The sequence below is a fragment of the Sycon ciliatum genome, chromosome 4 (assembly GCF_964019385.1).
Source record: "Sycon ciliatum chromosome 4, ocSycCili1.1, whole genome shotgun sequence".
NCBI classification, from domain to species: domain Eukaryota; kingdom Metazoa; phylum Porifera; class Calcarea; order Leucosolenida; family Sycettidae; genus Sycon; species Sycon ciliatum.
This window is the reverse complement of record NC_088646.1, coordinates 41,333,114-41,455,009: the sequence shown is the minus strand read 5'-3', so window position 1 is coordinate 41,455,009 and position 121,896 is coordinate 41,333,114. Positions and strand designations below refer to the sequence as shown.

At 48.0% G+C, this 121,896-nt stretch overlaps 7 protein-coding genes across 8 annotated transcripts in view; 2 read left to right on the top strand and 5 right to left on the bottom strand.

Moving 5' to 3' along the window:
- Nucleotides 1–676: 676 nt before the first annotated feature.
- LOC135816227 (uncharacterized) lies at nucleotides 677–34,573 on the bottom strand. The gene is made up of 20 exons (XM_065329634.1): nucleotides 33,603–34,573; nucleotides 32,214–32,364; nucleotides 27,755–28,488; nucleotides 27,117–27,307; nucleotides 25,413–25,633; nucleotides 23,019–23,206; nucleotides 22,327–22,423; nucleotides 21,059–21,172; nucleotides 19,574–19,789; nucleotides 18,026–18,166; nucleotides 17,482–17,641; nucleotides 15,518–15,622; nucleotides 14,752–14,840; nucleotides 13,761–13,811; nucleotides 12,757–12,902; nucleotides 11,983–12,166; nucleotides 8,914–9,060; nucleotides 7,589–7,729; nucleotides 6,479–6,726; nucleotides 677–2,133 (listed from the first exon to the last, which is right to left on the bottom strand). Exons 1-20 carry the CDS (start codon nucleotides 34,346–34,348, stop codon nucleotides 1,509–1,511), a joined length of 4,695 nt encoding a protein of 1,564 aa, XP_065185706.1. The 5' UTR covers nucleotides 34,349–34,573; the 3' UTR covers nucleotides 677–1,508.
- A 2,543-nt stretch (nucleotides 34,574–37,116) lies between these two features.
- On the bottom strand, nucleotides 37,117–46,378 carry LOC135816226 (endoplasmic reticulum protein SC65-like). The gene is made up of 7 exons (XM_065329633.1): nucleotides 45,850–46,378; nucleotides 44,814–45,018; nucleotides 41,545–41,895; nucleotides 40,601–41,063; nucleotides 39,200–39,330; nucleotides 38,121–38,263; nucleotides 37,117–37,741 (listed from the first exon to the last, which is right to left on the bottom strand). The coding sequence occupies exons 1-7, from the start codon at nucleotides 46,086–46,088 to the stop codon at nucleotides 37,624–37,626; spliced, it is 1,650 nt and encodes a 549-aa protein (XP_065185705.1). The 5' UTR covers nucleotides 46,089–46,378; the 3' UTR covers nucleotides 37,117–37,623.
- Nucleotides 46,379–48,001: 1,623 nt separating this feature from the next.
- LOC135816225 (mammalian ependymin-related protein 1-like) lies at nucleotides 48,002–54,047 on the bottom strand. The gene is made up of 5 exons (XM_065329632.1): nucleotides 53,686–54,047; nucleotides 52,479–52,660; nucleotides 51,464–51,619; nucleotides 49,754–49,893; nucleotides 48,002–48,405 (listed from the first exon to the last, which is right to left on the bottom strand). Exons 1-5 carry the CDS (start codon nucleotides 53,789–53,791, stop codon nucleotides 48,297–48,299), a joined length of 693 nt encoding a protein of 230 aa, XP_065185704.1. The 5' UTR covers nucleotides 53,792–54,047; the 3' UTR covers nucleotides 48,002–48,296.
- A 1,645-nt stretch (nucleotides 54,048–55,692) lies between these two features.
- On the bottom strand, nucleotides 55,693–92,516 carry LOC135816223 (epidermal growth factor receptor substrate 15-like 1). Of its 2 annotated transcripts, XM_065329629.1 has the most exons (27): nucleotides 88,892–89,025; nucleotides 88,757–88,801; nucleotides 86,441–86,530; nucleotides 84,474–84,521; nucleotides 83,826–83,924; nucleotides 83,201–83,317; nucleotides 82,738–82,773; nucleotides 80,564–80,611; nucleotides 79,273–79,314; nucleotides 78,657–78,716; nucleotides 77,787–78,263; nucleotides 77,128–77,193; nucleotides 76,559–76,662; nucleotides 75,958–76,030; nucleotides 75,474–75,572; nucleotides 75,171–75,233; nucleotides 74,438–74,485; nucleotides 73,612–73,689; nucleotides 72,941–73,012; nucleotides 72,270–72,341; nucleotides 71,803–71,827; nucleotides 66,449–66,499; nucleotides 64,563–64,615; nucleotides 64,096–64,111; nucleotides 62,910–63,265; nucleotides 57,362–57,983; nucleotides 55,693–57,102 (listed from the first exon to the last, which is right to left on the bottom strand). In XM_065329629.1, exons 1-27 carry the CDS (start codon nucleotides 88,919–88,921, stop codon nucleotides 57,092–57,094), a joined length of 2,901 nt encoding a protein of 966 aa, XP_065185701.1. In that variant the 5' UTR covers nucleotides 88,922–89,025; the 3' UTR covers nucleotides 55,693–57,091. The 2 variants fall into 2 exon arrangements, with proteins under 2 accessions (XP_065185701.1, XP_065185702.1); XM_065329630.1 differs by lacking the exons at nucleotides 88,757–88,801; nucleotides 88,892–89,025 and adding an exon at nucleotides 92,430–92,516.
- A 382-nt stretch (nucleotides 92,517–92,898) lies between these two features.
- On the top strand, nucleotides 92,899–98,572 carry LOC135816224 (uncharacterized). Its single transcript, XM_065329631.1, has 5 exons — nucleotides 92,899–93,122; nucleotides 94,468–94,558; nucleotides 95,458–95,564; nucleotides 96,698–96,784; nucleotides 97,424–98,572. Exons 1-5 carry the CDS (start codon nucleotides 92,899–92,901, stop codon nucleotides 98,253–98,255), a joined length of 1,341 nt encoding a protein of 446 aa, XP_065185703.1. The 3' UTR covers nucleotides 98,256–98,572.
- Nucleotides 98,573–99,522: 950 nt separating this feature from the next.
- Nucleotides 99,523–102,286, bottom strand: LOC135816222 (histone acetyltransferase KAT7-like). The gene has a single exon (XM_065329627.1). It carries the CDS (start codon nucleotides 102,215–102,217, stop codon nucleotides 100,247–100,249), a length of 1,971 nt encoding a protein of 656 aa, XP_065185699.1. The 5' UTR covers nucleotides 102,218–102,286; the 3' UTR covers nucleotides 99,523–100,246.
- Nucleotides 102,287–104,885: 2,599 nt separating this feature from the next.
- Nucleotides 104,886–121,896, top strand: part of LOC135816221 (leishmanolysin-like peptidase) — a 57,585-nt gene continuing 40,574 nt past the window's right edge. The window contains exons 1-3 of the mRNA XM_065329626.1: nucleotides 104,886–105,177; nucleotides 108,187–108,296; nucleotides 109,919–109,949. Coding sequence (XP_065185698.1) covers nucleotides 105,085–105,177; nucleotides 108,187–108,296; nucleotides 109,919–109,949 — 234 coding nt within the window. The 5' untranslated portion in view covers nucleotides 104,886–105,084. The remainder of the gene's footprint in view (nucleotides 105,178–108,186; nucleotides 108,297–109,918; nucleotides 109,950–121,896) is intronic.

Here is a 121,896-nt window from a genome sequence, read left to right as displayed (position 1 = left end):
CCCAGTTGACCGCGCAGTTCAGCACGCGTAATAAGTCTTTTTACACGCTCCCTGCTACCAGCGCGGGTCTTGAACTCGGGACCTCATGATTCGCAGGCAGGCCTGCTAACCAATCGGCCATATGCGTTGGTTCTGAGGATCTAATATCAATAAATAGAGCCATTGCCGAGCCACCGTGCTCACAGCAGAGACTTCTGTGTGTGTTATTGTCGTGAAAGTGGACCACAAAGACACACTGAGTATGCATATGCACACTATGCACACTATGCACAAGCCAACGGTCACTTGCAATCACGTCTTCTTTGCTATTGCAGAGGTGACTCAGCAGTACTAGAACCTTGTGCATGCGTGTCTATGTGCGTGCGTCTGGCTTTGTGTTTATGTGTTGTCTTAATTGTTGGTGTGTGTGCGTGTGCGTGTGTGTGTGTGTGTGTGTGTGTGTGTGTGTGTGTGTGTGTTCAATGCAGGAGCTCTGGAAGCTGCAGGTGAGAGGTCAGCTAACAACAGACATACATCTGGCACGGGATGCGTTACCAGTCTGTCAAGTATGGTTCTAGCCACGGTTCATCGGTTACAGCCCCCAACTCCACTCAGGTACATACCCATCCTCCTGAATGCCAAATACGGTTGTGTAAACAGGCACGTACCACACTCACTAGCACACTGGTCACCATGGTGACGGGTGATATTATTTTACAGATTACCTCGCAGATAGGCAGCAGCATGGCTAGATCATAGAATGCAGCGGCAAGTGGAGCATGAGTAACAGCACTATCACTATACATGACTATAGTATGTTAGTCTCAGAGCACAGAAGTAGTTTCTCTGTGCTGCGCTGAGGAGTTCACAAAGAACGAAACAGCATGCTGTCCGCAGATTGAGTAAGTAGTACATGTATTTCAGTAAGTAGTTAAAACATTCCTGTTCTCAAATAATAATATTACGATTCAAGCTGCGGTGCGGACTCTGCTCACCCAGAAAAGTATGATTCATGCTCAACTAAACACCTAGAACCACAAAAACTTGAAATTTAATCTTAGTTATGTTGATAAGAGGATATCCCGAATGCCTTTACTTCTCCTTACAGTATCAGTTTCATCAAGTGCATGCTGTGATGGACGCACATGCCAACTCCATTTATATTCTATCAAAGAAGTACTTTGTGAAAATTAATAATTTGTTTTGTATCTGGCTAGGACTACATATAGCGAAAGGATAAAAAGGTGATCAAGGATACTACTAGTGAAGCTCAGGCTCTAGCGTAAAAGGCGTTCGCAATCCTGCATTCATTTGAGGACGGTTATGAAGTCCTCCCCTTGCTGCTATTGTTGATAGGCTGTTTGGCACACACTAAGAATGCATCCAGTGTGAAGCGCTAGCGTAATGCACTACACATCCAGTATGAAGCGCTAGCATTTTGAACTACATGTATCCAGTATGAGGAGGAGGCACTAGCTGAATGACTGGTTGTAACAGTGAACACTGACGCTATCAACATAACCTTAACGTTAGTCACTGTCGCCTGAAGAATGTGAAGGAGGTGTTGCATATGTATGTGTCTGTTGTCCCAGGAGTGGTGTTTTTAATTGCCTTCTTACTTGACGGAGTTCATGCCGATCCCCTCTATCCTCCATGGACACCCTTGAACTACATGTATTTGTTCCGACATTTTTCGATGACAGATGCTCTCTTTTAGAATCCACATCAACACTCATTGACAGAAATTCATCCCTTGATCCAGCATCTGCTGTCATCCCATTGGCTGGTGGTTTGCCTTTACGGCGCCAAGACGTACGCCGAGACTTTGAACTCCTACGCAGGCTGTGACTTGTAGAGTTGCCGCCACCATTGCTGCCAGCGCCACTGTTGCCAGTACCACTGTTGATGTGTGTGGGTGTGTTATCAGATCTTTGTGCAGCTGAATCTGGGTCATCACTGTCGGGTAGCCTGGCGATAGCGCTTGCGCGTACAGCTGCATATGGACCAGTGACGTCACTTGCTGCATGCAACTTGCGTAGCACAGGTCTAGCATAGCCAAGTGAAGCACTATCTCGAGAAACTACGCCGCCGGCTGTATCAGAGTCACCATCTATTTCATCCAACAGACCTTGTTTAGCTTTGTTCTTCTGTTTCCTAAATAAACCAGAAAAAGGACACCAACAGATGACGCAATGTCTAGTGCATTTTCAGTGGCTCAATATGCGAATAGAACATTGGGTAGCCAAGAGTCTTCCACATCGAAAATCAAACAAACTAGTGGGGTTTTCAGCTCCTCCACCGGCACCGCCAATGCACATGCAAAGAGGAGCGAGCAGAGCTGCATCCATTTCAGCCAAAACAGGATGTTCCCTATAGCAGCCCATGGCCCACATGCCACGATGAAGCCATGTTCTACGCTCAACCAAATGCAAAGTGCAGGCAAAATACACACCGCTTGGGGAGTGTAAAAATTACGACTCCCGAATGTCCTCGATTGCGACACACGTTTCGTCCCTGCTGGACTCATCAGGCAATCTTCTTCTTTGGATGTATTCGGCCGCAGCTTGACAAGAAAGATTGCTGAAAACTCCAAAGCAGAAGTAATAATAATATTTGTGGGATCCGCGTCAGCATCGCTTGAATGTTCAGAAACACACAGACTAGCCTTCACATCCGCAGACCACCACTATGCCTGTTCACCTTAGTGGCGAATGCAGACCTCACAAGTGAGTCAGGGGAGAGGAGATGAGTCTCTCAACCAATCGGGCGTGTAATGGCCCATAACCCTGTAAACTGCATCCTTGTTATCCTCACTCCGAGTCGTGAGTACCCAGTTGACCGTGGGTGTCGGCGCAGTTCACCACGTGTAAAAAGTCTTTTCCACGCTCCCTGCTACCAGCGCGGATCTCGAACCCGGGACCTCATGATTTGCAGGCAGGCCTGCAAACCAATCACTCATATGCAATATATGTATTACTAGCAGAGTGCTAGTGAAGAAATGGTGGTAAATACGCAGGGCCGACACCACAGGTGTGGCCGGTACGGCCATGGATGTACCAATTTCCCAAAAAGTCTGTCCACGTGGAACGTCCAAAAACCGGGGAGAAAAAGTTTTGATGTAGGATTTTGTACAAGGAGTCGTAAAAAAACGGACTACACTGTCATCAGGAACATTCTCCGTACAGTGAACTATCATAGATGCACAGTCTGAAACTAGTGTGTTCTGCATTGGAACATCAGACTTGCAAGTTGTACCCAGGGGCTAGGAGATACACCGAAATGCACCCAGAGTGCAGGATTTGCTTTCTAAATTACTAAAAATATTTGGGGGAGGATCCAGACCCCCTTCAACAGGGCACTCGGCCGAACCGCTCCGTGGGAGCTGCCTCCGGCCCTGATACCATCCTGCCAACACAATGCTCTCCAAGTGACAACTGAGTTCTGGCAAAGGCAAAGAGGATAGCCATTGGCGGACTATGCTCGGCCAATCGTCAAATTATGCTTTTGATTATACCACAATTATGCCAACAAATATGCTGAATTATGCTGAATTATGCTCGGTTCCACTATGTATTCACGCTGTACATAGAGGATTGAGAAACCACGCATACACACACGGCCATGCCCTAAGCACAATGTTTGTCTAAACCGAAAGATTATGCCGACCCCACACGTTGGAATCCGTATATTATGCCGGAGCATAATTTTTTGACGAAATCCCAAGATTATGCCAAATATTATGCCGGCATAATCCGCCAAGGGCTATGACAAGGAGTCGTAACTGGGGTATTAAAAAAAAACATCTGCAGGCTTTCTGACAAAGCTGTATTATGCCCTAAACATAATGTTTTGTCTAAACCGAAAGATTACGCCGACCTTACACGTTGGAATCCGTATATTATGCCGGAGCATAAGTTTTTGACGAAATCCCAAGATTATGCCAAATATTATGGCGTCATAATCCGCCAAGGGCTAAAAGAGGATCACCCGAGTGCGTCTGGTGCCTGGCCGTATGTCACTATTTGAGCCAAGTTGAGTCAGTGTAGTGTAGTATTACCTACCGTATTTTTCCGGTTGTAAGTCGACCTTTTACGACTAAAAATAGAAGGAGAAAGGGTGGGGGTCGACTTACAACCGGGATTCGACTTATAACCGGGAACTATCAGTATCTTACCAAAAATGACCGGCACTGCATGCACGAGTGCACCATGTGTACACATGTTTGCCAGTTTATTGGCCTTTTTCAAGGATTGGGACGTTATACCCTCCAATAAGGAATGTTTACATGATTTGTTGATATGTTAGTAGCAGGGAGTGGTTGGTATATAACGGTAGTGCTTCGTTGGGTGAAAACTTTAAAACGCAGAATTGAGACCTCCGGATACGGGGGTCGACCTATAACCGGGGTCGACTTACAACCGGTAAAATACGGTATGCGTGTGATGTGTGTACAGTCACACCATACACTGTATAGTGTATAGTGATAATAACAAGCCATGTATCGACAGGGCACCAGGTGAAAACTGATGGCAACGGCAAGAGAAGGAATGCTCTTTTCCAGAACTTTGCAGTTTGCAGCTTAGAGAGCGTTATGTGGGCAGATGTGTATTAACCGCCATTATCCACATGTGGTTTCACTGTCATATCGCCATTGTTTTGCCTTTGTGTGGTGCATTCTGCCCCTGCTTGGACATAGAGCTCTATTAGCAGCAAGGACCCTACACCAGTATCGTCATGTGTGTTACACTGCCATATCACCACGTGTGGTTTTACCGCCATATCACCATGTGTGGTTATATTGCTACAACAGTTGCTCGGCATACTCTTCTTCTGGTTGCGATGATTTTCTTCTCCTGGATCCCTAATCATTATTTCCTGTTTAATTTAAAGGGGAAGTCCGGTGAAAAATTTAAATTTCACAGTCCGTAGAGTTCGGGGCGCTGAGTCGAATGGTCTTTGTCCGAGGAGGCTGCGGCTTATGGTTCGTCAGATACGCCCAATCGAACATGTGCGAATTTGAGCGCGCATCACCCAGATCCAGGTGATGACGTCACAGCGTGCAGCCAGGTAGCCACACCATCTAGTTGTGTACAAAATGGCCATATTCGGAGCGCGTTCGATTGGGGAACCGTTTATCGCAGCTTTTTTGGACCAAGACCATTCGATTCAGTGTTACAAACACTACGTACCCTGTGATTTTCAGCTCGGTAAACCTGGAGGTTATGGTTATACCGTATTTTTGCCGTTTCCGAGTTGGACTTTTCCGTTAGCCTAGCCCGTCTACCTGGTCTACATGGTCTATGCGCTCTGCGCGCGCTGCGTGCATGCAGTGCGTGCAGAGTGTTATCTAGCTGTAGTAGTACTAGTAGTGCAGTCAACAAACTCTTGTCACATCTGACACAAGACTCAGAAAACTAGTCAACACACGGACTTGTCATGTACATGTACTACACTCGTACTATCAGTCGTATTGTACAGTCATGTAGTCAGAGAACGTGCGTTTCTCCTTGCCGGTGCCGGTGGTTGTGCTTTGAGAAAGAAAATTTTAGTTTTCCGCACCCGCGGCGCCTCATTATTTTATGCTACAGCGATGAGTGCACAACCGTGACAAGTGACAAAACAGCGACCAGCTCTCGGACCTAGAACTTTCAGATTCTATAGCGTTGCGAGCGAAGAGTCATGCCCGTGGTTCAAAGAGCCTGCACTGTTCTCCAATTGAGTAGTCCGAAATATTCCCAGTTCGCACCAAAACATCACCATGTGGCAGGCTACTTGAGTCTAAGCGAATCTAATCGGTATGGAACAACATTTAGAGCACTCGCATCACTCTTCTCCATTTTGGCGACCCTGCTCTCCAGCGATCTGATAATTACATCAGCCTCGTCTGCAATAGCTGCTGCTTCTTCATCAGTCGAAAACTCAGTAGCGCTCACTCTTGACCGGCCCGCGCGGCCATTTCTTCAGCTGACTACCGAGGTTCTCAGCCCCAGACTGAACTCATGAAGGTCAGCCATGGCTGCATCCTCACTCTCACAAGGAGTTACATGTCTTCGGGGTCGCTTGCACCACCTAATATCAGTCGCCAAATCATTTGAAATAGCACTGACACTATTGCTTTCACGCACTCCTTTTGACCTAGCTGCACGCTATGACGTTGCAGAGGGTGTGGCGCGGCCGCATGACGTCATGGCGCAGCCCCCGAAACTCAGTTTTTCAAACGGAAATATCTCGAGAACGCTTTGTCGGAGACACGTGGGACCAACACCATTCGACTCAGCGGCCGAAACTCTACCGACCCTGAAATTTAAATTTTTCACCGGACTTCCCCTTTCAGCCTCCCGTCCATTACAACATCCATTGAAAGAAACCAGGGAAATCCCCTTTTGATGCACTCTCTAGCCGGTGTGTTTAGTCAAGGCCGATCATTGACCCCCCCCCCCCCCACACACACACACTACTCCCTATCCCTGACATGTGGTGTTGTTAAGGACAAACTTACTTCCATTGCTTAAAGGAAGACCAGAGTGTCAGAGAGATATATATCAGCATGTAGGCCACGGGAAGGAGGATAAACGTGATGAAGACAGCTGTCGGTGTGTTTCTCTCATCTTGTTGAATAGTCAGTGATCCAACGAGTGCAAGATCAAGCAGTGCCAGAGCTTCCGCTACATTAGCTAAACGTTCTATATAGGGTTGCGTGTAGAGATGTATTGTCAATAGAAACAGTGCGGCCAATTCCAGTGACACCTGTGCAAATATAACCATGCATGTACATGATTGGACATGCATGCACATGTATCCACACATGCACATGCATGTGTGGATACATGCACACACATGCACACACATGCACACACATGCACACACACACATGCACACACATGCACATGCACACACACATGCACATGCACACACACACATGCACACACATGCACATGCACACACATGCACATGCACACGCACACGCACACGCACACACACACACACACACACACACACACACACACACACTCAGACTCAGACTCATACGTACATGTATATGTACGTGGATTATGGGAAGGCAACGAAAAATGCACAGATCAGTCAACAACCGCTCGTGCATGAAATAAAAGGTACATCATTTTTAGTTACAGGTTCTACAGAGAGCGGAGTCCTCCGGTTCGATAGAGTGCTCAATGCGGAAGCAGAGCAGTAACACACGAGTCACAGAAAACCATCAGTTGTCTGAAGATTGCTATATGGCATGAAACTTTAAGTTACGACAATCAAGACGCGTGGTTTTCTGCGACTCGTGTAGTTACAGGTTCTACTGTATATTGTGTGACTTACCACTCTTATCTACTGTATATTGTGTGACTTACCACTCTTATCTACTGTATATTGTGTGACTTACCACTCTTATCTACTGTATATTGTGTGACTTACCACTCTTATCTACTGTATATTGTGTGACTTACCACTCTTATCTACTGTATATTGTGTGACTTACCACTCTTATCTACTGTATATTGTGTGACTTACCACTCTTATCTACTGTATATTGTGTGACTTACCACTCTTATCTACTGTATATTGTGTGACTTACCACTCTGTATATTCTGTGACTTACCACTCTGATTTTGTAGTCAGTGATGAATATGAAGAGAAGAGAGACAAAGAGGCGCCGTAGAAGGTCAACAGAAAACCACCATGCTTTCCTTGGTTGAAAGCCATGGCCCAGAATCAAGACATCTTGGAATGGACGCAACCTCTGCATAGTGGCAGACAGGACACCAGCATTCCTTCATGAAAACACCCCGCTACCTGTGAGAAACCCCTCTTCCTCTATGTTCATTCAACCGTGACAGTCATAACACACTGACTTCAAGCACAGTGTAACATACACATGGACATATTGTATACTGTCAGTCTGTCACAACTTAATGTATATGGTCATAGACCATTCACAAATAATTGATCCCTGGCCCTTTTCACTTGAAGTCCGATTACCATGATCTACCACTGATAAGTTTCTTTGGGGACATTCACGAACATTGATTTATTTTATTTCACTTCAACACAGAAGGTTCAATACAACTGATATAATACTGCAAGTTTCTACTTCCATAGCACAATTACTTCTAATCAACATGGAGCATAGCCAGCAATCACATGTCAAAATCAACATAATTTTGCGAATCGACCTTTTTTTTCCGCATCACTTTTCAACGAGGTCAAAGCAAAGTCGGCCGAATGAAGCCTAGTGGAAGAGAATCAACCTGTCCACTTCACCATCACGATGCTGACATAGGTACGAGACGAAACAACTCATGATTTATCTTTACCTGACCAAGCCTAACTCTACATATGCAAATCATAATCAGGCCAAGTGATCTCGCTGGCCAGGACGACAAGGACGGCAAGAATGGCACTGTCTGCTAGCTGCGCCCACCACGCACATCATGACTCCACACCTGACCAGCCGCTCGACACAACCAACAAACACACCGTCAAGCAGGTATTCACTGACAGCCGCAGCTGCCAACAACTCCGGCAGGTGCCTCTTCATGGCCGCTATTGAACTCATATTGATGGCATCCTGAACACACAGCTTTTGTTTTCGTCTTTCAGGTCTCAGAATCCGCAGCCCGAAACAGCAGAAGGCTTCCTTATTGCGTGCCGAGATCAGGTAATTGCCACCAGAAAGACAATTCGTTCAGAAAGTGGTGGACATCAGGTCACGAATTGCCACCAGAAAGACAATGTGCCATATTCACAACGAGGCAGGATGACACGGACCTGTGTCATGTACGCGGTGCGCTGGCTTTTAACACAGGTAAGGCCCACTTGCGGGAATGACGCTGATTGCTCGTTTCCTAGACGACAAGACTGACCAAGCCGCCTAACACTCAAGTTAAACTGGATAAGAGAAAGAAGATTTTAAAATCCACTTACTGTTGGTGCCTTTCCAATTGCTACAAGAAATGTAATAATTGGTACTGGCAACACCAAGAATGCAAGGATGAGGATGGCAATGATGCCAAAGATGAGATGCTTTCCTTGCCAGCATTTAATTGTCCCATCCAGGAAGAACACCTGAGTCTGCATAGTTAATCAGAAAATCACAACACAACACAACACATCACAGTACATCACATCACATTCACGAAACAACACAACACCATACAACACCACACACGACATCACATCACATCACATCACAACACAACACAACACAACACAACAGTCAACACATCACAACACAACACAGTAACATTAAAGTACAGACAGCACTGTGCAATGTAATTCAGTACAGCACGGCACGGCATAGCAGAGCAGGAGTGGATACATTCCAACAAGAGTACATAACCTCCCAGAGTGTCCAACGCCTGATCCAGCTCTGCATAGGGTCTTGGTCGAGCGTAATCGGATCTTTGCGTCATAATACCGTACACATCTGAGGGGAACCTGGGGAGTCGCGGGTACTCTCGGATCAAAAACAATGGTGCCCTGCGTCGAGACCGGCCTTGCGCACTGGCGTGGAATGTACGCATGACATCAGAAGATCCGACTACGTATACGCTCGACCAAGACCCTATGCAGAGCTGGGTCAGGCGTTGCACACTCTGGAGGGTTATGTACTCTTGATTCCAATGTAAGCGTGATGCACAGAAAGTATCCATTTTTGTATCTCAATTTTCAAAGCCGTTATAGCTCACCGAAAATTCAAAAGGATCTCCCCCTAGCCAGGTCTACCCCATTCGTAAATTCCCCTTTCTTTTCCTCCTACTCCACGTGGCTCCAACTGCCTCCCAGTGTTAGACAAGCTCCAGATATGCCCAAATTCCGTACCCTCGTCAGACAGCACTTCAGTATCTCCCAGTAAAAAATGTCACAGTCACCACTTCCGCTGTATAGCTCGCTGAGCATCCCATTGCTTTGTAAGTTGCTAATCCCTTCCCACTTTGTGTACGTGCTCTTCATTTTCTTTTTTCTCTTCTTCCGTGGTTGGTCTCACCCTCTCCTCAATTCAATTGGCTGTCTTGACATGCCACGAGGTGCAGAAATTAGAAAAAAATTAAAAAATTAAAACAAAGTTTAGCACCGTATTTTTCCGGTTGTAAGTCGACCTTTCACGACTTAAAATAGAAGGAGAAAGGGTGGGGGTCGACTTACAACCGGGATTCGACTTATAACCGGGAACTATCAGAATCTTACAAAAAATGACCTGAACTGCATGCACGAGTGCACTATGTGTACCGTATTTTACCGGTTGTAAGTCGACCCCCGTATCCGGAGGTCTCAATTCTGCGTTTTGAAATTTTCACCAAAAGAAGCATTACTAACCACTCCCTAGATCCCTGCTACTGACACATCAACAAATTATGTAAACATTCCTTATTGGAGGGTATAATGTCCCAATCCTTGAAAAAGGCCAATAAACTGGCGAAATGTGTACACATGGTGCACTCGTGCATGCAGTGCCGGTCATTTTTGGTAAGATACTGATAGTTCCCGGTTATAAGTCGAATCCCGGTTGTAAGTCGACCCCCACCCTTTCTACTTCTATTTTTAGTCATAAAAGGTCGACTTACAACCGGAAAAATACGGTACACATTTTTCCAGTTTATTGGTCTTTTGAAGGATTGGGATGTTATAACCTCCAACAAGGAATTTTTACATGATTTGTTGATGTGTTAATAGCAGGGAGGGGTTAGTAGTGCTTCTTTGGATGAAAACGCAGAATTGAGACCCCCGGATACGGGGTCGACCTATAACCGGGGTCGACTTACATCCGGTAAAATACGGTAACTGCAAGCAGCCTCACCACTGCTACTAAGTTTAGTAACTGTTACTGTCAATGCTAATTCTATTCTTCGGGGTTTGTATTCTGGGTATGTATTCTGGGTATGTATTCTGGGTATGTATTCTGGGTATGTATTCTGGGTATGTATTCTGGGTATGTATTCTGGGTATGTATTCTGGGTATGTATTCTGGGTATGTATTCTGGGTATGTATTCTGGGTATGCATTCTGGGTATGTATTCTGGGTATGTATTCTGGGTATGTATTCTGGGTACGTATTCTGGGTATGTATTCTGGGTATGTATTCTGGGTATGTATTCTGGGTATGTATTCTGGGTATGTATTCTGGGTATGTATTCCGGGTATGTATTCTGGGTATGTATTCTGGGTATGTATTCTGGGTATGTATTCTGGGTATGTATTCTGGGTATGTATTCCGGGTATGTATTCTGGGTATGTATTCCGGGTATGTATTCTGCAGGGGCGTAGGAAGCAGTTTAATATTGGTGCGGCGAAATTGTGAGAGGGTGTCCGGGGTCCTCCCGCGGGATTTTTTTGAAAATTGGGCCTAAAAGGCCATATTTTAATGCTACAGAATAATATGAGAAAGGAAAAGGAAATATAGGTACGAGTTGAGAGTAACTCTCCATCACTGTAACCAGATACTATATACAGTCAGAAAGTGCAACAACTAGGCACAAAACTGACAGAGTACTGAGACATTCGACGTCCTGACACCTAGCTTCAACACATCTCCGTAGCGCTAACCGACAGCCTTCCAACTTGGAAGGTTCAAGTTTATGGATATAGTATATAGTATCTGGTTACAGTGATGGAGAGTTACTCTCAACTCGTACCTATATTTCCTTTTCCTTTCTACATTTATTATTGGCTCAACATCCGAGTTTCAAATAATATGAAAAATAAGAATATGCATGCTGATGATACACCGCATTGTCGATGTAAAACATGGTACCTGTACAAGAGTCGACAAGCTATCAACAAGGTTGAAATGTAAAAAATAAAGTAAAAAATGAAAAATTCGAAAATTTTTGGTCTGCCCGACCGGTTCCTACGCCCATGTTCTGGGTATGTATTCTGGGTATGTATTCGGGGTATGTATGTACAAACAGGGCAACAGTAGTATTTGTGAACCATGGCAGCTCTGTTTCATACCATGCCGTAGGTACAGCGGATGTGTGACAGCACGGAACTTACCGTAAGCTCACTGGTGACTACGTATTCACTGGAGCTGTTAGACAGAGTCAAGTTGGTAGTTACCGGCTGGCAGTACAAGAGGAACAGTGAGGTGAATGCCAAGCTCTGATATGCAAGAAACATCAGAGTCAGAAATCCATTTAGTCTTGACTCATGGGACAGCGATTTCATCCAACCTTGTGAACTGGAAAATACCAAAAGCATAAAGCAGACAGATGGGTGGATGGATGGACAGACGGACGGACGGACAGACGTGTGTGTGTGTGCTTGAATGCATGCATGCCCACCAAGAATATCTGAAAAACTGTTCTTGGGAAATTGCATTGTGTGCTGTAAAAGAACACTTTTCATTTAGGTCAAATTCAGCTGTTCAGCTCCAATTACCTACTGAGCCGGAAATTAATAGCAGGGCTCTATACAAAAAAACTGGTGTTGAACTCCTAAGTGAACTTATTAAAGCTGCTAAATGAAGAATGTGCCGCCACCTGCTCAAATTGGATCCTAAGCTTCAGCTCCGGAACCATTATTTTGGGGAATATTTGCACATAGATAGTATGACATACTATCACATGACATATGTCAGGAATCCTGCCAACTATGTGTTGCCCTCCTCACCCCCAGCCCTCACCCCAGCCCTCACCCCCAGCCCTAACCCCCAGCCCTCACCCCCAGCCCTCACCCCCAGCCCTCACCCCAGCCCTCACCCCCAGCCCTCACCCCAGCCCTCACCCCCAGCCCTCACCCCCAGTCATGTGACCTTACATGTGAGTTTACCTTGCAAAGTAGGCTGCTAACAGAACGAGAGAGACAATGAGAGGAGCCGTGTATCCCGCAAAGGTACTCTCCAAAGCATCAAGCTGCTTTAGTACGCATAGCCCAAAGGCAAAGTTGAGATTCGTGATTGAGGAGATGTAGAGACCCTGCAGCACAACATAAGACAATTATCATTATGACAACAACGGAAAGCCTTGTAATGATAATTATGCATGCATGCTATCCCCTCCAGATCATGCTTAGTTCACTACCCACCTGAGATACTTTGTAAAAGAGTCTTTCGCGGTTGCAGCGGTTGCTTGCTCTCCCCCCCCCCCCCCCCCCCCCCCCCCCCCCCAGGCACACACACACATCCATCCACCCACTAACCCGGCATACCCACACGCACAAACCCACAAACCCACACCCACCGACACCCATTCCCCCATTCACAAATGCACCCACACACCCATTCCCCCATTCACAAATGCACCCACACACCCATTCCCCCATTCACAAATCCACCCACATACCCTCACGCCAATCCACCCACACATCCACACACGCACCTACACACTACACACCTACACTCCCATTCAAACTAACATCCACATACACACACACATCCATATACACACACACATATCCATATACACAAAAGACAAGAAACAGTGAATGCAAACACTGCACGATGTGTGGTGCAGTTACAAGCCCTGTAATGAAAATGAAGCTTTGTCACCCACCCAGCTCCTAGCAGAGTATTACAGTGAAATGTGTTGTAAATGTATTGGAATAATTATTGTGAATTGAGTTGAACTGTTGCAGACGGTGTTAATGGAAGGGAGCGTATGTGCTCTACTCTTAATTGTAAATGTGTTATTGTTACTGCTGCTGCTGCTGCTGCTGCTGCTGCTAGTAGCGGTGGTGGTGGCGGCTGCGGCGGGGGTGGCGGTGGTGGTGATATTGGTGTTCTTCTTATTGCTATTCTTGTTGCTGGGCAGTGGTTTGTTCCTACTCATACTTACCATCTCATAGATTCTGTTACTGGGCAGCTCAAAAAGGTAGAACGAAATATTCTGCAAAACAGCCGGCAGATAGAAATAGCAGCACAATAAAACAGAAGCAGCTGATGCCAAGAGTTTACAACACATGCCATGTGCTGAAGGAAGTGAACGTTCACACCGATAAATAAGCCTTCACGAAGTTTTCTCCGGGATTATGTGAACTTGATGCAAGTACAGGGCCTTCAGCTACAGGAAATGTGTGAAGTTTGATACAAGCAGAGCTTGAGCTACAATTCAAAGAGGGTACAAGGAAGTGAACGTTCACACCGATAAATAAGCCTTCACGAAGTTTTCTCCGGGATTATGTGAACTTGATGCAAGTACAGGGCCTTCAGCTACAGGAAATGTGTGAAGTTTGATACAAGCAGAGCTTGAGCTACAATTCAAAGAGGGTACAAGGAAGTGAACGTTCACACCGATAAATAAGCCTTCACGAAGTTTTCTCCGGGATTATGTGAACTTGATGCAAGTACAGGGCCTTCAGCTACAGGAAATGTGTGAAGTTTGATACAAGCAGAGCTTGTATCAAAAATTCAAAGAGGGTACGTGTTTTATTAAATAGAAAAAATTCGAGACTGTAAACCTCGACTTGAAGGCACACCTGGCCTAATGACTAAATCCAATGGACAAAGCTAAGGAAAACTCGGCATACACACTAAAAATCCAAAACACTGGATGTTTTGCCTTGCGCTAATTGGCCAAACCTAACGATCTTTGGACACATTTTGTACAGTCGTGGTGAGCCCTGAAATATTTGTTCCTCCAAATGCGGGTCCTATATAAGTATAACCATGTAGACAATTACCCAATACTGTAACCATGGAGACAATTACCCAATACTGTAACCATGGAGACAATTACCCAATACTGTAGCAGTGAGCTGTAACCATGTAGGTAACTTATGTGGTACAATGTACAACATAAAAGAGTAGATAAGTCCATGAGTACTGACCTGCAGAGCAAACAGAACGCCACGAATCTTTGGGCCGATGCGTAGGTTGTAGCGGACAATCACACATGCTATAACCAGGACAATGAAAACTATATACGCATAGAAACAACAACAACAACAACGACGACGAAGACAACAACAACAACAACAACGACGACGAAGACAACAACAACAACAACAACAACAACAACAACAACAACAACAACAACAACAACAACAACAACAACAACAACAACAACAACAACAACAACAACAACAACAACAGTTCTACTGTGTGCACAGTACAGTGCACACAGTGGAACTGTAAACCAACAAAAGCCTCGGAATCACATTGATATAGGACCCACTACGTAGAGAACAATCATGAACATGAAAGATTGGTCAACATACATGTACATGTTGATGATAGGTACATGTGCATGCCAGAAGACAGTGCCAACAAATACATGTGCAGTCAGTACACAGTGGACAGTGCAAAGGGCACAGGGCACAGGGCACAGGGCACAGGACACAGGGCACAGGACACAGGGCACATGGCACAGGGCACAGGGCACAGGACACAGGGCACATGGCACAGGGCACAGGGCACAGGGCACAGGGCACAGGGCACAGGACACAGGGCACAGGACACAGGGCACAGTGCACAGTGCAGCACAAAAAAACTAGATATCTGTTGAGACCCGTATCAACTCGGATAGGGGAGGGCAAGCCTTGGACTGATCAGGATGTAATACACGTTGACGACCACTGATATACGAGAACTTACCAATCCACATCAGTCTTGCAATGTAGTGTTGATCACACTCTATGCAGTTGTATGCTTGGAATGCCAATCCAAACCCTGGCTTACATTGGCCACAAAGTGTTGAACCTTCAAAGGAACAAGGAAACGAAATGACCTTCACTTAGAAGAAGAACTTCAGGCTCCCTACCAGCAAGATGTTCCAAGCAAATTTCAAATGAATACTTTCAATACGTTTTCATCACGTGGAGTACAGGCAAGAAGAAAACGAACAGAAGCACAGAATTGAGCGCAGCAGAGAGATGATACTCAGGGAGGAAGAGAGAGGAGAGGTGACACTCGGGGAGGCAGATAGCAGAGAGGTGGTAGAAACGTGCAAAGAAGAGTTGCCGGAAACAACAACTGTGACTCGAAATGCGTGACCCCATACACATATAGAAGGAATGACAAGGGCCCAGGGAAAGGGTGAACACCCCCAGGGAAAGGGTGAACACCCCGAATCTTCGACGTATACGCCCATACCAAGGTATACGCCTATGTCCATGTACACAACCTGAATGTACAGCCCACAAGCTACAATGATGTGAGCTGCTGTATACAGTCCATCATCATACAACAATCTAAACTGCTGTAGGCAGCCCACAAGCCACAATGGTGTGAGCCACTGTATGGAGTCCATCACCTACAACAATCTGAACCGCTGTAGGCAGTCCATCATCTACAGGATGTGAGCCACTATACGGAGTCTGTCAAAATGATGTGAGCTGTTATGTACAGTCCATCATCTACAACAAGCTGAAACGCTGTAGGCAGACCATCATCTATAACAATTTAAAGCGCTGTAGGCAGTCCATCATCTGAAATGATCAGAACAGCTATACGTAGTCCGAAGTCCACAATAGTCAATAGGTGGCTCAGAAGAATCACTAAATTGAATGATATGGATGATGATTCACTAGTCCTGGACACCATCATAGTATGTGTAGAAATAGTGATGCACAGTCATGCATGTTACCATGGTAACTCTGTGTATGTATGAGTATGATTCACTGATTCACAGGCATGCATGATATCATGGCACCCCAGATACAGAAAAAATATTTGATCTCTGGCCTGAATCCAATTTAGACCAAAAAGTGAGTTTCGGACTAGCACCAGTGCCTTCAACTTTATTGATGCTAACCCCGGGTAACACACACCATTAGGCAGAACAAACCTAAAAATCAAAACTCGATAAGCATTCCACACTGCGTCGCACAAAACAGAACTATGAAAACAATTACGTTCTGACCCCACAATTGCGCAATTACGTTTGGACCTCACTAATGGCCAAAATCAAGATGAGCATGTAACGCTATTTCTCCATGGACAGTACACGCCGACTGGTAGTGTGTGTAATACATGGGTAGTGTGTGTAATACATGAGTGCTGTGTCAGTATTGTCAGTACTGCAGTGCTGCCAAACCGTCCGATTTTTCGGACAGTGTCCGATTTTTGAAGGCTCTTCCGAAAACCGGTCCGAAAGGGAAACGTCCGAAAAGCAGCCAAAATGTCGGAGATCATTACTTCCCTATGCAGAAGTCCTGTACTTTCACTTTTCACCGCAACTGAAGGCACAAATCACTGTACAATTGCTTCTAAAAAAGGCTAGCGCTTGGCTGTGGAACTGCAAAGTAACATGCCTGGATCAGGCTGGATGGCATGTACGCTGACAGTCTGTACAGAGTCAGTGTGCGACCACACTCATCATTACAAAATTCATGACAACTCCGGGGTTACCATGGCAACGAAGCAAATTTGCATGGTGTTTTAAGCGATATTTTGAATTCTCTGTAAAAAAATTTGCCGAGGAGAAAAATTCGCACCATGTGGCCAGCCTTGGCGGTGAAGGGTGTCCGATTTTGGGCGAAAACTTATTTGGCAGCACTGGTACTGTGACCTTATCAGCCTATTAGTTCCTACACTGAGGGTGTACACCCGGGTCCTACCTGTTCGGTTCGCGCTACATTGCTGTGAAGTGTTGACTGGAAATGGACATCCTGTCAATGCTTTCGTACTGTCAGTGTGACAAGGTGATAAGAAATGAGCCGGGCACGGGTAGAGAATGAGGGTTCTGTCTTCACCTAAAACTTCACCCCATGATCCTTGCTGGAGAATATGTAGAAACACAGACACACACACATCCACACACCATTTGACCATTTGACGCCGATCGCCGGAGGCGATGATAGTGATGCTACAGCAGAAGCCATAGCAACTTGTGCTGGGATTGCACCATTCAACAGCTTGCAAGGCTGAAGAATTCACCACCATCATTCAGCCTGGTCTACAAGCTATGAAGTGGCTTTTTCTGGCCAGTGAACCCCTACTCGGTTTGGTCTTTTTCAATTGTCACCACGTGAGCATGTAACTGTTACACACTGTGTATGGACGCATAGTGAGTTAACAGAAAGCACTGGGCCATTGGTCAGTGCTTACTGCGTCACTATGGTAACACAGATCACTGCTCATTCCGTTGCTACGGTAACTAACCTGAACAACCACTGTCTGGTCTGTATCATTGCACTGGATAATACGACTTTCACGTGTACGACATAAACACTTCATTTCATCTTTGTTGTAGGTGAACCCTGGTGGACAACTTGCAACAGTTAAGCTGAAGTCTGCGGAGAACTGTGGCAAACACGAAGTGTACACAAAGACAAACACATCACCAGCATTATACATATACACAGGAACACACGCATGCACATCGACACACTCATGCACATCGACACACACATGCACATCGACACACACATGCACATCGACACACACACATGCACATCGACACACACATGCACATCGACACACACATGCACATCGACACACACATGCACATCAACACACACATGCACATCGACACACACATGCACATCGACACACACATGCACATCGACACACACATGCACATCGACACACACATGCACATCGACACACACATGCACATCGACACACACATGCACATCGACACACACATGCACATCGACACACACATGCACATCGACACACACATGCACATCGACACACACATGCACATCGACACACACATGCACATCGACACACACATGCACATCGACACACACATGCGCATCGACACACACATGCACATCGACACACACATGCACATCGACACACACATGCACATCGACACACACATGCACATCGACACACACATGCACATCGACACACACATGCACATCGACACACTTCTAGTCAGGTTGCACCTATTCTTCCCTTTCACACATCAGTGCTTGGCAAAACAATGCAACCCACTTCAGAGGGGAGATACACTGTACCGTGAAACAAACTGAAATACCGTAAAGTCTTGTATAAAAGCCGCACTTGAATAGAAGCCGCCCTTGAATAGAAGCCGCAATTTTGGGCCCATCAAATCACACATAAGCCTGGTTTTAGTGTTGACATACATAGAAATACCTGTCTTGTATAGAAGCCTGTCTCATACAGAAGCCTGCAAAATTTCATCAAGAAAGTCATAGAAGCCGCGGCTTTTTTATACAAGACTTTACGGTACACGTTTTTGAACTCAGCGGTGTACTCAATGCCAATGCCTGTACTACCTCTGATAGATCAAACGATGAGTAAAAATCATTCCAACAACCACATATGCACATATGAAGAAGCACTAAGGGAACTATCAGCAAAAATGCTGTCAGTACTGCCATTGTATTCCGGAAATTTCAATGATTTTAAATAAAAAGGGGTTTGTCAACTGACAATGATTTTATAAAGGAAAATGGATGCTGAACTTCTACAGGGGCCATCCAGCATTATTGATAATTTTCCCAGAACGAAAAAGTTAGTTATGATCCCCCCCCCCCCCCCCCCAACAAAAATAAATTGAATTAACAGCTAGAATATATTGATGTTTCAGTTATCAATTTTTTTCCAAAACGAAACTCTCCTCGATCCACTCACAAACAAAACATTTTCGCGTTGAGTAAAGTATTGATAATTATGTACGGCCCTTAATGTTATCGATGCAAGAGGCAAACTGAGCACAAGGATTGCCAGCCTTACCGGAGTGGAATCTGTTAATCCCACTACAGAGATGATGCGTTGTACCTGACAATGCACATCCGTACTGTCCCTTGCCACACGCATTGCTACACCTCTATAGACGTGCAGATTAGGAGCGACGAAGGAAAATTTCACCAACGAATCGATAGGTACCGTTGTATTGGCACCAAGCTGATTGACCTGAAATTGAGATGGCCGGAATTTCAGTTTACATTCCTAGGGCAAAGGGATTCACACGAATGTCAACACACACACACACACACACACACACACACACACACACACACACACACACATTACTTCAGATCAGCTCACAACTCTGCCCAGCTCAGCTCTTTAGTTAGGCTCCACGTGTATGTACAATTGTTGATGTAGTGAAGAGCAAAGCTAACTAACGGGTAAACAGTAGCACTGAGTCGGCCATGTACCGAATTGTCATCGGCCACCACACCACAAATGCACTCTCCAACGTTTTTTCGAGGTCGGCTGGAGAGTGCAGTTGTGATGTGGTGGCCGATAACAACGAAGAACAAAGATCATCTGAAAAAATGAACATGCTGGTTCAGTTTCAGCAAGAACCATAAACCAAAGGCAGTTAGTTCATCATGGATATCAACATGCACCTGTCCAAGCAGAGACATTTCACACAGACCGACTTGTCTATTTTTGGCCGGCCCACTTTCCAGTCAACCGACCAAGGTCATTAGTGATGGGCACAACCGAGGTTGTTGCAGCACCGAGGCACAAGCAGTGCCGAGAGTTGATTGACTTCATGGTTATGTAGTTCAAAAAAGGTGTTCTGGTGTTTACATGCATATTGCGCTAGCACTGTACTAGCACTGTCATCTTATCATACGCCCCGACTGCTCTCCCCTGTACATGATTGCTACACTGTACAAGCACTGGACCGCTCTCCCCTGTACATGATTGCTACACTGTACAAGCACTGTACTAGTACAGTCATCTTACCATGCGTATCAACTCCTGTCACATCCGGTTTCCCTTCATTCTCAACTTGTGACCTGGCCTGTTTACCTTTGCACCTGCTCGATTCAGATCAAGGTTCTTTGTTTGTACTTTGCACATTCCTATTTCAGGGTCAAGCTACGGCTTCTTTACACTACAAATGTAATACATTCCCAACACAACTGTACACATGCAGTTTGGCTTGCACATGCACCAACACAATACACACACAGACACACACACAGACACACAGACACACACACAGACACACAGACACACAGACACCTTTTGACCTTTGACGCCCATCGCCGGAGGCGATGATAGCAATGCTACGGCAGAAGCCATAGCACACACAGACACACAGACACACAGACATGCAGACACACAGACACACAGACACACAGACACGCCCACACAGCTGTATGCATACACAATCATGACTTGGCACACACACACATCAACATTATAACGTTATACGCTGCAAGAGCGTATGTAGAACCGTGCTCTTCAGCAGCTTACTGGTGGTAATCCCGGTGTGATGTCCACAAGCTTTAGCACAGCCCAACTTGGTATGTGAAACTGATCTGTTACTAGAATATCCAAGGAAAAGAATGCTCCTGGTGCGATTCTCAGCTGAAGACACAGGAACGGTGCACAACAGGACACAACAGGTCACACGCAGTTATGGCAGGCATAACCTATCCAAGATTCTCCAGTAACGTCTTCCCACAAAGACCGCCGTAATCCCCTCAAAGATGGTGGATCAGCACACTATGTAACTGCTCATCAAGGGGATAGTACACACGGTGTCCAATATAAGTTCACTTTACAGTGCATAGTACCTTGGCACAGTGCATAGTTTTTTTGTTTGTTTTTTTTTTGGTTTTTTTTCAGGGGATGGCCCACGCCTGGTAAAAAAGAAATAGATAAAAACAAAAACAATGAGGAGCATTAAAGACAGTCAGTGCAGTGCGCACATGTTCACCGGTTTGAGTGCTACGCACAGTGTCACAGTTCAGAAATGCAAATTGCACTCAGCAGCCACCAGTTCGGTCGATGATGGTTGAGCAAAAAAAAATAGTACCTTGGCACAGTGCATAGTACCTTGGCACCGTTTACAGCAGCGGAAGGGTCGTTGACCCTTGGGAGACTGGACGCCACAGACACCCGTCAAGTGGTAGCGGCCGCCTATGAGGAGACCGTCCACTTCGCAGCAAACTTGTTCGATGTGCCACTCGGCACAATTGGATCGAAATTTGTAAACCTATTAACATCGCTGTACAAGAGTTTTGGTGAACGCGGTGCCGCGGAAGGAATCGCCATCAAAGCAGCCATGGTGGCAACCCAACTCCTGCTCCAGCGGCCGCACAGGTTTTGGACCAGAGCGAACACCGGAGGCTCCTGCAGAATCGCTTGATCCTGTGGGAAGACGGAGACCTGAACCAACTAGTCCTGGAAGCTCGCACGATCCAAGACCAGATCAGAGCAGCTTCCAAGCACTCCAGCAAACAATGGGTAACCAGGGTCTTTTAACACATTACTGAGAAATGCATGACAGACTTCGTTAACATAATAATTATACTGATCATGCTCTGTATCTCTGTAACTCTCTCTCTCTCTCTCCCTCCCTCCCTCCCTCCATTTTCCCGTCTTCACTCCCCCCCCCCCCCCCCCCACCCCCTGTGTGTGTGTTTTAGCTATATACGAGACTCCCATGACAACCATCTAATTGCTTTTGGAGAATCCTTTAAAACAATAACAACAGCAGCAGCAGCAACAGTACTTACATCTGTTGTCTTCACTTTGACAGCGGCTGGGTCAGTGCCGATGGCAACGTAAGGAGAATTGTCTATTCCGTTCACACCCGCCCTAATGGAGTTGTTTCTACACACAAATTGGAAACAAAATAGTACTTTTAAAACATGTCCAGAGTAGCAGACAGGACTTGTATCAAACACATAGAGGCAACGCAGGTAGCTACTCGTGGTCATACCTCACGTCACACTGTGACACTTAGGTGTACTCACGTCACACTGTGACTTGGTAGCTACTCGTAGTCATTCCTCACGTCACACTGTGACTGTGACTGTGACACGTAGGTGTAGTAGAAGCAGTAGGTGTAGTATGAGTACTTGTGAAACTCACCATTGGACTTCAAAAATGAAAGAGAGACAAACGTTTACACATAGCAACAACCTTTACCACTTTCATGATTACGATTCTTGTTGATTAAATTTCGTGTTCTAAATCCCTCACCAAACCTTTATTTGGAAATCGCAAAAAAACCGAACGTGAATACCAAAGTGCACTATTTTCATATTTAAACCGACTATTGTCACTGTGGAGACTACAGACTATAGTCAACAGCCAATAGCCTAGGCTGGTGACAAACTCTACTTCCTCAGATGATTGTCGACGAGTCACCACCAGTCGCAAGACAATGAACGTGTGCTGCAGTTAACGCTAGTACTAAGCTTACCGGAATCTGATGAGACTGAGGAAGGGGAATGATTCCGGAGTAGGTAGATCCCCGGACATGTTGAAGTTGGTTGTATTCATGTCAGGTGGTAGACATGATTCATGTATGCACACGCACTGTACTACACTGGAAAGGTAAGCAGCAGCCCCTCCATTGGATGCCTGGTTGTTCTCGAAATATAGCGATATCTACAAGCAGAACAACAACAAAAACAAATGCTCACAATTCTCGTGAGATGCCCCCAGATTGACGTTTCCCGCCGCGGCATATGCAGGAATTCCACCCACCCCCTAAATACAATACAATACTCGAGAGCATAACAAGGGCAAATGTATGGGCATACTGTTTTCTCATTTTCGCAAGTGAAGCTTTATCGAGCCACACTTTTTATTCTATCGCCATCATAATATTGGGCATCAATGCCCGTTTGGTTTGCGATGTAAAATAAAACTTCAAACAAACAAAAAAACTCAAAGAAGAAAAAAACGCGCGGCTTAGGATTATGTTGGTGCTTTAACTTTCATGATCATTGCAGCCATGGCAACCATGGAAATCTACAGGCAACCCATGATGAGAAAAGAGAAAGGAGGGTTCCTTATGAATGTCATTAGCAGTGGACTGCAAGCCCTAATCAAGCAAGGATCATTATATGACCAAGTAGTTAGTTATGGTAAAGATGTGAGGTAATGCACAAGTAGGATTAATCGGGTCCAACATCAACTGATCAATTTGTGCAGAAAGAGAAGGTGAAAGAAGAGTTGGACAATAGGGAGGTTTCGCTCGACGGAATTACGTACGAAAATAACGTAGGAACTGCACGTAATATTCATACCTAAAATCAGCACTGTTGGGTTTCGCCCTACATAATTTCTCCACAACTGCTTAACATGCCTTCTTCACGTTGTTGCTTTGCAGGCACGCTGGCTGCATGCGCCCACCGCATGCACCACGAACCGAAACCGCGTTTTCAATTTTGTTTTCCACGTGGTGTATGCCCTGTGTTTTGCACGGCTTGAACATTCCCATGGATAAATCAGGAAAATGCGAAACATATTTTCAAAAAGTCCTACGGAGGACCCAAAGTAGGAAAGCTTTCCTACGGAAATCCGTAGAGAGGTCTACCTATGACACTTTCCCTCACTCCCCAGCAAGTACGACATACGGATTTTCATGCGTAATTACGTAGAGCCATGCTAGACGTTTTCCAAGTAGATTTCGTTTTCGTGACGGCACTTTCAGACTAGCTAGGGGCTTCCACTGTATCATTTGGTTTCTGGATTGTTGTTTAGGATGGTGACTTTGTCAGCACAGCAGATATGACAGATTGTGGTTCTGTTGAATAATGCTGGGACACTTCTGTGTACTGCCCATTGGATGACATGGCTCTTGCTACTCTTACATGCTGTGTGTGTTCTATACTATTGCCATACATGTGTAATAGGTAGCCGAGTGGTAGGCGCGGTGAAATCAACAATAATTACTTTTATTCTACTTTCAGGTACACACCTGAGATATAATCGTTCGTGAAAGAAGAAGCGGCAAAATAAATAACTTTCTCTCCGGTGCTCACCTAGAGGCTGAATCCTTATTCTTCGAGTTAGCTTTCATTGCTATCCAATCTAATCTAATCTTCTCTTCATCAAAACAGAAATGCGCAGCCGCTTTTATGCAGCAGACGACGTACGCTTACATACGGAGATACACTAAATATACATCAGGCAAGCTCCGTATTAGTTCCGTACTGCTTCCGTATTGGTCGGGCAGGGATACTACACATGTACATTTAAATGTGTCTGAAGAATTTCTGGTGGTTGTCAAACATGCATTTGAAGTAGTGTGGCGGAGAGGTGATAATAGGATGCCTCACTGGTGTCCAAATTACACTTGTCTTGTACCCGGCGGGGCACACTTTGTTAGGAGCTGCAGCTTTAAAATCGATCGTGTATCTGTTCTTATTGAAGATCTTGTGGAAAGCTCAAACTTTCCTGAAATCCATTGATAGCAGTCTTCGATTTCTAGGCGACATTTCTTTGGACATTTCACTATACGGTAGACTGAATCGTGTGTTATTTCGGGTTCTCGTCTTTTCCTCATTTGTGTTTTCTGCTGCTTATAAACACGATCCCCCCCCCCCCCTCCCACTCCCCCCCCCCCCCTCTCTCTCTATCTATCTCTCTTTCTCTCTCTCTCTCCCTCTCCATCTCCCTCTCTCTCTTTCTCTCTCTCTCTCTCTCTCTCTCTCTCTCTCTCTCTCTCTCTCTTTCCTTCATGTTGCCCCAGCATTGAATCAGTATGAAACTCAATAAAATGTACCTCAGTCAATTTCCCAGCAAAAACAACACACCACGACTACTAGTTCATAGCTAGGGTGAAGGCAGAATAACTAACACTGACCTCCCAAGATGAGCGTGGCATCGAGTGTATGTCAAAGTTAGTTTGTAGAAAACAATGTTTGTTCAGTAGATGTGCATCCTTGCTATCGGTGCTGGCCTGTGCTTGCAGAAACACTGCTCCACCCTTGTCTGTTGCACGGTTACCCTCGAATAGAAGGGATGTATTAGCATCGAGTACAATTTGAGCAGGTTGCACCAGGAAAATAGCACCACCATCGATACCTAAACACATACCCAGAGAGACGCATAAGGACACAATCAGACAAACAAACAAACACTCACACATACACATACACACACACACACACAATCACGCACACATGCTGGCACGCATTCCCACAACACAGGAGAAATGACAAAAAGATTCAAGATGAAGTAGTGGTTGCGACTTCGGCGATGATTTGTAAGAAAGGGTTTGCTCCCCACACTGGAGCTCGCGCTATTCCGCTGACCGAGGGTCCTCAACGTCTGGTCTCACCGTCCAGGAGCGACACTGACTCACGCTGCTATCTGGTGTTCACGAGGTGTTTGTCGCGCTGGAAATGGAGCGTCTCTGTAAGTTTGTATCCCTGGTGATGTTTGTGCCTGGAGAGCACTATATAAGTGGTGCTCTTCAGGCACAATCTTCCTCAGCCTACTCAAGCTCAACTGATGAGGGGTGAATTCCCCGAAACACTGTGTATTGAGCAGGGAGTGGTGCTTTCTTGCAGGTTTGCCGAGTCGAAGGCTCGCTGGACTTCTCGTGTGCTCTGGATGGCAGTCGTGAGTCAGTCAAGTGTCAAGTAAAGTCGGCGGAATAGCGCGAGCTCCAGTGTGGGGAGCAAACCCTTTCTTACAAAGATTCAAGATCTTACAGATTTGTTTGGCTGAGATCCTGGCTTCTGGAGTCGGAATAGGTTCCACTTTACTTCAGGCCTGCATTTATGATGGCTGTTGTTCAGATACCCTGGGAGGGTAACCGTTCCAAGTTATCCTTTGGATCCAATGGCCTCTGGGGTGTGACCGCCTTGCGTCTCATCTAGTACCCATGGTTATTGTTCTTCACCTTTATCCCATACCATTGTCCCCCCCCCCCTCCCTCTCATCCCCAGCCTCCCTCCAGCCCTCCCCTTCCCCTCCCCTCCCCCCCCCCCCTCCCAACCTCACTCAACCAAGCTTTAATTTTTAAAGCTGATTCAGTTGCTGGAGTACTAAGATGCATAAGGCTTGAGGATGTCATAGCGATGTCTGCATTTCTTCTTCTTTCCAGTCACAGAGGTTCTTAGGCCAAATGTCATCGCCATTTCAGTCCTACCTTTTCTAACCCTTCAAAAATGGAATTTAGAATTTGGAATTTAGAACTTTAGAATAGCCTTCTATAGAGCAAAGTAACATTGCAAAGAAGGCGAGAGGAGGGGCGAGGAGGGGGGAAGAGGAGGGGGGAAGAGGTGGGGTGGGAGTAGGGGAGGGGGAAAGAGGAGGGGGAGGAGGGGGGGAAGAGGTGGGGGGAAGAGGTGGGGAAGAGGTGGGATGGGGGGGGGGAAGAGGAGGGTGGGGGGAAGAGGAGGGGGAAGAGGAGGGGGGAAGAGGAGGGGTGCCGGGGGAAGAGGAGGGGTGCCGGGGGAAGAGGAGGGGTGCCGGGGGAAGAGGAGGGGTGGGGAGGGGATGCTCAAGTTCCATGAACTAGTGTTAACCTTCCACACAGTACATGATTGTACATACATACCTGTATTATTGATGAACCTAGTATTGTTCATGTTGTCACTGGAGCTGAGAATGACCAATGAACTCTGCAAGTACATAGCACTACCGTTGTTGCCTATCATTCTGATTCCACTAGATCGTATCAACACGGTAGTCTTAACAGCAAAGAGTGCACCAACACCAGATGCTTGGATGATATTGTTTTCAAATAACCTGGCAGACAGGGACACGAACAAGAGACCACGCCGCAGGAACAGGAAACAGCGGACACGCTCATTGGCCTATTGACTGACACTATTCACTATAATGCAGGTCTGCTCTGCACCTATTTCAATGTAGGGTCAGTAGTCGGGAAATGTTGTTTCATTCACATCTTGGAAGTATGCTGCGAAAATCCACCCGCCCAATTTTCAACCTCCTTGTTTTCATGAACTATCACATTGCACTGTAGATGTAAGTGAGTGAAGGTATACCACTGTAAGATACACCACTGTAAGGTATGCCACTGTACTAATATCTTCCCCGCTGTACGGTCTGTGATGTTTCAATGCATTCTGGAGATACGAGAAGGAATTGTAAGAGGTTGGTGATGGTCTGTGTTTAGTACGGTCTGTATTGTCTGTAGAGTGTGAATATACAGTGGTATAACTATACACTTACACATCATCCATAAGAACCGTCGGAGGTTGAACGCCATCAAGGATAGACCCCAGTGCATACAAGCCAGCTCCATTTTCGCCGGCAATGTTGGAATAGAACGTGACGTTTCGAACAAGCAGCCATGCTCCTCCAAACCTGCTTCTTGCCTCGCTCGTTTCGGTCACTTCCCAGTCAAAATCACAAAGCCGTACCAAACACAAACCTCCACCATTGCGCTGCGCCGTGTTGTGATGAAAGACGGACGAGAGCACCACATAGTTAACATCTTCAAAGTCCCGAGATTCACCGTTGACGACGCGTTGATTGAACTTTGTCATCAACGACAGTATGCCTATAGCTCCACAATCCCCCGCCAAGCCAACAGCTACGCTGCCGAATGCTAAGTTTCTCTCAAAGACACACTCAATGAATGCTACTAGTGAGGAGTGAATGTAACGCTGTTGCTCAATGAACACTGCTCCGCCATTGGTGGCAGAATTATTTACGAACTGTGAGTTGACAACTTGAACAAAAGCATTTTGAGCTTGCGCAACAATGGTGATTCTCATGGCTCCACCATCGCTTGGTATGCTTAGTCCACACTCGTCTCCAGAGCATTCTGGTAGTGCTGGTGGGGCTGAGGACTGTGTTTGTCCATAGTCATTAGCTGTAGTACTGCTGTGCGGGGTGGCTTGGTTGTTCTCAAACCGGATGTTACGAAGGTAATATGTAGCAGGATCATCCGCCGAATTGCTCTGTAGGAGAACACAACGAGAAGGTAAAGTACGGTGAGTGACTAGCATGGCTACCCGTATGGCTACTTGCACACGTCACCGTACTTGTTGGTAACGAACACCCAGCAAAGTTTTTTCAGTCCCAGTGTTGCAAGGTTTAGTATACATTTATACATTATACTGCACTATACAGTGTAGTGTAGACATAGCGCTACTTCAACTACAGTCAGTGCAACATTGACTACTACTAGACTAGCTAGTGTGACTGAATTCATCAAATGCATCTCAGCTGCAAACAGATACATGAATTAAAGGGGACTTGACGAGATTGACAACAACAAACACAACAAACAGAAAGTCAAAGGCAAAGGAAAAACTGGCTTGCTCTGACTCTTTCGCTAGATAATTAATTTTATCTGTTAGTTTAGGCGGATCGTTTGAGTTTCCGAATTTCAAGTAGTTTCAGGTAGTGCAGGTGTTAGTATCGGGTTGATGCAGTGTATGATTACGCATGTATACGTACACCATAGTTGTACAACTGCCAAAACTTTATATATAACGTGCAAACTTGGAAAACTCGAAAAGTATCATCGTAACCGCTACACAAATGGTTTAAGATTGCTAACGCTATTGAAGCCGGTTAATCGGACCCTCTGTTTGAACCCTATGTATCATACTTCTTCAACATCACACCGTAATGGAATGGGACTGCCAATAGATTCACCACACCATACGCCATACACCTTGCGCCATGGAACCCGCTTTTTGTTTGAAGTTTTATTTTACATCGCAAACCAAACGGGCATTGATGCCCAATATTATGATGGCGATAACGCTTCTTGCACCACAGTGGACCCCGTACCATGCACCACAGTGGACCCCGTACCATGCAGCATGCTTGGTGCACCACTCCCCCCCCCCCCCCCAGCGGTGCATGCTTGGTGCACCACTCCCCCCAGCGGTGCATGCTTGGTGCACCACTCCCCCCAGCGGTGCATGCTTGGTGCACCACTCCCCCCAGCGGTGCATGCTTGGTGCACCACTCCCCCCAGCGGTGCATGCTTGGTGCACCACTCCCCCCCCAGCGGTGCATGCTTGGTGCACCACTCCCCCCAGCGGTGCATGCTTGGTGCACCACTCCCCCCAGCGGTGCATGCTTGGTGCACCACTCCCCCCAGCGGTGCATGCTTGGTGCACCACTCCCCCCAGCGGTGCATGCTTGGTGCACCACTCCCCCCAGCGGTGCATGCTTGGTGCACCACTCCCCCCAGGGGTGCATGCAATGGTGCAGCATGTATCATACACCATCATACAAAATAAAATACAATCCATTACACCATGCACCTTCTTACACCATGTATCATGCACTATGCACCATGCACTATGCACTATCAGGGGCGGATCCAGAGATCTCTACAGGGGGGTTCCGGTTGAACCAAAATTGAAAAGCCAAAATATTATGGAATCAGATTGTTTTGAAGTTGTGTGGTTGACACATGTAATAACGACAATCTGATTGTGTTAGTGGCAATCGCATGCTTTTAAAACACACTACGGACATATATTTTTCCATCATCGACCACACCATAACTGCACCCTCCAGCCGGCCTCGACACGTAACGTTGCCACAGCACACCACCATCGCTGGAGCGCGCAGTTGTGGTGTGGTGGACGATGGAAAGCCTGTACAGGGCCAAATGCTGCTGCTTACCCTACATTGTATAATTATTATTTAGTACGGACACATAATCATAATAATATTATACTTGAGTACATACATGGGTACGTTGAAAGCCAGGAATGCCGAAATGACAACTAAATTACTTTCCCTGTCCATTTGTACTTTCGGAAATTTTTGGCATTTTTACGATGCGAAATGCTCTATAGTCACAGGACAAGAGCATCGTCTTCACTTCAGTGACAGAAACAACAACAGCGAAACAGTGTCGACAATTGCACAATCCTTCCAGTGTCATCTAAAACACATCGCTGGCGCAGCACTCCGTTCCTGCGGAGGAACAACTAGTCACTACTGCATGCTGCAGCAGGTAGAGATTACTGACTTTGCTTGGATGTCGGAGCCCTCATCTTCTGAGGAGCTTGAACTCTACGTGTACGATTCGAAGTTCGTTGAAGAGTGTCATCACTCGGAACATCCTTTCTCTTCTGCAAAAAAAACTTGTCCAAGGAATACTGACCACACCACACCCATCCTGAGCAGCAGTGAATGACAGCGCCAATGGAGGTAAGTTTGGATCGTTTCGAAAGATCAAAAAGGAAACAACCACCCAATGTTGTCTACAGTGTCCGTTTGTAAATCACGGACGTATACGGACGTGAACACCAGTACAGACTACTAGTACTAGACTACCGGTATACATGCAGTATCGATCTACCGAACGCGCATGCAGTGCACTGAGTCTGTACTCTTTGACTGCACTGACTGTGATCGGACGGACGTCCTTTTGTGCACACATGATATTCTTCGATATTTCTCAGCACCACACTTTGCAAAATTTAGGGGGTTCCATGGAACCCCCGGAACCCCCCCCCCCCCCCCCCCTGGATCCGCCACTGACTATGCACTATGCACCATGCACTATGCACCATGCACCATGCACCATGCACCATGCACTATGCACTATGCACTATGCACCATGCACCATACACTATGAACCATGCACTATGCACCATGCACCATGCACTATGCACCATGCACTATGCACCATGCACCATGCACCATGCACCATGCACTATGCACCATGCACCATCCGCCCGTCGCTATCTGAACGCCAGTCGCTCCTCTTCTATTCTGGCCTTATACTTCCTGACATGCTTTATGGATCAAACGCGTTCTTCTCTGCCCTCACGGCTCAGCAGCGGCACCAGCTCACTATCCTCGACAAGCGATGTGTTCGCTGCGTAGCCAATCTGCCCTTCCCGTCCCATACCACTCCTATATACACTCGCTTTTCCCTGACCCCTGTAATTGAAAGTGCCAAATGCAAACTCCGTTTCCTTATGCACCGTGTCCACACCAGCAGCATCAGCCCTCTTCTGAAAGAAAGAGTAGCCCTCCAACCTCCCAGTAACACCCGTGGCAATGACAATTGCAAATACATTGTTCCGCTAACTCGTCGAACATCTGGCGACAGCCGACCATTGGTTTCCGCCGTGAAGCTTTGGAACACCCTGCCACAGGAACTCACGTCCACTCGTCGTCCAACCCCGTTTAAAAGATTGCTGAAAGTGTTTTTCTATGGTTAATATGGCCGAATAGCACCTCCCTCTGGCATAGGTCCTCATCTTCCTATTTCTCTCTGATTGTTACTTCATTCGAACTTGACTTGTAATTACCGGTACAAATACTTCCTTTTGACTGTTTTCTCATTTTCGCAAGTGAAGCTTTATCGAGCCACACTTTTTATTCTATCGCCATCATAATATTGGGCATCAATGCCCGTTTGGTTTGCGATGTAAAATAAAACTTCAAACAAACAAACTATGCACCATGCTTCATGCATCCTTATGCATACTTATGCACGCACACTGCATCATACACATTGCATCATCTACCATGCATCATCTACCATGCATCATCTACCATGCATCATACCCTATGCGCCATGCACTATGCACCATGCTTCATGCATCGTTATGCACGCACACTGCATCATGAACATGAGCCATGATGATCATGGGCCTTCACTTACCCCGTTGATATAGAGACCTAACCCTTCACTTACCCCGTTGATATAGAGACCCAAGCCAGCTGTAGCAATAAGCCATGAGCTGCCATGCACATAACTGGCAACAGCAATATTGTTCTCAAACACAGTGTCTGTTATAAAGACGGAACTACTCTTGTAGATAGCCAATGGAGTAGCTCGGTTGTTCCTGTATAGACACACGCGCGTGCGCGCGCGCGCACACACACACACACACACACACATCACACCTTGGACCTTGGACCTTGGACGCGCTGCCATATTCTGGCTATGCGGACCCCATGGGGGGTTGAGCAGGTTCGGAACAGTAGGGGCGATGACGGGATAGGTCCTGTGGTCTACTGAAACGCCGACCGCAATTGCAAACGATACAGAAGGAGCTACGGTCTGTGTTGGTTGCTCTGGCCGAGCCACGGCTGCACTTGTGACGTTTCATGCCTTGGCGCATCACACACACACACACACACACACACACACATACACACATCACAGGCCATACTTCATTCCCACAACTAAATCTCCTTGCGAGGGGCAGAGTGCGAGGGGCAGAGTGCGAGGGGCAGAGTGCGAGGGGCAGAGTGCGAGGGGCAGAGTGCGAGGGGCAGAGTGCGAGGGGCAGAGTGCGAGGGGCAGAGTGCGAGGGGCAGAGTGTGTCATAGTGCCATGTACATACAGTACCATGATGTGTCACTCAGTGATTTGCTAATGTCTAATGCCTAGGCTGAGAGCACTTCCAGCGACCGGACGTCTTGCTATCAATGCTATAATCCGGTTAAGAATATGAAACAGGGGGGGGGGGGCAGAGCGTCCCATACATTATATCCCCCCCCCCCCCCCCTCACACACACACACACCCACACATACCCACACACACACCTCAGACATGCCCATCGCGGAAGCGATGATAGCGAACAGCTATGATAGACATGCAACTTGTGCTGGGATTACACCATTCAACAGCTTGCAAGGCTGATGAATTGACCGCCACTATTTTTAGCCTGGTATCCACCACACAGCTGTTTGAAGTGACTTTTTCTGGTCAGTGAATCCCTATTTTTCGTTTTTCCATTTTTTTCCTACATACACACCACACCACATACTCCGGCATACACTGGCTGTTGGTAACCACCCAGGAGAATGAAAGAAAAGCCAGGAAGAGTCCGAGAAAGAGAAGAAAGACGTGTGCGACCATAATCGTCGGGAATTGAACCCGCAACCTCTCGATTGGAAATCGACTGCACATGCCACTGCACCATATGGGACACCCACCCACACACACCTACACACACACACACACACACACACACACACACACACACACACACACACACACACACACACACACACACACACACAGTCTTCCAATCCCCACTGTATCTTGCCCCCCACGCCGGCTAACCCGCTTACCTGAACACACAGTTGTTGACAGCGGGTGTAAGACATTCCACCAACTGCACCATTGCCCTCATGTGTCCACTGTAAGCAAACTGGATATTGTCAAGGCGGATACTATTGACTCTTAGAAAAACTAGTCCAACATCGGCGGCATGACCTGTACCCATCACTAGGCATGTACGATCACCAGCACCACCAGCATTTCCACTGGTCCCTTCAGCTCCTCCAGGTACAGCACTGCCTGTTTGGTTTCTGGACACACCACATAGGTTTACATTGCTAACATTCTCCAGCTTGATGACGTCACCGATTGGATGAGAGCCAGGCATAAGGAGGACATTGACTGCTGAATAGGTCTTGTTTAGTGCTTGTAGGTAGCTCACAGCTGTCGTGATGTTAGCGAATATCAACAAATCCGAGAACACAGTCCCCGTTGTGCAGTGAGGCAACGGGTATGGCAGCTTCGTTCCATTCAATTCTTTCAGGTAGGTGCAGTTGAGAGCCGCAGGACTGGGAGGATTTGAGTCGATACATAGATCAACACGTGACTCATTGCGGGGAGCAGATTGCGACGAGGCCAGGGACAATTCTGGAAAACTAGGAAATGCGAACGAGGACGGTGTTGTGGCTGGTGGTACCGAGTTAGTCGGTAGCGTCCCTGGTTGCGAGCTACTTTGCGCCAACACAGCAGCAAACTGGAGACACACTGTCAGCCATGCACAAACAGCCACTAGCAGAACGTCCGAAGAATGAAACATTTTCAATTTCTGCCAAACTCCTGAAGTCACTGGCCAACTGGCCCATTCAGCGACTTGGCGATTGCCGATAAGTGCTAGAAGACAAATAAACGATTTACGCAACGATATTCACGACCACTGAGCGGATCGGACGGGCGTGCAGACCCTCCCAACACCAGAACACCTTGCTACCAGCATTAGGACTGGTGTCAACCAATTACCTGTTTTCCCTTGTCCAGGACGTCAACTATTACTTGTGAATCTCCTCCACGTAGGCCAACTCCAATACTCCAGTCAAAACTCCAAAAGGCAAATCTCGTGTCCTGTCATCATGGTCATGCCGAAGCAAGGTCACCAGGTCACGTCCATGCACACACGTACTACAGACATACCCTACCCTGTGAGTTGATTACCACACTACAGTCTACACCATCCAGTGCGCAAGTGACTCCGTGACCATGGTGACTGCACTAATTATCATACGCGAATCATACATGACTTGACAGAGTACAGTACAGATTTGTGCTAGTACTTGTTAGCAACAATCCGAACTAGCGCATACACTGCACTGCATTGCTTTGTACTGCATTCAAGACTGACGTCATGCGCTTTGTTTTGCTGCGTAATCACAAATGGCACCAGCCCATTTTTGCGGAAAAGGAAAACAAATCTTGCTTGCCCTGTTGTGCTCTTCCAGACAACGGATCGTGCTTCAGCAGTGTTTCTTTTCCCACCATCCCTCCCTATCCAACTTATTCACACCATCATAATATTATCGTACCCACTAACCGGGTCCACTCTCACAACTGGTGTTATCTAGCTATTTGCTGCGGCTCTGCCTTGCGCTATATTACATCCATTTAGCATTGCAGCTCTACGTTGAGCTAACAGCAGCTCTACTTTGAGCTAACAGCAGCTCTACTTTGAGCTAACAGCAGCTCTACTTTGAGCTAACCGCAGCTCTACTTTGAGCTAACAGCAGCTCTACTTTGAGCTAACAGCAGCTCTACTTTGAGCTAACCGCAGCTCTACTTTGAGCTAACAGCAGCTCTACTTTGAGCTAACAGCAGCTCTACCTTGAGCTAACAGCAGCTCTACTTTGAGCTAACAGCAGCTCTACTTTGAGCTAACAGCAGCTCTACTTTGAGCTAATCGCAGCTCTACTTTGAGCTAATCGCAGCTCTACTTTGAGCTAACAGCAGCTCTACTTTGAGCTAACCGCAGTTCTACTTTGAGCTAACAGCAGCTCTACTTTGAGCTAACAGCAGCTCTGCTCTGAGCTAACAGCAGCTCTGCTCTGAGCTAACACCAGCTCTACTTTGAGCTTCAAACCAGTTGTTTCGAAACCAGCACTCCTCAATCCAAAGAGATGCCTCTTTGTTGACTTGTTTGTGTGAGGGATGGGGCTAATGTTGTGTTTTGTGCATTGTTGCGGCACGTACCCGTACCCTCAGGTCAGACTGACCGTAAATATGATTTACTTCAGAAGTATGATCTGGTTACTTTACATTGGCTCACCGTCCGAGTTAGTCCATACTTGCCAACCCTACTGGAATTTCCGAAAATCAAGGAAAACTCGCTTTCGTCCCGGTATACCGGAAAAGTTATAACATCTACCGGATTTTCGAAAATGTCCGTCAACACCTTTTTTTGTTGATTTTCAGTGTTTTGGACGCTCGCTCGCAGTGCTGGGCGCCCAAACGAAGGTCTTATCTAGCGAGCGAGAACTTTTGAATTAGCGCATGAAAAAGTACTTTTTTGTCGTACATGCTGTACCCCTCTTGATCATGCTGTACTATTTGCGAATATTCTGTAGTCATGGTGACGTCACTATGATGTCATATACAATATTCTGCACAATTATGATGAAAAAAATTGCAGATCAAGGAAAAATGGGCAAAATCAAGGAAAAACGTCATCAGTGTCAAGGAAACTGTTTGCCAGGGGTTGCCAAGACTTGAGTTACATGTTCGAAACTAACTACTGTAAATTTAAAAATAGGTTTCAGCGGCAACAGCTTCCTATCGCTAATGTGTGCACATACTGCTCTCGGCACTCCCTGGTGAGCATTAATTTCAAGCTGATACACCATCTACCATGTACCATGTACCATGCACCATGTACCATGTACCATCTACCATCTACAGTGGTCCCTCTATAATCCGGCACCATTTGTGCCACGAAAATCTCAGGCTGGATTAGGGGGGGTGCTGGATTAACAAATCTGATTTACTGCTGCAATGTGCATGAAGAGGACATTTTGGCTACTGAAAGTTGTGCTGGTTTATCGAGGGTGCTGGATTATAAAGTGCCGGATTAGAGAGGGACGACTGTACCATCTACCATGTACCATGTATACGCCAATGGCAAGAGAAGCACCCAAATCTGCAAATGCACTGGATGTGCACCCACAGATTTCCTTTTCTAGCAACGATAGCGGACAAGAGTATAGATCCGAATGAAACAGATAAAGACTAGAGCCAGATATAACTGCCTTATCCACACAGCTGGCGAAGCCATGTGAATCGGTTACAAATGCACACCAATGCACACCTTAGTACCTGGTCTACACCACACACAGTACCGATAAGAATAGGACGGCCAAGACAGCTACCTATGCACACCCTACACTCGCTGGGGTAACCCGACAGAACAGTGTTGCACAAAGCTGACACACACACACACACACACACACACACACACACACACACACACACACACACACACACACACACACATGCACACACACACACACACACGCACACGCACACACACAATCCTGAGGTGAGTCAGTGGATGCCAGTGCAATATACATTAAAAAAACTTTTGATCCAATGCACAGGCAATGTGGAAAATTACGAAATTGACCAAAAAAAGCCACGTGCAACAGCAGCAGCCCAATGGCTTCGGCAGTGGCAGCAGCAACAGCAGTAGCAGCAACACCGTGTCTGCAAAAGATATGAGAGAACTGAGTGAATCTAGTCACGAATACCGGTACACACGTTGTGCCGCGGCTCTAAACCATAGTAACGTAAATCTTTTTAAATGAAATAAGTAGAATCTTCCAAATCTTGTGTCCCAGAATAGCAGCTGTGAGACTGTGATTGAGTTTGTACATAGTACATACACATTCACAGTATTCATAATGAGAGCCAGTGATCAACATGATCTTCTTCTAATCACAGTCCAGACCATGGCAGTGATTGCAATGGAGAGCCTTGACAGAACTGTCCACATGTACATCAAACCCAGTCTGAGAGTGCAACATGTGAAATTATCAATTGCAAATACTAGGACTAGAGAATACTGGAGCCGTCGCCGGCTGCCGTGGCTTCAGGCACTAATGGACTAACTGGTGGACCAACAGGTTGCTTGCCAGTCTCAGTGGAGAAGAGGTTGACATCCAGAGTGTTGCTGAACAGCAACAACAATGCCGACGACGACAACGACGACGACAACGACGACGACAACAACAACAACAACAACAACATGACGTAAAGTAACCTTTGTGTTCTGTGAATGCCTTTGCTTACAGTTCGCTTCAATTGGTACACTGTAACTACTCCCAACCCCATCCCCCCCCCCCCCTATAGAGCCACAAACTGATTGTGATGATGTCATGCATGTGTGCTGAAAAGAGCACTCAAGATGGCAAGGTTACTGCCAACACAACCAACACACAGCAGCACCCAGCCAATAACCAGTAACTCCCCACCTGGACAACATCAACCGACAAAACATTCAACAAGCAAGCAAGCAACACAGGCAACAAAATCACTGGACACCCACCAACCTTTTCTTTCCCTTTCCCTCCGCTAACGCTTCGGCATCTAAAGGTTCTCCGTCATCTTCTAGAGGGTTGTCGGGAAGGGCAGCCTCAAGCTCAAGAAGAAGTTTTTCATTCTCCGCGTCGACCTTGTGAATAGCAAGAGCCTCCTGTGCAGATCAGCCGTGACAAATTCAGTGATGAAAGAAAGCGTCAGTTTGATACCAGGTACAACTACTTCTAGCATGTCATGACCCCTCATTTCTTAGCCAGTGACTCATTTCTTAGCCAGTGACTCATTTCTTAGCCAGTGACTCATTTCTTAGCCAGTGACTCATTTCTTAGCCAGTGACTCATTTCTTAGCCAGTGACTCATTTCTTAGCCAGTGACTCATTTCTTAGCCAGTGACTCATGTCTTAGCCAGTGACTCATTTCTTAGCCAGTGACCCATGTCTTAGCCAGTGACTCATTTCTTAGCCAGTGACTCTTGTCAAATTTGTGTCAGGCAACTTTCCACCTCACTCTCAATACAGAGAGGAGGAAAGTTCGAGAGAGGAAATGGACACATGGTCTTCATCCATTCGGCTACTTCAGTATTCTAATAGGGCCCCAAAGTGATGATGTCAAACACACAGTGACAACACATGCCAACGGAAGATCTGGGTACAAACAACCCCGGCTTAGCGTCACTTTGTTTACTGGAAAAATAGTTATAAGTAAAGGAATGCTAAGGTTTTGCAGTAATCAGCATATTCATCAGGGTGAGAATCAATGGTTCGTTAGAAGAAACAGCTTTTCTAGGTGTCTCCTTCTGAGAGTTAGAGGTTTGCAAGGCCGATGGAGAGATAACTGGTCTCCCCAGTTTTTCGATGGTGAAACAAAGGGACTGCGATGAACTGGGAGATAATATTTCAGAGTTCTGATCAACCTTGGATTCTCATCTGTCTCAGCATCATCCTGCCTTATAAGGAGATGTGAAATGTCCTAAAATTAATATCTAATCCGTGCAAATAGTCTTTAAATTTTGTAATTTTCACCGCAAAAAAACATGATTGTGATGCGGGGAGAGGGGGGGGGGCAGAGGTGGTTTGGGCCTGGCACTTACTGGGCGAGGTTGAAAGTTCTCAGAAGAGATGCCACTTAGTGACCTGTAGAACTCCAGAGATCCTTGAGCAATGTCAGCGTTCAAAAGATCAATGGTGGCAGATGCACGCACAGCTCTCTCCACTTGACCGGCTGCATACACAAAACAACAATTACAGGATCACAGGTGACTGATGTGTGTGTATGTGTGTGTGTGTGTATGTGCGTGCATGTGTGTATGTGTGTGTGTGTGTGTGTGTATGTGTATACGTGTGTGTGTGTATGTGTATACGTGTGTGTGTGTATGTGCCACCAAGCGTGTGATATACAATACACTAACCATGGTAACACTAGGTCCCAGTATACCCCCAACGTATTGTACAGGACAACATGTACTTCAAGTAAGTAACAAGCAGTTATTGGGTTGAAGATCTGCGACCGTGTGACTCCACAATCATAGTATAGTAATAAGTATCACCAGGCAGTCACATGGTCGCATACTATAACATCATGAAACACAATCTCACAATCTAGTACAGTAGGTATCGGTTATAGCGTGGGTGTTTGAAAAACGACATTTGATTCTTATTGCCGATATTTCTTACACACGATAAATCACGTGTGACATTATCATATGCACGTGTGACATATCATATGCACGCACGTTTGGTACACGGATCAATCAGACTCGCGGTCGTGCTAGGTGACTGCCGAGCAGCGGATACGAGAGAAGTCTGAAGAAAGAGTCCGACTGGACAGAAAAAGTGATTCTCCAATGCTCCCTTGGGCATAACTCTCTTTTTGTGTTGAATATTATTGTATTGAGTATGCACAGAGCACAGATGCTATTACTACAGGCGATACACTTTGCACTAATCTGGCATATTTTGCTACACAAAATTCATTCTTAGGGCCGATATATTCTACTATGCGATAATACTGCTTGTAAGAATAAATGTACACATAAAATATGTGTTATGATAATGAAAAAATGAGTGTTCATTCTTGTAAGCAGTATATTCTTGTATACGACCACACTATAACCGATACGCACTGTATTTGATGAGTATGTCAAAAGGGAGCTGGTTCCCCAACACATGCACATTGCTAGTTAGGTTCACTGTACATTCTCCTTAAAAACAGGAAAATCGGAATGAAGAAGTCCTCACAGGGTCGGCAGTGTTTCAGTCACAGAGACACACGCACGTATGTATGCATGTACGCACACACACACACACACATAACAGCCACCTTCAGTTCCTTTCCCCAAGAGACTCCCTTTGATAGGCATCCATTTGCCTCTGGAGAATCTTTGAAAATATAATTATAATATCCAAAAATACACACATAACATACAAGCGTAGCTGGAGGCAATGGCTGGCTGCATGTACAGGAATGGCTGGCTGCATGTACAGGTACTTACTCTGGTAATAAGAGAACTGTAGGAAGTCATAGAGTCTGGCATGAAGATCTGCATACACTGATGTACCAAGGTTCTGAGATTGCTCTTTGCAATCTAGCTGACATCGTAGAACACGCTTGTATGCCACCACGACATCATACGCCAGGTCATGAGTCGTTCTTGGAATGTCAAGCACTTCACTCGTGTAACAGAGCTTCCAACACTCGCGAATATGCTCATCGTACACACCAATCACTTTCTCAAATTGCTCAGCAGCTTCTTCATGCTGGGCATCGTTGTAAAGCTTGACGGCATTGTGAAATAAGGACACATAAACTGGAACATCCTCCATTAGTGCAATCCTCTTTGACTTGATTTCATCCAGTGCAAAGTAGTACTTGATGTTATGCTGACTGGACGAGTCATTCTGGTTGTAGCTATGATACGTCAATGCAGCTGATGCCGCTTTCTCCACCTCGCCCAGCTAAGCACACATACACACAAATGCAAACACACACACACACACACACACACACACACACATAAATAAGCAAGGCTCTGAGAGGCATGACAGGTTTTGAACGGCCAATACCTATACATACACTACATCATGTATGGCTGTATGGCTGTACAACAGTATGACCAGCAGCACCAGCAACACCATCACTGGCAGCAACACCAGCATCAACAGCAGAAGCAGCAACGGCAACAGTAGCAGTAGTAGTGCCACCACCACTACCAGCAGCAACAGCACAAGCAACACCAGCAGCAACCGTTGCTGAGCAGCAGCAGCAGCAACTGTTGCTGAGCAGCAGCAGCAACCGTTGCTGAGCAGCAGCAGCAGCAACTGTTGCTGAGCAGCAGCAGCAACCGTTGCTGAGCAGCAGCAGCAGCAACTAAGCGTAGCAGGATGCAAACCTGACTAGCGCTCTCAGATTTCATTGAGCCGCGCATTATACGTTTACCTTGAAGTATGACATCTGGAGATAGTCATAGACAAGTCGGCGTTTCAAGTCACGTTTCTTTGTAGCGGACGATGGTTGATCAAAGTTATGGCCGGTGATTTCTGACAAACATGTTGCATAGCAGTCATTGATAGTGAATATATTAGTACTCCACTCAAGCGGCTGGTAGAGAAGGGAAGCTCCGAGGCATTTGGCAGTACACTGACGCTCAGCTGTTTCTTCCTTCTCGTACAAGGCAATGGTCTTGTCTACAATGGAAACCGTTCTATTCCACTCCTTCTGTCGGTATGCCGAGGCTGCCGTGGCAAGTAGAGCATAGACATTTGTACTGCCATCCAGAGGCTCTCCATCCTTAACCGTCGTCAGTCATAATCACATGCACATACACACGTACACACGCACGTACAAACACACATATATACACACACACACATCGACACACACACATCGACACACACACACACACACACACACACACACACGCATTTAAAATACAAAACCATGATGCACCTTCTGCCACATAGCAATACATAGCAATACATAGCAAGTGGATATGTTGCGCTTGCAGAGCGAGCGCTTCGACCCTCTGCGGTTTTGTTATCCTTCAAATACAGGGGGGGGGGGGGGCAGCACTCCATTCAGTCTATTTTCCTACGTATTTCACTATAATTATTGTCTCACTATTATGACTGTGTCATGTCATGTCCTTATGCACTTCCTCATTGTATATCCATCAGGTTCAATGTGGGGCACCCCGCTGTGAACTCTTTTTCGTATTCTATCCGTTTCTTCCGCTTTCGCTGCCGGTAGTTCTACGCCCTCTTTGGGCGCGTTCCCTTTGCCTGGCTCAGCTTTTACTGCAGGCTTGTCGGACTCCCATGCGTTTATCAAACTCTGTGGGTGATCTCCTGTCAAGTGCTTCGCGTCAGTCGTCAGGCCTGGCATAGCTTCGGCTGCAGGCTCGACGGATCCCGTGCGCTTTTTGATATCCGCGGGAAATCCCCTGTCAAGTGCTTCACGCAGGGTCATTCTGCTTTGCTTAGCTTTGGCTACAGGCTCCTCATTCTCCAAGGCCTTGAAGGGCAGTGATTGCCATAAGGGCCTGTTGGGTCCTTGCATAGCACCTGAGGATATGGCCAGTGATGAAATCAACCTGCAGAGAGTGAATTTCGCTCGACAGTTTCCAAGGAAACAAAGGCACTCCTGGAGAGCACTCTGTGGGCTAAATTGGATCACAGGCAATGGCAAGCGTTGGTCCGGCGGTACCCCAGGCCGGACACCCCAGCGAGGGCTACCCCGTCGGTTGACAGCAACGTAGTCCGCACGGTGTACGACCTTGGCCAGAAGCTTCCCTCTCTCCATAATCGGCCAGATACGCATCCATTGCAGGCCCAAATGAAACTCCTGGATGTAGCCGGTCCCTTGGCTGAATTGCTTACATTGACCGAGAAGGTCACTGAACCGTATTTGGCTGGCAAGTTCAGGGATGCTCTCAAAGGAGCTTGCTCTTTACTTGGAGATACCAATGCGCTCTTCATTGGACATCGGCGATGTGTGTACCTCAGCAAGATACATTCCCGGCTGGCTTGTTTGGCCAATGAGGAATTCGATCAGCCGGTGGACAAGCTGTATGGCTCAGGCCTTATGGCCTAGATGGCTGCCCAGGCAGCACTAGAGGAGAATGCCATCGCCGCTGGTGTGCGAATATTCCCCACTCAATGTGGCAGCAAACGCCGGCATTTCAGCGCCTAGTGTTTCACGGTGGTTGCTAGAAGTCACGGCCTTGGCGGATAGTGACACTTCCACTTTCAAGGCGGGCCATTCCACACATGGTGCACCTGCTTCACAGGCTGCGGCAGCCTCAAAGCAGCAGGGTGGTAGAGTTTCAACACCTTTCACAGGTTCTACTGCCGATGACCTATAAGAGATGCCCAGAGTCAGGCCTGCGATTAGCAGAGTCCATTCTGAATTCCTCTCAGTCTGCTGTTAATTAAGAGTGTCTGACCTGCACATTATGCCATGCGCATCATGCTCTGCTTTTCAGTAGCCAAGGTGTATGCCATTAACAGACTCCGCGTAAGACCCTCTGTGCCAGACAGTATTGCCCATGCTATGCTGTGCCGGTTTTACTACTTGCTGTACGCAGTGCTTACTATTAAGTATTATTTGCATCTCTGCCATACCCATACGTTCAGAGCATTCTGTGTGTTGGGCAATTTCTGTGAGGTATAATGTGATATCAAGAGTACATACCCCTCTCTCCCCCCCCCCCCCCTCCCTCCCAGAGTGTGCAACGCTTGATCCAGCTCAGCAGAGGGTCTTGGTTGCGCGTAATCGGATCTTCTGATGTCATGCGTACACTCCGCACCAACGCAAGGCCGGTCTCGAGGCAGGGCATCGTTGTTTTTGATCCGAGAGTCACCGCGACTTCCCGGGCTCCCCTCAGATGTGTACGGTATTATGACGCAAAGATCCGATTACGCTCGACCAAGACCCTATGCAGAGCTGGACCAGGTGCACTCTGGGGGGTTATGTACTCTTGGTCATACTATTGTGTCTCTGTGTGCAAGCCGAGTGACTTCATGCGTTCATGAGCGCTTTGAAGACTGATGATACACTGTTATATCGAAGCTCGAAGCTCCGATATGCAATGTCCCATTTCACAAGCAGTTGCACATTGTACTGTGACGTGGTGATTGTATGAGAAGCGGAGAGCGGAGATATGACAGTCCCACCTACCACACTACTTAGCCATATCTAGGGTTATGCCTCCGATTTTACAGCCAAAAAAGGCAATGAGGAGGTCGAGGGCCGATTTGCACACATCAATTTTATATAAAAGTGATTTGAAGACAGAAGTGCTGTCTTGAGCGAGGGAAAGTCCCTTTGAGACTGGCATTACACTGTTTTTTCTCCACCCTCCGCTCCTCATACAATCCCCACTTCACAGCACAATGTGCCATTGCTTGTGAAATGGGGCAGTGGGGCTCAATACAATCCAACTGTGTGCATGAGTCAATTTTGCACCTTGCACCCGTGCACAGTCCAGTGTTCACAGGTCTAGGGCTGCACAACAGCCGGCGGCGTGTACATGATTCACACGATGAGATTACATAGAGCAACACCGACCATGTACACTGCGTGTGTACCAGTGCAATGTATGCCCACATACACCTGTATAAGATAGACAAAGCTCCAATACATGTACACAGAGTAATACTGATAGAGTAGTACAACAGAAGCAGAACAAAATAGACTGTTTCGCTTACCCTGACTATCTGCAAGACTTTCACGTAAAAGATCAAGACGGAATTTCCCGGAATGCCCTTTGTGCCTCTAGTTCCATAGGCTAGATGCGACGGGATAGTGACCTTGAGTGCATCTCCAACGCACACACCGGTCAGACCTACATCCATTCCTTTGATGACCTGGCCTGAACCAATGGTGAAGACATATGGCTGACCGTAGTTGAAGCTAAGGACAACACACACACACACACACACACACACACACACACACACACACACACACACACACACAGTAACAAGGGAGTCGTAACATAATGGCAGACTATACAGATGCAGCATGAGCGAACAGGGTTTCAATCCCACGCTAACCGTTCCAGTTGCCCAAGTTGTGGCAGAGGCTGAGAGCCAATTTACACACACTAGCACTGATATGGCATCGCTGATCTGGGCTTGTGTATGGAGTTGCACGGGTCATGAACGCAATTGCACTTATGTGCTGCATAGGCCACAAATCCAAACCCACGGTCAAACATACCCACGCCCACACACATACATACACACACGTGCCTGCACACGCGCGCACACACACCCGCACACACACACACACACACACACACACACACACACACACACACACACACACACACACACACACACACACACACGCGCACACGCACACGCACACGCACACGCACACACACATATATATACACGCACACACACACACATACACACACGCACACACACACGCACACGCACACACACACACACACACACACCATTGGACGCCCATCGCGATGATAGCGATGCTACAGCAGAAGCCATAGCAGCTTGTGCTGGGATTGCACCATTCAACAGATTGCAAGGCTGAAGAATTGACCGCCACTATTCAGCCTGGTGGACACACACACACACACACACACACACAAACACGCGCGTGAACACAAATGCGAGCGTGCACGTGCGCGCACATGCACACACACACACACACACACACACACACACACACACACACACACACACACACACACACACACACACACACAAAGATGCTTACCTGCAATCAAATTCATGTCCATTCGTCAATCGTCCACAGTAATGATAGGAAATGACGTCTCCTGGTTTTGATCTCTTTGTTTGACTACATAAACCTGATGTAAGTGATCGCTGCTCCACTTTCACCTCTGTAATATGATCGCTTTGCCCATCTTGCGCTGTAACACTAGATAGACGTGCCCATAGTAACAAGTGGATACATGTGACCAGGAGGGTCAACTGGGAACTGAAGCGTGTCATTCCGAAACGATGTCTGTAATTCCAAAAATTAATAATATCGATCGCCAAGCGCACGAGGTACCGAAATAGCAGCAATTAATTACTCGACCGCTAGCTAGTGGCGAGGCAAGAAACCTGAGCTTGATCGGGAGAATTGCTAGTATTAAAATTCTATCAGCTTGCTACAAGTATCGTCTGCAGGCTGTATACCCTCTCCATCCACTGGCCTCACTCCACTATTTCAACCACTGTTTTGATCCACAGCACAGCACAAACGACCATGAACAAAGGCACAATGAGCATCATGAACAAGACGACTGCGCACGTGAGGCACCTGCTAGCATGGTTTACCATCGACTACGTAGATCTACTGCTGACTGCTGCACTGCGCTGTATGACTTGTATTGTTTTGCATGCACGCTGCCCTGCGCATACGCGTAGTGGGCTGTCACCAACATTCAAGCAAGACGACCCAGAGGCTAGCTAGGCAGTGCAGTGTATGCGGACTGACACTTGTCGACACCAGGCGCTAGGCGACCTAGCTTGACTTGAGACTTGAGACGTTGAGTCGATAGTTAGAGAGGCACTGCTGTGTTTATGACAAGTAACGACGTTGACAGCCGCTACTGCAACAGTCCGAACTGCTTGTGAGTGTCGGCTTCTTTGACTTCACTAACTCCAACGCATGCGGATATCTGACTCCCGTGACTGTGAGACTGTGATCGTCTGAAACGACTTATGAGCCAGATTTTGGACTGAGTATGTATGGTTCTCAGTTACTGATCTAGCCTACTAGCAAGTACTAGTGCTAGTATTACTACTAGTACTACTAGTACTAGTGCTAGTAGGTCAACTCTCCTGTAAAGCTGGTTAGGTCTTGTGACCATTGTTGACTGGTACATGTTCCAACTCTGCCTTTTTAGTTCTCTGCAAGGTGTACTTCGAAGTACATCCTACTTTATACTACCTGACTTGTACTGAGATGTAGATTGTACAGTCAGGATAAATAATGCACCAGAGTTGCTCATCACAATCGTGAACTTGATACCAGTTGTCATAGGAGCACAATCATGTACACATGTGGCATAATGTGCATGTGCCTGTCTCCACCCCCATCCTCCCACACACAATGTCATATTGACATAATTATCATGAAAGGCTTTCTGTCTAAAGCCTTTCCATACTGCTGCTCGATGTTGCAGTTTTGTGACACGATAATTAGTAATTATTATACAGGATTATGCAGTGTTGGAAGATTTCAAGTATGCAGAGAAGCAGATCACAGAGCCTTCGTTAGACCGATCTGAACTACAATGTAGAATGTAAAATTTACATCCCATGCTCTGCTATGGTTAATCATGGAAATACATGTAAGGCAAGGTGCCGTCAGACATAACCATACCAGAGCATGGCCATGGGGTCCTTTTCCATGGTTCCCAGCGCCGTAAGGCTCAGTAAAGACTACGTTTCCGCATCCCACAGGAATGCCACCACCATCGGTGGATCAAGGTGCAAATGCATTTAAAAGTGGTGTTAGGTGAGCAGATGAGACCCACCATCACAGTGGTCAAAGCCGGACCGAAAAAGTCCCATTCCGGCGCTGCATGCATGTGCAATGTATCCGTGTATCCCTAGTGCCAGCCCAGGACTACTATGAACATGCATGTACATACAAAATTGGCTATGTTTCAAGTAATGCAGTGGTAATTGCCAGGGGACATGTACGTCTGCATCTGAAATAACTGTAATGCCATTTTGAATGGGACAAGGTGGATGCCTTCGCCCAAGTCGGTTGAGCTTTAAAGTCATGGTAGTCCTGGCTTCTACCGTGACTACCGCCAGTCACACTCCCCCCCCCCCCCCCCCCCTGACAATCACATGCATGCCATGATGTACATTGTAGTTGAAAGTAACATCACACAACAGCGTACCCCTGAGGCATCAAAACAATCAGAACGACTCATGTACGAGTGAGGAGTGAAAAGTGAGGATCAATTCCGATGTTTTCCAGCTCATGGTTTCGTTTGTAACTAATAATGAATTACCCATGTGCAGTCAAACAATTGTATAGGATGATGGCCCTACAATAATATTATGTTTGTCTCCATGCACACAGCCAGGCCGCATCGCTATGCCTGGTGTAGGCAGTCACTGTAAAATCAATCAATTCAATGTCATCACTTTCAGTACTTCAACGTGCTAGTATCGTCTTATCCCAGTGTTGGTGATTCATCTCAGTGTGCGGCCATGTCGGTAGATCTTGTTGGTCTGACCGATGCATTGGGCAGGAGGAATAAACACATTTGGATCAGAAATTCCTGGTACTACGTCATAGAATCTGTGCAGTACAAACATACATTCACATGCACACCCACACCGACGCACACACACACACACACACACACACACACACGTACATGGCGCATGATACAAAGATACACACACATCAACACATCAACACAAACCTGCAAATACACAAACTCATACTGTGAGCACACATTGCCTAGCATACATGTAACTATGTATGGTGACTCTAAAGCAGTGCTGTAGCAGTACTGTAGCAGTGCTGTAGCAGTGCTGTAGCAGTACTGTAGCAGTGCTGTAGCAGTACTGTAGCAGTGCTGTAGCAGTGCTGTAGCAGTGCTGTAGCAGTGCTGTAGCAGTGCTGTAGCAGTGCTGTAGCAGTGCTGTAGCAGTGCTGTAGCAGTGCTGTAGCAGTGCTGTAGCAGTGCTGTAGCAGTGCTGTAGCAGTGCTGTAGCAGTGCTGTAGCAGTGCTGTAGCAGTGCTGTAGCAGTGCTGTAGCAGTGCTGTAGCAGTGCTGTAGCAGTGCTGTAGCAGTGCTGTAGCAGTGCTGTAGCAGTGCTGTAGCAGTGCTGTAGCAGTGCTGTAGCAGTGCTGTAGCAGTGCTGTAGCAGTGCTGTAGCAGTGCTGTAGCAGTGCTGTAGCAGTGCTGTAGCAGTGCTGTAGCAGTACTGTGGCAGTGACAGCACCCAATTCCGTATTGAATGTCTAAACATTCAATACATCCACAGGTCAACATTCACGGTACTCAATGAGAGTCTGGATGTCATCAAACTGCACTACAGTACTATAAAAGTAGGCACGGTGACTGCCCTTGGCTAATTGATGGGAAATCCCCCAAAAATGAAAATGTCAGGACATGCAGAGTGTAGGGTACTGAGCTGAAACAGTGAATGTACTACATGTACTACATGTAGTACATGTAGTACAATGTAGTGTAAGTCTGAGCAAGAGTACTGTACACTAGTTTGAGGTTGCTGTGATGCATTCTACCCGGTCAGATATTCCCAAATCAAACTCACATCCGTTTAGTCAACCGCATCCTACGGATGCCATCACTGAGGCAAGCCAGAGGTCACTCCATATACATGTACTTTGAGAGCAAATTCACCTCTTACTAAATTTGCAGATTTGGGAGGCCCATTCACGGCTGGGAAATAGTGTGGACGATTTGATCCAGTAATCCAAAGACAGCAACACCTGCTGGCAGATTTTTAGTAGATCCCTTTCAAAGAGCTCAATTAGTGGCAGTCGGACCAAGACCATGCAACAACCCCGCACCACTAACTCCCACGTCAGATAATAATTGTGACATTGCCATGCCAACAGTCATGTGATATTGTCATGCCAACAATCATGACAGCCGTATTCCCGTTGAACTTACTCTTCAAAAATCAGACCGAATGTTGTTGAATTGAAAGCATCACTGCGAGTAGGAATACACTTGTCCAAAGTGAACGAACCAGCCCAGTTGTACTGACGATCCACGTAGCGATAAGACCACTGAGATATGTTCAGGTACCCCTGCAGTACAACACACATCATGGGACATGTTACAGCTGCCCTATGCACAACTCTTACGTGATAAAGAAACAATTTTCATACAATATCATGCTTCACTACTACCAAGAGTACATAACCCCCCAGAGTGTGCAATGCCAGCTCTGCATAAGGTCTTGGTCGAGCGTAGTCAGATCTTCTGATGTCATGCGTACGGTCCACACCAGCGCAAGGCCAGTCTCGAGGCAAGGGCACCGGTGTTTTTTATCCGAGAGTCCCAGCGATTCCTCCGGGTCCCCTCAGATCTGTGCGGTATGATGACGCAACTTTGAGATCCGATTCCGCTCGACCAAGACCCTATGGCTATGCAGAGCTGGATCAAGACCCTATGGCTATGCAGAGCTGGATCAAGACCCTATGGCTATGCAGAGCTGGATCAAGACCCTATGGCTATGCAGAGCTGGATCAAGACCCTATGGCTATGCAGAGCTGGATCAAGACCCTATGGCTATGCAGAGCTGGATCAGGCGTTGAACACTCTGTGAGGGTATGTACTCTTGGTACTATGGTAGCAGTACTTCTCCAGTTTGAAGGTCCGCCAAGCACACCTCATCTTCCAGATTGAAACAGACCCAGTGTGTGTGTGCACTGTGGACCTTCCCCTGTGTGCCCCCCCCCCCATTATGTACACTTTTATGTTTATGTATCTATGTCATTCAGATCTTCCCAAGTTGTACATTATACTGTTGAGATAACGAATTCAAATAAATCAATACCAATACACCTGCCCTATGTGTACACATGGCCCCTGTGTTGTGTGCTCCCCCCCCCCCCCCCCCACCCCATGTACACATTCCCCTGTGTGCACCTTGAAGGCTTCCCCCTGTGTGCTCCCCCCCCCCCCATTATGCACACCTTCCCCCTGTGTGCACCTGCCCCCCACTCCCTTATGTACACCTTCCCCTGTGTGTACTTGCCCCCTGAAAATATAATAAATGCGGGAGGGTGATGGTGAAAACTGCAGTCAAATGTGTGTGGATCAAGTGCCAGTGAGGTTCTAAGAAGTAAATCGTGTGTGCCTTATAACCTTACACTGAGATGTAGGTACGATGTGTGCATCACACATGCCCTGCGGTTCTGGCCGTTGGTCCTGCATGGGACTATTGTACCATGTTATGTAGAGGATAAGGAGCAGGGAGTAGTAGAGAACCGGTATTTTTAGTGTTTTTACTACTCCGACCTCAGACTTAGACACCAGACCTGCCCATCGTGGAAGCAATGATAGCGAACAGCTATGTTAGACATAGCAACTTGTGCTAGGATTACTACTCTCTGCTACAGGGAGAGTGGTCCACACCTCAGCCCCGACGGTTTCTTGTGAGTACGAGCCGCCCAGAATATGCCACCCAACCATATTAAGTATACTGGTATCGTGTGTACAAACTGAGAATACATGTAGAGTCATGCCAGTACATGTAGAGTCATGCCAGTACATGTAGAGTCATGCCAGTACATGTAGAGTCATGCCAGTACATGTAGAGACTGAGTCATGCCAGTACATGTAGAGTCATGCCAGAACGTCATGTACATGTACCTGTTCAACATCCTTGCAACCAAGAACGCGAACACCATCCAAGCGTGCACCACTGGGTACGTCGTGATCATGGAAGCCATTGTTTTTCTCATCGGGATGGTAGAGAGGCTCCTCGTGGCATAGACGAGTACGCATATCAATGACGTAACGCTTCTCCTGAAACAGACAACACCCCGTACACCGCAGTACATTGGTTCTGGCCATCAATTGCATTTGTTTTTGATGATAAATCAAAAAAGGGATAGAGAGGGAGTGCGGCAACACCTACACATACATGTAGGCTCTCCATACACTGAGTCAGTGAGTCAGTGAGTCAGTGAGTCAGTTAGTCAGTGAGTCAGTGAGTCAGTGAGTCAGTGAGTCAGTGAGTCAGTGAGTCAGTGAGTCAGTGACTCAGTGAGTCAGTGACTCAGTGAGTCAGTGAGTCAGTTAGTCAGTGAGTCAGTGAGTCAGTGAGTCAGTGGAGCTGGTAAAGTAATGAAAAAGCTAGTACAGTCAGACCTCGCATAACCGCACACATCCGTTTTCCACAAAAATATCCGGATAGGCGAGGGAATCGGATAATCCAACGCACATACTGTATGTAAGCATGGCATATGCTGTACATTTGTAACCAACTATTTTCTTCCGGATGGCGAGGGATCCGGATAAACGAGGACCGGATAAGCGAGGTCTGACTGTACTACAATGATACCCGCATAATACCATGATACCATAATACCATGATACCATAAATCCGATTCTACTGTAGTATATCTTTACAAGTGCGAGCATAGGAGCATGATGCCATGGTGTTCATTCATGATTGTGAGCTGGAAGAACATTTCCTCCAGCCCCCTCCCCATCCCAATTCCCAGTCTCATGACTGCCTAGCTATACGTGTGTACATGTCTGCACTCAGGAGTTGTAGAATAATGGTCAGCCAAACTGACTCCGAGTGAGGAAATGACACACAGCGTTCTGCGACACACATGACAGTATACCATTATGGCAAGTATAGCAGCAAGGCACTTACATCTTTGAAGAGCTCAATGACTTCAAGAAACTGATAGTCCGGGTGCATAATGTCATCAACTTCTTCATAACGCCGCTTACGCAGATTTAGCTTGTCGTAAGAATAGCGACCATGAACGGTGAACTCGTGACCTTCACGCGGGTTGAACATAGCATAGCCTGCTTCCCACTGTACGGGAGAATCTGCACCACACGTGAACACATGTAGAATACCAACAACAATACCATCAGCTGTTTCCATGACAACTGGCACTTGGTATGCTCACTACGTGTATTTCACTTTTGGTGAATCCTTCAAACAGAATAAACAACTGGGTGAATGAATGAATGAATACTAGTGTGGCATGTGAATTGTATTGTGTTGTATTGTTTATCATTACAGATTCTCTAGCGAGTGAACGCTAGCTTCTACTGACTACTAAGGAGTACTAACACTCTGAGATTCCAGCCGATCCATTCTCTGGAATGGATCGGACACTGCTCGCATGGTAGTTAGGTAGAGCTGCTAGTACCAGATTATGCCGTACGCATTGTTCAGTGATAAAACTGTGTCACATGATGTATGAGCCATATACAGCAAGTGCCATGGTATCAATGACTCTCATTATCCGACCATTTCCCTCATCCAAACCCCGTGTGAACGACGGCGTCTGCCCGGAAGGGTTGGGATAATCGATGATCTGCTGTACCCAGTACATTTCCATATTCAAACCCTTTCCTAATGTGCATGTACATTATAGTCATGTACAAAACGGACCTCATAAGGCTCATTCAAACTGACTGACTTCATATGGGATGAATCCAGCTCAAACTATCCACCCATCATTACAACAGAAATCCCCCCCCCCCCCACACACACACAACCACGCCCACACATAACTTAAGGGGCACTGATAAGGGACATTGTCATGTCCAGACCTCGAACCCACTCGTACATGTACGTGTCTTGTGGTCGTGTAGCGCCGTCTCCTCCACTGAGTCTCAGTTGGAAGGGAGGGGAGGAGAGGGGAAGGCTAGAGAGGGAGAAGGAAAGGGAGGGGAAGGCTAGGGAAGGAGAGGGAAAGGGAGGGGTAGGGAACTAGAGAAGAGTCTTGATCCCCAGCGGGTATGCAGGCAGCAAGCAGATCAAGCAGTCGTACTCGTACATCGACAGACTTACATGATGTACCACAATACCTCAATACCGGCCACCATAGTGCTGCACTTACCGCATGGCACTACCTGTGCATGGCTACATGTAGTCAGGGATGCGAGCATTACTGCAGTAGCAGTAGCAACAGCAGCACTCACTGTCATCAACCTCATTGCCTGCATATTGCACGAGCTCCGACTTCGGACAAGTCCACCACCTCAGAGTCCTCGTCTGTTCTTGGTGTTCGAATACAGTGATTGGAGAAAGCCGCTCACTACAAGCCGTGATCTAGCGGAGACAGGCTGGAAACACTGCGTTGTTGCACTGTGCTCTGGATGCGCTGTTTCCACAACGCGTTGGCCACCAGCAGAGGACTGCCAGAAAAAAACTGAGACAAGACCTTGGCTTTGGATCGGCCACTCAGCTTGGGACTATCTGCAAAATGGAGCAAACATTTCATTTTCATTTCTACTGTGATATTGCCTGCACAAGTCAAGGGCCAATGCCATGGCGCTGCTGACACTGCTGTCATTCCCCACAATCCTAGATCCTGAGCGTGCAGTTGATCACGAGGTCCTTCTGAATATTCGTCTCCACTCCGCGGATCCACTCTCGATCTCCTCTCCCCGTGCATGTGACTACTCACTGTGATATCCACACGTGATGTTTGAGAAAAATGTAGAGCCAGCGTGGTCGTCACCTCGTCACCATGGCCATGGCCCTACGGGTATGCTGTTGAGCAGCAACGAGACCAACTGCATGTCATCGTGCCGAGAACGGGGCCGGAGTAGTGTTCTCATTTGGGGATACCGGTAAGATATTCTTGACACAATACAATACCTCTGATACCGGTACACATCATTGATATTGCAATTATTATTTATCACTCCCTTAGTATTGACTCACATAGATTTTTGCCATACCTAAGCAGTCAAATATTCCTGCATATTTCACTCCTTAGGGCTATATTGACCGCTTATATTTGACTCCTTTTTAGCGATTGAAAACATGCTTTGGTCAGTCGTGATAAATCTAATATTGACTTCGTACTTGGTCAGCATAGGAAATAAAAGCCGAGTAAAAGACCGAGGCGAAGCCGAGGTCTTTTACGAGGCTTTTATTTCCTATATTGACCTCGTACTCAGTCAATATTAGATGCGTATTAGAGAGGTTCTGCTATATACATGAAACGTAGAGAAATCACGTAAAGAGCAGGTGTCTGGGGTTTTTTTTTCCAGTGACAAAGCCTCTTGTACGGGCAAAGCAAAATAAAGCAGGTGTCTGGGTTAGAGTCTACGGCTTCGCGTGTTTTGGCTCCAGATTTCTACGCGGAGATGAGGTTCTCTGCGTTGTGGCACACGCAGAGAAAATGCGTACGGATTTGCTGGGTATCGATCAGCTGCATGCAGAAAACTGCCAAATATGGAAGGGGAAATTCCCAGTACACATTCCACGTGACTTCTCTACGTGAAGCGTATAGCAGAACAGGATTTCTTTACGTTACGGGAACGCGAAGAGAGTTCGCGTGATCCTTTGCGTCGCGTTCCCGAAACGTAGAGCAGAACCTCCCTAATCTTCATAGCCATAGAACTGAACATAGTGCATGACCTCCATACCACTGACCTTGCACCAGAAACTGATGAATCTCACACTGTTACTACAATCAAGAGTACAATGTACTCTTGCTACAATCGTAGTGTTAGTTACCAAGTCTTCAAGAGCCTTAGAGGGAGCTTTTAACACTCTTGCTGCATTACGGTTTTCACCAAGTGTACTCGTACATACACACGTTTATGGACTCCTGCTAATACCAAGACTGCAAGAAGGATGACAAGAAACTGTGACCACTGGTGACGGGGGAGTGAGGGACCTGAAGGGAGGGCACAGCCATCATGTCAGGTCAGCGAACTTGGAAATGCAACACCAAAACCGTGGCATAAAAATAAAAGCAACGAGAGCAGCGGTGACGATGAGAGCCTAGCTACAAACGTGCATTTTTCCCGGTGCGCAGTCTTTGTAGCCTCCGGTTGTACGTAAGAGACTGTCGGAGCACACCACAACACACACCCTAAAGTCACTACAATGAAAATACCCACAAATAAGCTTGGCACAATGTCACAAGCACTGCAGTGACAAGGAGGTGTACACTCATGTGTACACGGTGCAGGGCATGTGTACACGGTGGGCATGTGAACGAGAAAACTAAATAAAGCAAGTAGTTTGCCCGCAGCCAGCCTCATGAGAAGACGATAATAACGTGTTACTGTTCGGCGGTTATCAGCTTGAATTCGTAAGCGCATATAGGGATGGGAATACTAAAATCATAACACAGATGATTAATTCAACAGAACAAACTAAAGGCAGTACTGTAGCAACTTAAAGCATGTCACTAGCACCAACAAAAGTGGCTACACAGTTCTTCCAAGACAGGTATACAATATGACCCGGAGATCAGGCACAGCACAATGATGTCACCAAGACCAGCACCACCGCACTTTATATCTAAATGGAAAATGGGGGTGCTGTATTTAGCAGCCTGGTATAATTCTTCCATCCTCCTATCGCAGGGAATATTTCAATACTGACAATAGCAGTCGTAGTCAAATTCTAACATATCTTCATGAAATTGGTGTGTGCGAGAGGGAGAGAGAAGCGACCAAAAGCAGAAGCAACAGAAAATAATGAAATGAAATATTCAACAAGAGTATAGGCTGAGGCCAAGAGCAAGGCCACACTACGTACTGGTAGGCCATGTCGCCATTCTTATGCCTGCTACAGCCATGGTGTTCTACATAATGAAAATAAGAAATGTTGATAAAGAGAACAAAAATCAAGTAGCACCACTATCCGGATATCTGTGCTATGCTCATAGACAGTGGTGAGTACATGGTGAGTACATGGTGTTGACAGCTAGTCACGTTGCCATACACACCACGTACTACCGTACACTGCTTTGGGCTAATAGATACAATGTAAGTGCTAACAAAATAGTGATATCATCTACAGCTATATGCACATGCCATCATATGTACATGTGAGCCTGTCAATATTGTAGCATGGCAAGAACAACAGAAGCTACAACAGCACCAGCACCAGCACCGTCATGGTCAAATGACGGATGTCAGAGAAACAACGCTTTAAACCTACAGCAGCAGCAATGTGTGCGTGAGTGTGCGTGTGTGAGTACTTCATAGCCCAGCTTTAACCACCATCGGCATGGTTGTCGTCATCATCATCATTGTTCTATACAGGAAACACTGCAGCCCATCATCGTCAAGGTCCTAGTAGCAGCTCTGTTGCAGATGATCAAAGCACAATATTAGCATTGCTGTTGCTACTGCTACTACTGGAGTCTCTACACAATGACGGCATAGCTGCTGTTCCTGCTGTCGATAGGTGAGTGCAAAAAGACAAATATGTGAACCTTGCACTGCGTAGAGTGGAATGCAGCTACGCCTGTACACCTGTAGCTGCAGCTGCATCTAAAATCCTCCTGAAATGTACACAGCACAAAACAACAGCATACACATTAGAATGGAGGGAGATACCTTCAAATTCTACCAAACAAATAATATCATGTACTTGTAGTACACAGTCTTCTACAGGAATAAGACCGGCTAAATACGTGACATTACGAGGTACTCCTTTCTCGGTATGTAAGCAACCACCTTTCTCAAACAGTACGGGTTCAAGCCAGGCTGAAATTCTCACGTAAACACAGTCACAAAGCGTCCTCACACTAATCTACTCACCTGCACCAAACGGATCATCACCAAACGGACTAGCTGATTTTACTGATCCACTTGCTGCTGACGTCGCCACTGGAGCTAATGTGGTTGTGTTGGAAGTGGCAAACGGGTCGGACTGTCCAAATGCTGCAAATGGATCAACAGATGTTGATGATTGGGCAGCCGGCTTCGTGCTTGAACCAAATGAGTCACCGAAGAGAGAGGAGGAAGCGGCGGTGGTAGTTGCATTAGTTGAGCCACTGGATGACGATGGCTTCGTAGCTGGGCCGGACGATGTGGTACTAAATGCATCAAATCCACTCGTGTCGAATACACCCGTGCTATCAAATGCTCCTCCATCGGTGGATGGGGCAGTGATGGCCGGAGCAGTGCTAGCACCAGTGCTAGCTGATGGTCTTGCAGCAAACGGATCGCCAGAAGGAAATCCACCAGAAGCGCTAATACCACCTGTACTTGCTGTTGATGAAGTTTCCGGTGAGAAGGACGAGCCGAAAAGATCATTGCCAGCAGTCTGACCTACAGTACTGGGGGTTGATGAGAACTGGTCAAATGCACTGCTCGTTGCAGTACTGGCAAACGGGTCATTGCTTTTCGACGGTGATGAAGATGATGCCATTGCTGTTGCCTGAGCACAACACACAATAGATGGACACAAAAGAAGAGAACAAACAAAACTAGGGCTGCAATGAATGTTCGAATATTCGAACGAACATCGAATAGGCCCACAACGAACAAATATTTCCGCAAGGGAATGTTTCGAAAACTCTTCGAAAAACTCTTCGATCTGGCCACCATCATACTTAGAAATGAATGTGTGTTGCATGGACGTTATGTACATGTGCATGGACGTTATGTACATGTGCATGGACGTTATGTACATGTGCATGGACGTTATGTACATGTGCATGGACGTTATGTACATGTGCATGGACGTTATGTACATGTGCATGGACGTTATGTACATGTGCATGGACGTTATGTACATGTGCATGGACGTTATGTACATGTGCATGGACGTTATGTACATGTGCATGGACGTTATGTACATGTGCATGGACGTTATGTACATGTGCATGGACGTTATGTACATGTGCATGGACGTTATGTACATGTGCATGGACGTTATGTACATGTGCATGGACGTTATGTACATGTGCATGGATGTTATGTACATGTGCATGGATGTTATGTACATGTGCATGGATGTTATGTACATGTGCATGGATGTTATGTACATGTGCATGGATGTTATGTACATGTGCATGGATGTTATGTACATGTGCATGGATGTTATGTACATGTGCATGGATGTTATGTACATGTGCATGGATGTTATGTACATGTGCATGGATGTTATGTACATGTGCATGGATGTTATGTACATGTGCATGGATGTTATGTACATGTGCATGGATGTTATGTACATGTGCATGGATGTTATGTACATGTGCATGGATGTTATGTACATGTGCATGGATGTTATGTACATGTGCATGGATGTTATGTACATGTGCATGGATGTTATGTACATGTGCATGGATGTTACACTAGTCAGAACAACAGATGGCTTGATCAGTCACAACATGGATGTTATGTACATGTGCATGGATGTTATGTACATGTGCATGGATGTTATGTACATGTGCATGGATGTTATGTACATGTGCATGGATGTTATGTACATGTGCATGGATGTTATGTACATGTGCATGGATGTTATGTACATGTGCATGGGTATGTACTATAGTTGACAGTGTTTTGGGTTTCTGGGACGCGACTCGTAGACTCGTAGATTGATACTAATTAGGCTATGATGCGTTGTCATCTCTGTGTCTGCTGTTTGCTAAATCTAGGCATGATGCATGTGATGATGATGAGGTCCTCTCTCTGCTTGTTGTTGTGTTGAATGTAGGTATGACATTGTAAAGGGACCTGGAGTGGCAGTCGGTAACCTGCGCAGCACATCGCCTCCAGAATGCCATCAAGGATGGCTCGACTTCATCTGGTCGCCTCCTTGAATGCCTGCAGGCACGTGGCCGCAAGCAGGGGCGGATCCAGAGGGGTGCGAAGGGTGCAAATGAACCCGTCAGGATTTTTCAAAAAAAAAAAAAAAAAGTCAGGCCAGGCCCAGGCTCGCTGCGCGGATCCGCGGATGATTTGTGTGCAATCACGTGATCGTTCTGGACACGTGCTTGCGCCAGTCCCGGCTGTCATGAAGAAGACAACAGATTGGAAGGCCTCCCTGAAACGCTTCATCGACCAGTACAGCGAAGACATGCCAGCACCTTCATCTATTACGTCCGAGCTCGACAACTGGTGGGTGAAGTGGAGCCGCGTGGGTGAAGACTCTCTGCCCTCCACTGTTCAAGCCGCACTCCAACAGTGTTGCAAGCACACTTTCCCCAACATCTTCGCCACACTAGCCATTCTAGCTGTGATGCCGATCACGTCTTGCGAGTGTGAGCGAAGCGTGTCGGCCCTGCGTCTCCTTTAATTAAGACCTACCTCAGGAGTACAATGGGACAGAGTAGACTAACCGGGCTAGCTCTACTCCACATCCGCTACGACTTGGCTGTTGATGTCACTGACATCGTCGACATGTTCGCCCTCAAGCACCCACGGAAGATGAGGATGACCAACATTCTCCAGGATGCGGAGTGAGGAACTGAACAGCCGCCCTGAATTCTGACTAGAGTTGACATTGTGTATATAGCATGTACATAGCATAATCTGTGTCTGACTGAGAATCATACCGGTAGCAGTCGTAAATTACTTGTAAATTTTGACATTCAATGTGTAACTAATCATACTACTCATCTTGGTGCTTTGTGTAATTATGATATTATACAGTAACACACATAACATACTATGTCTTTGGTTTACTACTGCAAAAGAAAATATGTAAGTTTCATCCTCGCACCCCTCAGCTTTGGGGTCTGGATCCGCCCCTGGCAAGTTGGTTGGCCATTTCAAGCATAGCGCCATAGCCACCAAAGATCTATGTTGCCAACTGAAGGTGATGATGGGCTTCCCCGTCAAGAAAGTCATACAAGACTGCCCGACACGTTGGAATAGCTCGTTCCTTATGCTGGAGTGGCTTGTGGAGATCCGCGTGGCACTCAGTCTTGTCCTGAGCCAGTCTCGAGAGTACCGTACGCTTGACTTGAGGTAGCAGTAGTGGACAACGGCTGAGTCAGTGATGGAGATATTGGGTGCGCTGGAGGCGGTAAACACCGGGCTCTGTGATGAGAAGTACACCATCTTCTCGCTTGTGCTCCCGCTCATAAATGGATTAGTGTAGTCCCTGAAGTATGTAGATGATGATGTGCCGCCACTTCCGGCTTTGAAGAAAGCACTGCAGCAGAGCCTGGCGACCCCATTCTTTGTAACCGCACTTTGGAATGTGTTGTTTGAATGGAAATTTGTACTGCTCGCGTGTACAAACACTTTTTTCTTTGTTCTGTCCTCTTCTTTTGTGCAGGAGCGACAAGTACCACAAGCCAGTCTCGATGATCCCCTCCAGTGGTGGAAGACGAACTCTTCTCGCTTTCCTCGCTTGGCCAAGGTTGCCCACAGTGTGCTGTGCGTGCCACCTCAGACCCTTCGAAGAGGGCGTTCTCAACCTCTGGATTGGTGGCGAATGCTAAGAGGTCTGCCATGTCACCAGCTATGGTTGATGCTCTCGTCTTTCTGCATCGTAACCCTGTTTTGACAAATGAAGCGCGGGAGCAAGCCCAGCCAACCTCTACAGTCAAGTTTGTTCTGAAGCAGGAGCCGGAGTCTGAACATGAAAAAGTGTGCAAGTGTGCATGTGTGTGGGAGTGCAAGTGTGCATGTGTGTGGGAGTGCAAGTGTGCATGTGTGTGGGAGTGCAAGTGTGCATGTGTGTGGGAGTGCAAGTGTGCATGTGTGTGGGAATGCATGTGTGGGAGTGCTAGTGTATGGATGTGCATGTGTGGGAGTGCTAGTGTATGGATGTGCATGTGTCTCAGGTTCCGAATTTGAACTCAATCACTTGATTTTTTCCGTTAATTGCGGTCTTATACTTCCCCTGCTTTTCTTTTTGTTTTCCTTTCTTTCACATCTGCAGATCCTTTTTCATACTGGTCTTCCTGCTGTGTGCGCTGCGTTTCACTCTTGAGTTCGCAATTTTTCAACGTGTTTTCTTAGTAAGTCCCGCTGCACCTGAAGCTTTGCTGCCACGTTCATATCTTGATGAATATTTCTTGATGCGTGGTGTACCCGATGCGTCTCTGTTCTTGTTTGAGATTTTGAATGACGTCAAAGTGTGCTCTGAAATAATTCAGCATTTTGAGAGAATTTATTCGTTATTCGTTCGTTATGGGTGAGCATTCGTTTATTTGTGAAATAGAATATTCGTTGCCGCCCTTGGGTGCGTTTGCTTGGTACGATCTAGAACAAGATCGAACAGCTGGTGCTCATGGAACAGCCTCTTGCCAACCAAACGGTACTCCAGAAACAGAACACATTTTTCTGTAAAAAGTGTGCCAAACTTGGCGCATTCTTCAAAATGTGTACGGGTCACCATGGTCACTTTGTACGGTACGACGAGTCCAACCCAAAGTCCCAAAAGCGTATGCACGTGATCATTTGGGACCAAAAATCGATGTTCCCGCCAGATTTCACTGTGAAAAAGTGAAACTGCTCGGTCTGCTCCGGCCTTGAGGCCGGAGCAAGCAGACCATGTTCTGGCCGACCCAGAACAAGTGCAGTCCCAACCAAACGCGCTGTTCTGGTGAATCCTGTTCTAGGTTGTACCAACCAAACGCGTCCCTAATTACAAAACTCCTAGCTAAATTAAACAGTGTTTAAAATAGTAGTCTCTTGTTCAACCCTATCATTCAGCCTATCATTCAGCCTATCATTCAGCAATTGTATCTCCTTCACTCATGAGTTCTCGTTACCTTTATAAGGAACGAAACAAGCTTAAAACAAGCTTGTCAGGAGTAACTACTTGCTATCATGGAATGTTGCCTGGCAAACTATTCATGCTGGTGTCTACAAGTGTCGTGTGGCCTTGTCTGCTTGAACAAAAGAACCTACTACTACTAAACAAAACTCCAATGATTACAAGATCTTCCATACACAATTTATCCTTCTACCGCCGTTAATCCCACCCCCAGCACAAGTACAACCTTCTCGCCACAGACAAAAAAGGATTCGGAGTATCTTGCTAGGTCAACCATATCTTTCAAGCATAAATCCTCTGGCAAAGATAAGCGTACTTTTCGGCAGCACAAAAAATCACGGTCCGCGTGAGACTCGGCTGGAAGCCGAGTTTTCCCCATCCATAGGAACGCCACCACCCTTCAAGGATCAAGGCGCAGATGCAGCTCTTAAAGCGGTGGGAGGTGAGGAGATCAGACCCACCAAAGTGGTCAAAGACCGAAGATCCGCTTCCAAGCAGGACTTGAACCTGGTACCCTCTGTTTCTCAATCATGGTCTGAGACCATCCCACTATGCCTGCGCAGCAGCACAAAGGAGGTACCTAAAACAAGAACAGCAGGATCAGCCGCAGCAGTGACTTACTGAAAATCCATCAGTGGCAGTAGATGACGTTGAGAACAAATCAGCCGGTGTGGACGAGCCAAACAGCGAGCTACCAGCTGCTCCTGCGGCTGCAGCACTGCCAACCGTACCAGAGCGAACTCTAGGAATATTCGAAGACGTGCTGTTAGAAAAGAGATCAGAAGGAGTGGCAGCTGCAGGTGCGGTTGAGGTTGAAAACGATGATCGACGTGCACTGGAGTTACCACCACCGTCCATGCCACCAGCAGGAGCAACAGAACTGCCTAGGTCTGTACCACTGGATGTCGTTGCACTGCCAAATGGGTCTTGGTTGTTAGAAAACGCAGAAGTAGTACTTGATCCAAAAGGATCACTACCTGCAAATAACAAAAGAGAGAAGATAATAACACTTGTTTTTAATGCTGCTACGCGTGCCCCTTGTAAATCGTTCTGACGATGGGTAACTGGCCCAAAATGTCAGAATTATACCGGACTCAACAAACTAACACCTTAAACAGGAACTTGTATGCTTTGATTGAAATCGAGTATCAACTGAGTAAAGCGAGAGTGTGTCACTTGCCAAGCATCCCTTTCTTTGCACAGAAATAAGATCAGAACAGAGTGTACAGTCATGTAGATAAGCACCTAAGCAGCACGCACATACTGAACTAACATCAAAACAAACAGTTCTGAAGTGCACCGAAATACACATGCACATACATGCAGGACCAGAACAAACAGTTCTGAAAGTGACTGTTCACCACAATATCTTTTTTAATTTCCTTTCCAGCTTCCATCTTAAAACTACCCAACTGCCAACACCACCCCCCCCCCCCCCCCCCCACACACACACACACACAAATCTCCAGACGGTACGTGGACGTGAATATGGTCCCAACTATGGGCTCACAACACACATTAGGCAGGTGAGGACAATGTTATGGGCTCACAACATACAGTAGGCAGGTAAGGACTAGGCTATGGACTCACAACACACAGTGGGCAGGCAAGGACAAGGCTATGGACTCACAACACACAGTGGGCAGGTGAGAACAAGGCTATGGACTCACAACACACAGTGGGCAGGTAAGGACAAGGTACAGGACATTGTACAGGATAGGAACACTCATACACACTCAACTAGACACAAGGGAAGAACAATGCATACAACATAAGAGAAATGAACACATTGTCAAGCACCACTTACTGTTAGTAGCTGCCAGCTAGATGCGCGGGGTAAATACGGCAAGTGCAGCAAGCATAGCAAAACAAAGTGGGACAGAACAGAAGAAGAAAAAATTACTACCTGACCAGATTCCTTACTAAAGCACGACCTTTCTAACCCAGACCTTCCATATTGGGACACCTTCTTCAAGCAGGTTTAGTGAGACCAACTGAAGTGTGTTGTGTATCATACACAATAGGTAGGTTAAGTCCCACGTAATCCGTGAGTACTTTACGTGTGTGTACCACGTGATACTCCAGTGACCCACGTACAGACGTTTTCTGATTCACGGCATACCGTGTATGGAGGCTCACCCACGTTCCGCCAGAACAAGTTGGCAAAAACAAACGCATCCTAAATCAAATACAGGAAAACTCCTCTAACCCAGATCCGGGCAGTCACGTCCACATGATAACTACATGTAAGGGCAAGACAAACAATTGACATACCTTGAATGGATCATTACGCGATGAAAATGGATCAGATTTTGCAAACGGATCAGCTAAACCACAGTAGAAGTACATACAAACATAGAGAACACTGTTGGTCTCAAACATAGAGACAGTACAGAGAGAGAGAGAGAGAGAGAGAGAGAGAGAGAGAGAGAGAGAGAGAGAGAGAGAGAGGGGGGGGGGGGGGGGGGGGGGGAGAGAACACAAAACACTGCTGGTCTCAAAGGCAATCACAGAGTGTCTGAAGAGAAGCAATCGACAGAATGATACCGGCTGATGCAGTAAGATGAGCAACACCCCCCCCCCCCCCCCTCCCCCCACACACACACACACGTACACACGCAACACATACACACACGTGTGCGCGTAAGAACATGCACTTGCACACTGAAGAAGGAGGCATGCGCTGCTGGTCTGTGTAAAGTAGATCGAGCACAACAGTGCATCACAAATTACACTACGCCATGGATAGCAACAGTGCATCAAAAGCTACACTACGCCATGGATAGCAACAGTGCATCAAAAGCTACACTACGCCATGGATAGCAACAGTGCATCAAAAGCTACACTACGCCATGGATAGCAACAGTGCATCAAAAGCTACACTACGCCATGGATAGCAACAGTGCATCAAAAGCTACACTACGCCATGGATAGCAACAGTGCATCAAAAGCTACACTACGCCATGGATAGCAACAGTGCATCAAAAGCTACACTACGCCATGGATAGCAACAGTGCATCAAAAGCTACACTACGCCATGGATAGCAACAGTGCATCAAAAGCTACACTACGCCATGGATAGCAACAGTGCATCAAAAGCTACACTACGCCATGGATAGCAACAGTGCATCAAAAGCTACACTACGCCATGGATAGCAACAGTGCATCAAAAGCTACACTACGCCATGGATAGCAACAGTGCATCAAAAGCTACACTACGCCATGGATAGCAACAGTGCATCAAAAGCTACACTACGCCATGGATAGCAACAGTGCATCAAAAGCTACACTACGCCATGGATAGCAACAGTGCATCAAAAGCTACACTACGCCATGGATAGCAACAGTGCATCAAAAGCTACACTACGCCATGGATAGCAACAGTGCATCAAAAGCTACACTACGCCATGGATAGCAACAGTGCATCAAAAGCTACACTACGCCATGGATAGCAACAGTGCATCAAAAGCTACACTACGCCATGGATAGCAACAGTGCATCAAAAGCTACACTACGCCATGGATAGCAACAGTGCATCAAAAGCTACACTACGCCATGGATAGCAACAGTGCATCAAAAGCTACACTACGCCATGGATAGCAACAGTGCATCAAAAGCTACACTACGCCATGGATAGCAACAGTGCATCAAAAGCTACACTACGCCATGGATAGCAACAGTGCATCAAAAGCTACACTACGCCATGGATAGCAACAGTGCATCAAAAGCTACACTACGCCATGGATAGCAACAGTGCATCAAAAGCTACACTACGCCATGGATAGCAACAGTGCATCAAAAGCTACACTACGCCATGGATAGCAACAGTGCATCAAAAGCTACACTACGCCATGGATAGCAACAGTGCATCAAAAGCTACACTACGCCATGGATAGCAACAGTGCATCAAAAGCTACACTACGCCATGGATAGCAACAGTGCATCAAAAGCTACACTACGCCATGGATAGCAACAGTGCATCAAAAGCTACACTACGCCATGGATAGCAACAGTGCATCAAAAGCTACACTACGCCATGGATAGCAACAGTGCATCAAAAGCTACACTACGCCATGGATAGCAACAGTGCATCAAAAGCTACACTACGCCATGGATAGCAAGTACGCAGGAATGATCTCACGGCGGCGGTGGAACCTTACCTGCTTTGAAAGGATCTGCACTAGGCGAAGACATTTGAAACGGATCTGGACCTAACCAACGAGGGCAAATGATCAAGAACAAGTTCAGAGATAGTTCAGTCCAAACGCCACGCTTGACTGGGAGTGAGGACATACATGATCATAGGTTTACTACATCGACAGCTGTAACAAACCGGCTACGTGCCAAGTAAAATAAAATAAATGAGATAAAGGCACGACCTAAAAGCACTCTATAAACTGATTCCCGCTCACACGGTCTTTTTTGTTTGTTTGCTTTTTATTTTTTGTTTGCAAAGCGCAAAAACTCCCAACCAAACCGATCGTAGAATTCCATGGCGCATTGCAAAAGCCAACACGTGACACTGGCAGTTTTCCACAAAACATGATATCAGCATCTCAGTTCAAATCCTAAATTAAAAATTCTGAAAAGTCACTGGAGTTGGATTTGAATTTCACTGAAGAATACTTTTCCAGGAAACGCACACTGCACCGGACCTCACTATATACAAATTAGGGTTTGGGGGAAATGAAGGTCAAGGCTGGGCAAAGGCATATTTTGGGCCATGGACAAAATGGAGATACAGTTGAACATCGATTATCCGCACATCGACTATCCGACCATTCGATTATCCGTAACAGTTTTTTTGGGCGCACGTGCCGTAGAGTACGCACTGTGCATGTAGTGAGCCATTCAAAAATACGAAAATTTTGAAAAGTAAAAAGTAAAAAGGTCGTGCGGCTAGTAATAACCACTGAAAGTGTGTGAGTGACAGTTTTTTCTTATCCGGAACATTTGCCTTATCTGAACACCGCCTGACAGTTGTCTGCCCAGAGGTGGTCGGATAATCGATGTTCAACTGTAGCGGGTTTTGCATTCCAGCTCCTCACATACATGTGACAAAGTCTGATGAGCAACACAGTACCTAGAGTATATAACCCCCAAGAGTGTGCAACTCCTGATACCCTTTCTATGGGGTACGCCGACGGCGAAAACTCACATCACGTGGTGCAGTGTCGCAGTTGTACGTTTCCAGCCCGTTTTTAGCGAGCAGCGGAGTACTAAAAAAAGCACTCTCTGACAGAAACTCACTGCGCGTATGCAAATCCCCAGCATGATCACGGCAGATTTTCGGATTGCGCGCACGCTATCCTACGTTTGTACGTAGTACAAAGGTATCTGAGACACGTGATGTGAGTTTTCGCCGTCGGAGACCCCATATGCAGAGTTGCACACTCTTGGGGGGGGGGGGGGGGGGGGGGGGGTTATATACTCTTGACAGTACCCGTAATCCTACAGGAAATGATGCTAGTGCATTCATGTACAACACTCTTAACCCTACAGGAAATGATGCTAGTGCATTCATGTACAACACTCTTAATCCTACAGGAAATGATGCTAGTGCATTCATGTACAACACTCTTAATCCTACAGGAAATGATGCTAGGGCATTCATGTACAACACTCTTAATCCTACAGGAAATGATGCTAGTGCATTCATGTACAACACTCTTAACCCTACAGGAAATGATGCTAGTGCATTCATGTACAACACTCTTAATCCTACAGGAAATGATGCTAGTGCATTCATGTACAACACTCTTAATCCTACAGGAAATGATGCTAATAGGGCATTCACACTACGATCCCAGTCACGTCTGGACGCAGGTATCCATGGAGATATTGCAATGGCGCGAAATGTGAATCGTGGTCGTGAAAATCGTGGCCGCAATCAAAACCTGGCGTTTGGTCGCGGATCGCCGACCACAACTCGTAGATCTACTGCCAGTATAGTCTAGGACTGGGAGACTACTTCCGCCATATCAAAAGTCATTTCTCTTTTTTTTCTCTTGCACTCGATCTGACTATCACGATGGGCCGGACTGTGTTTTCTGTGGAGGCGGAGAAGAAATTCATCGAGTTGTGGGGAGATGTTCTTCTCAACAAAGACAAACAGATGCTGTCCAGAAGTGCAAAGGTGCGGCTTGTGACTGAAAAGCTGAATTGCTACGTCCGGGAGGAATTGGGCTCCTCCGAGAAATTCGCGGAGCAGGAAGTGAACAACAAAGTTGATTCGACCAAGAAGCGTGGGCGAGAACTCTACGCGAAACACCAACGCCAGCAGACTGGGAGTGCTGCAGACGACGCGACGGCTCCGTATGATCTACAAGCAGCTTTCGCTGTGTGGAGCAATTTTCGGACATACCATAAAATTTTGTTCACTCACCCCAACTGGGGGGCCCTGGGAAGTCGAGGGAGAGCTGCGTTGTGCAACCTGTTAACATTTGCAGCGACTCAACACCTGGCACATCTCTCCATCACTCTCACGGTTCATCCCCACTAACCCAAGCAAGGACTTTGAGACCACCATCACCACCACCCGTCCAAGTCACTCTCCCAGAATCTGCCCCATCTGCGCTGGCCTGCATTCAGACAGCCTCTAGTTTGCCCACAGCCAGCTCTGGGGCAGTAGCATCCAGCACACTGAGTACCAGTGGTCCTGGCAGGGTTCGACGCCCACCAATGCTGCTGGAGGATGACAGCACCCCAGATCTGTTTGTGCCAAGACGACGTCCTGCATCTCCTACATCTCCGCTTGATGATTCGAGCATGCTTGATGCTGATGGTGAGCTGGATAGCTTGACACAGTTCACATCACCCTGCACGCCCTCTAGCACACCATGTGCAGCGGCTGCTCGAAAGAAGCCGCGGCACTCCACCACAGGCCAGGATTCTGCTTTGCTAGAAGTGGTGGAAATGCAAGAGAAACTGCACACTCGGCAAATGGAACATGACTGGCGAATGATGATTGAGATGCAGAAGTATGAAGACAAGAGAGACAAGGAGAAGGCTGAACAGAAGAAGCAGGCGCAGAAGGATGACATGGAGTTCCAGGAGAAGTTGCAACAAAGGCATGGCACGCATATGCAGCAGCTGCAGCAAGATAGCATGACATTTATGGCTTCACTTTCAGCAAAATATGGCTTATAATCTTTGCACCAGTTGCTCAGCCTATCCGAAATTTGTTACCGTACAGCCGTCGTTTGCATTTTGGTATTGTGTGCATGCACAATGTTGGCCCTTTGTGAACATCCTTTCCATTAATGTTTTGTTTCCTTAGTTTGAAGCAGATCAGGAGAAATTTGGAGTCTTCCTGCAGCTTCATAATTATGTGTTGATCTGTCCCCCGTGAATTCTGTGATTCCGCGGATTGCAGAATTTCCGCAGAATCCAGTAGTGGTCGCAGAATTCAGAAAATCCCGTGGAATATTGCAGAAAAGAGAGAAAAACTGCGTTTTCTGGAGACTTTTGATGTATCTCACAGCCAAACCAACCTGCTTGTCACTTTCAAAATCAACTTACAGAGTGTGTTTTGGAGCTTTCGATTTTTGGACCAGGATTTCGCATAATTTTGGTTCAGAATTTTTACGGACAACAAACTTCGGTGGGGTTGCGGAAATTCAATCTGTTTTTACGCTCCTTTCCCTTGGAGAATTTGGAAGGATTTATTTGCAGAATTAGCGCTGAATTTAATGTTTTTAGCCGCAGAATTCTGCACGGAATTTCTGATATTCTGCCGCGGAATTCACGGGGGACAGATTGATGGTTGTTATAATTATGTATTGAAGCAGGGGCACAAGGCACAGCAGGGGCACAAGGCACAGCAAAAAACAGCACAGAGAGTGCCATAGCCTCAATGCATGCGATCATGGACGAACTGAGTCAAAAGTGTCCGCAGCTGACCTGCGGGAATGATGCCAGCAGCTTGATGGACAGCAGCATGAGCGGGCGGGACACCATCTCGCTCCAAGCATGATGGCCTTTCACAAATATTGTGCAGGACACAGGCAACAGTAGCGACATCCGCTGCCAAGTTCGGATCACGAATGTACTTGTGGCACAACACAGTCCAACGCTCTTTCAAGCGACCAATGGCGTTTTCCACTACTCGCCTTGTCCGGATAACGCAGTAGTTAAAATCCTGCATTTGCTGAGTCTGCTGCGCAGGTGCCTCGCTATAGCATTTCATGAGATGTGGGGACAGCGCAAAGGCAGCATCTGCAACTAAATACGGTTGCACAGGAACCCCATTAACGTTGCAGCCAACACCCGGAAGCCAGTCTCGACTCTCAATTCTCTCCTTCAGCAAAGACGCATTGAAGACGGCAGCATCACCAGCAGACCCGGCACGTCCAGCATTGCTATACGTGATAAATCCAGAACTATCAACGCAAAGCAGGACGAGAACTGAAGCGTAGCCTTTGTAACAATAGTATGCATCACCATACGTGACAGGCTTCAGGATCCGCATGAATGTGCCGTCGATGGCGCCCGCACATCCAGGAAGGTTGCAGAGGGCCTTGAAGCCACGAATAACAGTGTTGACTTCATGTTTTCCAACAGGAAACCCCACGATGTCAGGGGCAAGCGGCAAGAAAGCAGATAGGCAGCTATGCACTATATGATGGACAGTTGAAGTGCCAATCCGGTACTCCTTGGCTAGCTGTTGAAAGGCCTCAGCGTGAGCCATCCATTGCAGGAATACGGCTACACGCTTCTTTCCTGGAATGGTAGTACGGAAATGCGTTGGCTGACGATCGATGGCATCTCCAACGGCTTCGTACAGAGCAAGAAACAGCGAATTGGGCATCCTGAACTTCTCCACATACTTGGTGTCCTCAACGTCAGGGAATTTTCGCCCAAGACGGCTCCAAGTGCCATTGATTTCGTTCTCCCATGCCCCTTGGTCTTCAGGTTCAGGATGAGCCGTCCAGAAACGACGCTTCCTGGGGAATGGGCCTGGCAAACCTATGATTGCCGAGCTGAGGTGGAGACTGGATTCCAACACTCGCCTCGACTGCCTTCTCCGTGACAAAAAACGAGACGCATCCTCACAATCCTCTTCATCACTATCATCTCCTGTGTCCCGGCTCACATTCAGTCTCCGACAATCAGCAACGCTCAAGATATTTGACAATGTCATCCATTTGAAAAGCAGACGCGACATTTCGGATGGTACATCTACTGTGACAACATGAGATATGAAGAACCAAACAATAAAATATCCTCGTTCCATCCTTGCCTCTTTCCTGATCTTTGAGTTTGAACTTTTTCGAACAAGTCGCGGGCTTCTGCCTGTTGCCACAGTAATAATGATGAGAATCCGTCCAAATGAGGACTTGAAGCGTGAGTGAAGTGTACAGTGTGAACATGTTGTGACGTGAACGCCAGCCAATCGAGTGAAACGTGGGATCGGGTGAACGTAGTGTGAATGCCCTATTATGCATTGACACAGGGCAGACATGTTAGTACAGTGTATGTTGTACTACAGCAGTACCTATACTATAGCCGTTACCTGACAGTGGAGATTCTGATGATGTCTACACAGGAACACAACACAACACAACAAAGGATGGACATTTCCATCAAAGATTCAAGCAACACGGCGGATTCATCACATCCAAGCACACACAATACACTGGACACACCAGCAGAAAGCAGGCATACACACGGAAAGAAAGAATACACTCAAATACTAGTTCTGACAGCCAGCTCCCAGCTGCAACCCTACCACGCACCCTACCACGCACCATTCACGCACCATTCACGTACATGCACATACACTATGCATACGCACATACACATGTATCTGAGAGTAAGAGCACAAACTGATACTTCACTTTCAAACTAGACTTTTGTAGCAAATACCACAAGGAATGCAACAGATCAAAGACCATTCTGATGACAACAAAAGGGATGTGACAAGTGAAAATCAGCCCAGGCCAAGTGATGCGTGGCAAGTTTAACTTATTGCCAACATACCAACTGTGCTTGCTGCACTTGAGCTGAGAAGCTCTGCTGCACATCTGAAAGTTGACCAATACGACCGCGGATCTGTCGGAACAACAACACACATCAACACGAAGGAAATCAAATTAAACATCAACACTGAACGTTGTGCTCAAGTATGCTCATAGCAGATCCAATCAATAGCCCACAACAACAACAACAACAACAACAACAACAACAACAACAACAACAACAACAACAAAATGTGATGGCAGCCAAAATGGATTTCCTGTCTGCTTCGATGAAAGTCAACATCACATGGCCAATGGTATGTAAACAATGAAATTGGAGTAATTGACACCCTTCAGCACAGTGTGCCCTGCGCATAGCTAAGTGCATAGTTATGTGTATTCCGTGCCGTGCGTTTGACCTTCCAGTCCAGGGGGTTCAGTGGTACAGCAATGGAAATCCAAGATACTGTAAAAGCATTTATTCCAACGAGCTGCAAATACTGATTTCCTAAAATTGACCAGTTCACGTGCACCAAAGGTAGCGATTCTCACTTATCCTAAACCCTTGCTAGCAACAGTATAAGTATCGATTTCTGTGTAACGTTTTCTAACGACAGATTTCTCCTCATTCAATCGTTAGATTTAGCACTCTGTTGTATATAAGGCGTTTACAGTAATTCACTGCCAACTAACCTGACTTGATTCCGTTTTGGCGGCCTGCACCGATAATTCTAGGTTGGAGAGAACTGAACGGCCTTCAGAAACCTTAGCACAACAATAACAATAACAACAACAACAACAACAACAACAACAACAACAACAACAACAACAACAACAACAACAACAACAACAACAACAACAACAACAACAAACTATCGTGAGAATAAAGATTTGAAACAACAACAAAAATTCAAAAGAGACTTCACTATATTACACATCATAACAAGAATACCATATCACTGACACACGTCATGTCTTCTTGATCACATGACATGACATGTGATCAACAGTACATCACAGCAACATCAAAAGTATGTAGCATACTAACCCTTGAGTGACATCAAGAGACGAAGCTTCGAAGGGAGTTATGCTAATCGCAGGCTAGTATTCTGCTTTTGTGCTTCGGAAACTTCTTCAGCTGAGCACCCTCACAGCTTGCACAATGTGCTCCGTTCTGAATTTCACTCACGTTCTGAACATGGGTGAGCATCCATAAACGGTATATCGTGAATCAGAAAGCGGGTGTTCTTGGGTCACTGAGTATCACGTGGTACACACACGTAAAGTACACACGGATTACGTGTGACTAAACCTCCCTAGCATTCAAGTATGTTGTGTGCGACGGCTTGAGTAAGAATACTGACCTCTGTTTTCATTTGTTCTTCTTCTTGGAGTAACTTAGACATCTCATCCTTGGCTTGTCGTAGTTCCTCCTGTTGGCTCTGCACACAAACACACAAACGGCAACACCAGCAAGTTGCAATAAGACATTAAGGCCGACAAAGTGCTTATGGAATACGCTATCACCGGACCAAGAAACCACAACCACCCAGACAAATACCATAAGTACATGAATACAAACAACATCCCACTTGAAAGCATTCCACTGCCAACCATCCTCCATACTTTGAAAAGCAACAAAGACAATAACAAAAAGGCAATGAAACAATAAATAGTAACACCTATGTACTAGCAAGACTATTTTCAGAACTGTTCACCCTATACAAATATCAGTCCAGCAGCAGCAGCAGCTCAGGAGCCCAGCAGCAGCAGCAGCAGCAGCTCAGGAGCCCAGCAGCAGTAGGCTAGCAGCAGCAGCAGCAGCAGCAGCCCAGCAGCAGACTAGCAGCAGACTAGCAGCAGCAGCCCAGCAGGGTAGTTGCTAGAGAGGTACACTGTACTACATGGGTTGATAGAGTGGACTGATCACTAATCTATGTCAAGATACACCGATAAGCTGGTGGACGGATAGGCAGATGGTGATCGGTCTTACTTGTGGCTAAAGCAACACCAGTAGCAGGAGCACCAGCAATAACAACAGTGATAGCAGTAGTAGCAGTAGTGACAGAAGCAGCAGTAGCAGTAGTGGCAGAAGCAGCAGCAGCAGTGATAGCAGCAGCAGAAGCAGCAACAGCAGCACCACCACCACCACTAAGTTACCACCTATTAGAAGCTCTGGACAATCCTCACCTGCATGGTAGACTGTTGATTATCTAATTGTGACTTCAGGTTGGAAATCTGTATCAACAAACAATACAATACAACACACACACGCACACACACACACGCGCACACACACACACACACGCGCACACACACACACACACACACACACACACACACACACACACACACACACACACACACACACACACATACACACACATAATAATTATAAGCATCGTCGAAGCCGCACCAACCTCTTCTTCACACCCATATAGATTTGTTTGCTTCATTGCTGTATAATCTTGATATACAATATAGCTATACAACATACATTGTACTCATTGGTAGTATAGTTCAATACAATACACCACCCAGGTGCAGAAGACAAGTCAGGAACAGAGAGTACACACAAGGGAATCATATCAAAATGCTAAACCTTCAATAACAATGGGCAAATCGTGGCCACATACCGCATTTCCCCGATTATAAGTTCCCCCCCCCCCCCTCCCCATTTCCAGCTTTGAGCCATATTGTTTCCATTATATTCACTTCAGTAGTAAGTCATGCTCGATTGTAAGTCGCACCCCCTTTTTTTGCCCTTGAATGTTAGTGTAAAAATGTGCGACTTATATTAGGGGAAATATGGTAAACTGCTTCATCATTGTGTCCCCCTGCGAGCAACAAAGTCGACTGTGGTGTGATGATCTATAATCTAAGATACAAGCTGGGCAATTCCTCCACTGTCACAGTGACGTACCTGGTTTTCTTCACTGCGACACTTCTCCTTGAGGCCAGCTAACTCTGCTTCATACTCGGACAGCTAACACAACAAGTAATTACATGTAGAACAGACAAAGCCAGGATGAGTCTTCAAACAAGATGGTATCACTATGCACAGCGCAGGCCCTGTATCAATAAAAGCCACTTTTGATGACAAGCCTGGCTTACACACACTGGTACTGGTTTCTCGTGTTCACATACATGGGAATATCAGGTTCGAGTAGAAGCCTGACTCATACAAGAGCTTAGCACAGACGCCGGCTTCTACAGGAGCCCCTACCTCTTTCTCCACATTCATCAGGCTCATCGTGAGGTCTTCCCGCTGCTTTTCCAAACTCTTCAATTGATGTTGTGCTTGTGACACTTCTTGTTGAAGGCCCTGCCGTGTGAGAAACATCAACCGTCACATCATACACAAACGTAAGCATGTACACGCATGCACACACACACACAGACAGACACACACACAGACAGACAGACACACAGACAGACACACACACACACACACACACAGACACACACACAGACACACACACACACAAACAGACAGACAGACACGAGCATGGACACAGACACGCAGCATATCGCACACCACAAGTATTACAGTAAATGTATCAGTGGGATGGGGCCTGCCGTATGAAATACCTCAGGTCGGAGGAAGTAATAGTGAAGCCATTGGTGACTCCGATAAGACCAATATTTCGTGAATGGACTGTAAGAAAGAGCAAAGCAATCACAAGCCATCACAAGCTATTGCCTCTCACCTGAACATCATCTCGACAAGTATTGAGCTGTCCTTGTTTCTTTGTGACCTCCTCTGTACATTGCTCTTTCTCACTAAAATAGTTAGATTCGAAAAACACACGGACATACACACATCACCACAACACAACACACGCACACATACACACACCACCACAAAGTACGCACACACGTGCGCACGCGTGCACACACATGCATGCACCACCACCACCACACATGAGAACTAAAACGGGTGCTAGGCCACAGAGTACTGTAGAAAAAACGGCAACTTAATCGAGCACAGCAAGCTGCAACAAAGCCAAAAACGACCAACCCTCCTGCTCCCTGCAAAATGCCAGCAAAAACAACCAACCCTGCTCCCAGCATGAGGCCGCGATTCTGAGTGGTGCATTTTGTTGTCATATTTCATGAACCGTGAGTGGGGTGCAGACGTGCATTGTGTTGTGTAAGTAAAAAAGTAAAATTCATGTTTCGTGTGCACTGGTGATATTCTCTGTGCTGCATACGGTTGCTGATGGCTGTTGAACTTTGAATGGCAAAATCGTTCAAGTAGCTTGTACCAACAAGAAGATGACAGGCGAGAGTAGAGAATACATCACTTACATATTAAGCTGACTGATCTCCTCAGATAGTGACTTTAGTTCTTCATTCTTGGCTATGTGATCGGGCGAAGGTCCTTCGGATTGTGTACCACCAATACCAGTGCTCTTCAAAATACAACAAGGCATGTACACACACGCACACACACACACACACACGCGCGCGCACGCACATATACACACAAGACAAGAAGAAGGGCAATAATGTAATATTAGATAAGGGCCAATGTTGTAAAACAAAGTTCAGCAACCGTTACAATACCAGGGACAACATTAGTCGATCTCATGTAATAAGGCAACACTGCCAGTGCCTGTTTGTTATTCGACATTAAATAAACCAGTACAATCCAAATCCAACCGTAACACCAACACTACCACCACCCAGCCCAAACCAACACTGGCAGCAAGACGAACAGCAGTATCAAACATTACAACACTGACAGCAACAGTATGAGAAAGTCCAAACCAACACTGGTAGCAGTATCAACAACACCACCACTAGCAGAGTATTCTTAAATTGTCAGTGCAATAGGCGTTGCTGAATCATAGCCAGTATTCAACTTGTATTCCTACCTGACTTCGCATTGATGGAGGAATCATGTCCGGCGTTAGCTTTTGAGGTGGATCAACATTTGATATCTACAAACGCACACACATGGACACGCATGCACACACACGCACACATACACATACACACCAGAGAAAAGGGAGTGTGACAATCATCCAATTTCAATATCGGAAATCGAAGAAAACAGCGGTCGGCTACAAAACATATCTGGTGTGTTGTTCACTGCATACTAGTAGGTTTAGAGTATCGAGGAAGTTGACAAGTATAGTACATCGAGTACCATGCACTATACTAAAGAGGGTGATGACAAGCATAGTACATGTAGTACCATGCACTACTCGAGTACATGATGTCCTCCGCCAAGTTTCATGCTGCTGTCAAACTATGAATACTCAAGTACATGTAACAGTAACATGGACAGCATAGGATTAGAGACAAGAAAAGCAACATGAAAAGCAACATGCAATGCTGTGCAGAAACCGCCACCGCTGCTACAGCACAACATCAAGCTATGCCCGCAAGGTGTGACATATACTTGTACCAATGCAACCTCAGTGTACCACGGAAACGGAAATGAAAAAGAGCCAGAGTTTAGCACACACCCATCTAGTCACATGGTCAGCACCTAGTCAGAAAGTGCCTTAACCAGACGTGATGCACTGACCTTTTTCTGCTTAGCTAGATACATAGCTAGCATGAACTGCTCCAGAGTGAGTCTGCCACAGTTAGTCATGTCACATAGGCCCCAGATGTGAGCTAGAAGGTTACCAGGCAATCCGGTCGAGACAAATAGAGACCTGACGTCATCACCCGACACAAAGTTCTTGCCTTCTTTATCCGCCTGGCGAAACATGCCTTCAAACAGCTTCTGCTCTTCACCGCTAACAATCCAAGTTGGTGATGAAGAAGACAACGTGGCGCCTGCAGGCTGAAGAAGTGAACCACTGTTAGCTGCACTGGCTACTGCAAGTGGAGATGACAATCCAGAGGCGCTTGTAGAAAGCATGTGTGCGCTGACTATTGATGCCGATCTGGAACGTGCTGATTGAATCTTATTTGTAGCCAATTGGTTGCGTAATTGAACGGGAACAGTGTTCGGTACGGCATCCCCGTCCAGGGATCGATACGTTAAGTGCATGCACTGCCAAACACAAAAGAATGCACCAGACAGCAAACCCCAAACAAACCAAACGTTTGCATTCTGCAGCAAGGACACATCTTACATCTTCATGCACTATACCCAGAGGGGCACACCAAAGAACAATGAGAACATAGCACTACTACGCGCACATTGTACATGCACTTAAAATGACAAACTAGCTCCAAACAGAGCAACCTCAGGCAACAGCGCTATGGGCAGTAGCAACATCACAAAGCACCGCTACCAGTATGTCATGGGAAATGCAGAATGCATAAGCATAGCCGGCGATGGGATATAGCAAGCACATCTAGGGCATAGCATAGATTCAAGTAGCAAGAAATAGAGTATAGCGAGAGGTCTAGTACACCTACTGGTATACACCCAACAACTTACCACACAGAAGTCTTCCAGAAACAGGAATCCATCCCTATTGCTGTCTGCTAGCTCCCAAATCTGAATCGCGAGGAAAGATAGAAATACGGGACAGAACGTAAACATGAGAGATACCAAATATGCAGGCGTGGTCAGTGAAATCCAAACTGCGAATCAAAAGTGGTGACGCATTTCGTTATTAGTGAAATTATCCACAGCACATATGCGGAGTACCGTGAAAAGCCATTGTCCAGCGGGCGAGTGACCATGGCTCATTGGTCCATGCCCATACCCACTGGCCCTTGGTTGCCACAGCATGAACTACGGAACCCAGCATAGGAAGATTGGTTTTCTCTCGCAATGACCCAGGGAAAGAGGGAGAGGAAGCGGAAGAGAGGGAGAGAGAGGGAGAGAGAGGAGAGAGAGGGGGAGAGAGAGAGAGAGAGAGAGAGAGAGAGAGAGAGAGAGAGAGAGAGAGAGAGAGAGAGAGATAGAGAGAGAGAGAGAGAGAGAGAGAGAGAGAGAGAGAGAGAGAGAGAGAGAGAGAGAGAGAGAGAGAGAGAGAGAGAGAGAGAGAGAGAGAGAGAGAGAGAGAGAGAGAGAGAGTAGACAAGCGTTGTGCCAAACAATCTCTTACCTGACCAAGCACGTTTACTGGTAACTTGGAATTCATCAAGACCTGTACACACAATACAGCAAGTAGTATAACCAGTCAATGACTCGATATGACTGCCAGTAATCAACCCTGTTTTACTCCAGAAAAGCACAAACAGCGTGCACATGCGTACATACTGCACATGTAACACATGCCTTAAAAAAAGAAGAAGTAATTTAATCCTTTACCGGCAAGTTACTTTTGTATGTGAAATCCACAACATTTAGAAGGATGCCAATAACTCACAACGAGGCCACATTTTGTATGTGCAAGCTCGGAAGTCTAGTACTACTTCTTGACCATGGAAAAATTTATTTTCTCATACCACACACATACGCTGCTAAATTGGCACCTCTACGTCTAAACACGGAAATTGTACACATACAAATCGTCAGAGTTCCGACATTGACACGATACTGCCAAAACAAGTCGACTTCGGAGCGGAAACAAACGCCATAGCCATCACAAACTTCAGTGGTCATGCTTCGCTCGCAAATGAGAGCAGCATCGCCCTAGAATCGCTTTTGGAAAGCTCCGTACGGTCGCACGCACGCCGCGCTGCCGTCACTCAGGTACGTAGAAAGTCGATGGCCTAAATTCCGTCTCTGGGAGACTGTCGACACGGGGATCGCTCTCCATGGCTTCCCCAACATAAGCACCACAGCTTCTTCCAGGTACATCACGACGACATTGTCTTCAGCGGCTGGCGCTCCCCATATTTGCGTGAGAATTTACTTGGCGTGCGCCCCGCTCCGTAATTTGAAATTCGCTTGCATCGGCGGCTGGAACGAAGTATTTATCTATCTGTCGTCGGTCCCAGAGCGAATGACTGCTAGGTCCTTGTCGGAGAAGTCATCCGAGGACGAAAGGAACTCACTGCGCAAGAGAAAATGCACCTGACGATGTTTTGACGGAGGCGGACGGCATTGTCGGCGCGCGTGTATTTCCGTAAGTTTTCGATCGCGCAGTTCTCAATGAAATCAAATGGGACACGCGTGGATCTCTTCAGCTACCGATAGGATCATACCTTGGCTGCGTGAGGGCCACGGGAAATCCCCGTGGGCTGATGCTTCCCGTCATGCCAGGCATGGTTTTGTATGCATGTCGAATGCGTCAACCTTGACGCATTCAAGTATGGGGCTGCCGGTGAAGGGTTAAACTAATTCTAGTAGGGCAGTGGAATTGTAGCAGCCACAGTGGCAGCAGCAACAGCAACAGCAGCAAGAACAGCAACAGCAAGCATCAAAAGCAGCAGCAGCAATTCAGGACTTACTGGCTTGACTTTGTCACCAGCAACTCGACCATTCTCAGGGAGTAGTGACTGGTGAACAACACATGCAGAAACACACATTGGGAGTCACAAGAAAACTTAGTACTAACTAGCTTCAAGGGGAAATCATCTTTCTTTTCTCCCTTGCAATCAAACACAGTGACATTTGGCCCCTTTGATGCAGACTACCAATGGCATCATGGCAAGGCTGCTGAACCTGTTATATAACTATGCGCAAAGCAGAATACAGAGACTTGAACATCCGAAGCTACTTCCAAGGCTATGAACATGATCAAGTGCGTACTCATGACTTCATACACGTATCAAAGTGAGAGAGGTCCACCTTTTCCAAATATGTTCTTGTGACATTCCTCAGGTAGAAACATCAAAATCGTGAATCAAGCCAGACTACCGTAGTGTCTTGTATAAAAGCCTGTCTCAGTTAGAAGCCTGGCTTTTCGAGATTCACTGTCGGCACACAAGCCTGTCTCAGTTAGAAGCCTGGCTTTTCGAGATGCACTGTCGGCACACAAGCCTGGTTTTAGTGTTGACATACATAAAAAAAACCTGTCTTGTATAGTCTAGAAGCCTGTCTCATATAGAAGCCTACGAAATCCCCCCCCCCCCCCCCCCCCCAAAACGTCATGTGGCCCAGAATCTGCGAAAACCAGGCTTAGGGTGAAATTTCACAAAATGACTTTTTCCCATTTTCAGCTTCTACTGGGCATGGGCGGTCAGGAAACAAAATATTACTGCTGTGGGTCGACTCATAGTGGTATTAAAAGTATCTCAAACACACCAGGGTATTGTGTTAAAAAATCCAAAAAAAACACAAAATTGTTATCACAGGAAAGAAATGAAGAGAGATCCACCAGACTGAAGGAAGAGACAAGGATGATTCTTGTTTAGGTGACATGACAAGGTAGGCATGTGGGGGCAGGCTTGTTGTGGCCCCTTGGTGCTGCAGGCTGTAGTGGCCATGCACAGTTCTACATGAATTTTGTTTGCTTCTCACTCAGCACATTCTGGGGCTGAATACATGTATGTTGTGTTTGTAGTATGATATACTGGCATGCTCTGGCGCTATACACCACAAGGAAACCAGACTCCAGTTGAGATGGCACCTTTTGACGGGTGAATCTAGTACAACTGTTCAGAATCAAGCAAGAACACAGCCTTTCAAACTGTTCCACTATTCATAGTAAGCGCATAGTGTGCTGGCGTGCTGCAGTATCTGCTTGGTGCTGACCAGCAAATATCAGCACGCCGTACAATCCCTTGCAGCTAGCTGTCCAGCGAGGAAAGTCTCGAGTGGGGGCCTCTCGATCTGCTCGCTCATTCGCCTGGCCTTCAGTAGCACTTCATCGCCAAGGACTTCAATTCAAAACAGTTTTCACACTGCGCTTCAAGCCTTTTCCTCGTGAACTTGCTGCAAACGTATGAGCTCTGCTGCGCGTGTTCCCTTTGCGTGAGGCCCAGAAACAGCTAGTATCTCCGTACTTCGATTGGCTGGATCGATGTCGTCCAGGTTCTCCTCGCTATCGCCATCACGACTCTAACTGGAGACGATTTCTTCACCATTTTCCGCAAGCAGCAGCTAGCGCAGAAATTTCGCCATCCCTGAGTGTAGGAGATGGAATCCGTTCGATCAGCTCAAAAACTCTTCGCTGTGACTAGAGGAGTAGCAGGGAATATTCTACCGGAAGCCCTTTGACTTCCCTGACTGCTGAAACCCTTCCTGCCATGACTGCTACTTCTTCAAACAAGCGAGATTCTCTTTGGTTCCACTTCACTGCACTCGATCGTCCACGCGACACAACCTTTTTACAAAACATCATTTTTCTCAAAAAAATGATTTTCACCCTAAGCCTGGTTTTCGCAGATTCTGGGCCATGTAAGCCGCGGCTTTTATACACGACTTTACTGTATATGCAGAGAAACTGAACAACATGCAGATACAAACAGGGGAACATAGCAATGTAATGATGCTGGCATCCACAGTGGAATTAACATGAGCAAAAAATGTGAGTAAGTGATACGTGGACAACTAGCTGCAAGGGAAGAGTGCAAGTCTGCTGACAGACTCTGTGTACAGAGTCATAAGTGCATAGTTAATCATATGCATAGCTATATTAAAATTGTTGTCTCCCCGCAGAATGTTTATAATATCTACTTACTTCAAATATGCTTTCGTACTTCTTCATGTCAGTTTGCTACAGGAGAAAACAATACAAAGAAATCAGAGCAGGAAAACGGCTACAGACTATTCGTAAGGAGCTTGCACAATATAGCATGCAGCTCAGATTAAAATCACAGTAATTGCATCATGGGTACGTGTTGTGCTGAAGCCAATACTATAGTCTCTACAGCGTAACTGTGTATGTGCAAGAGACATTTGAGTGTACAGTAAAACCTGGCAATGCGACCACTCGGATAAGGCGACCACCTGTCCTAAAAGACCACTGAAACCAGGACCAAGGGATGCTTTTTCCAGTCAAATGACCTTGGATGAGGAGACCACCTGGTAACAGAGACCACGTTTTGAAGGTCCCTTGAGCGGTCATCTTAGACAGATTTCACTGTATATGCTATGTTCACCTATAACTATGTACCATTGGGACTAATACAGTAATAGCTTACTGAGATGAAGGTGGCTGTGCTGTTGCCGCCCATAGATAATCCATTTCCAACTGGTGTTCCTGAAGAACTTAGTCCTCCACTAGGGGTACCGCTACCCACCATACCACTCATACCCTCCTGCGGCAGCAACAACAACAATGCACACACAATCATTCAATCATACAACCATTCAATCATTCAACCATTCAACCATTCAACCATTCAATCATTCAACCATTCAATCATTCAACCATTCAACCATTCAATCATTCAACCATTCAATCATTCAAAGGTATGGCAAGCACCTAAGGAAATACAGTTCAGAATTGCGTAAGGCACACATGGTCTACAAACTCCAGAACACAAGCATCTAAGACAAGATCACAGCATTGGATAAAGTATACGTATCCAACTACAAGGGCACCATTACATTATCTAAACTTGCTTTAGAGGATCCGTTCAGCAAAGCAAAATCAAAAGCATGGTGAAGAGTGCCATCACTACTGTGTGTTTGGTTTGTTTCAGCGCCACAACGTCAGAGTAGCCATACGTGAAGCTTAGGCAGCGTGACCTGAGCCATGGGCGAGCAGAGTGACAGGTTCAATGAGCTGAGCCGCAGAAAAGAGCAACACATGAAGAAACTCACGAGGCTAGGTGGTGCTGTGGCTGTCATGGTAAGTACCCCAACATTGGGCTGAATTCCAGCTTGCGCAGCAGCAATCAAACGAAGAGCAATGAAGAAACCCTGGTGCAAAACAAAATGACAAGATAGTGAAACACAGCACACAGACAAACTGTCATATTGCTTTATTGGAATCTAACAGCACCGGTACTCGGCATCAGAAACAAACAAAAACACGGTCCCGCACACACTCATGTGCATGCAAGCCCCCCCCCCCCCCCCCACACACACACACGCATGCATACTCACGCACACAAACATCTACATGTAACAGTTATAGAGTACAGCTACTACCTACAGAGGTAGATTTAAAAAATACATCATTCGAAGAGAGGAAAAGAAAGACCAAAGGTTTACAAGTTATCTGTTCTTTGTGTCCAACACTAACAAATATAAGCAAGATACCAGTGAGTCAGAAGGTGCAACGATTAGCACAACAGTGATTGATGTGATACTGACATTCAACTAGAATGCGCGCGTTCTGACACACCGGTATCTTGGACACAAACAACGGATAACTTGTAAACCTTTGGTCCTTCTTTTTTCACTTAATCCTTGGCTCACAATCCGAGTCTTATTATTAGAAGAGCCGGCACTAGTGTAGCTACTAACCTGCTTATCAAGACTTCCTCTTGTGTGATAATCCGCCACAGACCAGATCTACAGGTGGCAGCCAGAGACAAGGTACAGGCAATCAAACGCCACTACTAGTATTGCATCATCATCATCTGCACTTACAGTAGTCAATGACAGTAGTAGTCTGTTAGTGAAGGACAAGCCATTGCTTATTCACAACACAGCCACCAGTCTTGCATGATATGACAAACAGGCAAGCAATAGTGGCACTGTTGTACCCATTGCATACTTCATATATGCACCTCGCACATGTCCCCGTACACGCACATGCAGACGCGGACACACACAAATGCATTCCCCGCTGATCTTCGCAATCATCTTCGCCTCGCTCCCTGTTAGGCGTTTCTCGCTTACCTATCCCCTACTCAGAGTACATAACCCCGAAGAGTGTGCAACGCCAGTCTATGTGGTCTGCGACAGCAGAACTTTACCTCACGTGACAAACCCGTACGTACACACTATCCCTACCATACAGTACTGTAGGGCGCCGAAGAACTGGACGGTCTGGGGGTCAGGCTTCCCCAGCCTAGCCCGTTCCTATTTTTAGCAAACACAGCAGTTTTGTTCTTATTCCATGGTACAGTCTTACATGTACATTTATGCAGAGTTATACGTCAGAGTGTACATTATAGTGTACATTACGGACCTTTTTATTTCCGGTTTCCGTTCTTATCTGCAAAAAATCCAGCCTACACCGTTCGTAAAAATTGGTGAAATTCTAGCCTGGCGGTTCTTCGGCAGTCCGTTCTTCGGCGCCCGACAGTACTGGATGCACAATAGTTACAGGGTTGCTTTGGGTACAAATTTTGGTGGTCACTTTGCACTGTTTGCTCTGTTTGCAAGCATAACCAAGAGTCCATATTACTGCAAAGACATGTTATTACATAATAAATACAGTCGTCCCTCTCTAATCCGGCACCTTTTGCAACGGCATTTTCTGCTGGATAAACAAGGGTGCTGGATTATCAAATCCTGCCCTCCAACCCGACCCACATGATATCATACATGTTTGTGTCATACGTCAAAACATAGGGATTTTCTGTGTCAAACCAAGTACTTTGTGGAATGCATGTCTATAACATACACTTGGGAATATCTTATGCACTAGCATAGGATATTCCCAAGTGTATGTTACATGTGTTGTGTATGTTACAATGGTCCCTGACAGTATGCGATGTACAACTGCTGGATTAGAAAATAGAATTATGTACAGTTTGAGTGATTTGTTGCAGAAAATGGCTGCTGGAGGCAGAATTCAAGCGCCGGATTAAAGCGTAGAAAATGAACTGAAAAAATCCGTTTTGCCAGAAAGTGTGCTGGTTTGCAAGGGTGCTGGATAAACAAGTGCCGGATTAGAGAGGGACGGCTGTATTATGTAACGAGTCGCAAATTTCACGATTGTCCAAATTTTATACGTTAATGAGAACACACGTTAATCATCAATTCCAGCTTGAGTGCAATATCATCAATTGCAGCTTGAGTGCAATATGATAAGTGGTGCAGTAGTCATTAGTACCGTAAAATCCCGCCAGAGCGCCCCGTCTCTCCCATCCGCCCCTCCCTGACTTCTTGTCAGGGACGTGATTGATTGTATCCTCGTATGACGCTGTCACAGTCTGTGATACCGTACTGTACTGCAGACGCGTGCTCGACCCGTTGGAAATGTACGCAACAGTGTCCACCCTCTTGACCAGGGATCGCACAAACCCTGAGTTTTGACGGGTCTGTAAGACTCCTGGCTCTTGACCTTTGTTCGGTGTACGAGATGCACAAACAGTTTTCGTAGGGTAAGTACTTTTTCATGTAGTACTGAATGCGGCAAGTAGGACTCGCCCATCCGCCCCTCCCCACCTGAACTTACTCGAAGCATCGAGGAGGTAGGGGCGCTCTGGCGGGATTTTACGGTATATGTAATCATGGCAAGAATATACAGTAGTACTAACCGAGTGGAGAGCAGCTTCCGGCAACTTGGACCGTTTCAATATAGCTACTGCCTCATTAGCTGGTATAATACCAGCTCCACTACTGTCAGCCTGTAGACACACAGTGGGCACACCGAACGGACATACAACATCTGGCACATGAATATCTTAGCTCAGCAAGCCACTGGCAATGCCTAAATTCAAGTTAGTGCATCCTAGCTATTCTTTGGAGCTTGTCATTGCAACACTCCTGACCGGTCATGGACACTTGATGGCACCGTGAATTGGAACTCCAGGTCAAAAGTTACTGGTCCCACATCTCTTCAAGCTATCTAGAGACATCTAGAGACATCTTGATTCGAAAACGTGAATTCCAGGGGCTGATACCATGATGTCATGCGGCCGAACACTGTCAATGTAATATGTATGTTGCACTGAACCTGACTGTGCCATGATGTCATGCGGCCCAACACTGTCCATGTAATATGTATGTTGCAATGAATCTGACTGTGCCATGATGTCATGCGGCCCAACACTGTCCATGCAATACGTATGTTGAACTGAACCTGACTGTGCCATGATGTCATGCGGCCCAACACTGTCCATGCAATACGTATGTTGAACTGAACCTGACTGTGCCATGTCATGCGGCCCAACACTGTCCATGTGATATGTGTGTTGCACTGAACCTGACTGTGCCATGTCATGCGGCCGAACACTGTCCATGTAATATGTATGTTGCACTGAATCTGACTGTGCCATGATGTCATGCGGCCGAACACTGTCCATGTAATATGTATGTTTCACTGAACCTGACTGTGCCATGATGTCATGCGGCCGAACACTGTCAATGTAATATGTATGTTGCACTGAACCTGACTGTGCCATGATGTCATGCGGCCGAACACTGTCCATGTAATATGTATGTTGCACTGAACCTGACTGTGCCATGTCATGCGGCCGAACACTGTCCATGTAATATGTAGGTTGCACTGAATCTGACTGTGCCATGTCATGCGGCCGAACACTGTCCATGTAATATGTATGTTTCACTGAACCTGACTGTGCCATGATGTCATGTGGCCGAACACTGTCCATGTAATATGTATGTTGCACTGAACCTGACTGTGTCATGTCATATGGCCGAACACTGTCCATGTAATATGTATGTTGCACTGAACATGACCATGCCATGATGTCATGCGGCCGAACACTGCCCATATATGTTGCACTGAATCTGACTGTGTGGCTACCTGGTCGCACACATTGACGTCATCACAGGATGAGGTACAGTGCACGCTCATGTTCGATTGGGAATATCTGACCAATGATCCACCACAGCCTCCTCGGACCAATACCAATCGACTCAACGCACAAAACTCTACGACCCCTGTAATTTCCATTTTTTCACCCAAAGTTCCTCTTGATAAGGGCAATAGCAGCCTGCGCAGACCTGTCAATACACCGTCCAACTTTCAATCCCGCCGCAGTACACTCTATCCACACTTGGCCAATAGGGCTTGAAAGTGACGACGTCAAAAACGGCCAGGGAGTACTAAGTTGACATCAGATTTCTATTTTGGATCCACTAAGGTGTGACTTTGCTATTGCCTCAGTATGTGGGTGCATAGCAACCCACTCATGTCGTATGCAGGGGTGACTTTTACTTCGACACCAGTTGTAACCCCGCCCCAGTAGCCAAATCAGTCAGTTTCACTGGTTACATCACCTTGCTGTGAGTAAGACGGCTTGAAATGTGCTTGGATCCATACAAAAACTGGACCCAAGTGGATCCAATTTTTGAATTTTTGAAATTGTTGCTATGCTGTGACGTAGCACTTTCAAGCCCTATAGAAACTCATGAAGTAGGCCAGGGCCGGTATGGCTAAGTACTGCAAACACCACGGTCTACACTTAAACACTGACAATCACTTGCCTACTTGTATTCGCACGAACGAATATTGTTGAGCACAACAAACCCGTTGACCACCCCCCCCCCCCCCCCCCTCTCATGCCAAAGATAGGGTTATACTTTGTCTTATAGAGTAGAACAGTACATTTTCCATGCTACTTGGTACTAGCAATGCACTCATTCTTATCTCAATCTAAATTGAAATTGGAAATTGCAGGAAAACTGCTTCATCAGGGGGATCTCAATTCATCTGATCCATGCAAATGAGCATGCAGACACTTGAGACAGAAGAGGGAGCTACAACAATGATTGCCTCCAAACATATCTTCCCCACAAATTTCCTCCGCACTAATTACGCTGTACGCTGTACGATCATATCAATCTGAAAAGTTCGAGAAGTGCCAAATCAAAGAAGAAAACATTACCTGTCGCCATAGAGCTTCATAATGACTGAGAAATGCACCCGCCACCTACAAAAACCATTCAGCCACAAGTTGCACAGCCTTACTCAAGTCCAAATTCGCTTTGCAAGAAGTACCACGTCCATAGCACGCCAATACCTGTGTGGCAGTGAGCGCAGCGGCCGCCATTCCACGATACTTTGTTCAGCAAGATCTCACTTCATTCGACAACAACCAACGTAGGTGTAGCTGCTTCCAAAGAAGCAACGGGTACAAATAATTAGTTCGACTGGCTTTCCAAGCCAAGCTCGTACAGCTATGGTCTCGATATGAACCAGGCTCAAGTCTGTTGACTGCAAAAAAAGTGCTTGACGACTTCATCCAAAAACACGTTCTCTTTACACAGCGCAAAACGCTCTCCGCGCGCTGCGCGCGCTACGCCCGATATAACTGTCGTCGCGTGCGCGTGCAGTCTAGACATGTATGGTAGATCAACGGGACATGTATGTGCATGATTGTGCAGGGCTAGGCTCTCTCTGGACAAGACAGAACACGGTTCATGTTTTGGCGACTTGCGGCAACGCATACACTGATACAGACAAACAGCTTCCAAAAAACAGGGTTGGTTGAAAGCAGAACAACACTCGACAGTGTATGTCAATGTAGCGCCTGTCCAAACAGTGTAAAGTCATGCATCATTATTCATGATACATGTACTTGTAGTACTTCACTGAGTCTGTGGGTGGCAAGGCTGGTGCTTGGGCAGTGGGAGCATGGGGGGGGCTCAAGGGAGGCTTTGTCTTATGCGGGTTGTATGCGACTGAAGCCACTTCTATCATGCACTGTTTTCGACCAGGGTTTGTGGTTTCTCGTAAAAAAATTAAACAGGCTGCCCGTACCTTTGAAATGTCCCGGTAACTCTGAAGCACATCATAATTATACATGTACATGTGCGTTATGATTAGTAAAAGCCAGAAATACGACGTTACCTATTTCCACGAAATTTAAAAGCCGCTGACAACAGAGTAGTCCACTAAAACTTGCCCAATGCGGGGTCACGCGGCCCGGTAGACCGTACCTCGACGGTACATGTAACAGTTCAGTGTCGGGATAACCAACTGAGCCTGTAGCTGTCTAGCTGTCTGAGGTACATGTATGCCGGGTAACAGTAAATACAGTGAAACAGCTGTCTAAGACGACCGCTCAACTGAGGGACCTTCAAAATCTGGTCTCTGTTACCAGGTGGTCTGCTTATCCAGGGTAATTTGACTCGGCTGGAAATAGCATCCCTTGGTCCTGGTTACAGTGGTCGTCTGGGACAGGTGGTCGCCTTATCCGAGTGGTCGCCATGACAGGTTTTACGGTACTACTTCTGAAGTATACTAACAGTACAGTACACGGCTCAGTGTCACATGGCTAATCCTGGTAGCAGTTGGCACAATATGCACAGGCGGGAATACACTGTGCGACACTGCGAGCACACATTAGGACTTGGTTCTACTACAGAAGCGATCATTCAAGTTTGTTACAACGTTTCGGCCCCATTGGCCATCATCAGGTACAAACTATGCTGCTATCAAGCCCAAACAAGGAGCAGCGGATACACGGAATAATGGCTTTTAATAATAGCTGATTGGCATGGCACAATTTTATCGGTTCTTATACTGGATTTTGGAAATTATTCTATTCCGTTTGGTTTTGGCATTCTGTATCGCAATTTGTGGTTTTCCCAAATAAAGCTTTGAGTGTATACACGGAATGTGTTCCTGCAAGTAATCTGTAAATTCTCACTGCCACTAAAAAGCCATGGGCTAATCAAAGTGGATCAGCAAAGAGCGGCAAATAATTTGCCCGCAATGGCACAGCCACGGTGCGGACTGCAAATCACTGTACACTCGACAACGAGAGATGTCACTGCCTCAGCCAGTCACCGGCATACATGTCAGCTCAGTTTGCCAGTTATCTTCTGTATTTCATACATGATGTACATCCCATGACCGAGTCCACACATCAAGAATACGGCCATGAGCCAATGAGAGACTGTGGCTCAGTATACAAAAGAAATCATTGCGTGGCTAGCATTATGACCAGGTTGTGGGTTGTGGTCGGTCAAATGCCATCGCTTGTAGGCTGATGATGGCCAAGTGCCTAAACTGCTGTAACTATTCAGTATAACGAAGTTGGTTCGGATTTGCAGTGACCTATGGCATGGGTACGAGCCACGGTATAACCCAGAGTACATAAGTAACACAACCCCCAACACACAAGACTCAAGACTCAAGACTCAAGAGTGTGCAACTGCCTACACAACCTACATGTATACAGTGCTGCGACGGCAGATCTTCACACCCCGTCCCCGTGACATGGTTCAAAAGGTTACGTAATTACGCTGGCAAACAGTGGGCAAAGTGACCACAAGAGAGTTGAACCCAAAGCAGGGTTGCGTACAACCCTGTATCCCATGATCATGAACTCTTGCTATCACGCAAAGGGTGCAAAAAATGTGTACGGGTTCGTCACGTGATGTGAACTTCTGCCGTCGCAGACCCCATAGCTGGAGTTGCACACAGTTGGGAGTTATGCACTCTTGGTATCAAAGTACTGGCAAGAGTATACAAGCCCCCCCCCCCCCCCCCCCCGGGAGGTTATACTCTTGGTACTACAAAATAGTGTCCACCTAACCTGGTACGACATGAAGTCAACATGTTTTGATCAAAATTTATAAGTCAGTACACGCCTGAACCGTGATGAATGGAGTTATCAAGTCTGTGGGCGTAACTGGGCTACATGCACGCACCTGGATTAGATCCACTCTTCTTCGTTTGTGCCAGGTCCAGGGAGTCCGACTCCCTGGCCAGGTCTTTATCTCGGTGTCTTTGTACACCGTCATTTGGTACCCTAGTTCAGTGGAGTGCCTTTTAGGCCTGGTGAGACCCTTGGCAAGTGATCAATCTTGCCACAATCAATAACCGCACACGCCCCAATCTGGCAATAGTGGTAGCACGGTCTCCAGTAGCCCTGGTAACTTACACGTACTTGTACTGTCATGACTAATTGCCTGTAGTTTGCATGGCATGCGATGATGACTTCGGATTCTTCCATTCATTTTTCCGGACAATCATGGATTCTTCAACAAAGTTCTTTGTGTACCGGTACTACTACTAGTACAGGTCTGACCCACTTTGAAAAATATTATTAGAACTGTACTCGTACATCCGATACATATTAAATATTGTTGGGGATAATCATGCGGCATGTCATCTACAATGTAGGTGCTGTCCAAGCCCCTGTCGATCTTTGACATCGACACGCCAATGCCAATACTGATTACAGTATACTCATTGCAAGACGTGCTTCGAGCGACTTGAGCCAGTTCACGGAGTGCATTACCACTGATTTCCCACCAGTCCAGTCTAGCAAGTACTAAAGTTACAGCACTTGTGAGACTGAGCTCACTTGGCAGAAGTAACAGTTAGAACTGATCATGATGATGAACGTCACTTGCACTGACGAGTGACGGACACCAGACTGACCAGCCGCTACGTTTTAGAGACGGATGCCTAAAAATAAATAGCCTTTTTACCCTGGCGAACACGTAGATCATGCTACCATTGCGGCGGTGTATCATGGTCTAATTATTCCATCAAGCTGAATCATGAGTGAATGACAATGTTAGGACAGGAGCACTTGAACTCACCTGTGACTTTGGCTTCACGTCTTGCTGGTCTGTTGTGGATCATGTGGAGTTCATGCCGGGGTCATTCTACGAAGTACCGCCTGTTCGACCTGCTAGTGCAACTCTGACTCACGACACTAGTCTGACTGTCTGAGTGTGGAGCCTGGACCAAGAATCAGATGCGGTAGAATGATAGCGATGCAATGCTGCACCAGCCATACCAGAATAATCATTGAATCCAGTCATGCAGTAACGTTAGTGCAATGCTAGCCGAGTGCGGGTAGATCTGTAAGAAAGAAGCACCGTGAAGTACTGGTAGTTCACAAGGTCATCGCCTCCGAGAGTGCTCTGATCTGGAATGGATGGCTGAACGCCGCCGTTACGGTGATGTTGCCCAGTTCTCTGTCTGACCGGCTAGCTATCTAATCGCTCCCTTCAGGACTTCTATTCGGTAAACAATGTATTCCTGAGCCCTGGCCTGGATGAGTAGATGCATGCTGAGTGTTCCGGCGTGGAAATCGTATTTGATCAGATTGTCACATCGCTAGAACTAAAGCCGGAGTGCAGGCTGGACCGTGGCAAGCCGAATCCAGTGGAAATGAGGCGAGGGAAGGAATCACGGCATGCCTCGCAATGGACGGCGAACTCAGGACAGGACCAGTATATACAATACGCTAACAACTGCTCCAATCAACACAATACCCCGTCAAGCAGGTAAGACAAGACAAGAGGCGCTAGCAAGGCGGCTATCTCCGTGGCGTACAGTCATGTCCATCCACTTCATCCGATTCCGGATGAGGTGGATTTGTCGAGGCATTCAGCTTTGACTTGAGCTTGCTGGTTGAGGCCAGGGAGTAGGTCTACTAGTAGTACAATACAGTATTGTACTACTCCCGGATTGAAGTATTACAGAGCCGTAGCGACGGGATTTCAAGTGGTCCGGCCCAATAGGATAGTTGACGAAACCTTGAACCCGGTTTCGCACGAATAGGGTGGGACGCTTTTTTGAAACTGTGAAGTCCGCGGCCATGGCCATACGGGCCGAGTGCTACGGCCCTACACTAACTACATGTACTGACAGAGAGACAGGCTATCGTGTGTGCGATATCGGTATGAGCCTGCCTTGCAATGACCAGACTTCATCCTACAACTGTAGTATTCAGCGCTGCCATAACTGCTCTTCTGATTTCTCCATATGCAATGACACTTCCACGCGGCACAGAGCACCAAGCATCATTCGCTGTAGCTAATAGTTTCACGCCCATAGGCAATCATTAGACATGAACTATGGACATGACGCTATTAGTTACCAGGAATGATGTGTGGTGCTCTGTGCTCTGTGCTCTGTGCCGTGTGTAACATAGCTCTATTCGAATGAATATTGAGCACTCTAGCGAGCCGAAGGACTCTCATACGCAATGACACGTCAGTATAACGTATGGTACATGTAGACGAGAGAGTCTACCCTGATATGTATCGCAAAATTTGCTAGCAAACCAACACCGGCGTTCTTGCTTTAGGCTGAGACGTTCAGTCTTAGTAACAGCGGTGTATCATGAGTAATGATACTGCATGTTACATTCATGCAAGGGTATTTTATACCGAAATGTTCACTGAAGACAGTAGACAGTTAGCGTTAGACAGTGTATACAGAAGGACATCCATGTTCCAGTCAGATCAACCTGCAGTGCCGGGCTCCGACCTTCATTCGTTCAGGCATTCGAGGCTCCTGGTGCATCCCCCGGGCTGAGCTGTGTGCTCAGGTAATGGAAGGTTCGCTACTGATTGATGTTGGCAGCTGTCCAGGGCTGACAGTTCACCGGCAAACCGTACCTCCAGTACAGAAACTGCAAGAGTCAAATCAAGAATACATAAAAAGGGTACTCTTGGCCGAATGAATACTGCGTACCGGTAGCCTACATGGCCACAGTGTTGCTAAGCACTTTCCGTTTTTTTTGCTTATTCAGTACTACTAGTACTACTAGGTCTAGAATGATGTAACGTTACCTCAAAAGAAGTACCCGGGTACATGTGCCGCCTGTTAACATGCCCGCTGCAGGTTTGGATTAACATCAGACGTTCATGAACCCGGGCAAGAACAAGAAGGTTCGTGGAAGGAACTGGATGTACTGCAGCGAAAACTGAACTTGGTAAGGGGTAGGCACTGGAATGTGACTGTGAGTTCCGGGCCGCTTGCGGATACAGTGTCAGTTTGAGAAGATAGAGGTCTCCGCTGAGAGTGAGACTGCCTGGACACACTTTGAGTGCCAGTTTGATTAGAACTATTGCAGTGCGTGTACTCTTATAGAAAAGGGTGTGTGTAACTAATCACTTTGAAGCATGTGTGTAGAATCGGACTTGCCATGTACATTTGCGCAGGCTGTGAAATCCGACCCAGAGTGCATGTTTGGCGCCGCTTCAACTAGCACGCCCTTGACGCCCTGGAAGTGACACGAATGCGGCTGCACGTATACAGACATGTACAACTACACTAGTGATGACGTAATCGAAACGTGTCCAAAGCGCCAGCCTTGCACTTTGGGTCGGATTTCAGCAAGTGCGACTGTAGATTGACATCAAGCTGCAGTATACCACATGACGTAGTTATTGAAGTCAACAGGCCACTACTGGGCTCTCACTACTGTAGTGGAGTCAGCAATAAATTCAAGAATGAAATGCCATCGTGGTCGTGACCCTGGTACCCCCCCCCCCCAAGAGTTTTAAATTGTTATGCAACCATATTGATTTATGAAACAGTGGAAATATTGGGTACAGCTGGCGAGAACACCCCCCCCCCCCCTCCACACCGACACATTTCCCAGATCTGGACCCTCCCTCCCACATTTCCCAGCTCTGGGCCTCCCCCCCCCCCCCCCACCCCACCCACACACACCCTCTCCCTCTATCTTTCAGTCTCTCTCTCTCTCTCTCTCTCTCTCTCTCTCTCTCTCCTAAAGGCCCCGGCACAAAATAATACAATGTAAGACTCCACTGCTGAAACAAGTGATGCCTTCTCTGAACTCTTTGGCCTGTGCATCATAACTGATAGAATGCTGTGACCAGAGCAAGTGGCAGATCTGAGTACTTCAGTGCGGATAGCAGTGGCGGCTCACAGCCAGGATCGACTATTCAGCTAGCACCGCCGGATTCATCCTTGTACGTGGTATTCTTGCTGCTTGTGTAGACATGATCCAATGTGCACAGCAAACCCGATGAAAACCCATAGCACAGCATAAACGCTCGGAGGAGATTGTATACCTAGTGTACAGGGGAATTCCCCCTAGTATGCACATTGTGTACATGTATGCATCCAGCTCAGGGCAAGTTCACATGGAAAACACACACATGCATGTAGCAGAGAAAATAGTAAAACACGGTACTAGTACTACTTCTACTTCCACACTGTGTTTTCATGTATCATGCCGTCATCCCATCGGTGGCATTATTATTCCGTATTCCCCCCAAATAAAATAGATAAGCCCCACAAGTTTCCAAAAATCTCCAACTTACACTGAAACCTGAAACGAGGTGTGCAACCTTTATTGGAGGTGACTTATATTCGGAGAAACACGATAACTTGTAGCAAGAGTAGTACAAGTAACCTGGTTATGGTATGTATATATATATATATAGAAGCCTTGCTTGATAGTTTAACATGTTTTCGATTTTGACAGCATGTCACAAGTTACAAGGCGAGGACGCGCAGTGCTCCTGACTACAACCATAACCCGGTTGGTAGAGTCATGGTTGGCAGAGTCCCGGTTGGCAGAGTCCCGGTCTTGCGACCATTTGAACCGTACCCCATACGGTTCAAATGGTCGCAAGACCGGGACTCTGCCAACCGGGTTATGGTTGTAGTCAGGAGCACTATGCGTCCTCGCCTTCTAACATGCTGTCAAAATCGAAAACATAACCCAGTAACGCCCATCACATCATTCCGGCATGGACTATTATTAGAGACGTGTCCTTTTATATTTTGATCCACACTCAACATGTACTACAATTGGAGACGTACAAGTATTGGAGACGTGTACGTTTAATGGGGAAAATACGGTATGTGAATTCACATCGAGACAAGCAATGAAATACAATACCTTCAAGAACGGGATTGGAATCTAGAATCTGCTGCTCAATCCAATTGTGTTGTCCACTAACCTGGCTATGTACTCTTCCTTGTAGGTAGCTAAACTGAATAAGTAAGCAGCTCATGCATGCAGTTGGAAATCATGACTTCAATAATGCCCTGGGACATTGGCTTGTGACTGCGGCTACCGGCGTTGTGATTTCAGAATAGCTCCACGCGTAGCGGCTACTTCAAGTAAAGATCAACAACAAGTGTTGCGCGGAAGACCAGCAACACATTCTTCACAAACCTGGTAAGTCAGCTTAGGTTTGCTTCCGGCAATGTGGTCCCCGGTACAGGACGTTGCTCAGAACTTATCTCAAGCTTGGCCCAGCCAGTGGACTGAATCTGTTGTTGTACCAGTAATACCCCGCCGTGGCAATATCTCAAGTGTGGTCGTAAACAGTATTGGCACTGAATCTAGAACCCCTACAAGTTTTCTATTCAATGTTCACACTACGAATTTACTCTTTGCTGGCGTTGGCGTATAGCCATGGGGACAGGACCAAGAGCATCACCATGGTTACCAAAGGGAATCAAAACGCTGGCATTCCTGGCTTGGCGGATATCACACAAATTCGGAAAACTGACAACCAGATACATGACCGTCATTTGACTATTATAGTCAGGGAGTAGAAAAATCGTTTACTTCACCTCCAATCCGCAACACACGAACTGTCCTTGGCCACACCACGTACAGAATTTCCAAAATTTCACCCAGGAGGGCATCCCGAGGGAGTACTGAAGTAGTAAAATACCGGTATTTTACTACTCCCTGACTATAGACATTTTACAGTTTCCAGTTGCATATACGCCAGTCTACAACTCTGCCTGTGTGAGCAGTTACATTTTTACTCATTTTTGGAATTCCTCTTTGCGATTCTTCTTTCAGGTCTGTCCCAGCAGTAGAAGCCAAGACTAGAGACAACTCCAAGCATGATAATACACAGGCCCCAATGTGGACATTCTCGTATCCATCACGGATATCCGGCAATGAGTTCACACAGCAGAATCCGTTGAGTTTGCCAACCATAAACAGTAGCCAATGCACGCAATGTGAGCGTGAGTTCTATCCACAACATGCTGAAAGCAACCGTACCGGCACAATGTATGCGGCCCATGATGCCAGGCAGAAGCAGCATGTGCAGCCGAATGGTTGCAGTCCACCAAAAATTGAAGCGTGCATTGTCGGCACACCGGTGACAGTACCCGCCGTGTCGCGGAACAAGTCACGACATTGTGTTCACCGTACTGCTGGTGATGTTGGTGTTGGTCCATGCCATAGTGCCTTGCCACCACCTGTACCACCGGGAAGTGCCATATCCCATGCTGTTCCCCGCCATACCAGCACAGCTGCTGCTGCTAATACTGGCGTGGAATACAACAGCGGTAGTAGGATGCGTATTCTGCCTAGCACGAGACATGCATACGATCTCACTCCGCTGCAAGTCTCATCACACTTCGTACCCATCAAGAAGACAATGAGCAGCTCCTATCAAAATTATGATTCCACCGGCGCCTTTTCTCGTCACAACATGACATCACACATGGAGTGTTTAGCCGCAAGGTCAACCCAACGTAGACACGGCTTACCTGTGTCGCGTATAGTACCACAAACACTAACGGGTATTGCTCACGGTTCTCAGGCCAAAAGCAGCGGCAGCCGTACGCTGAGTAAGGAGACCGTCACTGGCAAGAAAATCACACGATTGCAAAGGGACTGAGCCGCGCACTGCCAGTGGACAAGCACTGTCATCAACTGTTCATCTTATCCTCTTACTTGTGGAAACTTTAAACTACTTCAATGCCATAATATTGTGTATTGTAGGCAGCAAGGGGCGTTCACCCACGCACAACTTGATTCTAAACCGTAGTTCTACTTACACTACAGGACATGATAAGCTTGGCGTTGTTTTCGTTAAGAAATGCGTACTGCTGAACAACACCATGTACATGTATTCCACTGTCTTGTAAGTTGTCACACTTTGAGTTCCTGTTTTATTTATTTTGTCCGGAACCGCCGCTTTTAATTTCCTATGAATTCTGTACATGCTTGATGCCCTGTGTGCCAGTTGTCCACTCTAACTGAATTTCCACCACCAGCATGACACAAGTATGCTGTATGTAATTGCAATAGGCTCTGCTGCATTTATTATAATTATACGTGTAGCCCAAATGGCAATGAAATCCGACCGGGTGTGTCAAGCTTGCAGCTTACGCCAGTGCACCCCCCCCCCCCCACCCCCGTGTTCGCAGGTCTGGGGCTAGGCTGCACAGCGACAGCCGCATGATATTGACTCACATGATATTGACTCACATGACAACATTTCACTGAGCAGCACTGTACCCTTGTGGAAAACGACGGTCACCAAGTTTTAACCGAAAAGAAATAAAATCACAGTCAAGGTTAAGATGGTGCAAAAACTTCTTTTACATAAACTACACTGAAGTTGACTGCACCCACACACGTGCGCCAGTACGCAGATGCGAAGCCAATTTTCCAATAATAACTCCAAAGCAAAGCTGCACTCACCTGGTAGCCATGACGAGGAGAACAGAATGACACTGTGTCCCGTCGAATTCCTGGGCTTTGCGACATCCACACACCAGGGTACCAAGACACAGAGCAAGAAACAAACATTGCAACACACATTGCAACATAATCATCACTGTTAACACATACATGTAGAAGTTGCTCTTAGGGCGTATTTGTCAGCACTCCGCAGTGTACCACTGTACCAGTAGAATAGCTTTGCACAGTAATGCCACTAATGGCAAACAGTGCCAACACACACCCCGCAGTGTTACAGTCACAGTCAGTGTACCACGTAACCAGGAGACCTGGCAGAGTAATGGCAAATACACCCAGTCCCTTACATGTAGCACCCAGCTGAGTCTCTTTCTCTCTCGCCTTCTAGCTCACACTCATTCCAATCATTGCCACTAGTTTGCTTATTCAACCCAAAGCACTGACGCCTGGGCAATGGCAGGTTGAAAATACTCAGAAGTGCTGTAATCTAAAACATGCTGCAGTGTAGAGCTGGCATATGAAAGGGACTGTTAACCTACACACACTGCAGCCTTAGAAGAAGAAGCAACAGCAGTAGACCAGCAGATAGTAAAGTCATGCTCATACAGCCTCTCCTACGACACGACACACACACACCACCACCATCACCACTACCATGATCAAGTACACGTGTCGCAATAAAAAGTGCGCGAGTCAACAGTCATGCACATACTCGTACATGCCCACACATGCATAGAACATATTGGCAGCCTAGACAACAAAGAAAGACAGACAAATACTTGCTCTAAGCTCAGCAGCCTGACCAGCAGGCGAAAAATCGGAGGGGGGGGGGGGGGGGAGTGCTAGTGGAAGCAGTAAGAAAATACGCAATGAAAAACAAGCAGTCTCAACACACCCTCAAGGGTCTAAAAATTACTCAAAACACCCTAAACACGCACACACACATACGCGCACACCCACGGACCCACACACACACACATGCGCGCACACCCACGGACCCACACAAACACCCACATGCGCAGGGCCAGGCCAGAGTTATATCTAACCTAAGCAAAGAAGAGCCAAGAAATCACAGTTCCTCTTGTACCTGCTGACATGACAACGAGTGTGACTAAACAGTAAATGCCTAACACACTAAACACCGAAATGAGATGAGATCAACGAGCAGCTCATGCTCAATGGAAACTACGCTCCCGGAGGATCGGGTGGAGGGCTCCATCGCAACGCCTTGTCATCAATGCTAGTGAAGTGACGAGAACCTTTCTTAGAGGTATTCACATGCTGCGTGTTCTTGCTTGCAGATGAGTTGTTGAGGAGAACAATATGATTACCCCGCCAGTACTTCAGGATTCCCATCGACTGCATCGTGCTGATCAAATCCGCCATCAGAATCGATGTCTGCTGACTGAGCGCCTTGATGTTGACCGTGATCGGTAATGAACCAGCCGCCGACACTACACTCGCTTTGCGGCCTTGCAAATGTGACAAGACGATGCTTTTCCAATAAGACCGGTACGTAACAAGACCAAGGTCGGACAGGGGGCGCTCCGGAGAGCCAATCTTTCCTTCGCGCTGGCTCAGGTGATAGCTGAGGTCAATCAACAGACGCCCAAAGCCCTGGCGCATGTGCGATGGTAAGACAAGGATGCAGGATACGTTGTAGGATTTAGGCGACTCTTTCTCCTTGCTGAAGTAGCCGACAAGTTGATATCCACTTTCATCCAGCTTGGTCAAGACGTAGAAGCGAAACGGTTCAACTTGGTGATAGAGCGTCTTGTGGTGCAGAAACAGCTTCGCCAGTAGACACAATCGTTGACAGTACTCTTTGCCCACAGCGCCATCGACCTCAAACACTGACAGGCCGTGCTTGCGATAGATTTCCTTGCCAGGAGGGTGACGCACTTGGCATTTGCGCATATGCCGTCCAAGCATAGATGGACTCTTCGCAGGGACCAGACAGAAGCTGCACAGGAACAGGCGCTTCAGGCAAACCACATCTGGAGCATACGGGGATGAAAACCGGGTCTCCATTTCGTAATTGCCCACACATACACTGCGTATTGTCCCAGTCGGGTGGTGCACGCCGGTGGCAGCAAAACTCGCGATACCAGCAGCGCTGTTGCTGGAAGTTGCATCATCCCAGCATGCTTGCTCGGTGTCGGTTTGTTCATTAGCAGCCACATACGATTGCAGAAACATGTCCACGTGCTCGCAATCTACTCCACTGGACAAGCGCTCGCGTAGCTCCACCAGCTCCGGATTTCTCAGTATGTCGTCAAAATTAGACTTTAGTTTCTTTGGACTAGTAACTGTACTACTAGCAGCACTGCTATGGTTGCTTGTTGCTGTCGAAGATGCGTGTGATAATGATTTTCTGGGGGACTTCATCTTGTTTGTTGACTTTGGCCGTCGAATAATTGGCTCGTCGTCATCCGCACTTCTCTTTTCCAGGTTTGCAGAGTAAGCGGCACTGAGTGGCATGATGCCATCGACACTAGTGCCAGCAGTGGGCGAGCCACTTTTCTGCCTTTCCGTGCTACACGCTGTTGCACTTGTGGGTGTCATTGCTGCTGCTGCTGTAGTCACACTTGGCAGAGGTTCGCCAGAACAATGTGGACATTTCCAGTCTCCAGATGGAGGTTCCTTCAAAGGCGGTCGTAGGCAGAACGTGTGATATCCACGATCGCAAAAATCACAAAGCAGCAGCTTGGACTGCCTCGTTCGACTCTTACACTGCATGCACTCCTTACAGGAAAAGCACAGCCACTCATAAGTGCGGGCAATTTCTGCTAACTCTGCTGACATGGGCAGGCATGACGGGTGAGCACTTTCGTGGCATCGTGAACACGTAACTAAAGCTTCAAACTTGCCTTGCTTGTTGTCATCTTCGTCTCCTGTACAGTAAGTACATAACACACTCGTAATTGGTAGTCCTTCTGGGGTTGTCAAAGAAGTCACTGAAACACGCGAGCGGCTTGATCTGGATCGTTTTCTTGCAGGTCCACCACTAACTGGTGAACCTCTTCGCTTTCCAGGAGTTTCCAGCGTAGGGCTAGCATCTTTCTCAAGTCCTAACAGAATCCTGACGGGGGTTTGGGTTCGGGACAAGCGACGAGAGGAACGTCGCCGCTCACTGCTTTCTTCTTGAGTCGCCATGAGGGACAAAAACTTGAAAAAGTGCCTGCTTGAGCTAGCTTTTGTTTTGCATTTGCACGCGGGCGCCTTCCCGCGCGACCGCCACCATAAAAACTAAAGTCTAAACCAGGAAAACAATCGTAAAGATAAAAGATGACGCAATGACTGTAGACATCATCATGAATGCATTATATGCTGCTTTATGCATGTCTAGCGCGCCACGTGCACGCCAGGGAGTCGTAAAATACCGGTATGTTACGACTCCCTGGTGCACGCAATGCCCGCGCCACGCGCGTAGATCTACGCATGCATGGTTGGATCATGGCCCGACATAGAGATAATTTTATTATTTAAGAAAAATAATAAGGCACCCATTTTGACTGAAAACTACTAGTAGTAGGATGAAAAGAGCACAGACGAAGCCAATACAGACAAAACCAGAGGCAAATGGTATCAAATGCGAATGCCCGCCTCAGCAACCGCCAAGGTGGGAGGTGAGTCCAACTGCACCGGCCGAAGATTCCGGGATCCGCGCAAACACATCACGCTGGACCGGAGTAGGGCAAAACTCAATTTGCATCGAACCCAAGACATAACACAGCTGTATGCTTCTCCAGTCTTCGCGGCTTGAAGAGAAGCTATCCGCTTGTAGAGCGACTCCGCGTGTTTGCCCAAACCACCAGTGGTAGAGAATATGGCCGGAACAAACGACGAATGCTCTATGTCGCGGACACGTTGCTCGTAGCAACGCCGCTTCTCCTTCTCGTGCTTGGTGTAGCAGGAAGCAATGGAGGTGGCGCGGTTTGAGGTCGCATGAGGATTGAAAACCCTCACATCGATGAAGGTGCGCTCAAACCGGCCACCCCAGATGCCACTTGCCGCAACGTCGAGACGGGCCTGCTCAGTCTGGATAGCGGTGCGATACCGGAACTGCTCCCCAGTGACCGGCTGCAGGTGGGGCTCCACGGAGACATTGTGAGCCACTCGCTTCAGCATATGGGCAGTGAGGTCACGCACCTCATTGTGCCGCACCGACGGAAACCCCCCTGTGGGGCAAGACAAAGCGTGAGCGACTGAAAATGTGGCTCCACAGCTGCAAGATGATGGCAGTCGCTGTGGAAGCCAGCCGTAGCGCAAGTGGATTCCGTCGCGGAACTCACCCTTGGTGAGGGTCATGCCATGCCGCTTCAAGGGTCGACAGGTCAGCCAGGAAGAAGCTCCCTTCTCCGACGCTAGCGCAATGACCCGCTGCAACTCAGTATCCACAGATGAGGAAAGAAGCACAGCATCAGCCCGAACCGAGGCGTCAACTGTGTTCTTCGCTTGCTTCTTGGCAGCGCGTACATCGTCAATGGCGGTGCCTAATTCCATATCTTGGACCAAGATACGGCTTGTCAGGGGCGCGGTGATGTCTCGAGAAGACTGATATTGGGAGGCTCGCGACGATGGGTGGGGCAGCCCGAGACCGCCGAAGCGACACGGAAGAGCAAGGAGGCTGCGCTCCTGGGTATTCACCGGTCGTCCCAGAAGGGCAGGGATCAGCATGTTGGACACAGCATCATCAAGTGGAAGCAGGTGTTCATCCATAGCTGGCATGCCTCGGCAGAGAAAGGTCCACTTACTCTGTAGGCCATGGGTGTACGCGGCATACGCAGCTTGAGGCTGAGAGTGGGCATAGTCACTCAGCCGTTGGACCTGTGCGACCCACTCCTCAACCTTCTGCTGCACGTACTGCGTGGCGAACGCGGATGACCCGATGGCTGCACCAAGGTAGCGGCATCCATCTGCCTGGATGGAAACACCAGTACCAGCGAAAATCCGGATGGCCTCGTCGAGGAGTGGGGGCTTGACCACTAGGACAGACTTAGCTGGATTTGGGAAGTAGCCATATTTGGGGCCCTTCTCCGTCAGCTGATCCCACCACACTCGGACGCTCTTCAGCTTGCCACCGGATCCGGCATCATCTGCATACCATGCCTGTACGGCTCCTTCTGTTGCAACAGCTTTCATAAGTGGGATGATGCCAATGGCATACATCGCCATGGCGACGGGGTCGCCCTGTGTGGTACCCTCACATGACAAGATCTTCTCGCCGCCGACGAAGAGGCTAGTGGGCTTTCGGTAGGTGTTGATCACGAGTTTGGCGAGTGATGGGCATAGGTGCTGGATGTTACGGAGGCACACTTCGCGATTTAGGCAGTTAAACGCGTTGGTGGCGTCAGCCAGAAGAATGGCTTCAGTGGAAGGGTCATCAAATACGTCGCACATCGCATGGATTGCCGCCTCTATGCCGCTATCTTGCCCCGCGCATAGCTGGAGACTGCCAGCAGCTTCCATGATTTCGGGGCGGATCACCTCGAGGATGGCCTTCCCCACTATGCGCCGCAAGACTTCCCCGATGCCTATTGGCCTGACTCCAGGGCATTTGTCGAGTGGAATCAGCCTGCATGCAGTGTAGGCGTCTAGTGACGCCGGGTCCACGTAGAGTCTACGTAGTAGCGAGACGACGAGCACACTTGGCCATAGCGTCACATATCATGGCCCGACATGGGATCGGAAGAGTCGCATATGGCCACGTGCGTAGGGTTGATACGCTCACCTCCCATACGAGGAAACCGTACGACACCGCAAGCACAATCAACAAACAAGAAAATACCCAAAATTGGAAAACTTCAAAAGAGAACCTGTCTGTGCGGTTCGAACTACTTTGAACCAGGGAGTAGTTTTGAACATCCGGCCTGAATGCAGAAAGTTTGATTTTTACCTAATCATTGTGGTCGAGTTGCCTGGTAGTCCCTGCTTGCTTATTTTTCTGTCGGTGGCGAGACTTAGTCCTGCGTGCATGAAGTAATAAACAGACTCTGTGTCTCAGCTGTGAAGGGCCAGCTATGGAAGTATGGCTACTGTGGCTAATGTTCGGGGGGTTGTCTTGTTTAGTTGCTGTCAGAGCTGATGATGCTGTACCTTGGCCTGAGAAAAAGGTATTGAAGCACTTCAACTGTGCAAGTCTACAACTGTATACATGTGACTGTATGAGTGAACCTTGTTATGTTATACTTGTAATACAATCATGTAGTATGGTATTATAGTGGTATGCCTATACAGAATAACGTTAGTATGATTTTATGGTATAATGGTGATTGGTGGTATCAAAATGTCCACCGCTACTTCATTAATTTGAAGTCAAACCTTGCCAAACATTACCACATTAATTTTGTTCACAGTCTTGAAGATATGCCATGCATTGTGTCAGTCTGACGTGGTCTTGTAGTGACTGCGAGTCAGTGAGCCAGTGCGCTTGAGACCGGGTATATTCACCAAGTCAATGCGTGAAGCCACGAAGTAGGAACCAAAGCAAAACGACAACCCAATTTTGGCAAGAAATAGAACACTCAATTGACTCAGACCGTGATCGTTTGGTCGGATCCAGATCCAGATTCATAGGATTCCTCTATCTGCAGTGATCGATTGGTCGAATCCAGATCCAGAAACATCGGATTCGGATCCGGGAGCAGGGTTGACTGGATCCAACGAATTCATTTTTGCCGAATAAGACTTTTGTACCTGTACGTGTTTGGCGGGTAACCATTATTGTTATCATTGTTATACGCATTTAGAACACATACACTTGGAAGAGTGGTGCACCATGCAGAAGAGTATGGCGAGTACAAACCTGGAGTGACATTTCGATTGTCGATTTTCTGCCTCAACATGGACACAGTAGCAGGGTGTTCCGAATGTGTTCCAATTTATTCTGAGGGATCCAGTGGATCTGGGATCTGGATCAGGATCGGGCAAAACGATCACAGCCTCAGTGTCCTGGTGGTGCTGCTGCTGCTGCTGCTGGTGGTGGTTGTGGCTAGGGTTGTTGCTAGGGTTGTTGCTAAGGTTGTTGCTAAAGTTGTTGCTAGGGTTGTTGCTAGGGTTGTGGCTAGGGTTGTTGCTAGGGTTGTTGCTAAGGTTGTTGCTAGGGTTGTGGCTAGGGTTGTTGCTAGGGTTGTGGCTAGGGTTGTTGCTAAGGTTGTTGCTAAGGTTGTGGCTAGGGTTGTGGCTAGGGTTGTGGCTAGGGTTGTGGCTAGGGATTGTAGCAAGAAGGACCCATGAGTCGAATCCTGCTCGTGGATCCTTCTTTTGCAACAGGTTGTGGCTAGGGTTGTGGCTAGGGTTGTTGCTAAGGGTGACCGTGTACTGGTGCAGGCCTGGCCGGTCCGGTTGGTCAGACTATGGTCGGACCAACCAGACCGGTTGCCAGAACCAATGCGTGTTTTACTTCTGAGGAGGGTGTGTGTACCAGCTACAAAGTATGAAAAGGCTAAGCGGCATAGCCCGACCAATCAACACATGCTTCTACTGGTCCCACAGCGCTGGTGTTGTTGCTGATGGCTGTATTACCATGGTTACTAAGTGTTTGTTTGTGTAGATATGATGATGGGTGTGTGTGTGTGTGTGTGTGTGTGTGTGTGTGTGTGTGTGTGTGTGTGTGTGTGGTGTGTGTGTGTGTGTGTGTGTGTGTGTGTGTGTCCCATATGGTGCAGTGGTATGTGGAGCGATTTCCAATCGATAGGTTGCGGGTTCGATTCCCGACGATTCTGGTCACACACGTCTTTCTTCTCTTTCTCAGACTCTTCCTGACTTTTCTTTCATTCTCCTGGGTGGTTACCAACAGCCAGTGCATGCCGGAGTATGTGGTGTGATGTGTGTGCGGGAAAAAAATAAAAAAGACCAAAAAGTAGGGATTCACTGGCCAGAAAAAGCCACTTCATAGCTGTGTGGTGTAGACCAGGCTGAATAGTGGCGGTCAATTCTTCAGCCTTGCAAGCTGTTGAATGGTGCAATCCCAGCACAAGTTGCTATGGCTTCTGCTGTAGCATCGCTATCATCGCCTCTGGCGATGGGCGTCCAATGGTCCAATGGTCCAATGGTGTGTGTGTCCCATATGGTGCAGTGGTATGTGCAGTCGATTTCCAATCGAGAGGTTGCGGGTTCAATTCCCGACGATTACGGTCGAACACGTCTTTCTTCTCTTTCTCGTACTCTTCCTGACTTTTCTTTCATTCTCCTGGGTGGTTACCAACAGCCAGTGTATGCCGGAGTATGTGGTGTGGTGTGTGTGTGTAGAAAAAATGGAAAAAATGAAAAATGAAAAATAGGGATTCACTGGCCAGAAAAAGTCACTTCAAACAGCTGTGTGGTGGATACCAGGCTAAAAATAGTGGCGGTCAATTCATCAGCCTTGCAAGCTGTTGAATGGTGTAATCCCAGCACAAGTTGCTATGTCTAACATAGCTGTTCGCTATCATCGCTTCCGCGATGGGCATGTCTGAGGTCTGAGGTCTGAGGTGTGTAGAAAAAAATGGAAAAATGAAAAATAGGGATTCACTGGCCAGAAAAAGTCACTTCAAACAGCTGTGTGGTGGATACCAGGCTAAACATAGTGGCAGTCAATTCATCAGCCTTGCAAGCTGTTGAATGGTGTAATCCCAGCACAAGTTGCTATGTTTAACATAGCTGTTCGCTATCATCGCTTCCGCGATGGGCATGTCTGAGGTCTGAGGTGCATTTAGTGTGTCCCATATGGTACAGTGGTATGTGCAGCGATTTCCAATCGATAGGTTGTGGGTTCCACACACGTCTTTCTTCTCTTTCTCAGTCTCTTCCTGACTTTTCTTTCATTCTCCTGAGTGGTTACCAACAGCCAGTGCATGCCGGAGTATGTGGTGTGATGTGTGTGCGGGGAAAAAAAATGAAAGACCAAAAATAGGGATTCACTGGCCAGAAAAGTCACTTCAAATAGCTGTATGGTGTAGACCAGGCTGAGTAGTGATGGTCAATTCTTCAGCCTTGCAAGCTGTTGAATGGTGCAATCCCAGCACAAGTTGCTATGGCTTCTGCCGTAGCATTGCTATCATCGCCTCCGGCGATGGGCGTCAAAAGGTCAAAAGGTGTGTACTTAGCACTTCAGTTCGTTCATTTGTCCTATTTGGTTGCAGGCTCAGTTAGTGGATGTGGGTGCGGCAGAACATCATCGTGTGCGCAGGCAGGGCACAGCTAGAATGCCACTACGAATAACCCCGGTGTATGATGATGATTCAGTCAATGCGTAAGTGCTGGTGTACAGCTCACGTGCATGCACATATCTCGTACATGAGTATCTGTCACCATATTCAGCTTGGCCTATGAACATGGACATAAATTGCAATTTTGAGCTCTACGACATAAGCTTGGTGTGTCAATAGACTCAATGCCAACACACACCACAGAGTATAGTGAGTAGACCAGAAGTGCCGGCAGAACGTAGAAGGAGTTGAAAAGAAGAGAAGAGAAGAGAGAACAAACAAGAAGTGTCTAAATGGAATTAAGGAGAAGTGCGAAGGGAGAAGAGTGCACGTGAAGAGAGAAGCGTGGGATACCGCACAGTGCAGGTGGTCTGTAGACAGAACCGGTTTGAATTTGAGCTCTTGAATGACGTACAGACGTAGGGAGATGCCCCACACAATACTTGAAGAGTCCAAGTCTTATACATGTACAGGATTTAGAAAGTGGAAGGTATTAAATGGAAGGTATTCCTTTACGAAAGGCCTGATCGGACCAAACCAAAGGCCATACATGAGTGTTGGTCAAACTTTGCTGACATCATCTTTAAAAGAGAAGAAAACGCCCGGGTATGAGTATAATATGAAGTAACTATCTACCAACTAACAAGATAATACGCGGTCAGAAAGTGCAATAACTGTGGGAAGTGTGGAAGTGCTGGAAGACTGTTGGTTTGCGCACTGGAGATGTGCTGGAGCTAAGTTAGGTGTGAGATGGTTGAATGTTTCAGTAGCCTGTCAGTTTTTGTGCCCTGTTATCGCACTTTCTGACTTCTTATTATCTTGTTACAGTCGTGGATAGTTGCTTCATAACTCGTTCCCATGTGATTTCTTCTATTTTGCATTTGTTATTGGCTCAGTATCCAAGTTTAGACATCCTCTTTGATAACCATAGAAGTCACGCAGCATTTTGCCATGCTGTGTAGTTCACTTTGTGAAATACTTCAAAGTATGATCAGATTTGCAAAATGGGGAAAATCCTATGTATGTGGGATGTGAGAGATAAGCAGCTATCACAGAGCTGGAGGGCATCCGGGTTTAGAGTTTGAGCACTGATTGCCCAAATATGGAGTAAAGGAGGGCCAGAAAGAAGCAGCAAAGAGCCTGAAAAAGGTGAGAACGAGCCAAGAAAGAGATGCGTGCCTTCGTGACCTCCGATGTCACATGTATGTACTAGTAGTAGTATACAATCATGGACGTGCATGCACACTGATGTAGCATGACGTGTGGCTGCATGGGTGTTGGATTGCAGAGCGGTGTCGGATTGCAGAGTGGTGTCGGATCTGGGAGTGGTGTCGGGGGGAGGACCTTGCAGTTCCCCTCTACTACGTGTATACGCTTTCTTTGAGCGAATTCACCAATCAATTCACCAATCAATTCACCAATCAATTCACCAATCAATTCCCCAAGCCGCACCAATCAATTCACCAAGCCACCCAATCAATTCACCAAGCCGCACCAATCAACAGTAGCTGGTGTGATTATTATGAATGTAGTGAGTACTAGTGACAATATACGGATAGCCCACAGGCAGTTGATGCCCACACCAAGTGGTGACTCTTCTGTGTCTTTGCCTCTGTGTGTATGCATCTGTGTTTGTGTGTGTGTGTGTGTGTGTGTGTGTTTGTAGGTTACCGACAGCTAACAGAACTATATTGCAGGTGAGTTTGAATACTAGACATACATGAACTACACATACTGCACACACTGTACACATACTGTACACACTGTACACATACTGTACACACTGCACATACTGTACACACTATACACACTGCACACACTGTACACACTGTACACATAGTGTACACACTGTACATATAGTGTACACACTGTACACACACTGTACACACACTGTACACATACTGTGCACATAGTGTGCACACTGTACACATACTGAACATAGTGTGCTGCCTGTGCAGTTGGCATAGGATCCCCACCTTTCATTGTGACTTGGCACATTACACCATCACCCTGGACATCACACCAACACACACGTACACACACGCACGCGCACACACACACACACACACACACACACTACTAGTGACTTTTGTTCATAGATGCGTCTAATGCATTTAATGCTGTTAACAGACAGGCAGCGCTTCATAACGTTCCTCGAGTGTGTCCTGCCGTTTCCACAATCTTCCAAAACACATATGGCGCTCCAATATCGTTGTTTCTGCCGGGTGGTGACAGGATCTTGTCTCGAGAGGGTACTTGCCAGGGCGATCCTTTGGCCATGGCACTGTTTGCGCTGGCTATTAGCCCTATGATCAGACGCCTGTCAAGTGACCACCCATCTATTGGCCAGTGCTGGTATGCGGATGACGGCGAGGCTGGTGGAAGGATGATGGACGTGCACAAGTTTTGGTTGGCTTTGTCTGACATTGGACCGGAGTATGGTTATTTCCCCAATGCCTCAAAGACGACACTCCTTGTCAAGCCGGATTTGGAGCGGGCGGCCGTTGACATGTTCGATGCCACTGGTATTGCAATACGAACCGGTGGAGCGAGGTACCTGGGAGGTGCTGTTGGCCAGTCGACGTTCATTGCCGATAATCTCGATAGCCACATTGCGAGTTGGGTGCGGGAGATGAGCCTCTTGGCTGACATCTCGCTTACACAGCCTCACGCCGCATATTCCGCATTTGTCCGTGGTATGAAGAGCAAGTGGAATTATCACATCCGAAGTCATCCAGGGTCGGCTTCTTCGTACAGACCACTGGATGATGTCATAAATAATAAATATATCCCTACCTTAACTGGCCGGACGGAGGTTTCTGATTCGGAGCGGAAGCTGCTGGCATTACCAGTGCGATATGGTGGCCTCGCTATTCCTGTGGTGTCGGAGGACGCAGAGGTGCAGCGCCGGATAAGTGAAGTTGTCACTGGGCCCGTCGTGCGAATGCTGCGGTCGGGGTCCAGTGAGTTGACGCCGGCTCGGGTTGTTTCCGACACCAGCGTTCTCCGGAGACATCAAAACAATCAACGTGCTGATATGCATAGGACCCAGCTGTCAGAGCTGGCCCCTGCCCTAAGTGGCCCTCAGCGTGTTCTGCTGGAAACCTCCAGAGATGCCGGTGTGGGAAGTTGGCTTACGGCGGAGCCGCTTGCCTCCTGTGGATTCGTCTTGAACAAGTCCGCCTTTCGTGATGCAGTGGCAATTCGTTACGGCTGGCCACTTGATGAATTACCATCATCCTGCGTATGTGGAGCGGCCATGACGCTTGATCACGCTGCAGTATGTCCAACAGGGGGTTACCCAAGTCTACGCCATAATGAGATTCGGGACCTGTTGGCGGAGGTGTTTTCGGCTGTCATTTCTGATGTAAGGATAGAGCCTACGTTGCTGCCTTTGACTGGTGAGTCATTGGATTGTGCCACTGCCAATCGTTCTCCTGAGGCTCGTTTGGACATTTGTGCAAGGGGCTTCTGGTCTCGACAGCAAGATGCATTTTTTGATGTGAGGGTCACCCACCCCTCGGCGTCCTTGCTGTCGAGATCGGATGTACTTGCCCAGTTGTCTCGTAACGAAGCACAGAAGAAACGGGCCTATCTACAACGTGTGATTGATGTTGAGCGAGGCACCTTCACACCTTTGGTTTTCGCGACCAATGGTATGTGCGCTTCCGAATGTTCCCGTGCTCTAAAGAACATTGTTCAGCTCATTGTCGAGAAGCAGCCAGAGCTTAGTTATGCAATAGTAATGTCGCATTTGCGCTGCAGGATCTCTTTTACTTTGCTCCGCTGGCTGATTACTTGCTTTCGTGGGTGCAGAGCTTCATACTGCCGAAAGCGTGTAGCAATTTCATTCCTGGACCAATGCCGTTTGCTCCAGTTGTGAGTGGGAATATAATTATAAGGTCCTCCATGTGCTGTGCACGGAGGCCTTCGGTTAATTTCAATATCTTCCTTTTTGGCCGGCTTTCCAAGTTGCGCTATTGTGAATAGTGATCTGCTTTGATAGTAGTGACTGTTAATATTTGCCTGGATTTGACTCGAGTTTGGATTTTTTCTTCAATCATCTTTCCGATCACATTATCATGGATTTTTCAATAAAGTTCTTTGACTACTACTACTGGTGACAAGCCTCTTTTACGGGCAAAATAGCGGAAACGTGAAATCGTATATCATTGAAGATCAATTCAATTAAAAAAAGAAAACTCCTTTAAATAACGTCAAATCAATTAGTAAATCCAATGTCAAATCCAATGTCAAATCCAATGTCAAAAGAAGAAAACTTTAAACTCAAAGTGAAAATTAAAGTAACAGGTCCCGTCATGTATGCAAGTCTAAGCCAATGTCAATATAAATTACCTGTCATGAATGTTATGAATGGATGTGCATGCATTGTGGAGAACTGTCCGTACACCTATCCAATTCAACGAATAGACACTACTACTACTACTACTACTACTACTACTAGCAGCATGACTGCCCAGAGGGGCAAGTGTCACCCCTATGGAAAATGGACCAGAAAACGGGACTCGGATCACAAGCAGGACCGCGAAGGTCTGGCTAGGTCCTGCTGCCGGCGGAAATTGCATTAACAATGTGGGCAGCTGAGGGGCAGAGCTGCTCTCTCAGCAGCAGATGGTCTCGCACCACGATTGCAGTTGTGACGCTTGAACCCGGCCACAGAACGGAAGTATCGCTGACATGTTGGGCAGTGCTGCTGGCAACAAGCTGAAAGTGGCACAGACAGACTGACTGTTGGTGTAGGAGAACTCGTGACAGGCTGGCATCGATGAACAGAGTAGCCACCCTTGCTGCGGAACCACCTCTGGCAGTTCTGGCATTGCACTGATCCACGCTGGAGCTGGATGGGAAGCCGTCTCTGAGTGGTGCACTTGTGCCGCGTTCTATCGGAGACCCGTGAGAAGTTCCGGTCACACACTGCGCAATGCACAGACTTGGGCATGGTGGAGCTCGACTGAGGGGCAACCCGTACTTCCCTCCACTGTTGGCGGTCCTGAGCAAGGATGAACCTCTGAGATGGCTGTTGCAGTGCAAACTTGAGGTCGGTCATCACCGTGTCTTTGCACCGTCGCCGGGGACCACAAAACGGCCGAGGCACAGGTAGCCACCCAAAGAGGAGTTGGAGGGGGTGCGATCCTCATCCATACGCGCAACGTGCCCAGTCCATTCCAGACGCCGATTGCGGAGGCGTGTAGACATCAGTACTGGGTCTCCCCAACGGTTCCGCAGGTCTGTGGATGACAGCCGCTCGGACCACTGACGAGGCTTGGTGATGCTGAGGACAGCCCGGATGCATTGATGGTGGAATTTATCCAAACTTCTGATATCCCGTTGGAGTGGGGTCCAACACTCTCCGCCATACAGTAATATTGAGGAAACGCAGGCCATGTACAGGTGGCGTTTACTAGAGAGGGACAGAGATCTGTCAGTGAATACCTTCTGGAGGGCTCCGAAGGGCCTTTGAGGCTTCGGCAATACGGCGCTTGATGTCGGATGAAGAACGACTGTCAGGGGTCACTATGGATCCTAGGTAAGTGAACTTCGGCACGGCTTCGATAGTGCCAAGAGGGAGAACGATGTCAGCCGAGTCTTCAGCAGAGATCCCATGACCCGCCGTCATGATCTTCGTCTTGGCGATGCTCACAGTTAGTCCAAATTCTCGGGCAACACTACAGAAGAGCTCCACACCAAACTCAGCATCACTACGGCATTCAGGCACGAGAACGGCATCATTAGCATACTCCAGGTCACTAACAGACAGTGACTCGCCAGCCCTGCGCGATGATGAGCGGGGGTAGAGTTGGCCATCGATGGTAAACTGGATGCTGACAGAGTGACTACAACCTGCATCCTTTAGCCGGGCACGCCATGTCTCAACAACCACCCCGAAGTACAGGTTAAAGAGAACTGGTGCCATGACACATCCTTGTCGGAGACCATTAACCACAGGGAACCCATCAAAGGTGGAGTTGCCAACTCGGACCGAGGCAGAGGTAGAGGTGTGGAAAGCCTTAATCAGGGCCACTAGCTGTTGCGGAACCCCAAGTCGGCCCAAGGCGACCCAGAGAGCAGCGCGTGGTACAGAATCGTACGCCTTTTTCAAATCCACAAACACACAGAAGAGCTGCTGACGATGTTCGTATGCTTTCTCGATTAGCTGGCGGAGCGAGAAGATGGCATCAACACAGCCCCTGCCTGGCCGAAAGCCGCTCTGGGACTCTGGGAGTTCCGACTCAGCCAACAACTGCAGGCGATCTTGAATCATGCGGCCACACACCTTGCCAACAACATCAAGACGGGCAATACCCCGCCAATTATCACATTTGGACAGGCTGCCCTTCTTGGGAACAGGAACCAAATCGGCATCGCGTCATTCCTGCGGAACAGTGGCCGTCGTCCAAGCAAGTTGGACGAGATCCAGCAATGCGTCCAGGGAATCATGGCCACCTGCTTTCACAAGCTCGGGGACTATACGCGAGGAACCTCCAGCTTTGCCATTTGCAAGGTGTCTGATGGCGACGACAAGGTCTTCCATTGTTGGTGTGACTGCCAGAGACTCGTCAGGCTCACGTTGGGGGATGTTAGCAACGGTGGAGGCATTGAAGGTGCTGGGAACATTGAGCAAGTTCGAGAAGTGAGTGGACCAGCAGTCTTCCTGCTCCTCCAAGGACGTGCAAACTAAGCCCTCAGCATTACGGACCGGATGGATGGTGACGGATCGGAGTCCTGAATAGCACCGTTGAATGTCTCGGATGGCGGACCAAACGTGCTTACTGCTAAATTTGCCACGCTCCACAGTGCTAGCTCTCTGCTCCAACCATGCACTCTTCGCTGCACCAACTGCGGTACGACACACATACACACACACACACACGCACGCACGCATGTACGCACGCACACACACACACATATATACACACACGTACACACACATACACACACACGTGCACACACACACACACACACACACACATGCACACACAGACACACACACACACACACACACTATACAATAATGCCCATCCGGAGATGATGGCAGGTCCTGAAAGGACCGACAGTGTTTCAGTCACGCGGAACAGATTTTTGAGTGGCGAGTGAGGTCCTGGTGACGGTGAAAATCTCGGCCGCAGTGGCACCTGAAGTCCCGAGACACAGGTTTAGGCGGCTGGATGGTGTTGCAGGCCAGTCTCCATGCACGGCGGTCCTCGCCAGTCTCCATGCACGGCGGTCCTCGCCAGTCTCCATGCACGGCGGTCCTCGCCAGTCTCCATGCACGGCGGTCCTCGCCAGTCTCCATGCACGGCGGTCCTCGCCAGTCTCCATGCACGGCGGTCCTCGCCAGTCTCCATGCACGGTGATCCTCGCCAGTCTCCATGCACGGTGATCCTCGCCAGTCTCCATGCACGGCGGTCCTCGCCAGTCTCCATGCACGGCGGTCCTCGCCAGTCTCCATGCACGGTGATCCTCGCCAGTCTCCATGCACGGCGGTCCTCGCCAGTCTCCATGCACGGTGATCCTCGCCAGTCTCCATGCACGGTGATCCTCGCCAGTCTCCATGCACGGCGGTCCTCGCCAGTCTCCATGCACGGCGGTCCTCGCCAGTCTCCATGCACGGCGGTCCTCGCCAGTCTCCATGCACGGCGGTCCTCGCCAGTCTCCATGCACGGCGGTCCTCGCCAGTCTCCATGCACGGCGGTCCTCGCCAGTCTCCATGCACGGCGGTCCTCGCCAGTCTCCATGCACGGCGGTCCTCGCCAGTCTCCATGCACGGCGGTCCTCGCCAGTCTCCATGCACGGCGGTCCTCGCCAGTCTCCATGCACGGTGATCCTCGCCAGTCTCCATGCACGGTGATCCTCGCCAGTCTCCATGCACGGCGGTCCTCGCCAGTCTCCATGCACGGCGGTCCTCGCCAGTCTCCATGCACGGCGGTCCTCGCCAGTCTCCATGCACGGTGGTCCTCGCCAGTCTCCATGCACGGTGGTCCTCGCCAGTCTCCACGCACGGCGGTCCTCGCCAGTCTCCATGCACGGTGGTCCTCGCCAGTCTCCATGCACGGCGGTCCTCGCCAGTCTCCATGCACGGCGGTCCTCGCCAGTCTCCATGCACGGCGGTCCTCGCCAGTCTCCATGCACGGCGGTCCTCGCCAGTCTCCATGCACGGCGGTCCTCGCCAGTCTCCATGCACGGCGGTCCTCGCCAGTCTCCATGCACGGCGGTCCTCGCCAGTCTCCATGCACGGCGGTCCTCGCCAGTCTCCATGCACGGTGGTCCTCGCCAGTCTCCATGCACGGTGGTCCTCGCCAGTCTCCATGCACGGTGGTCCTCGCCAGTCTCCATGCACGGTGGTCCTCGCCAGTCTCCATGCACGGTGGTCCTCGCCAGTCTCCATGCACGGTGATCCTCGCCAGTCTCCATGCACGGAGGTCCTCGCCAGTCTCCATGCACGGCGGTCCTCGCCAGTCTCCATGCACGGTGATCCTCGCCAGTCTCCATGCACGGCGGTCCTCGCCAGTCTCCATGCACGGCGGTCCTCGCCAGTCTCCATGCACGGCGGTCCTCGCCAGTCTCCATGCACGGCGGTCCTCGCCAGTCTCCATGCACGGCGGTCCTCGCCAGTCTCCATGCACGGCGGTCCTCGCCAGTCTCCATGCACGGCGGTCCTCGCCAGTCTCCATGCACGGCGGTCCTCGCCAGTCTCCATGCACGGCGGTCCTCGCCAGTCTCCATGCACGGCGGTCCTCGCCAGTCTCCATGCACGGTGATCCTCGCCAGTCTCCATGCACGGTGATCCTCGCCAGTCTCCATGCACGGCGGTCCTCGCCAGTCTCCATGCACGGCGGTCCTCGCCAGTCTCCATGCACGGTGATCCTCGCCAGTCTCCATGCACGGCGGTCCTCGCCAGTCTCCATGCACGGTGATCCTCGCCAGTCTCCATGCACGGTGATCCTCGCCAGTCTCCATGCACGGCGGTCCTCGCCAGTCTCAATGCACGGCGGTCCTCGCCAGTCTCCATGCACGGCGGTCCTCGCCAGTCTCCATGCACGGCGGTCCTCGCCAGTCTCCATGCACGGCGGTCCTCGCCAGTCTCCATGCACGGCGCTCCTCGCCAGTCTCCATGCACGGCGGTCCTCGCCAGTCTCCATGCACGGCGGTCCTCGCCAGTCTCCATGCACGGCGGTCCTCGCCAGTCTCCATGCACGGCGGTCCTCGCCAGTCTCCATGCACGGTGATCCTCGCCAGTCTCCATGCACGGTGATCCTCGCCAGTCTCCATGCACGGCGGTCCTCGCCAGTCTCCATGCACGGCGGTCCTCGCCAGTCTCCATGCACGGCGGTCCTCGCCAGTCTCCATGCACGGTGGTCCTCGCCAGTCTCCATGCACGGTGGTCCTCGCCAGTCTCCACGCACGGCGGTCCTCGCCAGTCTCCATGCACGGTGGTCCTCGCCAGTCTCCATGCACGGCGGTCCTCGCCAGTCTCCATGCACGGCGGTCCTCGCCAGTCTCCATGCACGGCGGTCCTCGCCAGTCTCCATGCACGGCGGTCCTCGCCAGTCTCCATGCACGGCGGTCCTCGCCAGTCTCCATGCACGGCGGTCCTCGCCAGTCTCCATGCACGGCGGTCCTCGCCAGTCTCCATGCACGGCGGCCCTCGCCAGTCTCCATGCACGGTGGTCCTCGCCAGTCTCCATGCACGGTGGTCCTCGCCAGTCTCCATGCACGGTGGTCCTCGCCAGTCTCCATGCACGGTGGTCCTCGCCAGTCTCCATGCACGGTGGTCCTCGCCAGTCTCCATGCACGGTGATCCTCGCCAGTCTCCATGCACGGAGGTCCTCGCCAGTCTCCATGCACGGCGGTCCTCGCCAGTCTCCATGCACGGTGATCCTCGCCAGTCTCCATGCACGGCGGTCCTCGCCAGTCTCCATGCACGGCGGTCCTCGCCAGTCTCCATGCACGGCGGTCCTCGCCAGTCTCCATGCACGGCGGTCCTCGCCAGTCTCCATGCACGGCGATCCTCGCCAGTCTCCATGCACGGCGGTCCTCGCCAGTCTCCATGCACGGCGGTCCTCGCCAGTCTCCATGCACGGCGGTCCTCGCCAGTCTCCATGCACGGCGGCCCTCGCCAGTCTCCATGCACGGCGGTCCTCGCCAGTCTCCATGCACGGCGGTCCTCGCCAGTCTCCATGCACGGCGGTCCTCGCCAGTCTCCATGCACGGTGGTCCTCGCCAGTCTCCATGCACGGTGATCCTCGCCAGTCTCCATGCACGGTGATCCTCGCCAGTCTCCATGCACGGCGGTCCTCGCCAGTCTCCATGCACGGCGGTCCTCGCCAGTCTCCATGCACGGTGATCCTCGCCAGTCTCCATGCACGGCGGTCCTCGCCAGTCTCCATGCACGGCGGTCCTCGCCAGTCTCCATGCACGGCGGTCCTCGCCAGTCTCCATGCACGGCGGTCCTCGCCAGTCTCCATGCACGGCGGTCCTCGCCAGTCTCCATGCACGGCGGTCCTCGCCAGTCTCCATGCACGGCAGTCCTCGCCAGTCTCCATGCACGGCGGTCCTCGCCAGTCTCCATGCACGGTGGTCCTCGCCAGTCTCCATGCACGGTGATCCTCGCCAGTCTCCATGCACGGCGGTCCTCGCCAGTCTCCATGCACGGCGGTCCTCGCCAGTCTCCATGCACGGTGATCCTCGCCAGTCTCCATGCACGGCGGTCCTCGCCAGTCTCCATGCACGGCGGTCCTCGCCAGTCTCCATGCACGGCGGTCCTCGCCAGTCTCCATGCACGGCGGTCCTCGCCAGTCTCCATGCACGGTGATCCTCGCCAGTCTCCATGCACGGTGATCCTCGCCAGTCTCCATGCACGGCGGTCCTCGCCAGTCTCCATGCACGGCGGTCCTCGCCAGTCTCCATGCACGGCGGTCCTCGCCAGTCTCCATGCACGGTGATCCTCGCCAGTCTCCATGCACGGTGATCCTCGCCAGTCTCCATGCACGGCGGTCCTCGCCAGTCTCCATGCACGGCGGTCCTCGCCAGTCTCCATGCACGGCGGTCCTCGCCAGTCTCCATGCACGGCGGTCCTCGCCAGTCTCCATGCACGGCGGTCCTCGCCAGTCTCCATGCACGGCGGTCCTCGCCAGTCTCCATGCACGGCGGTCCTCGCCAGTCTCCATGCACGGCGGTCCTCGCCAGTCTCCATGCACGGCGGTCCTCGCCAGTCTCCATGCACGGCGGTCCTCGCCAGTCTCCATGCACGGCGGTCCTCGCCAGTCTCCATGCACGGCGGTCCTCGCCAGTCTCCATGCACGGCGGTCCTCGCCAGTCTCCATGCACGGCGGTCCTCGCCAGTCTCCATGCACGGCGGTCCTCGCCAGTCTCCATGCACGGTGATCCTCGCCAGTCTCCATGCACGGTGATCCTCGCCAGTCTCCATGCACGGCGGTCCTCGCCAGTCTCCATGCACGGCGGTCCTCGCCAGTCTCCATGCACGGCGGTCCTCGCCAGTCTCCATGCACGGCGGTCCTCGCCAGTCTCCATGCACGGCGGTCCTCGCCAGTCTCCATGCACGGCGGTCCTCGCCAGTCTCCATGCACGGCGGTCCTCGCCAGTCTCCATGCACGGCGGTCCTCGCCAGTCTCCATGCACGGCGGTCCTCGCCAGTCTCCATGCACGGCGGTCCTCGCCAGTCTCCATGCACGGCGGTCCTCGCCAGTCTCCATGCACGGCGGTCCTCGCCAGTCTCCATGCACGGCGGTCCTCGCCAGTCTCCATGCACGGCGGTCCTCGCCAGTCTCCATGCACGGCGGTCCTCGCCAGTCTCCATGCACGGCGGTCCTCGCCAGTCTCCATGCACGGTGGTCCTCGCCAGTCTCCATGCACGGCGGTCCTCGCCAGTCTCCATGCACGGCGGTCCTCGCCAGTCTCCATGCACGGCGGTCCTCGCCAGTCTCCATGCACGGCGGTCCTCGGCTAGGCTGTATCAGTCATTGATGTGGCGTTCCTCTAGGTCAATCACGATGTTGTCACGCCAACGCTTGCGAGGCCCGTGGCGAGGGCGCGTCTTCTGGAGCTCACCAAACACACACACACACACACACACACACATACACTCACACACATACACACACACACACATATACACACACACACACATACACACACATACACACACACACACACTCACACACACACACACACATACACACACACACACACACACACACACACACACCTGGTCCTGGTCCTGGTAAACACTGCCATTACGGTCACGTGTCCCCTTACGGGGCCGACAATATAGAACGACGAGCGGGACCATGTTCGAGAGAGCCATCTCCAGCAGCTATGGCTCTGGCTTATCATCGGAAACGATTCCTCTCACGGCTGCCGCTAGAACTGGTCCATCACTCTCCACAACAGAGCGAACATTCCATGAGCCAACGCTCAGAGTCGTTCCAAGTCGTCGTCTTCGTGCGGAAGTTTGCTCCACTCGCGGGCTTGCAAAGCCTCGCGAAGGACTCCGAGGTGGGGGCGACGAGGAGAGTGTCGGCATCGTAACTATCCGACCAAGTCTCCTGTCGGTGAATACCCCACCTCAGGCACTGTTGGCCTGGACGGCAGGGGACACCCCAGGCCGTCCACACCGGCGAGAACAAGCACGGACGGAGGCCAGAAACAAGAGCCCGGAAAAGTACAACCGTCCTCCACCAGAGCAGAGAACACACACATTGTCAAGATGTTCAACTATTTGAAAGATTTTCTTATCGTCGGAAACGATTCCGCTCACGGCGGCCGCTCGAACTGGTCCATCACTCTCCACAACAGAGCAAACATTCCATGAGCCAATGCTTAGAGTCGTTCCAAGTTGTCGTCTTCGTGCGGTAGTTTGCTCCACTCGCGGGCTTGCAAGGCCTCGCGAAGGACTCCGAGGTGGGGGCGACGAGGAGAGTGTCAGCATCGTAACTATCCGATCAAGTCTCCTGTCGATGAATACCCCACCTCAGGCACTTTTGGCCTGTATGGCTGGGGACACCCCAGGCCGTCCACAACGGCGAGAACAAGCACGGACCAAGGCCAGAAACAAGAGCCCGAAAAAGTACAACCGTCCTCCACCAGAGCAGAAAACACACACACACACATACACACACATACACACACACACACACACACACACACTGTATGTGTAAGTGCTATGTAAACCTAAAGAGTAAAGACAACTGTTTCTGCTGATTAGTCCGTTCCATTTCATACTGATTTTCACTTCTGTTGTTAGAGTTTATCTTATCTCTCTTTTCGTTGTACTTTGGATGAGCTTGAAGCCCTGTGTGAGTAGTGACAATACACATCCTACTGGCCAACTTGTCCCAGTACATTGCATGGTACATTCATCCACTTTGGCTTTTCAGAATCAGTTTGCTTCATGATACACTGTACATCGGTATCAGCAATTCAGCTATTACAGGCTGCGACAGAGCTCTCGGCCATTGAAGAAAATAACGCAATAACATACGACCAACTGTTTGTTTCTACCAGCGTTATTGTACCGTCGACACAGCTCTGACGACGATATACTGGGCGAATGCCGCGGGGCCTCCCAGCGCGTCAGCGGCAGTGGGTGATGGGCAGATGACG

What these genes read in the sequence shown, in the direction of transcription:
- LOC135816227 (XM_065329634.1), bottom strand. Translation starts at nt 34,348, where the DNA reads ATGTTTCATTCTTCGGACGTTCTGCTAGTGGCTGTTTGTGCATGGCTG. An exon ending in ACGGTTCTTATGGATGATGT is followed by an intron (nt 27,308 to 27,754) that starts GTAAGTGTATAG and finishes CCTGTCTGCCAG; the next exon opens with GTTATTTGAAAACAATATCA. An exon ending in ACCAGACAGTGGTTGTTCAG is followed by an intron (nt 17,642 to 18,025) that starts GTTAGTTACCGT and finishes CATATTCTCCAG; the next exon opens with CAAGGATCATGGGGTGAAGT.
- LOC135816226 (XM_065329633.1), bottom strand. Translation starts at nt 46,088, where the DNA reads ATGACACGCTTCAGTTCCCAGTTGACCCTCCTGGTCACATGTATCCAC. An exon ending in TCCAGATGTCATACTTCAAG is followed by an intron (nt 41,064 to 41,544) that starts GTAAACGTATAA and finishes ATGTGTGCTTAG; the next exon opens with CTGGGCGAGGTGGAGAAAGC. An exon ending in ACAGTTCTCTTATTACCAGA is followed by an intron (nt 39,331 to 40,600) that starts GTAAGTACCTGT and finishes TTGTGTATGCAG; the next exon opens with CCGGTCAAGTGGAGAGAGCT.
- LOC135816225 (XM_065329632.1), bottom strand. Translation starts at nt 53,791, where the DNA reads ATGCAGGCAATGAGGTTGATGACAGTGAGTGCTGCTGTTGCTACTGCT. An exon ending in TGCACAGGTAGTGCCATGCG is followed by an intron (nt 52,661 to 53,685) that starts GTAAGTGCAGCA and finishes CGTGTGGTGCAG; the next exon opens with ATTCTCCCGTACAGTGGGAA. An exon ending in TCATTGAGCTCTTCAAAGAT is followed by an intron (nt 51,620 to 52,478) that starts GTAAGTGCCTTG and finishes TGTCTGTTTCAG; the next exon opens with GAGAAGCGTTACGTCATTGA.
- LOC135816223 (XM_065329629.1), bottom strand. Translation starts at nt 88,921, where the DNA reads ATGGCGGCCGCTGCGCTCACTGCCACACAG. An exon ending in GAGATCAGTCAGCTTAATAT is followed by an intron (nt 76,031 to 76,558) that starts GTAAGTGATGTA and finishes TAACTATTTTAG; the next exon opens with TGAGAAAGAGCAATGTACAG. An exon ending in CTTGTCGAGATGATGTTCAG is followed by an intron (nt 75,573 to 75,957) that starts GTGAGAGGCAAT and finishes CTCACACGGCAG; the next exon opens with GGCCTTCAACAAGAAGTGTC.
- LOC135816224 (XM_065329631.1), top strand. Translation starts at nt 92,899, where the DNA reads ATGCATGCTGAGTGTTCCGGCGTGGAAATCGTATTTGATCAGATTGTC. An exon ending in GCACCGCCGGATTCATCCTT is followed by an intron (nt 95,565 to 96,697) that starts GTACGTGGTATT and finishes TTGTGATTTCAG; the next exon opens with AATAGCTCCACGCGTAGCGG. An exon ending in ACACATTCTTCACAAACCTG is followed by an intron (nt 96,785 to 97,423) that starts GTAAGTCAGCTT and finishes TTCTTCTTTCAG; the next exon opens with GTCTGTCCCAGCAGTAGAAG.
- LOC135816222 (XM_065329627.1), bottom strand. Translation starts at nt 102,217, where the DNA reads ATGGCGACTCAAGAAGAAAGCAGTGAGCGGCGACGTTCCTCTCGTCGC.